This window comes from Equus asinus, chromosome X, assembly GCF_041296235.1.
Source record: "Equus asinus isolate D_3611 breed Donkey chromosome X, EquAss-T2T_v2, whole genome shotgun sequence".
Classification (NCBI taxonomy): Eukaryota; Metazoa; Chordata; class Mammalia; order Perissodactyla; family Equidae; genus Equus; species Equus asinus.
The window spans coordinates 39,805,447-39,946,482 of NC_091820.1; the positions used below are offsets into that span (position 1 = coordinate 39,805,447).

The 141,036-nt window shown below is 47.0% G+C and overlaps 6 protein-coding genes across 13 annotated transcripts; 4 read left to right on the forward strand and 2 right to left on the reverse strand.

The window, feature by feature from the left end:
• The first annotated feature begins 16,358 nt into the window (after positions 1-16,358).
• UXT (ubiquitously expressed prefoldin like chaperone) lies at positions 16,359-21,790 on the forward strand. Its single transcript, XM_014867595.3, has 7 exons — positions 16,359-16,505; positions 16,683-16,789; positions 17,763-17,844; positions 17,986-18,053; positions 18,327-18,434; positions 21,415-21,478; positions 21,692-21,790. The coding sequence occupies exons 2-7, from the start codon at positions 16,692-16,694 to the stop codon at positions 21,743-21,745; spliced, it is 474 nt and encodes a 157-aa protein (XP_014723081.1). The 5' UTR covers positions 16,359-16,505; positions 16,683-16,691; the 3' UTR covers positions 21,746-21,790.
• Positions 21,791-22,845: 1,055 nt separating this feature from the next.
• On the forward strand, positions 22,846-36,777 carry ELK1 (ETS transcription factor ELK1). 4 transcript variants are annotated; one of them, XM_044763646.2, is made up of 8 exons: positions 22,967-23,134; positions 23,513-23,602; positions 26,733-26,859; positions 30,315-30,587; positions 32,893-33,333; positions 34,019-34,465; positions 35,173-35,274; positions 35,361-36,777. In XM_044763646.2, the coding sequence occupies exons 4-8, from the start codon at positions 30,378-30,380 to the stop codon at positions 35,457-35,459; spliced, it is 1,299 nt and encodes a 432-aa protein (XP_044619581.1). In that variant the 5' UTR covers positions 22,967-23,134; positions 23,513-23,602; positions 26,733-26,859; positions 30,315-30,377; the 3' UTR covers positions 35,460-36,777. The 4 variants fall into 4 exon arrangements, with proteins under 4 accessions (XP_044619580.1, XP_044619581.1, XP_044619582.1 ...); XM_044763647.2 differs by lacking the exon at positions 26,733-26,859; XM_044763648.2 differs by lacking the exon at positions 23,513-23,602.
• A 4,420-nt stretch (positions 36,778-41,197) lies between these two features.
• On the forward strand, positions 41,198-47,038 carry CFP (complement factor properdin). 2 transcript variants are annotated; one of them, XM_044764074.2, is made up of 9 exons: positions 41,198-41,494; positions 41,581-41,731; positions 43,146-43,321; positions 43,787-43,957; positions 44,094-44,285; positions 44,478-44,651; positions 44,901-45,092; positions 45,254-45,365; positions 46,809-47,038. In XM_044764074.2, the coding sequence occupies exons 1-9, from the start codon at positions 41,422-41,424 to the stop codon at positions 46,963-46,965; spliced, it is 1,398 nt and encodes a 465-aa protein (XP_044620009.1). In that variant the 5' UTR covers positions 41,198-41,421; the 3' UTR covers positions 46,966-47,038. The 2 variants fall into 2 exon arrangements, with proteins under 2 accessions (XP_044620009.1, XP_044620010.1); XM_044764075.2 differs by lacking the exon at positions 44,478-44,651 and having other exon boundaries at positions 41,336-41,494.
• A 4,445-nt stretch (positions 47,039-51,483) lies between these two features.
• On the forward strand, positions 51,484-96,186 carry SYN1 (synapsin I). Of its 2 annotated transcripts, none has more exons than XM_044763474.2 (13): positions 51,484-52,000; positions 62,937-62,994; positions 63,100-63,191; positions 64,968-65,124; positions 65,285-65,374; positions 90,155-90,217; positions 90,973-91,115; positions 91,207-91,281; positions 91,379-91,481; positions 92,762-92,908; positions 93,263-93,350; positions 93,451-94,042; positions 95,076-96,186. In XM_044763474.2, the coding sequence occupies exons 1-13, from the start codon at positions 51,624-51,626 to the stop codon at positions 95,209-95,211; spliced, it is 2,121 nt and encodes a 706-aa protein (XP_044619409.1). In that variant the 5' UTR covers positions 51,484-51,623; the 3' UTR covers positions 95,212-96,186. The 2 variants fall into 2 exon arrangements, with proteins under 2 accessions (XP_044619409.1, XP_044619410.1); XM_044763475.2 differs by having other exon boundaries at positions 51,492-52,000; positions 95,114-96,186.
• Positions 82,059-86,057, reverse strand: TIMP1 (TIMP metallopeptidase inhibitor 1). Its single transcript, XM_044763477.2, has 6 exons — positions 85,804-86,057; positions 84,744-84,872; positions 83,901-83,980; positions 83,591-83,717; positions 83,226-83,350; positions 82,059-82,332 (listed from the first exon to the last, which is right to left on the reverse strand). Exons 2-6 carry the CDS (start codon positions 84,862-84,864, stop codon positions 82,162-82,164), a joined length of 624 nt encoding a protein of 207 aa, XP_044619412.1. The 5' UTR covers positions 84,865-84,872; positions 85,804-86,057; the 3' UTR covers positions 82,059-82,161.
• On the reverse strand, positions 96,178-106,794 carry ARAF (A-Raf proto-oncogene, serine/threonine kinase). Of its 3 annotated transcripts, none has more exons than XM_014867591.3 (16): positions 106,674-106,794; positions 105,208-105,362; positions 104,939-105,042; positions 104,074-104,176; positions 103,829-103,983; positions 103,619-103,717; positions 101,795-101,936; positions 101,670-101,685; positions 101,446-101,591; positions 101,151-101,353; positions 99,235-99,411; positions 99,089-99,135; positions 98,432-98,550; positions 98,078-98,209; positions 96,942-97,076; positions 96,178-96,752 (listed from the first exon to the last, which is right to left on the reverse strand). In XM_014867591.3, exons 2-16 carry the CDS (start codon positions 105,301-105,303, stop codon positions 96,618-96,620), a joined length of 1,809 nt encoding a protein of 602 aa, XP_014723077.1. In that variant the 5' UTR covers positions 105,304-105,362; positions 106,674-106,794; the 3' UTR covers positions 96,178-96,617. The 3 variants fall into 3 exon arrangements, with proteins under 3 accessions (XP_014723077.1, XP_070358849.1, XP_044619411.1); XM_070502748.1 differs by having other exon boundaries at positions 101,795-101,951; XM_044763476.2 differs by having other exon boundaries at positions 101,795-101,951; positions 105,208-105,404.
• Positions 106,795-141,036: the final 34,242 nt, after the last annotated feature.

The following is a 141,036-nucleotide window of genomic DNA, read 5'->3' on the forward strand; positions in this document are numbered from 1 at the left end:
CGGAAGTCTCTCTCGTGACACTTCCGGCTACACCCCTCCTCCACCTGAGGTAACCACTGACCTTCTTTCTCTCACCGTTGACTAGATTTGCCTTTTCTAGAGTTTCGGGTAATCATACAGTAGTACAGAGTCACGCATATGGAGTCATAGAGACACATGGAGTCCATATATATGGAGTCATACAGTATGGAGTCTTTTGTGTCTGGCTTCTTTGACTCAGCATCACACTTTTGAAATTTATCCACATTGTATCAGGCAGTACTTTGTTTCTTTTTGTTGCTATGTAACATTCCATTGTATGGACATATCACAATTAGTTTACCTATTCACAAGTTGATGGATATTTGGACTGTTCCCTGTTTTTCCCTAGTATGAATGAATTCTAAGATTTACCAGACACATTATAACTGCATACTCAACTTCTTTCTTGTATTATAGGTGGTCAAGGAGGAAAAACAGGAAGCCCGAAGTCACTGAAAGAGAAAGACAAGTGCAACTTGGCAAGGAGAGTGGTTGTGAAGCTGGCCATGGTCCTCGTGGCTAACACAGGGGAGCTAGCAAAACAACAAAAAAAAGAAAATAGAATAAACAAGGTTTAGCAGAGTTTTTCTTTTCTTCACCAACTTCAGGAAAGCACATTTTTATGGCACTAAAGCCCGAGAGTGGGGGCATTCCAGAACAAGCCGGCCAAAGTGAAGGGATTTCCGTACCCCACAAAGCAAGGCTTTTCTGTGATCCATTATGGATGGGTTGGGCAGGGAGAGATCTTAGGCTCAGCTTCTTGTTCAGCTGATGAGAATAGAAAATGTCAGGAAATAGCAAAAGGGCCGAGGACATAGGCATAAGTACCCCAGGTCCCAATCATGGCATGATCATGTCCAGTCTTTCTCAGGGCTTATGGGGCATAGCTTGTGGCAGTGGCATTGAAGAGGAGAGAAGACACTTGGAGCACCTCGGCCTACGTAACTGGCTACAAGTGAGCATAGTGTCTACATTCTGCTATGATAAATATGTCATCCCTGTTGCACATCTTGTGAAAACTTCCATGGCCGAGGACACCCATAAATCCCCCCATAGGAAGAGAATGACCAGTTGAGCACCTAGATGGGGACTTTGGAAGAGAGGTCACCCTGAACTTTGGCATTTCATCCAGGCAGAACCAGCTAGGGAAATGATGGGCAGACAAAAACCTTCCAACACATGCACTAATTTATTTGTTTATTTATGTAACTTATTCCCCACTATATTCCCAAAGGATAGAGATTTTTATTGATAAGAAAACTATAGCTTAGCGAGTTTAGGTTAACATGCCTGAATTCATATAAATTCTGTGGGAGAGCCAAATATCTGTAAGTGCTGGAGTGACAGCTGAAGGTGCTCACCAGAGACATCCAATCTGAGTCGTCCCTGGACATCCTAGCAAGTACGAGTGAGAGTCGCGAGGGGTAACTTGTGCTGTGACAGTAGATCTCTCTCTTTTTTTCCTAGTAGTACTATCAACTTTTGTCTTGTATGTTTTGAGGCCATTATATATTAAGTGCATTTAAGTTTAGAATCAAAACTTCTTAGGGAGTTAAACTTTTTTTCATCATGCAGTTATTTTCTTTTAGTATTTTTGGCCTTAAAGTCCGTATTGTCTGCTATTAATATAACTACACCATTCTTTGACTTTCAACCTTCTCTCCTTATGTTTTAGATGTGTCCTATAAACAGATTTTTATCCCAATGACAATATCTATCTTTTCGCTGGTGAGTTTAGTCTGTTACACTTATTGTGATTATTAACATATTTGGATTTCTTTCTACCATCATATTGTGTGCTTTCTATTTGTCCTATTTTTATTTGTCTGTTTCTGTTTTCTTCCTTTTCTTTATAGCCTTTTTTTATACCAAAGTTTTTTGTTCTTAATTTTCTCTCAATCCGTTTTCCCTGCTCTGACTATATCATTTATATCTATTCTTGTAAAGGCTATTTGCGCTTTCAAGCATCCAAAACCACATGAATGTTTATGAATATTTTTACCTATATCAAGATAGTACAAGGGAGTAGAAAATTTTAAATCCTATCATGACTTTTCGCCTGTTTACAAAAGACACAGCAAAAACTAAGTTCCCAGAAAGATTGAAAGTAAGAGCATGGAAAAGGGAAAGATGGTTAAAATGGTAAATTTTATGTTGTGCATATTTTACCACAATGAAAAAGAATGGAAAAAAGATACCAAATAAATTTATTTATACAAAATAAATAATAACCAAAAAAGCTTTTATGCTTATATTGATATTAGACAAAGTAGACTTTAAGGGCAAAAAGAAATGCTGTTTATCCTCATTGTCTCCAATTCTTATCCTTCCACTTTCTCTGTAACCCACTCCAAGCAAGATTTTGCCCCTATCACCACTGAATCAACTTTTGACAAAGTCACCAATGATGTTACACTTACAGGAAATTCCTCATCTTACATGACCTGTCAGCATCTGATAAACTTGATCCCTCTCTTCTTGAAACACACTAAGCACTTGCCTTCCTAGATGCGATTTTCTTTTTTCTCTTACCTCATGGTCCACTCTCTTAATCTCCTTTGCTGGTTGCTCCTCATCTCCCCAACCTGGAGAAGTTGGAGTGCCCCAGGCTCTTCTCTTTCCCGTCTACACTCACTCCTTAGGTGATAGCATCTAGTCTCACAGCTTTAAGTACCATCTATAAACCCAAGTCCCTCAAATTAATATCTGCAGCTTTTCTTCTACCTCCGGACTCATAGAAAACTGCACACAGACATTCTCCACTTAGATGCCATATAAGCATATCTAACTTAACAGGTCAACGATCTAACCCCTTTCTCCCCACCACCACCACCCAAGCCTGCTGTTCCCACAGCCTTTCCTCCTAAGGAGCTGGAAACTCGGATATTCTGATTTGCTCATGTCAGAAATGCTTGCCCCCCTCTTTTGTGTCATTCTTGATTTCTTTTTTCCTCTCACATGCCCATATCCAACCCATCAGAAAATAATGTCAGTTCTATTTTGAAAACATATCCAGAATCGAATGACTCATTGCCCCCTCCGTGCTGCCACCCTGGTCCAAACCACCATTATTTCTCACTTCTATTTCGTAACACCCTCCTAACCGGTCTTCCTGCTTCTGCCCTCACCCCTCTACAGTCAATTCTAAATATGATAGCCACAATGGTCCTTTAAAAACATAAGTGATGTCATTGATATCTCTGCTCAGAATCCTCTAATGGATCCTCACCTCATTGAGAATAAAAGGCAAAATCCTTGCAATGAGATAAGGCCTATGTGATCAGGACCTGCTACATCTCTGATTGCACCTTCTTCCATTCTGGCCTTTATTTGCTCGACTGCAGGTTCACTGGTCTCCTTGCAGTTGCTGGAACGCCCCACACTCAGCTTCAGGAACTTTGCTCTCTCAATTCACTTAGGTCTCTTTTCAAATATTCCTTGACTGGGAGGTTTTCCTTGCCCATCCTCTACAGAATAGAAACCTCAACCTCCACACTCACTCTCTCTCTCTCTCTCTCTCTCTGCATGCCATTTCATTGCACTTATTAGTTTATCATCAATCTTCTCCCACCCCCACCTCATCCCTGCCACTAGAATTAAGTGCCATGAGGGTAAGACTTTGTTTGATTCACTACTGTAGACCCATTGCTTAGGGCCTGGCACAACAGGATTGTTCAACAAATAGCATGTTGGTTAAGAGTATGGACTATGGGGCTAGAAATCCAGCCCAAATCTGGGCTCTACCACTTATCAGAATGGCCTCAGTCCAGTTCCTTAAAGTTTCTCTGCCTCATTTTCCTCATCTGTAAAATGGGGGTAACAATACTTCCTCCACAGGGTTTTTGAGAGGATTCAATGAAATAATATATGGAAAGCCTTGGAACAGTGCCTGGCAAGTGCTTTGTTATTACAAATGAATGAAAACTCATTGTTAGTGCAAAAAAATGATTGCTACATAAGAGTAAAAGGAACGATTTACCAGAAAGGAATAAAATGTCTAAACGTTTTTGTACTTAGTAACATTGCCTCAAAAAATAAAGAAAAATATGTCAAGATTATAGGGAGAATTTAACAATGCATAACGTTAAGAGAAGATTTCAACAGGTTGAAATAAAAATAAAATTCAATAGTACATATTGGACTTGAAAACACATTTAACAAGCACAATCTAATAGACATATATATGAAAATTTGTACTAACAATTATAGCATATACATTTTTTTCAACCACACATGGATAATTTATTTTTTTAAAAAAACCTACTCAGGGATTTCATTCAGCTGTAATAGAAACCATCCCACACAAAAAATTGTGACTTAAACCAAAAGTAAGTTTACTTTTATCATGTCACCAGAAGTCCAGAAATAAGCAGTCTTGGATTGATGCAGCCACTCAAAGCTGGCATCGTGGAGCCACAATGTTGTCTTTTTGTAACACCATCCTTAGCCTGTGGTTTTCATCCTTGTTATGGACTGAATGTTTGTGTCCTCCTAGGATTCATATGTTGAAACTCTACCATCCAATGTGATGGTTTTGGGGGGGGGGTGGGGCCTTTAGGAGGTAATTAGGATTAGATGAGGTCATCAGGGTGGAGCGCTCATGAATGGAATTAGTGCCCTTATAAGAATCACAAGAGAGCTTGCTTCCTCTGCTCTGCTCTCAGCCATATGGGGATACAACAAGAAGTTGACAATCTGCAACCTAGAAGAGGACTCTCACCGGAACTCAACTATGCTGGCACCCTGATCTCAGACTTCCAGCCTCCAGGACTGTGAGAAAGAAGTTTCTGTTGTTTATAAGCCACCCAGTTTATGGTAGTTTGTAATAACACCCAAGCAGACTACAATAATCCTTGTGGCTATATGATGGCTCCTCCAACCCTAGGCATCGTGCCACTCTCCTGCTGGGAAGAATGGGAAAGGGTAAAGAGAAAAATGTGAAGAGAATAAGCCTGATGATACACTTCCCTTTGCAGGAGTTTCTCTGAAGCACCACCCAATGATTTAAGTCCCGTTGACCAGGACTATGGGTCTTATGCTGCAAAGAAATGCCTGGGAGATAGTTTATATTTAACAGTGCACATTACTAAGCTGAGGAAAATCAGGGTTTCCTAAGCACAGAAGAAGGGGAGAATGGATAATAAATAAGTAGCTAGAAGTATGTACCAACAAATATCAAAGAATTAATTTAATGAAGACAAAAGTTCTTTGTTACACAATTTGATATTATAAAACAAAAATGTAATTGAAATATCCATATATTGAAAATTACATAAAATACTCCTAAATAACCCATGGATCACTTAAATCGTCATTATGGAAATTTGACAATATTTAGAATAAAATCCTAATGCATATGCTACATAGTAAGCCTTGTGTGATATAGCTAAAGAGTTATTTAAAGGGACATTTATAGTCTTAAATGTTTACATTGCAAAAGAACAAAAATTAATGACCTAGTGGTCCATTGTGAAGATGAGACACTGACAAAGGCAATTATATATTCATAACATTTATAGGTCTCACTCCCATTTTAATTTCCCTTGTGCACAGTAAGGTAAAGCATCCACAGTTCCCTTCCAGCATGAGTTCTCGCACGCTTCCTAAGGGAAAGGAATCACCAAAGGCTTTCCCACAAAACACAGACCATAAATTGGAGAAGAATGCAGTCATGAGCAAAGACAGACTTTGAGAACCTTGGCTGTATGGGCATATTGGTAATTATAGGGATAAGGTTTAGACATTTTAGGCAACATACTAACAATGATTCTATGACAATTGAGATTGATGTTGACAAAAAGAAGTCATCATCAAAAATCCCTGGTGGGGAGAAATTAAGAGCCCATACGAAAATGTTAAATTTAAAGAAGATAAACAGATCTTTCTCTGAGATTAGGCCTGGTTTGCATGGTTGATGTCCTGCTCTTGGGGAAGAGTACATGAAGTGCAGAGGAAACAGCTGCCAACATTTTCACCCTCAGGGGTTCTGAAGACAGACAAGTATGACTGTAAGAACGGCAAATGAGCATACCAAAGTTCTCATCAGTCCAATAGGTCTTTCAAAGGGATCCCAAACTCAAATACCCATTCTGCACTCCCATTACATTGAGAATCTCTGAAATCCGAAACACATGCCCAAGCTTAGATACACGTGTAAGGAACCCTAAGCCTTTTAACCACGGAGGAAACAAAAAATCAGTGAAAAGGACAGGTCTTCATTCTCACAGGGAAGTCATTAGACAACAAGTCCCCTGATGGCAAGGACCATTTCTATCTCACGTATTGGTGTTGTCCCAGTCCCCAGCCCAGATCCTGGAATACCATAGGTGCTTAAGAAATACTTGCCCCATAAACGACTAAGTGAAGGAATGATGCCATTTGTGCATACTGTCACCAGACTGTTGTAGTTCTTCAACGTCACCTTTCTGTAGGGGGGCCCCCTGAGTGAGGTCCAGTAGATCCCACTCCTCTCTGGGGGAAGTCCACAGCCACATACCTGAACGCTGCTGATTCCAGCAAAATCACAAAGGTTCTGTCTCAGTGAGATATCCTCTCCTGTAATGTTCACAGGAGGATGAGTGAGGTGATAGCCCTGTGGTATGGAGATCCGATTCAGAAGATATTTAGATGGGTCTTCTACCCTAAGGCTCAGTGTCCACACTCATTCCCAAGGCAACCTACCATATCCAGTCTCATAACTCTAACCACACTTCTAACATATGCCTTAGCTTATATTCCCAATACTGGACTCTGAGTTCTTCCAGACTTATTCCTCTTTCTCAAATATTGAGCACAGTCCTTGACGTAGGCATGAGCAAAACACTAAATGACTGAAAAAATTATTTTCCCAGTAAGAACATGGATTTCTTGAGACAAAGATATTTTTATCTCCTTCTATCGTGTCCACCCACAGCACTCAGCAGAATCTGATGCCCAGGGGAGGGCAGTCAGCCTGGGTGTGGAGCTGAATGAGAGTGTTTCTGTGTAGTCCCTCCCTACCCACAGACAGCCCAGAGACCTGACAAAACATGATGAGCAATTTCTATAGTCTGTTTTAGGAAACTCCTAGCCGGGCAAAAGAGAAATGTCTACCTGATGTCTACCTGTTGGAGAAGGATCAAATTCCTACACACTTGTGACAAATTTGTCATCAACCCAGAGCTGTTATTTCCTCCCCTGTGTCTCTTTCAGGAGACAGGCAGGCTCCTGAAACAGTGGAGCCAAGAGAATCTAGGCTTCCCACATTTCACAGTCACAAGCCCAGATGTTGCCACATACACTAATTTTGAGCTCCTCCTCTTTCCCTACACATTCACACACTGCTGTCATAAGAATTCAGGATAGTTGTGTCTCGCCCAGCGTCAGAAAAGAGGACTCTGGGCCTTGCTGCCCATGAGGAAGAGACTAATAGTTCCAGCTTCAGAATATAGCTGGCCAGGTCAACCCCATTCCCCCTTGAACCAGTGGAATCTGGAGTCCTGTTCCATCACCAACCATCAACCAACAGCAATGTAACCTCAATCATTAGCTATCTCACGGCAGGAGACCAGGCTACATATGGGAAAGCCTTTTAAAATGTAAAGTGCTCTACTATATTCATATTAATTTTTTAAGTGCCATTTACTGAGGACCCACTATGTGCTAGAGATTGTCCTGAGAACTTTACCTGCATTTGCCCATTTAACTCTTATAATACTTCCACTAAGTACATATCATTCCTCCCATTTAATAGCTGAGGAAACTTAGGCACAGAGATGATTATCAGCCTAAGACAGACAGGGTTATTGACATGCCCAGTGGGAAAGGGGCTGAGTCAGGATTTGAGGGTAAGTCTGTCTGTCTCCAAATCCTAAACTCTCCTAACCACTACATTTCTATAGAAAGAAACTTCAAGCTTTGGAATTATTGGGGATGTTGTTATTCCTTAACATACCTAGGAGATGGCCATACAATCTTGAGAATTCATCTGTGATGTGTGGACCAGCAACATGACCTGGGAACGTGTTAGAAATGAAGAATCTTGAGCTCCAACCCAGACCTCCTGAATAAAAATGAGCATTGTCCCAAATAAGATCCTCAGGGGTTTCGGGCGCGTGGTTAAATTGGAGAAGCGCTAGGCTAGAACTCTGCGGGGCACCATAAAGCACTAGCAAATGAAAGGTTCCATTCCATTCAGATATCTTGGAGCTCCTCCTGCTGGCAAAACACCTGTGTCGCAGGCCCCAGTGCCTGCATTCAGGCCTTCACCTCTGGCTCACTCGTTGTTAAATCCATTCAGCTATTTATTCAGAACTTGCTACACAAAGGCACTGAGGATTCAGCAGTGAACAATCACAAACCACAGCACACACGGAGAACTTACATTCCACTGGTGGAAGGCAGAAGTTTTCTTTTTATTAAGATTATGATAGTTTACAACCTTGTGAAATTTCAGTTGTACGTTATTGTTAGTCATGTTGTAGGTACACCACTTCACCCTTTGCGCCCTCCCCCCACCCCCCGTTTCCCCTGGGAACCACTGATCAGTTCTCTTTGTCTAAATGTTAACTTCCCCCTATGAGTGGAGTCATACAGAGTTCATCTTTCTCTATCTGCCTTATTTCACTTAACATCATACCCTCAAGATCCATCCATGTTGTTGTGAATGGGATGATTTTATCCTTTTTTTATGGCTGAGTAGTACTCCATTGTGTATATATACCATATTTTCTTTATCCAATCATCAGTTGTTGGGCACTTAGGTTGGTTCCACTTCTTGGCTGTTGTAAATAATGCTGCAATGAACATAGGGGTGCATGGGACTTTTGGAATTGCTGATTTCAGGTTCTTAGGATAGATACCCAGTAGTGGGATGGCTGGGTCATAAGGTATTTCTATTTTTAAGTTTTTGAGAAATCCCCATACTGTTTTCCATAGTGGCTGCACCAGTTTGCGTTCCTACCAACAGTGTATGAGGGTTCCTTTTTCTCCACAACCTCTCCAACATTTGTCACTCTTGGTTTTGGATTTTTTGCCATTCTAACAGCTGTAAGGTGATATCTTAGTGTAGTTTTGATTTGCATTTCCCTGATGATTAGTGATGATGAGCATCTTTTCATGTGTCCATTGGCCATCTGTATATCTTCTTTGGAGAAATGTCTGTTCATGTCCCCTGCCCATTTTTTGGTCGGGTTGTTTGATTTTTTGTTGTTGAGCTGTGTGAGTTCTTTATATATTATGGAGATTAACCCTTTGTTGGATAAATAACTTGTAAATATTTTTTCCCAATTAGTGGGTTGTTTTTTTGTTTCAATCCTGTTTTCTCTTGCCTTGAAGAAGCTCTTTAGTCTGATGAAGTCCCATTTGTTTATTCTTTCTATTGTTTCCCTTGTCTGAGGAGTTATGGTGTCTGAAAAGATTCTTTTGAAACTGATGTCAAAGAGTGTACTGCCTATATTCTCTTCTAGAAGACTTATTGTTTCAGGCCTAATCTTTAGGTCTTTGATCCATTTTGAGTTTATTTTTGTGAATGGTGAAAAAGAATGGTCAATTTTCAATCTTTTACATGTGGCTGTCCAGTTTTCCCAGCACCATTTGTTGAAAAGACTTTCTTTTCTCCATTGTAGGCCCTCAGCTCCCTCGTCGAAGATTAGCTGTCCATAGATGTGTGGTTTTATTTCTGGGCTTTCAATTCTGTTCCATTGATCTGTGCACCTGCTTTTGTACCAGTACCATGCTGTTTTGATTACTGTAGCTTTGTAGTATGCTTTGAAGTCAGGGATTGTGATGGGAAGGCAGAAATTTAATAATAAATTCTACATCGGGTGGTGTTAAGTTCTTTTGGAAAAACAAAGCAGGCTGAGGGAGATGAGGTGCCAAAGACATGCACACATTCAAGAGTGTTCGTACTGAGAGCAAGACTGATTCTGGCAGGACTGATTCTGAGCCAGAAAAGATAAGTAAATAATCATCTTTCTGAGCAGAAAGATAAATAACCATTTCACAGAGCACTATAAATTGAGACCTGGCTTGCTCAAAAATTATTATTGAACCCCAAAGCATTAGAAAGGACTAGAATGTCATGGTTTTGCAGAATCTCAGGAGAGATTTCTGATGTTGGTTTACTTCAACTTACCCTCAGCAGGAGGGTCTGGAGTCAAATAGTTCTTGGCCCTCTCTATCTGCAGAGGGCAGAACTTGGGTCGCCTCCCAAGATGGAGAGAGGCAGGACAACAAGTGTCTCATGCAAAAAACACCCTCTACTGTCATCTTCCCACCTATACCCATACTTCAGTCTAATCAAGAGAAAAACGTCAGACAAATCCAGATTGGGGGACATTCCACAGGATACCTGGCCAATACTCCTCAAGACTGTCAAGATCATGAAAAACAAGGAGGGGGTGAGAAACTGTCACAGACCAGAGGAGATTGGGGAGACATGACAACTAAATGGAATATGGTACCCGGATTGGATTCTAAAACAGAAAAAAGACTAATGGAAAAAACTGGTGAAATCCAAATGAAGTTTGGAGTTTTCATTAATAGCAATGTATCACTGTTGGTTTCTTCATTTTTGACAAATATACCATGGAAGCATAAGATCTTAATAATGGGGAAAATTGGGCAAGGGGTATACAGAAACTCTTCATACTATCTTTGGAACTTTTCTGTAAACCTAAATTATTCTGAATTAAAAGCTTAAAAAAAAAAACAACCGCCGTTCAAAGACTGGCAAAAGGTTGATACTTGTTGAAGCTGAGTAGTAAGTACAAGGTGGAGTCATTATAATATTTTCTTCACTTTAATGTATGTTTGAAAATACCCATAATAAAAATATTTTAAAGAAAAAAGTGCTCATTCTAATTCTTTGAAATACTTAGTAGGGTAAACATGCAGCAAAACTAATTAAGAAAAAAGGAGAGAAACAGCACCCTGAAAACAGAATGAAAAGGGAGAAATAACTACAAAAACAATAGTTACTTTAAAAGACTTACAGAATATTGTAAACAATTACGCAGTAATTCAAAACCCAGTTGATACCACCTTTAACGTCACTAAAGGCAGGATGACAGACATGATGTCTATCAACAGGAATACAAGGCAATAGGAAGCATACAGCACCCCCGATGAAGCACGAACAAAGCAAAAATTGAACCTAAATGTAATCCAGCATCTGGATCTAACTCATGTTTACAAGAAATACCAAGAATGGAAAAAGAAACTAAAAGACATCATGATTTTTCAAAATCACTGAATCCGGATTGTGGAACATTCTACAAGGCAAAACGACCAGAATTCTCCACCAAATCAATTTCATTTAAAAAAGAAAGGGACTGTTATGACTTGAGACATAACTGCCAAATACAAGGTGTAAAACTTCTTTTTTGTTTTAAAAGGTATTTTTTTTTTGGTGAGGAAGATTGGCCCTGAGCTAGCATCTGTTGCCAATCTTCCTCTTTTTTTTCTCTCTCTTTTAAGTCTTTCTAAGTCTTTTCTCTTTTAAGTTGTTCTAGTTCTTCTATGTGGGATGCCGCCACAGCATGGCCTGATGAACGGTGTGTAGGTCCATGCCCAGGATCCGAAACAGCAAAACCCAGGCCAGCGAAGTGGAGCATATGAACTTAACCACTCAGCCACGGGGCCAGCCTCTGAAACTTCTTCTATATCCCCATCTTCTTTCCCCTGAATTATTTTGAAGCAAATCCAAGACATCTTATCATTTCTTCTTGAATATTTTCAATGTTATTCCCCCAAATAAGAATGCCTTTGAAAATAATTTCTGTAACATCATTAGCACACCTAAAAATGTTACAATTCCAGGCTATCAGCAAGTATCCGGGGTTCACCTTTCCACAATTGTCTCATACCTTTTTGAATCAATTGTTCGTTTGAATCAGGATGCAAGTAAGGCTCACACATTATAATTGGTTGATACATTTCTTAAATTTCTCAATCTACGTGCTCCTCATCCACCTTTTTTTAATCTCTCCTTGCATGTACGTGTTGATGAAAAGAGAGAGTCTTGAAAAAGTTCCAAATGAATGTATTTGGAATGAATTTCCAAATTCACCCCTTGGCATTATTTTACATGTTCCTCTGTTCCCTATATTTTCTGGTAAATTGGTGGTTACATCTATTGATAAGATTCTGATGCAATTTTTTTTCAAAAATACTTCATAGCTGCTGTAACCAATGTGCTTCCATCAGATTGGGATGTCAGATTGCCCTTTTTTGTGTGATTTTAGCAGTAATTTGGTGGTCGCACTAGTTACACTAACTCAAAAAGCTTTGCAAAATAATGATACTCTATTTCTATCACTCCATTTATTAGAATAGCATTTTTATAAAGAAAAACTTTCTCTCATCAACTATTTGCTTATCTTAAGTCAAAGGTCACTCTTTTTTTTCTCCTTCTCCCCAAAGCCCGCCAGTACATAGTTGTATATTCTAGTTGTAGGTCCTTCTAGTTGTGTTATGTGGGATGCTGCCTCAGTGTGGCCTGATGAGCCGTCCTAGGTTCGAGCCCAGGATCCGAACCATCAAAACCCTGGGCCACCAAAGCGCAGCTCAAGAACTTAACCACTCAGCCACAGGGCCAGCCCTGCAAAGGTCATTCTTATGAAATGCAGGATAAATGTTTGATTCTTTTCTTTTATGTAAACATATTTCCAATTAACGACGTGCTTTGCTAGCACCTCCACATATGACTGATGAGTTGTTTCATATTGATATGAACTCTTGAATTTGAACATAGCGAATGTGCTTCAATCCACTGCAGTTGTCCCTACTGATGCTCAAACTGTCCCATCTTTCACCATTGGAAACTTCTTCTATTGGTTTCTGAGTTCACTTGACGTGAATATAGTAGCCTTTGAAAGCTTCCTTGCTAGCTGAAATGACGAGATGTTCCAATATCATTTTACACACTTCCTTCTAGTCCTGAAAGCAGTCATTTTGCAAAGGGCCCCTGTCTGCTTTTAGTGGGCAACGGTATGGACTCCGATGCAGACACTAGGAATGCTCATTGCCACTGCATTGACCATTGCTTCTAAGTCTTTTCAGTGGGCAGAGCTAGGAAATAAGTAACTTTTAATCATAAAATACATCATGAGTTATATTGATACTTCTGACTCAAATTTAGGTCAACAGAGTTTTACATACCAATATTATATCAGTGCAGTGGATTGACTAGTGGCCCCTAAAATATATGTCCACCTGGAACATCAGAATGTGACGTTATTTGGAAAAAGGGTCTTTGAAGATGTAATTAAGGTAAGGATCTCAAGATGAGATAATCCTGGGTTAGAGTGGGTCCTAAATCCAATGACGGTATACTTAAAGAGACAGAAAAGGAGAAGACATACAGAGACACGGGGAGAATGCCATGTGAAGTCTGAGGCAGAGAGTGGAGTGGCGTGCCTACAAGCCAAGGAACGCCAAGGATTGCCAACGGTCACCAGAAGCTCGGAGAGAGGCAGAAAAGAGAGTCTCCTTCAGAGTCTCCAGAAAGAACCAGCCCTGCTGCCAGCTTGATTTTGGACTTCTGGCCTCAAGAACTGTAAGAAAATAAATTTCTGCTGTTTTAAGCCATTAAGTTTGTGGTAATTTATTAACTAATACAAGATATATCTTCTTTCTCCCAACTAACAGCACAAAGGAACATCAGAAAAGAAGACAGAACACCTGAAGGAGTGAAAAAAAAAGGGGGGTAAATAATATAGATTTTACACCTCCTCTTGAGTTTTCTAAATTGTGTTTGATGAATGAAGCAAAAATCATAATATTGCTGATGTGGTTTCAATTTATGTAGAGGAAATATTTAATAGTATAAAAGGGAGAGAGTCAAGGAACTTAAAGGGAGGTAAGGACTTTACATGTCACTCTACTGGCAAAATGGATAAACAAAATGTGGTATATACATACAGTGGAATATTATTCAGTCATGAAAAGGAATAAAGTACTGATAAATGTTGCAACATGGATGAAAACGCCTTGAAAACATTATGCTAAGTGAAAGAAGCCAGACCAAAAGACCACATATTGTATTATACCGTTTATATGAAATGTCCAGAATACACATATCTATAGAGACAGAAAATAAATCTGTGGTTTCTTAGGGCTGGAGTGGACTGAGGAGTTGGCACAAGAGTTCAATTTGAGGTGATGAAGATGTTCTAAAATCAGATTGAGTTGATGTTTGCACGCCTCTGTGAATATACTAAACACCACTGAATTGTACACTTCAAATTGTGAATTTTATGGTATGTGAATTAGATCTCAATAAAGCTGTTTTTAAAAACATCATAAATTTAAATGTAAAACATAAAACCACAAAACTTTCAGAATAAAACACAGAAGAAAATCTTTGGGAGCTAGGGCTTGTGAAGACGTGGCACCAAAAGCATGATCCAAAAAAGTGAAACACCAATAAATCGGACTTCAAAATTAAAACCATTGCTCTGCAAAAGATCCCCTTAAAAGAACATTTGTATTTTCCTTCTCTCCCATCCAACCTCCTCCCCACAGGTCTCCCCTAGCTCTGACTGAGACATCTCTGTCTTGCCTTTACCCAGAAGAGCAAGAAACGACTGAGGCCCAGACGAGTTATGGCTTATTTGTTCATTCACTGCCTACTCTATTTTCCCCTGGATATTTGGAACCTGATGGCAATACATCCCATAAAATTGAAAAATAAAGGTAGGATCACAGAAAATATAAAGCAAGTAGAAGATTAACATCAGGGAAAATTGGGATGTAGGCATGAAATTCACTTCTGTGCTTAGCTGTGAATTTGTCTCTGACCTTCCTACAGTTATAGAAAAAAGGAAAATGGGGTCAGTTATGTGATTTGTATTGTCCATGAGGAAAAACTATATCAGTTCATCAGCAGATTCAGTGACCTCTACCACAATCAGGATAGAGAAAAATTCTCTCACTGTAATGATCTGCCCCATGCTACCCTTTTATAGTCAAACCCACCCTTCTCCCCATTATCCCTAACTCCTGGCAACCACGAATCTGTTTTCCACTTGTATAATTGTGTCATTCAGAGAATGTCTTATAAATGGAATTATACAGTATGTGAGCTTTTGAGATGCACCTTTTTCTCATTCAGCATAACGCCCTGGAGATCCCTCCCTGGTATTGCAGGTATCACTAGTCCCTTCCTTTTAGTGCTGAGTAGTATCCCATGGTGTGGCTGTATCACGTGTTTAACCAGTCACCTATTGACTATTACAAATAAGGCTGCTATGAACAATTGTGTACAGGTTGTTGTGTGGACTTAAGTTTTCATGTCGCTAGGATAAATATCCAGGAGTGCAATTGTTGGGTTGCATGGTAGTGGATGTTTCATTTCTTTAAGAAACTGCCACACTGTTTCCTAGAGTGGCTGTACCATTTTACATTCCCATCAGCAGGGTATGAGAGCTCCAATATCGCCTCATCCTCACTAGCATTTGGTGTTGTCACTCTTTTCTATTTTAGCTATTCTAATAGGTATGGAGTGATATCTTGTTGTGGTCTTAGTTTGCATTTCCCCAGTGGCTAACGATGTTGAACAAATTTTTGTGTGCTTATTTGCCCTCTGTATAATCTCCTGTTCTAAGGGCAAAGAAAGGTTTGACTTGCTTAGGTTTTAAGCATTTTTTTAAAAACTTGCTTTTACACACATTTTGGGGGATCTGGCATCTGGGTTCTCCTTCAGGCTCAGGCTTGGACTTGCTGGGTTAGACGCTATTATTTTAAAACCTAACATGGGAAATAAATTCACTCAGTAACTTGATAGCATGAAAATAAATTAATAAAGAGCCCACACATTTAAATAAAAACATAGGAACTATTTCTAACTACAAGACAGCCAATCCTGGGCAGCGGACTTCAGCGACCCTCCATTTGACATCCCTATAAAATGAGGTGATTAGACAGTGTATTATCAATCTCTGCTGGAATTCTAGCTATGAAGCAAGGGCTACAGAGCTGGAGTCATCAAAGACGAATCTTAGAAAATTTGTCTCCGTTTAAAATTTTTTTAATGCTCATTCATTCCCATTAACAGGAGTCAAACTCAAACCTCCCGCGTGAAAAATCAAATCCAGGGCGCTCGATCCCAGGGAGGCACTCCCCTTCTGACAGACCAGAACCGTAACCAATTCCTGCCCATCTGCTTCCGAAGCTCTGACTTTCAAACACTACTAAACGCTTTGCTCTCTGCCACCTCCACCTGGGCGCCCCGCCCGCGCAGCAGCCGCCGGCCGCCACTCGGCCGCAGCCGCAGCCGCAGCCGCACGCAGGCCCGCACAGGCTCGGCGCGGCCCCGTACCCACGCTCGCGGGCTTTCGGAATCTCCGCGGGCTCCGGAGAGCCCCGCCCTGCTCGCCTCCGCTCGGGACGGCCCCGCCACACCTGGCTATTTGGTTGGCCAGCGCCCTCGTCGTACGTCATTCCCCCGCGCCACCCGGAAGCCGCGGTTCCTACCAACCGTTCTTATTGCCGGCGGCTCTAAGGTAACGGCCGTGTTTGGGTGTCCCTGGGTGGCGGGAGCCCAGAGTTGGGAGGGGCCGAAGGCGGAACCCCCAGCATGAGCCGGACGAGCCCAGTCCCAACGCTGGGAGGGTGCAGGTGTAATGCACTTGAGGCCAAACTGAGTGGTCAACGTGGTGTTCCCTCTCCCCATCCCTCAGGAGCCCATCATGGCGACGCCCCCTAAACGGCGGGCGGTGGAGGCCACGGGGGAGAAAGTGCTGCGCTATGAGGCCTTCATCTGTGACGTGCTGCAACGGGACCTACGGTGAGTGACAGCGCGGGGGCGGGGCTTTGGAACGTTGCACGTGGTGGGCGGGGCACTCGGCCTCAGGGCCTAGCTTTCTGATTGGTGGGCGAGGTGTTTGGAGCCCGGCCCAGCGCGCCTGTCGAGGGGAAGGAGGGGCGACATCCGGGGTGCGACTTGGCTGGGATGTGGCGGGCTTCGAGGAAGGTGTGTCTGCGCATGCGGGGCCTCTGATGCCACTTAGTGGTTAAGAGCTAGTTTTCCGAATCCAGAGTTCTCAGGTTCGAATCCTGGCTTGGCGATTTCGCCATTCGTGTGAACACGTTGACCCTCGCCTCGCCTTTCTGAGCCTCAGTTTTCCTCATCTGTGAAATGGGAAAGTTGATGGAACCTTCCTCATGCAGTAGTTTTCAGTTTTTAATGTGTTCAGTCCTTGTGAAGGGTTTCATATGGATACTAGAGGCTCAGAGTGTGCACCATTGTTATCACTATCATTATTAATCTGAGCAGGAAGTAGAGTATTCAGAATTAGGATTATGAGCATCCTAAAAGGGATGGAGGGTTTTTCTAGGGTGAGAATAAGACATTCTGATTGGAGGGAGGCATTGGGAGTAGAGTGTAATAATACTACTAATAAATGACAGCTAACACATATATAGAACTTACTGTTTGGCAGGGACTATCCTAAGTGCTTTATAGTAAATACTCTTTAATCCTCCTAATGACTCGATGAGGTAATACTTGTCATCCCTATTTTACAGATGGGGAAATTGAGTCCCAGAGAGGTTACTTACTTGCCAAAGTCACACAGCTAGTAAAAAGGAGAGCCTGGATTCAGACCTCAGCAGGCTGACCCAGAGTCCGAATCTTAACTTCTGCACTAAAACGCCTCTTCGGGGCATGGTGACATGAGGGTCTCAGAGGATCATGATATGAGGTATTCCGAGAGGGACAGGGCTTCCTATTGGTCACTGTTTTACTCTTGTCCCATCAGAAAGGTGCTGGAGCATCGTGACAAGGTATATGAGCAGCTGGCCAAATACCTTCAACTGAGAAACGTCATTGAGCGACTCCAGGTAAAGACACCAGGGTTAGGTACCATTGTGGGGGGGTGGGGGACAAAGAAGAGGTGTCAGGGGGAGATACCCCAGACCAAAACCTGTTGCCTGACCCAAAAGTTGACCACTGAGCCCTCCCTCTTTTTCCTGGCCCCACAGGAAGCTAAGCACTCAGAGTTATACATGCAGGTGGACTTGGGCTGTAACTTCTTCGTCGACACAGTGGTGTGAGTGTCTCCCCATCCCTCTGAGCCCACAGGGTTCGGCTTCCCCCTTCCTGCCCTCAGCAAATGTGTTTTGAGTATTTGCTATGCACCAGACACTGTGCCCGGTGCTGGAGCTGTGACAGTGAATACAACAGGACCAAGTCCCTGCCCTCCCTGGGCTGCCGTTTGGGGAAGGTGGGGGGAGGGGAGTAGAAACGGCTGTCAGAGGAACTGTGTGGTTTGCTAAACAGTGATAAGGACTGCCCGCACGTCCTCTAACCGCTGTTTCCTCAGCCCAGACACTTCACGGATCTACGTGGCCCTCGGCTATGGTTTTTTCCTGGAGTTGACACTGGCAGAAGCTCTCAGGTTCATCGACCGTAAGAGCAATCTTCTCACAGAGTAAGTCCATTCCATGAGGATAGTGTCTAGAAACTCCAGCATTCACAACACCCTTCTCCCCCTCCCCATGGCTGCCTGGGACGGTACTTAGGGACCCACCTCCCCGCCTCCTCAGGCCTAGGGCTGAGGAAAGCGGGGGTGCAAGGCTCAGCCCCAGGTACAGCACATCATGAGCACTCAATAAATGGTCTTTGTATGGGTCATTCACGCCAACATTTATTGGGCATCTGCTGTATGCCAGGCTCTGTGCTGGGCGGCAGGGAGGCAGCAGTGAAGAGACAGAAGGGCTCCTTTGAAGGCTTCCATTATCGGAGGACTAGACTGTTAGACACACGCACAGCTTTGACCAGCTCCAGGAGCTCTCACCCTTTAAATCAGTAATAATAAAACAAGCTACGTCTGACTTCACCTCCTGCTAAGCTTCCCACTCCTTCGCTCCTGCACTGTGCCCTCCCCACACTGACCTTCGCCAGCTGCTTTCAACACTCCCAGAGTGATCCCACCTCAGGGCGGTCACACTGGCTGTTCTGCCTGCAGCGCGCTCCCCTGGTGCCTGCGTGGCTTCCTTTCTCCTCACTCACTTGAAGTCTTGCTTAAATGTCACTTCCTCAAGGAGGCCTTCTGTAACCTAACTTTCAAATTACAACCCCCTGGCACTCCTGATCCCCTCCCTTGTTCCACTTTTTCTTTTTTTCCCTGGCATTCATGAGCTCCTAATGTTTACTGTGTAATTTACTTCTTTCTAATGTGCATTGCCTCCTCCCATTAGGATATAAGCTTTACAGAGGGAAATATTTTGTCTATACCCCAAGTGACTAGAATAGTGCAGAGCATATAGGGGGCACTCCATGTTTGTTGAATGAATGTGTAAAGGTATGCTGGAACAGATTGAAGCAGATCTCTGTCGGTGGTGATGGGGAGGTGTGTGGGGGGAAAGGATGGGCTCCAGTTGAGTTCAAGGTTTTGTGCAGGGAAGGGGAATTGGGAGTGTGGATGAGAGGTTTGAAATGTAGCTAGGGAAGGCCTCCTAGAGGAAATGACACTTGAGTCACTTGGTTGAGTGAACAAGCCATGGGGCCGCCTGGGGAAGAGCATTCCTGGCAAGAGGACCAGTGTGTCTGTCGTGTTAGAGGAACTGCCAGGAGAGGCGCGTGTGGCTCAGCTGGAGTGACAGAGGGGACACTGCAATACACCTCAATTAACATCTCACAAGTGTGAATACCACTGATCTAAAATTCCTCCTGGATTATATTTATCTTTCTTCCTACATTCGTTTCTTCCAGAGTTGCCTCCCTTAGGGTTTCAGTAATTCTTTTCTTTTCTAACCTTTCCAGAGTTTCAGTGTTAGGAGACCCAAAAGAGCCCCAGACCTGCTGAGATTTCTAAGCCTTAGTGAGCAGACCAGTTGGTGAACCGTTTGGTCGAGGGGCCTGCTTTCGTGGGCCAGCACAGTTCTGAACTGGTGGTCATTTACACAAAGTCCGTTTATTATAACAAAGCTTTCCTTGTTGTGTCACAGGATTCCTGAGCCTCTCAGATAGATTTTAATTTTTTGAGACTTGATGACTTTCCCCAAAATGAGGTATTTAAGTTGTCAGTGCCTGCCCCCTTGTCTAGTCTTTTTAATATATTGACCTGGTCTGTTAGTGTGATGAGAAATGTGATTGAATCTCTTATTACTTTATTATAATAGTAGGACTCCCTGGAAACTTAATCTTTCTAGGAAATGAGGATTTGAGTCTGTGTAGCTCACTCTCCTCTTTAAAATACTCGGTGTCTTGGGACACACTTTGAACTAACTTTGTTTCAGATTACTTTATAACCAAACAATCTGTCAGTCCTTCCTGTTCTTAGTATATTTGTATGGAGAATGGGAGGATCAGGTCTCTGTGTATATTCTTTCCTGATTACACAGAAAGGAGTACACATCCACCCCCATAAACAGATATGTAATTATAGACAAAACAGAATAACTCTGACTACTAACACTGCCTTACATATTAAATCAGTAGCAATAAATTAAACATATCCCTTTTGTGTTACAACTAGCATTTGGTGAACTTTCTATTTTTCTCCTTTTTTTAAGTGTTGAACTCATCGCCTTTCATAGACTAAGCTTGCACCATTAACTAATTTTGTTCTCTTTGATTTCAAATTGTCCCTTAGAAGCTGATCGAGATCATTCCTCTGTTCTTGGGGCGCTATCTCAGATATTCTTGAAAGCATTCTTGCTCTCTAGCAACACCACCATGCTGCGTTAATTTCCTGTCCTTAAACATAGACTCAACCACCTTTTCAGGACTTCAGGTTCCTTTCAGTGGAGTAGTCATTCACTTATTCATTCAACATACATTGGGTGCCTACTGTGTGCCACGCAGTGTTTTGATTCTCCAGCCACACTGGCCTCTTTGCTATGCCTCAAACATGCCAGGTTTGTTTCCCAGATTGCCAACTCCTACCTCGGCACCTTTGCTGCTGCCCTGTGTCTGGCACCCTCATCCTCCATGGAGCCACATGGTTTGCTTCTTCATTTTGTCTTCGCTCAAACACTTCTCAGTGAAGCCATCCCTGATCACTAATTAGAATGGCAGCCCCGACTCTTGTACTCTTTATCCTCTCTCATCATTTAAGTTCTTCATTGTACTTATAACCATCTGACATACTCTATATTTTGCTCCATCTCTTGTCCCTCTTAACAATAATTGGAGCTCCATGAAGCCAAGATTTGTGTTTGCTGCTCTCTCCCCATCACCTAAAACTGCCTGGCATAGAGTAGGGATTCCAGAAATGTCTCTGAATCAGTGCAGTCCAGGTGGCGGCCAGGCGTCTCTGCACAGGAGCGGGTCAGGCAGGAGGATGTCCTACCGCCTGCCCTGTGGAAGTGACCCAGGGCGTAGGCAGTTCTTGAAGTGCTGAGGGAGCATCACCCTCATGATCATAAGTGCAGCCCACTCCGCGCTTTCTTGTTTCTTTTCTCCAGGCTCAGCAACAGCCTCACCAAGGACTCCATGAATATCAAGGCCCATATCCACATGTTGCTAGAGGTGAGAGCAGCTCACCACTCCCAGACTCTGTCTCCAAATGTTTAAAGTGGTGACTTGAGGAAGGGTGGGAGCCAGGGATGGGGATCACCATCTTTCCCTTTAAACTGGAACCCAGCTGGAGCCAGGCTGGCCCTGAGGGAGGGGAGGTCAGAGCAAGCCTGGTGTGGGGCCTGGACGCAGTCTCTGTTCCATCTATTCTCTCCTCTTTTTCAGGGGCTTAGAGAACTACAAGGCCTGCAGAATTTCCCCGAGAAGCCTCACCATTGACTTCTTCCCCCTTCCCCTGACATTAAAAAGCCTGAATGCCTTTGAGTCACATGGCCCTTCTTTTCCCCCTTAACCCCTGCTGTTTGCTAAGGTGTCCTGTTTCTAAAGCACAAAGTTACTCGGAGGCTCAGAGATCCAGCCTCCGTGTGGAACATTTCAAGCGCCCCTGAAGTCCCACCTCCAGCCTGTTGCCTGGCAGCACTTGACACCTGACTTTCTGCTCTGTCCTCTCTTCTGTTGCCTTGGCAACCTGGGCCTCCACCTGACCCTTCTATTTCTTCTGCTGGACACCACTCTGAATTACCATAGAGAATGGGCCGATTCAGGGTGTACGTTTGTTCCCATGGCAATCAGCCTTCCACTCCTGGCCCTAAGGTTTACCCCTGTCCCACACCCCAATCGTTCCTCAGGTACCTTACATTCTTAAATTACACCCATGGCCCTCTCGACTTCTAAATACTTCCAGCTTCCACCAATGGCCGCAGAGCCGGATCCCACCCTCCCTGGTCCGGCCCCTTTTCTAGGTCGAGTCCAGCTTCCGCCAATCAATGCAGAGCCAAGTTCCACCCCTTTATAACTGGCTGCAGCTCGACCCTGCCCTCCTCGTAGGCATTTAGTTTCCGCCCTCAACGCTACTTCTCGTGTCTGGCAGCTGCCCTGCCCTCCTACCTCTGCTCCGTTCTAAATTGGTCTTTTCTAGCCAATCACTATAGAGTTACCCTGCCCGCCTACGAAGAGCCCTGGCCCGACCCCCTCCCTGCGGGCTGCTACACCTACTTCTATACAAGTCCAGCTTCCGCTGAGCAGCGTGGAGGGCAGCACCGCCCCGTGGGTGTTTTGGCAGCTGTCTAGGAGTCCCTCATCCGCCAATCAGCAGAAAGCTCAGCCACCCACCCCTACCCTCGGAGGCTGGCTGTCTTCCATCTATCCCATATAGGCCAATCAGTGCGAAGCAGGCGCCCCTGAACCGAGTCAATTGCCTATTGTCTATCAGTCTTCCTTGAGCCAATCAGCGCGGAGCACCGGCCGGGCCGAGCACACCCCCTTGGAACCCAGACAGCCGTCTGCGTTCCATCAGTTCCCCTTGGGCCAATCACGGCATAGCTCTGTGGGGCAGGGCCCGCCTCCCCAACCCTAGAAGCCGCGCGGGCGATCCATGGCACTTTGGCCAATCGTCGAGTGGCGGATCGCTAGGCTCCTCCTCCAGGGGCCCACGTGAGTGGTGGGGAAACGCAGGGGCGGCTTCTAGGTGCTGCCGCCGTCGCCGCCGCCGCTGCCACCACCGCCACCGCCGCCGCCGCCTCGGAGCCCGGGCCTGGGGGGCGGTGGGGCCGCGCATGGAGCCCCCGCCCCCCGGAGCTGCCAACATCGCCGCTGCGCTACGCACAGGTGAGCCCGGGGCCTGGAGGGTAGAGGGCCCGGTCCGTGACCCCACGTATCCTTCCCGCCCCCGCGCGAGGGATGTGGCTTGGCCCGTGGCCTGCGGTGTTCGACTTCCCACCGCCGCCACCGCGGCTGGTGGACCTGCCTGTGGTATTGTCCCCTCCCTTCGCCCCTTGTAGTTGATCTGACCGTGGTCTAACCCCCCTTCCTGTTGTATAATGGATCGGTCTGTGTGCTTATATTTCTCCCCACCCCACGTTACAGTGGACTCGTCCATGGTCTTGCCCCCACCCCCACTTATAGGGGACCCGTCTCTGGCCTTGTCTAACTCCTTGACAGTAGGTGCGTCTGAGTGTTTGTATTTCTCCTATCCTCAACTTTCAGGGGCCCGGTCTGTGGCCTTGTTTGTTCCACACCTCCTGTTTCTTGTAGTGGAGCAGTCCGTGGCGTTGGACCCCCCACCCCTCTTTAACAGTGAGTTAATGTGTGAATTTGTATTCCTGTCTCCTCCAGTCCTCCAGTGTATCAGTCCATGGCTTTATCACACACACCCCCATTTTACAGCAAATCAGTCTGCATGGTCAAGCCCTATCCTCCCATTTTTGCACACTGTCACTTCAGTCCTTGGGCTCTTCCCTTCCTGTTGATAATGGGTCACTTTAGTGCTTTTTATCCCCTCATTTTCAGTAGCCCAGTCCTTGGCCTTGGCCCGATCTCCTTTTAATCAGTCCGTGTGATGGCTTTTCTCCTCCTCCACTATTGTGCAGGAGTTAACGTTCTTCTCTGCTCCCCTTGCTGCCAGTACAGAAGATAAGCCTTTACACCCCCACCTTGCTTTGCAGTGGATCTGCTCATTGGCCTTCCTGCTGCCCGTGTGCTTGCATTCCCACCTCCCCAGGTACCCTCCCATGAGTCCAGGGCTTTGTAATCCCTTCTCCAGAAGGGTCAGCCTGTGTGCTTTGATTTCCCATCGCCTTTCCCTGTGGCAGATCAGTCTGTGGCCTTCCCTGCCCCTCTTCCTCCTTCTTAATAGTGGATCAGCCTGTATACTTGTTGAACCCAGGTCTTTTTTACTCTAGAACACACCTCCTCATATGCACTGTTAACAGCTAAGACATTGTGCCTTGCTACAATAAATAGATTAGTGACAATGCCAATAGAAGCTAACATTTATTGAGCACCTACTGTGTACCAGGCAAAGTGCTTTATGTTAATGAGCCCATTTAATCCTCACCACAACCCGATGAGATATGTACTGAGGAAACTTCGGCATAGGGAAGTTGAAAGCCTTACTCTAAGGGGACCCAGTAAGTACCAGGCTAGCTTGCCCCTCAGAACACAGGATAATTTTGGGGGCTCTCCTCTCTCACCTCATCCCATCCCACGTGAGGCCCCTCTCCTTAAAAACCAAATTAGTTCCCATGTCCAAGTTTTGTTTTTGCTGTTCCCTTTGCCTGCAGAGCTGTCTCCGTTCCACACCTTGTCTCAGCACCCATCCACCTCCCATCCCAGCAGCTATGTGACCTTAGTGAGGTCACTGCTTTCTCTCTGCGCCTCTTTCCTCGTTTGTAAAATGAGGGAATCAGAACCAGAAGCCCCTCCAGTGTGAATAAAGAATACCCGGGAGTTAATAAGAAGTCAGCTACCCTCCCTGGCCTCCCCTGCTCCACCTCCTCCCCAGCTCTGTTCTGGCCACACTGACCTCTTCACTCATCCTCGAACACCCCGGGCGCCGTCCAGCCTCAGGGCCTTCACAGGCTGTTTTTTCTGCCTGGAACACTACCCCCGAGCTCTGCATGGTTCCTTTCAGGGCTCTGTTCAAATGTCAGCCTGTCCCTTCTCTGCTTGGTTTGTCCCTTTGCGCTTTCTCACAGTCGGACACACTGTGGGGTTCACCGGTTTCTCATCTCTCCCCATTAGAGTGGGAGGCCCATAGGAGCTTACAATTTTGTCTGCCTCTTCACTGCTGTGCCTCCGGCGCCTGAAATTATACTTAGTGTGTAGTATGTGCTCAATAAGAATTTATTGCACGGATGAATGGGAAAAAATATAATTTCAGACAAATCAGGGTTGGGGGGCAGATGGAGATGAAGGGGGCATACAAGAGTGAGTGAAGAGGCTCGTTGGGACCGTTCATTCAACCAGCTTACTGAGCGCCTACTGAATACCAGGCGTTCTTCTAGGTGCTCGGAACATGGGAGGGGACAACACAGAAATTCCTGCCCTTGCCGAACAGACATTTGCTAAAAGCGAGGGAGACGGACTGTATAAATAAAACACATAAGTAAAATTAGATGGTGTGTTAAACAGGTGCTAAGGAGGAAAAATGAAGTCTGGGAGGTAGGAATAGAGTATGGGAGTGGTTGAAATCTTACGCTCAGAGCAGGCCTCACTTGGAAGGTGACTCTTGAATTAAGGCCTGAAGGAGGTCAGGGAGGGAGCCATATGTCCAGGGGAGGAGTGTACCAGGCAGAAGGCACAGCCCATGCAAAGGCCCTGAGATGGGATTGTGCCTGGCGTGTTCAGGGAACATGAAGGAGGCAGTGTGGCTGGAGCAGAGTGGCGGGAGGGCTAGGAGGCAAGGTCAGAGAGGTAATGGGAGCCAGATGGTGTAGACCATGGTGATACATGAGGTCACGGGGAGGGGTTTGGGAAGGGAGAAGGATGACACACTAGCTAATAGCTAACATTTGTTGAGTGTCTCCCATGTGCCGGAGGTACTTTTCTAATTCTTTACATATATTGACATTTAATCCTCACAGAAGCCTTTGAGAGTAGGTGGATTTTGAGGCTATTTTACTTTGAGAGTGAAATATCCCCATTTTACAGCTACAGAAACAGACCCAGAGAGATTAACTTGCTCAAGTCACACAGCTAGAACAGGGCAGAGGAGTATGAGGCTGAAGACGCAGAGAGAAGAGATTTGCAGGGGCAGACAGGTTATTCGCTGCAGCGGATCGCACAGAGGAAGAATCCGCTCTACCTGGGAGACAGTGGAACGTGAGGACTCCATGAGAGAAGTCATCGCATGTGGGAACGGGCAAGAGCGCTGCTGGCAGGGAGAACAGCACGTACACATCCTCTAGACGGGAACCGGATGCACTCAGGGTGCCCATGGTGTAGCATGCCAAGTTCATGCCCACCGCAGAGCCTTTGTACATGCTGTTCCCTCTGCCTGAAGCACCCTTCCCTCAGATGTCAGCCTAGCTTGCTGCCTCCTCTCCTTCAGGTCTCTGCTCAAATGTCACTTCATCAGGGAAGCCCTCCCTGCTCACCCTGCATAAAACAGCATCCTTGCCACTCTAGGCTCTTAGCCTCTGTTTCTCTTCATAGAGAGCTGGGGGTAGAAGGTGGCTAGGATCACTACCTGGAGCCAAGCTGCCCGGGTTTGAACCCTGGCTCTGCCACCTTTCAGCTGTGTAACCTTGGGGCAAGTTACTTATCTTCTCTGTACCTCCATTTCCTCATCTGGAAAATAGAAGGGTAATACTAATACCCACCCCGTAGTGCTGGTTCGAGGATTAAATGATTAAAATGGTGTACAGCACACGGTAAGAGCTGTGTGCCTGGTTCCTATTTTTTAAGTTACTGTTATTGTTAATAGCCTACACACAGGTGTCTAACAGGCCTCTGAGACTGACCATCTCCAAAACTGACCTCCTGCTCTCCCCTCGAAAACCTGCCCTCGCACAGTGCTCCCACTGCAGTCCATCCCGGCTCCATCCCACCAGGTGAGCAGGCTGCAGACCTAGAGTCACCCACCACGCCTCTCTTCACCCCCATCCTGTCTGTCAGGGAGTCTGTTCGCTGTGTCTTAAGATTTTATCCAGAAGCCAGCCGCTTCTCACCAGTTCTTCTGCTGCCGCCACCACCCTCCCTTAGACTATTGCAGTGGCCTCTTCAGCCCCTACACCCAGTTCTCACACAGCCAGAGGGATCCTGTTAGAATCCAGTCACGGCCTGTCACCCCTCTGTGCACGGCCCTCTCGTGGCTCCTATCTCTCTCAGAGTCAACTGAAGTCCTTACAGGTCCCGAAAAAGCCTCACCCAGCCTGGCCCCTGTCGCCCCTCTGTTATCTCCTGCTGCTTTGCCCTCACTCCCCTGCCGCCAGCCATGCCCGACTTCTTTCCTGTCCTCTGACCTGCCTAGCGCGCTGCAGCCTCAGGGCCTTTCACCCAGGCCTTTTCCTTGGCCTGGCTCGCTGCTCCCCAGGTCGTCGCAAACCTGACTCCTTTACCAGGTTTAGGTCCTTGCTCAAATGTCACCTCCCTGGTGACTACCCTCCCCTGACCACCCTTTCAGAAATAACACCTCCTTCCCTCCTTCATTTTTTTCTGTAGCTCTCATCACTATCCAATGTATTCTTTACTTGTTCATCTTGTTTCTTATCTGTCTTCCCCTCTAAAATGTGAATTGCACCAGAGCAGAGATCTTTGTCTGTTTGGTTCGCTGCTGTATCCCGAACGCCTGGCTCACAGTAGGTACTCAATAAATGCTTGCTAAATGAATGAGATGAAGGGAAAAGAGCACATCTGGGTAAGGCAAATTCCTGGAACTCTTATTTAGGGGCCAAGTAGGCAATGTGATAATACACAAAATGTGAAGCCCTGTGGGCTCGAAGCGAGCCGTTGGATTTCACCTTAACTGATCGTTTCTGTTGCTGCTGGAAGAGGAAGTGGTGAAATTGCCTGTCTTCACCACCAGGAGTCACACTGAACTCTTGGTGCCTCTGAAACAAGCAGGCCTTCGAAATAAACTTAGTGAGGTCTCCGATAACAGGACTCTCATCTGGTCACTTCATGGCCCTGTGGCTTCTATAATTGCGTAAAAGTGTGTCTGCTGAATGAACTTTGAAACAGCTCAGACATAAGAGGATCATACTGGATATGTCATTACAGCTTAAAGAATCAAGCTATAAATAATAGAGGGAGGTTCTCTGAAACCTCCTGCTTGGGAAGACCTTATTCTTAACCCAACAGTCCCAGCCAGTGAACAGTCGATTGAGGAAAGCTCATTCCTTAGGGAGTAGAAAGCTCGTGTTTATTTCCAGTTCGCTCTCAGCGAAGAGAGCAGTCACGGGGGCCCAGGGAAGGTCCTGTTCTCTGTGGGACATGCTGAGGGAGCAGTCGGTGTGGGGGCCAGTTGAGCCTAATGGTTTAAAAGCTCAGACAACCGGAACCTGACTGCCTGGGTCCAAATCCTGGCTCTGCCACTTAGTGCTGTATGGCCTGTAGACATCATTTAGACATTTCCTCTATAAATTAGTGATAATAAGAGTACCTACTTCCCAGAGTTGTGATGAGGGATAAATGAGTTAATACCTATAAAAACAGCAGGACAGGTCTACTTGCCGTTATCCAAAACCCTTGGGATCAGATGTGGTTCAGAATTTCAGATTTTTCAGATTTTAGCAGGGTAACAAGGAGCACATACAGGATGTTACATAACCTCCTTAGTGGGCTCCATAATCGGCCCCGTTTAGATTTCTGTGGGGAAATGTCTCAACAGTCACACCCAGTGAGGATCAGTAAAGACCAGAAAGGGCCTTGTTTCATTTCAAATCAGGTTTTGCTGCCAAAAGAGTTACAAAGAAGCTTTCTGTTTTTAGATCTTTTGGGATTTTGGGATAGCAGATAAGGAATTATGAACAAATTAGAAACTAATATTAAGAGCTTTCATACCCTAGACACATTATATTTAATCTGTACAATAACCCTATGAACTTGGTATTGTTATTATTATCTCTGTTTTACAGATGAGTATGTTATTATCTCTGGTTGACAGCTGGGAAAATTGAGGCATAAAGAGGTTAAAGAATATGCCCAGGGGCACACCGCTAATAAGTAGCAGAACCAGGATTCCAACCCTGGCAGTGTGGCTCGGGAGCCCGGGCGACTGTCCAGGAGGCCACATTGCCTCTCTGAATAGAACAATGCCTGGCATGTATTGAGCACCCAGTCAATGCTAGTTATTGCTGTTCTCAAGAGGGAGAACATACAGGGACATTAACAAGTCCGAGGAGTGCGGGCCGAGGGACGGAAGAGCAGGCATTCAGTTGCAGGAAGGCTTTGTAAAGGCAAGGCCCCTGGGGCTGCGACTTGACCCGGGGGAAGACTTCTAGGCAGAGGAAGGGAGCCCCATGTGGAGTGAACACCCTTTGCGAGGGGCTGGCGGAAGGAACCTCCTGGAAAATTTGATGTTTGATGTGGTAGAAAAGGCAAGTGAAAACGTTCAGGTGAGGGGCATTATACTAGTTCTCTATCCCTGCTGTAGCAAATTATTGCAACCATAGCTGCTTAAAACAACACAACTGAATATCTTACAGTCCCGTGGGTCAGAAGTCCAGCACAGGTCTCCCCAGGATAAAATCCAGCTGTCGGCAGGGCTGCATTCCTTTCTGGAGGCTCCGGGGAGGATCCATTTCCTGCTCATTCTGGTTGTTGGCAGAAGTCAGTTCCTTGAGGTTATAGGGTTGAGGTCCCTGTTTCCTTTCTGGCTGTCCACTGAGGGCCATTTCCAGCTTTCAGAGGCCACCACATTCCTGGGCTCGGAGCCCCCTTCTTCCGTCTTCAAAGCCACTCGCGGCAGGTCGAGTCCTCTCATGCTTTGAATCTCTCCTTCCTCTTCCGTCATCGCACCTCTCTGAGCTACCTTTCTGCCTCTTTCTTTTTTTGGTTTTTGATGGAATTGAATTATTTTTTATTTGCTTATTTGGAAATCTGAACAGAAACTGCACCTTTTTCTTTATTGTAGAAACAGTTCTCTGCTTTTATTAAGAGTTCATGTGATTAGATTGAGCTCACCAGGACAGTCCAAAATAATCTCCCCGTCTTAAGGTCCACAACCTTAAATTCATCTGCAAAGTTCCTTTTGCCACGTAACATAATATACTCACAGGTTCCAGAGATTGCGATGTAGACATCTGGGGGAGGGGACGTTACTCTGTCTACCGCAGTCTGCCTTCTGGCCCCCAAAGATTCACATTTGTCCCACAGGCAACATACGTTCACACTATCCTAACATCCCCAAAAGTCTAATCTCATGATAGCAGTCATCCAAAACTGGGCTGAGGAGCTTAGACTTTAGTCCGAGGATGTTTAGGGAATCACGGTGGGGTTTGGGACAGGGGTGGAAGCAAGATGGCAAGAAGTGAATGCTGACCTCTGCCCCGTCCTGTGTCCACAGCCTCTTGGCTCTGAGCCGTCTGCCTCCAGGTAACCCTGGGATGGCGTGAGTGCTTCCCCAGCGATGGACCCCTCTGTGACGCTGTGGCAGTTTCTGCTGCAGCTGCTGAGAGAGCAAGGCAATGGCCACATTATCTCCTGGACCTCACGGGATGGTGGTGAGTTCAAGCTGGTGGATGCCGAGGAGGTGGCCCGGCTGTGGGGGCTGCGCAAGAACAAGACCAACATGAACTATGACAAGCTCAGCCGGGCCTTGCGGTACTACTATGACAAGGTAAGGGAGCTGAGACCAGGGCTGGGAACACAAAACATTTATATCAGTTATTTCATTTTCTTGTCTTAATTACGATAGCTATAACTTTGAAAACAATATTAAAATTTACCCTTTTTTGTGGAGGGGGGAGGATGATTGGCCCTGAGCTAACATCTGTTGCCCATCTTCCTCTTTTTGCTTGAGGAAGACTGTTGCTGAGGTAACATCTCTGCCAGTCTTCCTCTCTTTTGTACGTGGGATGCCACCACAGCGTGGCTTGATGAGCCATGCATGTCATGAAATGAGCCATACGTACCGTGAGCAGTGCATAGATCTGCACCTGGAATCCGAACCTGTGAGCCCCAGGCCACTGAAGCAGAGCGCATGAACTTAACCACTACGCCACTGGGCTGGCCCCCCAAAATTTGCAATTTCTTATCCCATCCTCTAGTACTCTCAGACTAATGTTGGGCTCCCCAAACATTTATCTCAGTTACTTTATTTTCTTGTCATACTGCTTTGCCTAAAACCTTCATAGTAATATTAATACTGACCCCTACTCACCCCACTCTCTGAGATCCCCAGAGTCATACTGTCCTGCCACACCCTGCACAACATTTCATTTTCTTGCCTTATTCCTACAGCCAAGCTTTTGAAAACACTATTAATAATGACTCTTCCTCATTCTGTCCTCAGGAACCCCTGGACCAGTCCTGGGCTCCCCCAGTTATTTCATAATCTGCTCTTATTCCAGAATATTCTTATTCCTAGAAGCAAAACTTCCATGGCAATATTGTACTAACCTTTCCTTACCTCATCCTCTGAGACCCTCAACATTTTTATCACTTCTTTTCTTCTCTTAGTCCTTTAGCTAAGACCTCCAAAGCAACATGTATAGTGCCAGCTGCATACCCCATCCTCTTGGGTTCCCAGAGCAACACTGGTCTACCCCAATATTTATATCAAGTATTTGATTTAATCATCTTATTCCTAAAGCTGAAATTTCCAATCTTCCTGATCTCATCCTCTCAGACTCCCCAGAGCAGCACTGGACTTCCCCTCCCCCTCAATATTTATACCAACTATTTTATTTTCTTATTTCTTTACCTGAAACTTCCAAAACACTATTAATGAATATCCCTTTTCATTCCTTTTCTGAGAAACACAGACCTACCTTGTGACATATCTGACCAGCATTAGGATGTCCCCAGGGTGCCCTAGTGCCCCCCAGATACCTCTTGTCCCCCAGAACAGCCCTGGACCTAGTAAGGCTGTACACCCTTCATCATTTATAGCATTTATTCCATTTTCATATTTTATTTCTTTAGCTCAAACCTCCAAAACAATATTAATAGTGAGGCTGCCTCACTCTGTGCTCTGAACCACCAGAACATCCCTGAGACCTTCCGACCTATCATGAAAAACCCCAAACATGCTCTGTGACCCACCCAAACCAGCCTTGAGACTCCCCCGGCACCGACACCAGTATTTTCATGTTCTTGTCTGCTTGCTCTCGGTTACTTCGTTTTCTCATTGCCTTAGCTTAAGCTTCCATACAGTATTACTAATGAGGCTCCTCACCCCGACATCCCTAGTAACCTTGCCCTGTTCCACATCTTTGTCAGTGGCTTTAAGTAATCCTCTATATTAATAATACACCACATTCTTCTACATTAATTTAATCTCTTCCAACATTTATATCAATTACTTCATTTTCCTATCTTATTGCATTATCTAGACTCCAAAACTGTGTCCTAGCATCCACCCCCAAGACCCACAGACCCTCTTAGCCCACTGGTTCCTGGAGCAGGAGGAAAACCTGCTCCTGCACCCACTCCCGTAGGTGGGCCCCACCGTGGAGAGGAGCCAGTGGGGGTGGGAGAATGGGACAGATGTGGATGAAGAGTGACAGAGGGAGACTTGGAGGGGGATGGATGGGAAGGAGACAGGGAGGGGAGCCAGAGAAAGGGGAGAAGGGCAGTAGACTAAAGGAAGAATTGTAGACGGGAGAGTAGAGCAGGGCAAGAGACTGGGGAATACAGAGAAGGGAATCGGGATGAGGAAGAAAGAGAGGTAACACTGGAGAAAAAGAGAGGAGGCTCCAGATTGAGAAAGTGGTGGATGAGATGTGAAATGGACTGGGAGGGGAAGCATACAGGGAGGCAGCCCTGGAGGCTGGATGGTGTATATGTAAAAAGACAGGAGAGGGGCCCAAGGGAAGAAAGACACTAGGAGACACACCCCTTCACCACCACCCCCATCCACATCCCCCCTCCACCCTGGCCCTTTCTCCTAAGGCCCTCTATCCTGTCTCCTCCCTTCCCAGAACATCATCCGCAAAGTGAGCGGCCAGAAGTTCGTCTACAAGTTCGTGTCTTACCCCGAGGTCGCGGGGTGCTCCACTGAGGACTGCCCGCCCCAGCCTGAGGTGTCTATCACCTCCACTGTGGCAAATGTGGCCCCCGCTGCTATACATGCCATCCCAGGGGACACTACCGGGAAACCAGGCACACCCAAAGGTGCTGGAATGGCAGGCCCAGGTGGCTTGGCACGCAGCAGCCGGAACGAGTACATGCGCTCAGGCCTCTATTCCACCTTCACCATCCAGTCCCTGCAGCCACAGCCACCCCCTCATCCTCGGCCTGCCTCAGTGCTTCCCAACACTGCCCCTGCAGGGGCAGCAGTGCCCCCTGCAGGGAGCAGGAGCACCAGTCCAAGCCCCTTGGAGGCCTGCCTGGAGGCTGAGGAGGCTGGCCTGCCTCTGCAGGTAAGGACTAGAATACGGCAATTCCATCAGAGGGATGTACAGTTCCCAAAGGAGGAGGGGAGCTGGTAGAAGGGATGTAAACGTCCTGTTAAAGGAGATATGGTGGAAGGAGGGCCGCAGAAGTCCCCTTGGAGAAAGGGAAGGGGAAGAGAGCCATGCAAGTACTGAAAAGGAAGAAGGAGATTAAGGGCGCTACAATTAGTAGTACACCCAACGTGTAGTAGGTGTTCTGACCCTATGTGGTTAATGCACACATTCTCACTTTAACGCTCATCAGAATCACCTGATGGGGCTTTTTAACCCACAGATTGTGGGGCCCACTCCCCGAGTTTCTGATTATGCGGGCCTGGGCCCAAGAATTTGCATTTTAAACTAGTTTCCAGATGAGGCCCGTACTGCTGGTCTATAAAGCAAATTTTTGAGAACTACTGCTTTGATGAATGGGTCTGGTATGCCCTGGAATCCTGCCCCCATCAGGTGTCTCACCCAGGTCCCGTTCCCGCAGATAGGACCACCTGCCCCAGAAGAAGCCCCACTTCCTTGGCAGTGTCCCACGTTCTGTTGGAGGTCCTGCCCCGATGTGCAGCCATGCCCCCACTACAAAGTCCCTCTTTCCAAGGGAAATCAATGGCTTCGCTACCCCTGCAATCTTTAAGCGCCCTCTCTGCGCCCGCTCTTCTCCCAGGTCATCTTGACCCCGCCTGAGGCCCCGAACCCCAAACCAGAAGAGCTGAATGTGGAGCCCGGGTTGGGCCGGCCACTCCCCCCAGAAGTGAAAGTGGATGGGCCCAAAGAAGAGTTGGAAGCCGCGGTCAGTGGGGGGGTGGGGTTTGTGCCAGAAGCCGCTAAGGCCGGGCCGGAAGTCCCTCCCACGGAGGGTGTGCCGGCCCGGCTGCCCGCGGTCGTTATGGAGACTGCCGCCCCGGTGGTCGGCCTCGCGGCTTCCACAGCTTCCGGCACGGAGATCACCCAGCCTCAGAAGGGCCGGAAGCCCCGGGACCTTGAGCTTCCACTCAGCCCGAGCCTGCTGGGTGGGCCGGGACCCGAACGGACTCCAGGATCGGGAACCGGCTCAGGTCTGCAGGCGCCAGGGCCCGCGCTGACGCCGTCCCTGCTACCTACGCACACATTGGTGAGTGCCTGTGGAGGGGCGGGGCTGGCCACCGGGTCCAATGGGATTGGCGCGGGGCGGGTGAGCGAGGACTTAGGCTGACTGCGAGGGCCAATGTGGTTATCGCTGAGTCCCTGGAGGGCGGGGCCACCGGTTGGGATTGGCTGCGCTGCGGCCCTGGCTTGGAGGGACGGGGCTTGGTTAAAGAAGGCTAGAGCAGTCTCCAGTGCCGAGGGATCGGCTGCCCGGAGGGAGGGCGGGTCTGAGGAGTTTTGTGGGCGGGGACTGAGGCGCCGAGAGGCTTTCTGTGAGAACTGTTTCTGGGTTGGGACGTGGCTTGAGGAACTTGAGCGGGGCTTTTTGGTCTGTGGTTTGCCTAGCGGGTTTCCTGTGAGGTATACACGTGGGACAGTAAGAGTTGGAGGTTGACGCTGAGCTGTTGGGATGGTGACTTGTGAGGTTTGAAAGCGGCATGTGGATGGGGTCTTGTAGGTTGTCTTGCCCAATGAGGCTGGGAGGTGGGCTCTCAGGAGTTGGGCGGGGTTGTCTGTGTAAAGTTGGAGAGCTGTCACAGGCACGGCCTTGGCGTTATGATCTGGGCCTGTGCACTTTGGGGGAGTGACATCGGCAGTCTGTGTGGGAAATCTGCTGGGGCTGGAAGCGAGTTCCTTCTCTTTTCCCACACCTGCCCTCTGCTCATCTGAGCTCCGCCCTCCCCTTCTCCACAGACCCCGGTGCTGCTGACGCCCAGTTCGCTGCCCCCCAGCATTCACTTCTGGAGCACCCTGAGTCCCATTGCACCCCGGAGCCCGGCCAAGCTCTCCTTCCAGGTATTATCTTTTCCTGCCCATCTCGGAGAGGGTGAGAGACCTTGGCATGGCCTCCATCCTTGACCTGTCACTATTTCTGTCCCCAGTTTCCTTCCAGTGGCAGCGCCCAGGTGCACATCCCTTCCATCAGCGTGGATGGCCTTTCAACCCCCGTGGTGCTCTCCCCAGGGCCCCAGAAGCCATGACTACCACCACCACCACCACCACCACCACCACCACCACCACCCCCCTCTTCTGGGGTCACTCCATCCATACCCTGAACTTCTCTCCAGCCAGCCATCTCAAGGAGAAACATAGTTCACGTGACAGACTCGTGCTCCAGTCGTGGTGGGGTGGGGATTCTTAGAAAGAAAGATTTACTAATATCCCTTCCACAGAAAACATACAACTTCTCTCTTCTTGGTCAGTCCCCCAGTGGCCGCCCTTACACGTCTCCTACTGCAGTGGTGGGGACGGTTTATTTATTTATTTTTTGAAGGCCACTGGGAGGAGCCTGGCCCAACCCTTTTTGGGGAGGTGGTGAGGACATCTCCCCCATCTCCACATTTTTTCCCCAAGATGAGACAGTCGGGGTCTGGCTTGAGAAGGACCTTTCTTTATTTATTTCTCAGCCTACCCTCAGGGAGCTGAAGGAGCCCTGTCTCCATTTTGGGATGTGGGTGGAAGAGCTGGCTCATTGTAGTTTATTATTCCTGGCCGTACCCAGGGGTCCAGGAAGAACTTATACCGTTTAACGGTTTGGAGGTCTTGGCCAAGGAAGACTCATGCCCTTGGAATAAGAATTTCCACCTCCCCAGCCTTTCTCTCAGACAGCTTGTCCTTCTTCAACCACCTTTTTGGCCAGGGAGGAATGCTCCTTTGTTTTTCTCCCCCTGAGAAGCCATGCCTGTGTCTGCCAAATTCCTGGGGTCCTGCGTGTTACCTCCCAATGGAGGGTTTTTTTGGGGAGTGGTCCCCGTCTGGGGGGCCCCTCCAGCCAGTACTCCAGGTCTTCCTGTCCCCCACCCCGTGCCATTTTGATAGTATAATCTATTTTTAAACAGGGCTTTTCACTAGGGGAGAGGGGGGCATCTCTTCCTATATCTGAGATGGGGTGGGTGGGAAGGAAGGGATTTTGGGGGGAATCTTCCTGCCGCCCCCAAGTGTTTATTTTTGATACCAAACGTGTATTTTCAGCTCCCTCCCTCCCAGCCCCCCAATTTCCTGCGGGCGGGTACAAAGGGCCCTTTAAGTGTCCCTGGAGTTGGGAGGGAGGAATGGGGGACATAAAGCCTGACCTATCTGAATTCCAGACTGGAGAGGGTGGGTTCAAAGGACTCCTGGGCTCACTGATCCTGTCAGCACTGGTCCAGCCCAGGCCTGGGGACCTAGGGGTTGGCGATTTAGGGGACGGTGCTACACCTGTCTCCACTGTTTGTTTTACTTCCCCAAAAATGGATCTTTTTTTCTAAGAGTCCCAGAGAATGGGGAATCGTTCCTGTAAATATATATTTTTAAAGGTGATGCTGGAGGCTGCTAGCATTTTTTTCCCTGAAGCTGTTGGGACTAACTGAGTGTGACAGGCGTGTCTTTGTGTGAAAGGCGGTGAAGGTGTGAGGTTGATTGTGAAAGAGCATGATGGCGTGTGGCAGAAACAGTAGTAGAGACTGTAGACTGGTAACCAAGTGTGTGAGAAAGAGAGAAACTGTGGAAAGCTGTGATCACACGTGTATATGTGTGGAACTGTGTGTGAGAGAGTGGAAGTTGTGGCCACTAACTTGACATTGTGTCTACGTGAGAAGTTGTGGCTGTGTGTCAGAAAATCACTGTCAGACTGAATGAATGATTAAGGCAGTGTACAAGAAACTGGTGATGTGTGTGAAATAATGTTTATGAGGAGGCATTGGGGACCGCACATCTGTCACTGTTTGACAGACTGAGTGACCAAAACAATGTGTGTGGGCCTGTATGGGCATGAAAGTGCAGTAGATATTGTCAGGGACTGTGTGGCAGTGAAAAACTTCGCTGTCTGGAAGCACGGGACTCAGTGTTTGGGAGATGGATTGTATTCGAATCTGCTCATGCGTGGCTGTTCTATCAACTAAAGTAATGGGGCGAATGTGTGAGAAGTTGATTGAGAGAAAATGGGTGCCTGAGACACAAGGTAGGAGAATGCGGGATTGTGTATATGAAAACTGTTCATGTGAGACTAGCAAAGACCGAGAAGCTGAGAACAAAACAGCTATGACTGGGAGAGCATGAGAGGCCATAATCGTGTGTGTCCCAGAGACTAGTGGCAAATTGATTTACAGTAACTACTCCAGTCTAACCCACAGGTTCAGGGACTGTGAAAGTGAGAGAAAATGATGGGGAGGCTGAGTGAGAGGGTGCGAGAGACCACATAACTTTTTGTGAGCAAGAGACGATAAGTAGCAGTAACAGCATCAGAGCTGTGTGAGGGAAAATTGACGACTGAGCAGAGTTTGAGTGTGTGGGCCTGTGAAACACTTCATAAGAGACTGTAAATTGGAGACTACACGTTTGTGAAAAACAGAAAATGAGACGCTGAGAGACCATGTGATTGGGGTGTGGCAGAACCAGGCGAGGCTGTAATTGTGTTCGAGTGTACGTGATAAGCTGACTGCATGAAGAAGATGACGATGTGGACGACTGAGATAGGTCCAGAGAGACTGTGTGTGTGAGACTTAATGAGAGTGTAGTAGTGATTGTGAATTTGTGGCTACAGATGTCAGAAGCTGACTGAAGAAAAGTGACTGTGACACCGAATGGGTGATTGAGACAGTATCTGCAAAACTGATTGTGTGGGTATATGTAAAACTATTTGCAAGAGACTTTCTTAAAGCTATAGATCGGGACCAGCCCTGTGGTCGAGTGGTTAAGTTCATGCGCTCTGCTTCAGCGGCCCAGGGTTTCCCTGGGTCAGATCCTGGGCACCGACATGGCACCACTCATCAGGCCATGTTGAGGCGGCGTCCCACATAGCACAACCAGAAGGACCCACAACTAGAAATATATAACTATGTACTGGGCGGGGGTGGGGGGGGGGTGGAGAGAAGAAAAAGAAAGAAAATTGGCAACAGATGTTAGCTTAGGTGCCAATCTTTTAAAAAAAAAGCTGTAAATCAAGGACTGGCTATGTTGGCAGCTGCTTGAGAAGTGTGAGACTAGGTGACTAGGACAATGAGGTATTGTGTGATCGTGTATGCGTGTGAAACAGCTATAATCAGGGACTGTGTGTGTGAAATGGGGGCTTGAGTGTGAAGAGGTATGAGAGATGGTGATTTTGTGTGTGTACAAGAAACTTCATGAGAGACTAGTTATGAATCAGTGACTGTGGATGTGACAAAATGATGGCCTGTGTGAGTGGTTGAAACATCTTACCAAAAGGTGTGACTGTATTTGTATGCATGTGAAAAACTGACTGGTGAGAGTAAATCATGGTGATATCGGCCGGATGAGACAGCCTATAAGACGTGATTGTGTGTGTGAAACTATTGGTAGGAGACCATAGTAAGACTGGGAATCAATGATTCCCTGAGTGAGTGACTGAGAATGAGAGGCTGCGTGATCGAGTATGTATATGAGCCTGTTTGTAAGAGACTATAGTTGAGGCTGGGAATCCAGAACTATGTGTGTAACTGTTTTTTAAAAAGTGAAAGAAAATGAGGCCGAGTGAGACTATGCGAGACCACAATGGAACGTGCCAGGCCTAGGGGAAAGCCCTTTCTGTTTGTTCTCTTCCTCCACAGGTCCTTCCTCCTCAGTCCCCTGGGCGTGCTTCTCCCAGTTCTCCAAAACTTGAAATGCTGGAGTTCCCCGGGGCTTTGCCTGGGCTTCCCTTCCCTCTTCTCACGGGCCCACTTCAGGCACTTCGCTCCAGTCCCCACATGAGATGCGCCTTATTCCCTGGTGATGCCCACGTTTTACCTCCAACCCAGACTGTTCCTCTCAGCGCTTACCCAGAATCTCTGAAGTTTTGTTTGCTTCATTTATTTATTCATTCGGCAGATGTTTGTTGAGCCCTGCAGACACAGCAGTTAACCAACCAGACAGAAACCCCTGCCCCTCTAGAGCTGGTATTTTAGCGAAGATGTTCGACAAGAAACCAACACATCACGTCAGGTGGCGGTGCAGTAATTACATGAGACAAGACTCTCTCACTCTTTGTTTAAGTAAGAAATCTGCAGAGTCATTTTAGTGCCCAAACGTGGGAGCAGATGAAAGCGCCGACAATCCTCGTCCACAGGAATCCTCTGAGTGGTTATACAGTTGAGGGCCAAAGGAAATACCGATTATGACATTATTACCGGGGCAACAGGTGATCAGATAAAGCAACCAGCCGGAGTTACAGGTTTCTAGGGAGCTTCACAGGCTAACACAGCACGGACGTCTGAAGTCTTGGAATCTTAACAAGACCCCTTTGTTCAAAGCACACTCTCAGGCAGGCTTATATTATCAGGAAACAGAGCACATCTGTAATGGATACGAAGGTCACGACGCCTTATCACCCATAAAACAAGACCAATATTCTTGAGAAAGTTCTAACACCTGACCAAATCAAACTATTTCATTTGGTTTTAATTTGCAGAATGGTATTTCTCCGTCCGTGAATGCAGAGGAAATGAGACACTGCCTTCCTCACTTTCTTAGACCCCTTTTCATTAAAAAGATTTCTGGTTTTAAAGTGGGCCCTAGAGTTTCACTCATTAGGGCTTATTTAAAAAAAAAGAGCAGGTCTGCAGGGCTCAGTTTTACCTGCCTGGAAAATGAGCTGAAGAGGAATTAATTATTAACAGTAAAAATAAGGAGCATAGAATAGTTTTTCTACATGAGACCTGCAAAGAAAAAGAGGGGTCAGGGACTAGAATGATGGTTCTTAAAGTGTGGTCCCCAGACCAGCAGCATCAGTGTCACCTGGGAGCCTGTTAGAAATGCACATTCTTGAGCCCAACCCCAGACTTAGAGAATCAGAAACAGGCGTGGAGCCCAGCAATCTGACTGAAGAAAGCTTCCAATGATGCTGATGCACGCTAAGGTTTGAGAGCCACTGGGCTAGAGAGTGACAGCGGTGCCATACATAAAGGGTAGCTGGGGAAGGCCTCTGTGAAGGAGGTGCCATTTATTGTCTGTCTCCCCTTTTAGGGCACGAGCCCCTTGAGGGCCAGGATTTGGGGCTGTCTTGTTCTCTGCTCCGTCCAATGCTGAGAACAGCATCTGGTACCCAATAGGTGCCCAGTAAACATTGAATAAATGTATTTAACAGGCAGAGAGCACGTACTGTATGCCAGGCACTGCTCTAAGGACTTTTTTAAATCTTTACTCCCAATCTTTGCAACAAACCCTATGATGTAAGTTCAGGGAGGGAGGCGTTACCTACCCAAGTTACTCTGATGGAACACAGCAAAGCCAGTTCCCTCCCAACCACTACCCCCCCAGGCCCTGAGTGTCCCCAGCTGGGCCCCTGGGACAGTGGATACCCCCATCTCACTCCTTCTGAATCCTCCCCACACTCTTGTCACTTCCCCTTCTCACTTCCCTTGTGCTGACCTCCCTTCCCCATGCTGACCACAGGGAACTTCACTTTCAGGAAAGAGGAGGGCAAGGCAGTGGTTAAGTCAGGACGGAGATGAAGCAATTACCTCGATGCCTGCTCCGCCCCATGAGGAGACACACTGAGCACACCACACTCATTTCACCCTTGTTCAGCACCCCCGTGAGGTTGACCCTGTCTTTGTGGTAGAGAGTATGCATTTTAGAGGTCGGGAAACTGAGGCTCAGAGAGGTTCAAGTGACTTGCCCAAGGTCACACAGCTGGGAATCTCGTCATGTCCAGGGAGTGTTGCTTGAGTGCTAAAGGGTTGCTGGGCAGGGCGTGGGGTGCTGGGGATACAGTGACAAACAAAACAGGACCAAGAGGGAGACAGGAAATAGCAAGGGGAGAGTAGAGGAGGAGGCTGAGAGGCAGAGGTGACAGGGGAGAGGTTGGAGCTGAAGAGACCTGCACGGTGCCCTCCCCTCCCCCGTGCCGCCCTTCGCCCTCCCAGTTCCTCCTGCCCCTGGTTCCTCATTCCCGCTGACTCCAGGAGCAGTCAGCCCACATAAAGCCAGGCCTCCTCCCTGGCGGAGCCACGGGGTGCAGTGCTCACCATGCCCGCCCCAGCGCAGGCCCCTCGGCTGCTGCCGCCTCTGCTGCTGCTACTGCTCACTCTGCCAGCCACAGGTGAGCGGGCGAGGGCCAAGCTGGCCCCCAGGGGTTCCCGGGCCCACCACACCCTTGACCATGCCCGCCCCTCTGCCCTGGTACAGGCTCGGACCCCGTCCTCTGCTTCACCCAGTATGAGGAATCCACGGGCAAGTGCAAGGATCTCCTGGGGGGAGGTGTCAGTGTGGAAGACTGCTGTCTCAACCCTGCCTACGCCTTCCAGGAGCCCGGCAAGAAGCTCTGCCAGGCATGCAGGTCAGGGGGAGCCTGGGATTGCGGGGAGACACAACTGGGCTCTTCCCTTCTCTGGGATTTCCAAGGCCCTGCTTGTCACCATAGCTCGGGGTTTCTCAGCCTCAGCTTTATTGACATCTGGGGCCAGAACATTCTTTGTTGTGGGGGGCTGACCTGTGCATTGCAGGGTGTTTCGTAGCATCCCTGACCTGCCACTAGATGCCAGTAGCAACTCTTCCTGCCGAATGTCCCCTGGGGGCAAAATCACCCCTGGTTAAGAACCAGGGCCATAGTTTACACTTATTGAGCACTTCCTGCATACCAGAAGCATTGTGGGTGGAGTGCAGCTCGGGTATTTCTGAAGGTAGCTCAAGTCTCCTAATTGTGATGACAGCTCATATTAAGTGCTTACTATATACAGACGCATTGTGGGGGTGGGAGAGCTTGGGGAATTCTGAGGGCAGCTCCAGATCCCTAATTATGACGACACTTCACATTCATTGAGGACTTCCGGCACATCAGATGTATTGCAGAGGTCAAGGGTGGCTGGAGGATTTCTGAGGGTAACTCTAGTCTCCTAATCATGATGCCAGCTTACATGTATTGAGCCCTTACTGTATGCCAGACATATTTGTGTGTGTATGTGTGAGGAAGATTGGCCCTGAGCTAACACCTGTTGCCAATCTTCCTCTTTCTGCTTGAGAAAGATTGTTGCTGAGCTAACATCTGTGCCAGTCTTCCTCTATTTTGTATGTGGGACACCCCCACAGCGTGGCTTGACCAGTGGTGCTATGTCCGCACCCGGGATCCAAACCTGCAAACTCCAGGCTGCCAAAACGGAGTGCATGAACTTAACTGCTACGCCACAGGGCCGGCCCCGCGCCCCCCCAGACGTTTGTAACTGCTTGCTGTATATCCTAGATACACCATGGGGATGGGGAGCTCGGGGATTTGTGAAGGCAGCTCTGTGCCCCTGGTCATGTCAACAGTTCACATCTAGTTAGCACTGTGCTGTGTAGGAACTTGGGAATAGATCTGGGATATTTCTGACAGGGTCTCTGAGCTCATTGGGATGATGGCTTCTATTTATTAAGCACTTCCTGTTTGCCTGCTACCATGCATGATGGTGGCCTGGTGGGTTTCTGAGTCCCTAGTCCTTACATTTGCTTACTGCATGTTTGGCACTGTCCTTGGGGGTCTTCAAAGGATAACTCCAGATCCCTGATCATGAAGGTAAATAATATTTATTAAGCACTTACTGTGTACCTACCTCTTCCCATTCAATCCCCCAACATCCCTAAGAGGTAGGTACTCTCATTAATCTATTCCACATGCATTTATCCCACACCCACGCCTGTGCCTGCCCACACTCTGCAGTGCCGTACACCATGCTTGGCAGCTCGTGCCAGGATGGGACACATGCTCCTCTCTGCAGGTTCCCACGATGGTCACCGTGGTCGGCGTGGGCCCCCTGCTCGGTTACCTGCACTGAGGGCTCCCAGCTGCGGCACCGGCGCTGCATAGGCCAGGGTGGGCAGTGCTCTGAAAAGGTGGAGCCTCGGACCCTCGAGTGGCAGCTGCAAGCCTGTGAGGAACGGTCATGCTGTCCTGGTGAGGAGGATCAGCAAAGCGGCGAGCACTGCCCTTACCCAGCACTGGGAATGAGTGGGGCGGAGGCCCTGAGGGTGGGAGTGTGCCTGATGTTTTGTGAGGCGCTAAGGAGGAGGCTGGTGTGGCTGGAGGAGAGTGGTGGGAGGTGAGGTCAGAGGGGGCCTGATCCTGTGGGCCACAGTGAGGATGTTAGCTTTCATTCTGAGTGATGTGGGTTGTGGGCAGAGGAGAAACGGGATCTGACTCAGGTTGTGACCTATCTCTCACTGTCGGGAGGAGGACAGACTGTCTGTGGTGAGAGCTGAAGCAGAGAGACTAGTGTGAAGGCTACTGCAATAGTCCAGATGAACAATGATGGTGGACCAGGTCTGGCAGAGGATGTGGAGACAGGATTAGCTTATGTGGGGTACATGAGGAAGCGAGGACCCCCACCTCCATCCTGTCCCCCTCTCTTCTCTTCCACAGGGATGGGCGGCTGGTCCGACTGGGGGCCCTGGGCATCTTGCTCTGTTACCTGCTCCAAAGGGACCCGGACCCGTCGTCGAGCATGTGATCGCCCTGCCCCCAAGTGTGGGGGCCACTGCCCAGGACAGGCACAGGAGTCAGAGGCCTGTGACACTAAGCAAGTCTGCCCCAGTGAGTGAAGGCCACCACAGGCACTGATGCAGGCACCCAGGGTGGGTCTGGGGGTTACAGCAGGGAACTGCCAGGGTGGGAGGGCTTCAGCATGCATGATCACACTTGGCATCCTCCCATGCCCATCCCACCACAGCACACGGGGCCTGGGCTGCTTGGGGCCCCTGGGGTTCCTGCTCGGGCTCCTGCCACGGTGGAGCCAGCGCGACTACGCAGAGACGAAGCCGCACGTGTTCTGCACCTGAGCCCTCCAAGCAACCTCCCGGGAAGCCTTGCCCAGGGTCAGCCTATGAGCAACGGGCCTGCACCGGCCTGCCACCCTGCCCAGGTACACTGGGGGGAGGCCTCTGACACTCTGCTCTTGATTCAGGCACAGATGCTCTGCCACTTCAGGGGATAGAGATCTCAGACCATGTGACCATGGGGCTCTTCACTTGGGCGCAGTCTGCCTCGAGGGTCTAGGGACTGAGGGGGGGAGATTGGGGTGGCCTTTCCTCCCACTCCTGTCCCCTCCAAACAGTGGCTGGTGGCTGGGGGCCATGGAGCTCTGTGGCCCCCTGTTCTGTGACCTGTGGCCTGGGTCAGGCCCTGGAACGACGGACATGTGATCACCCTGTGCCCCAGCATGGGGGCCCCTCCTGTGCCGGTGATGCCTCCCGGAACCACATCTGCAAGTCGGCTGTGCCCTGCCCTGGTCAGCACCCTAGGATGCACCATTTCTATGCCTAAGCCCCCACCCCCCTCTGCTGCCCTGTCCCTGGTGCTGCTGCCTTGTTTCTTTCTCCAATTCCTCCATTCCTGGCCTTGATGCTTCAGTGCCCCCCTGATCCCCCATTTCCACATCTGATCACCACCACTCCCTCCCCCAGCCCTCAATCCTTCCTCTGAACCCCCTCGCTGGCTCCTTCTCTGGTGCGAGCCTCTGCTGCTCCTATCTCTGCAGTGAACGGAGAGTGGGGGCCCTGGGGGGAGTGGAGCACCTGCGCCCGCCGGAACATGAAATCTATCAGCTGTGAGGAAATCCCGGGCCAGCAGACACGCTCGAGGAGCTGCAGGGGCCGCAAGTTTGACGGCCAGCGATGTGTCGGGGAACAACAGGATATCCGACATTGCTACAACATCCAGCGCTGCCAATGTGAGTGCTCCCACAGACTGCACTGTGGGGGGGGGGGCAGCCCACACAGGGACTGGGGGTTTCTGACTCTCTGGCATGGATCCCATGTCCCTGCAGCCTCTCTCTCACCACCCCACTGAGAATTCTCATTCTGACTCGGGATCCCCCTCCCCTCATTGCAGGGAAAGGCTCATGGTCGGAGTGGAGTACCTGGGGGCTGTGCGTGCCCCCGTGTGGACCCAACCCCATGCGCACCCGCCAACGCCTCTGCACAGCCCCGCTCCCCAAGTTCTCGTGAGTGAGGGGGCCAAGCGTACCTGGGAGGGGGGCATGATAGAGATACATCAGCAGTCAGGGCGGGAGAGTTGGCTCCCCCCAACCCGGGCTTCCACCACTGGGTCTAAGGTGCCTGCCTTGCCGAGTGCCATCTCCCAGCTGCAAGAAGAGGGGAGAAACTAAAGACGACGCTGAGAAAGAAGATACTGAAGGGAGAATTAGTAGCCTCTGTGCCCCTCAGTCACTCATTCAGTCACTCAGCCATTCTCCCATACACTCAGTCCTTCATGCGTCCATTTGCTCTGCTCTCAGTTACCCATGCTTTGATGTGCTCATTCAGTCACTCAGTCACTATGCCTCCATTCACTTAGTCATTCCTTCAGTCGCCTCTGCCTCTATGGGTGACTCGATGTCTCACTGCCCCGAGGCACTCTAAGGCCTTTTTGGCAATAGTTGCAGACACACAGAACCCAGATCCCATGGGTCCCCCAAGGGATGCAGGTCAGCAGGGCCCTGACAGAAGGCAATATGAGGAATGGTTAGTGCGTGCCAAAGGGACTGCCACCTCGACCTAGGTCCAGGAGGCTGATCGGGGCTCCCCTGGCAGGAAGGGGTTGAGAAAGGCATTCCTGGTGTCAAGACTGTGTGAAGCGAGTCCTGGACAGAGGTGATCCACCCCCGCACCCAAAGTGTTTCCCAGTGGCCAGAGTGGCCCAGGTGTTGGAGATGGTTAAAACACTTACTCATCCCTCCCTTATTTCCACATACATCAAACTACTAGATTGAGGGGCTGTTCCCAACTTGTGGAAGGCCTGCCATCCAGGAAGCGGTCTCCAGCTGTGAGGTTTAGAGCAGGTCCTGAAGATGAGTTAGTGATGTTGAGTGTCGACATGAAGGACATGACAGAGTGAGAGAATGAGTGGAAAAAGGACTGACTGAAATTGGGATGGGAGTGAATAGAGGGCTTGCCTAATGGGAAAAATAACCCAGGCAAAGACCATTCTGGACATGGGACTAAGTCTGGATAAAGTGGAGGAGAGAGCTAGAGATTGGCTTGGGGCAGGAATTTGGGCCCAACAAGAAGGACTTGAATGTCAAGGCAAGGCACTGGGGAGAGATGTAAAGGGTTTTGGAGGTAAGAGAAGGTAGCTCATGTCAACAAGTAACAATTATCAACATTTATTGAGCACTTACTATGTACCAGACACCACTCTGAGCACTTTACCTAAATTAACTCATTTATCTTCACTCAGCCCAGTGAGGTGGGTATTATTATTACTCCCATTTATCAGATGAGGGAAACTTAGGCACAGGGAAGATAAAGAAACTGCCCAATATCTCACAGCTAAAAAATAGGAAGGTACTGTGTGTAGGCACACAGTAGCTACTCATTAAGAGTTTGTTGAATGCATGCTTGCCTTCCCTGAGCTTCTCCCCTCCATTCCCTCCCTAACGCCCCAGGCGCACCGTCACCATGGTCGAAGGGCAGGGTGAGAAGAACGTCACCTTCTGGGGGAAACCGTGGACGCAGTGTGAGATGCTGCAGGGGCAGAAGGTGGTGGTGGAAGAGAAACGGCCATGTCTACACGTGCCTGCCTGCAAAGACCCTGAGGAATGAGAAGCTCTAACACCTCTCTCTCCCACTCTGACTCCCTGACCTCTCAGACCTCAATAAACCAGCCTCTTCCCCAGGAGTGGGCCGTTAGCATCTTCCAGGCCAAAGGGCACAGAACAGGCAAAGTCGCGGTGGCCTGTTGCGGAAAACAGTATTTTCCACTGTGGTCACAGTTTGACAGGAGTGACGGCGAGTACGCGTCCCTTCGCCACTGCCCTAGCGCCTTCGTCTGTGTCTGCTACCCACCCCCGCAGTGCCCTGGGCGCCCAGCACGTCCCTCTGCAGAGCTCCACGTTACGGGTTTCCTGATTGGCCACTCACTCCGGCAGGCACTTTCTGATTGGCTGGCGCGCTTGTTACCCGTCTCCCCACCTCCTGAAGTTCGCCAGTTTCCCACCCGCCCGAGCCTCTGGGCTGGCGGCTTCCACGTCAGTCGGCATTGAACCGAGGCAGGGGGGTGGCTGGGGTTGGGGCCCCACCGCGCGAACACCTGCACCCACCCACTCCCAACAGCCCAGCTCCAACGCCGCAATTAGCGGCGACAAATAGCTCTGCGAGGCGGGGGGCGGACAGAGGAAGTGCCTGCGAGGTGCTCTGAGCCGGGGCGGAGGCAAAGAGAAGCTAGAGTTAGCATTCGCCAGGAGGAGCCCCCAGACAAACCCAGACACAGATTCCTTTAGTATTTGTTCATTCATTCAACACTTATTAGCGTCTACTGTATACTAGAGCGAAGTCTGGGCATCTAGGGTGGAGGAAGGCTGGTAGGAGGAGAGGACATCTGAGAGGGTACAGGCTTAGAATAAGTGATCCTTTAGTTTAAACATTTATTCAACAGTTATCAACGCCTACTGTATACTAACAATAGCGCTGGACATCGTGCGAGATAGAGAAGAAGAGGGCTCAGAATAAGTGATCCTTTAGTTTGAACATTTATTCAACAGTCATCAACGCCTATTGTATACTAATAATAGCGCTGGACATCTTGCGAGATAGGGAAGAAGAGGGGTCAGCGGTCCGTGTCTCCACAGTGGAGGGAACAAACCCAGATACTAACGCTCTTAGCGTTTGCTCATTCATTAAGCACTAATTAGCATTTGCTGAATGCTGGGTCCCTTGTGATGAGACAAATCACAAAAATCATCATAATTATGGTAATATCTAATATTTAGAGAGTACTTGCTGGGTGCCTGGTAGTGTTTTAAGACTTTCCATAGCATGAATTCATTTAATTCACAACGGACCTATGAGGGTCAGTGTTCTCCTCACTGTACCAAGGAGGAAGCAGAGGCGCAGAAAGGTAGTGGGCTACACCTTCCTGAGGCACCATGTCAGGAGCAGAGTTTAGGACTCTGGGATGTGAGTGGAGGGGCACCTCTGTGTGGGAAGGTTGTGATGGGAGATTTGTGACACCTGGAGTCAGGGTGCTTACTTCTCTGGGTCCATTTCCCCTTGTGTAAAATGAGTTGGTTGATGGGTTGAGGTGAAGACGAAGTCGACGAATATTTGGTCATCTTGGGAGGAATGAGCCAAAGCGAGGGGTTCTGTTTGCTACTACAGAGCACTAGAGAGGTATGTGTTTACAGGAAAGTGGAAGTTTGCTAGTACGCGTGCATTAGGAGGCACATATCTTTGTATACGTGTGATATGCAGACCTATGGGTCTGTGCAAGAATTCAGGACGTACTGAGTGTATGTGGAGTGCATGTGAAGTTACAACCATGTGTGCGTGCATGCGCATTAAGGTGGCATGATATGTATGTGTGTGAGTTATAAAAATGAGTATGATACTGATTACGAACGTATGTGGGGTGTGTATTTTGGCATCATTGCTCACCAATGCACATCAAAAAAATCTTTCTTGAAGCCCCTTCTGTGTGCTCATTCCTGCTGGAGAAGATGGAGCCAGTGCAGAGGAGCCTTACCTCTGCCTCAGGGAGTTGAGATGCTACTGGGGGGAATCTTCCTTCTTCTGCTAAATAATCTACAAACAGTTCATTTCTGGAAGTTAAGCCACCTGGAGAAAGGGAATGATTTTGGGGGCCATGAGTACTAGGAACCTGGGAATGGGGCCCGTGCGAATAGGCAGTCTGGAGACAGATTCCTGAGGAGCCTGACTAGGAGCCAGGAAAGTCTGTAGCCCTGCAGCTACTCCTGTCCCCCAGAGGGGGCACCATGGTCCAGCACAGCTTGTTTGCTTCAGTTACTGAGCAAAAAACTGGGGAGCATATACTTTGAAATGTTGAAAAATACCCGATTCATGGGGAGTTCCCCATCTGGGGAGTGATCTGATATGGAATGCCAGAGAGGGCGTCCAGGAGAGAGGCGGAAGGAATGGCCAAAACAAAGGCCTGGAGGTGGGACTGAAGCTGGCTGGGATGGAGGAGGGAGTAGAGGGTGATTTGGAAGCATCTGACTTGGGGACTGTGGGAGCCTAGGGGAAGAGGTGATGGAATCTGAGTCCTGGGGGAGGGGACTTCCTGGAGACCTAGGCCAAAGATGATCCTTAAGAGAGAGAGGGAAAGGACATTCCTGGCAGAAGTCACAGCACACGCAAAGATATAGAGGTTGTCTCCCCTCAATTTGAGGTGGGTCAGGTGGTCATTTTTACAGATGGGGAAACCAAGTCTCAGAGGAGTTAAGTCACTTTCCCAAAGGTATGGTGGAGGCCCAGTTTGAACCCAGGCACTCTGACTCCAGACCCCATGCCATTAATACCTTGTTTAAACAGGCCAATGATTTAATGAATGAAGAATGAACGAATGAATAGTGGATAATTCATCTGAAAATCCTGCAGACAGAAGAGACTCTAAATCTGCCTACTTCTTGCCATATCTGCTTCCACCTCGCTTGGCCCACCATCATCTCTCCCTGTGGCCTGCAAGGCCCTGCTCAATCTGATCCCGGCTAACCTCTCCGACCCCTTCTCCTGCCACAATCCCCCTCACTTACTTTGTTCCAGCCACACTGGTATCTCTTTCTGATGCACTCTTAAAAGAAAAAAAGTATGGATCACAAAGTGAACATGACCTTTTGGGAATGAATTGGAGTTCTTGGATTCCTTCATCTATAAATTGGAAATGATATCCTCCCCCCCTGCAGTATTGTTGTGAGGTTTGGATGAGACAACACATGTAAACAGCCTAGTTGAGCATTGGGTACAAGCAGTCAACAAATGGTTATTTTTAAGTAGATTTGTGTTTTCATTGTAGTCAGGATAGGAGCTGACAGGATGGCTTTCATAGCTCACCTCTGCCCAGACTATAAAGGCCATTTGCTTTCATATGGCAAACATTATTTGGCACCTACTGTGTGCATACCCTAGGATGGGTCTGCCTCCATCTGTGGAAAGTTCTCTACTGCAGGGGGAGATAGCCATGGGCACTGATGATACCAGCTGGTTATCGTGATTTGGGGCTGTGTCCAGGGCAAAAGGATGGGAGCATATAGACAGTGTGTGTGTGTGTGTGTGTGTGTGTGTGTGTAGACTGGGAGAGATGCACACACATTAGGGCTAGAGCTCCAGGAAATGTGTCTGTGTGGCAGATTTAGGTTTGTCCATGATTGCCCGTAGTTATGTGTTTTGTCTGGGTGTGCATGCTCATGTGAGTTTCCCTGGGTCTCTATGTGTCAGTGTGGTGCCTGTGTGTGTAGGTGTACCCGCATACACGTGCATGTATGCATGATGCCTATGTGTGTTACCCTGGGCTTGTGCGTGTCTGTATAGATACTTAAATCAGTGTCTGGTCTCTGTACGTGCCTCCGTGTGTTTCCTTACTTCTGTGTGTGTCTATATGTATCTCCACATATGTGACATTCCCTGTGTGCCTCCAGGCCCCCCACCCCCACGGCCACCAGGGCAAGAGTGTGTACCCTGCCCAAATGTGTACCTCCGCCTGTCTAATGCTGTCTACGTCGCCCCCGCACCCTTCTCCCAGCCTAGCTAAGCTGTGAGGACATGGGAGACTCATCTCCCTACGGGCTACTGCCTGTGACCCCCATCCCTCGCCATGAGGGGCTTATTTCTCTACTTTTCTGTCTCTGGCTGTGCCTCCATTCCCACCCCCCAAATGCCTTCTGTGGTTAGCATCAACACTGGAAACCGAGTATCTGCGGAGGGTGCTCCGTGTGGGTGCGAGTGGGTGTGAAGACCAGGATGGGGCAGGGTGGGGAGGCTTACCTGACCACCCACTTCGACCCTCCGGACAAGCACCCACCCCGCCCCCAATCCCCAAATTGCGCATCCCCAATCTGAGTGGGGGGAGGGGAAACAGGATGCGGCGTGGCGCGTGCGCACTGCTGCCTTCAGTACCGCGGACAGCGCCTTCGCCCCCGCCTGCCGGCGCGCGCCACCTCCGCCCAGCACTGAAGGCGCGCTGACGTCACTCGCCGTTCCTCTGCAAACTCCCCTTCCCCGTCGCCTTGGTCGCATCCGTGCCGCCGCCGGTCCAGCCGGACTGCACCATGCGAGGCGCGAGATAGGGGGGCACGGGCGCGACCATCCGCGCTGCGGCGGCGGCGACTCAGCGCTGCCTCAGTCTGCGGCGGGCAGCGGCAGAGTCGCGTCGTGCCTGAGAGCGCAGCTGTTTTCCGGGGCGCTGCGCGGTCCGCCCCCGCGGCTCCTGGCCAGACTGCTCCTAGGACCCCCTGCCCCGCGCCGCAGCCATGAACTACCTGCGGCGCCGCCTGTCGGACAGCAACTTCATGGCCAATCTGCCAAATGGGTACATGACAGACCTGCAGCGCCCGCAGCCACCCCCGCCGCCGCCTGCTGCCCCCAGCCCCGGAGCCACGCCCGGTCCCGCGACCGCCACTGCCGAGAGGGTCTCCGCGGCCGCCCCCGTGGCCTCTCCGGCCGCCCCTAGCCCCGGGTCTTCGGGGGGAGGTGGCTTCTTCTCGTCGCTGTCCAACGCTGTCAAGCAGACCACGGCGGCCGCGGCTGCCACCTTCAGCGAGCAGGTGGGCGGCGGATCTGGGGGCGCAGGCCGTGGGGGCGCCGCCGCCAGGGTGCTGCTGGTCATCGACGAGCCCCACACTGACTGGTAAGCCACTGCTGCGGACGTCTTTCTGTGGGCCTGGGTCCCCAGATAGTTCCGTGACGAGCAATTATTGAGCGCCGCTTGTATGCAAGGCACCTGGCCCCCATGTCCAAAACCTTTTCCTTTAAATTTTTATGCTGGGCGCTTCCTGCGTGCGCCAACCCCCCCTCCGCCCCCCCCCCCCCGCCTTCTCGATCCATACAGGGAGCAGTTATCGGGCGCCTGCTGTGTACCTCCTTCCCAAATATATCCTTCAATATATCCTGTGAGCATTTGAGAGCCTAATGTGCCCTGCCCCCCCCAAACCTCACCCCAAAGGCCTTGTCCTCTAATGGATTTTGTGAGCATTTATCAAGTACCTGCAGTGTGCCTCATCGGGGAGCCCTTCCCCGAGGCCTTTGGCTTCCATAATTTTGTGAACATTCGTTGAGAGCTTGATACGTGTCTTGTCCCCCTCAACCCTTGCCCTAAGGTCTTCTCTCTAATAGATCTTGTGAGCATGTATCCGGAGTGTGCTATGTGCCTCACACCAGCCCTTTCCTCAAAGACCTTTCAAACTATTTAGTGAACATTGGTTGAGTGCCTGCTGTGTATCCCACCCAAGCTTCTCACCAAAAGTGTTGCCTTTAATGGATCCTGTGAGCCTTTATTGAATGCCCTCTATGTGCCCTAACTCCAGGCCCCCTCTCCAAGGGCCTATTTCTCCAAAGGATGTAGGAAGCATTTATTAAGGGCCTGATGCATGCCCCATCCCCAAGCTCCTTTCTCAAACATCATTTTCCTCAAATGAGTTCCTTGAACATTTTTGGAGTCTTCTGTGTGTGACTCATCTGCAGACTCTCCCCCAAACCTTTTTCCTACAACGGATCTGGAAAGCATTTATTAAATGCCTCCTTTATCCCCCTTTCTCAACTACTTCTTCAAAGATCTTTCCTTTGGTGGACCCACTTAGCATTTATCACCTTCCTGCTCTGTGACCCTTCTTTAAAGGTTCTTTCCTCCAGTGTATTCATCAAGCATTTATTGAGCGCCTGCTGTTTACCCCATCCCTAACACCTTTTCCTCCAGTGGCTTCAGTCTGCATGTATTGAGCACCTTCTGCATGACCCACCTTTAGACTCTCTCCATAAAGGCCTTTGCCTCCATTTCATACAGTGATCAGATATCTAGCACTTGCTGTGTCCACCGTTTCAATCCATTTTTCCAAAGACCTTTTGTTTTTAATCACTCCTTGGAGCATTTGTGGAGCACTTGCTGTGTGCCTAACTCTGTGCTTTCTCCACAAAAGCCTTTCCCCCCGTGGATGGAGAATTAGAAGCTTACATAAATCAAGTTTCTGCATCCCCATTCCTCTTCCACAAAAGGCTTTTCCTCCAGTGGATCCAGGGACTGTATGCCCATCCCTAGCCCCAACTCTCCAAAGACCTTTCCTTTTAATGGATCCAGTGAGCATGTATTCATTGTCTGCCAGGTGCTCAACTCTAATCACCTTCTCCTAAAGGTATTTTCCTCCAATGGCTCCTGTGAGCATTTTTGGAGCGCCTTCTGTGTGCTCTATGTTCATACCTCCTCCTGAAAGTCCTTTTCTTCCAGTGGATCTAGTGAGCGTGTAGAGGGTACACTCTCCTTCATTACCCCTAGGAGAACCTGTGCTCATCCTAAAGCCTCTACCCAGGGTCTTTTCCTTTGATAAATCCAGAACCCAGTTTACAAGGGTTACCCCTTCCCCACTCCCTTCAGTATTGCTAGGATTCCCTCTCCCAGTCTGAAGTCCATACCTCAAAGGGTCTTTCTTCTATTTAAGCCAGTAAACACCTGTTGAGCCTATACCTACTATAAAGAGCCATTCTCAACTTTCTCTTCCCAAGTCTGGAAGTTCCTGCCCCTGTCTCAAGAGCTCTCTACTTCAGCCTAAACTTATTGAGCACCAGCTCTGTACTGGTTAGATCACCTCTCCCCCCAGGAGCCCTTACCCAGCAGCCCTTCTCTCTATTTAGAGCCATTTATTCATTCTACAGATGGTTATTGCATACTTTCCATATGTCAGAGTGTGAGAGGCATTTATTAAGCACTACTATATACTGGGAAGAACCCTCCTTCAGTTCCCCTTCCTTCTATTCCCAAACCCTAGCTGGCTTCTCTATCCCTTTTCCTCCATTCAGCCCCACAATCGTTTGATGTGCACTTATGGTATACTAAGACCCCATATTCAGTCCTCCTCCCCTTCTTGTAGCCCTAACTCCCCCTTCAGCACTCTCCATCCTCCTTTTCACACTACACGATCCTGAAAGCTCATAATGTGCACCTACTATATTTTGGCTGGGTCCCCTTCCCCGACTTAGCAGCCATCTTCCCAACTGCCCTTCCCCCCCCCCAAATAATCCAGAAAGCATTTATTAATCTCTTACTTTACTCTGTTCAAACAACCACATTCTCATCCCTGCAGCAGGCTCCTCCACTCTTTTCTCCATCAACCCATAAAGCATTTATTGAACACACGCTGTAATTCCTTCACCAACACCCACTCAGACAGATGTCACCTTCCTGGCTAAATTTGCTCGATTGAAGTCAACTAACCTTAATGAGGCCCCTGCTCTATATTGGTAACCACTCTCCTTTAGACTTCCCTTCTCCACTCTGACCCTCCAGACAGATTCTTGGCTGCTTTTTCCTTCCTTCCATCAAGTATTTATTAATTGTCTACTGAATACTGACAAGACCCTTCCCCTTTCCATAAGCATAACTCCAGTGTTTTCCATTTTTTCTTCTAATTTTTCCAGCAAGCATTTATTGAGCACTTGCTGGATTCAGTAAAAGATTCTTCCTTTCCACTTCTGCATCCCAGAAACCCCCTTTATCCCAGCAGCTGCTCCAGTCTTTTCTTCCAGGCAATCTAGCAAATATTTATTTGGTGTCTACTATAGCTGGGGTGGGGTGGATAAAGGGAGAGAGCCCATGTGCACCAGGCCCAGTGTGGGGAACAGAGACCTCTGCACCACCAACTTTCAGACATTCCGAAGCATGACAGCTTTAGGGATATCAGCCCGGAATAAAGGAGAAGTGGTACAAACTCTGTAATGGATTGCACACCTAAATACAGTCTGACACCCTTCCCAGCAAACCTCACCCCTCTCATGCCTTCCTGGGTCTCCAGTCCTCCATGGTCTGAAGTTGCAAACTCTGAGTTGAGACTCATCTCGCCTTTTCAGAGATAATTTAGTCCAGTGTTTTTCAAACTGTGGGTCACCTATTGGCTTGTGACCAGCATTTCATTGTCTTCATGAAGTAGGATAAATGAAAATAGAAAATAACAGAGTATACTGCACATAGTAAGTGGAATTATTATTTAGTGAAACAGTTACCTTAATGATAAATATAATCAATAGTGTATACCATATATTATCTATGACATATGCTGTAGAACACATTTGTTCTATAATGGGTTTATAGTATATAATATATATGTGTATGTTTTTCTTCATGAAATGGAATAAAATAGGGCAGGAAATATCAAACTCCATTGCAGATAGTAAAGGTAATTAATTACTGAAGCTTTCATTCCAACATATGTATATTTATATACATTCTGCTATTTTAGATACATAGACATATAATATGTAATATACAGTGTATTATATGTTGTATATTATATTAGACATCCTATATTATATTTTCTGTATAACATATTATATGTCTTATATAACATATATTACATATATATAGGGTGGGTTATTATGTAAATATGTGTATAGTGGGTTATATAAACTCTATTTTTTCTTGTGGCTTCTTTTCTTAGACTTCCCTGGAAGCAGACCCTGAGACTCTGGGATTTGCGTGCAGATTTATTGGGGACAGCTCTTGGGAACAACACCTGTTGCGGGGGAGGAGTGGGAGAAGCAGGATTTGGCAGAGGGAAAGGTTGAGTTCTGATGCAGCCACAACAGAGGCCTCAGCCAATCATCTGGAAAGCTCTGGAGCTGGGATGACCCTTCAGAGTTGTCCCAATGGAGGTGGGGTGCCCAGGCTTTTGTGTTCCTGCATCAGTGTGTCATTGGCCACAGGCTGCTCCCTGGGAGGAGGCGTGATGTTGGGGGAGGCAATTTCCAGTGAAGGACAGGGCTGTGAGCCTTCAGCAGCAGATACCCCCCAGAAGCTGGGGGACAAATGTGAAAGCCTGAAGAAGGGGGGTGGTGAGGATGTGGGTGGAGTGCAAAGTCCACCCCCCCCCGTACTACTCAGATTCACTTGCTTCTTAGAGTAGGTTCACCCCATCTAGGAATAGCATTTCCAGGATTGTAATTGATCTTGTTTCCTGGGGAAACTTGAAAGAACGGTTAGTGGGATGAACTGCAGTTGATAACTGTGGCATAAATAAATGATATGCATTGTCTCCTTCCCCTACTATATACCTTCTAGATTCCCCTCACCCTCAGCCAGCGCCTCTCTTGGTCTCGGTGGCTTACCTGGTGGGTGATCCATTCCCTCATCCTTGATGAATCTCTGAACCCTTGTTCCCCATGCTCTCCTCAGGCTGTGACTGCTGTACTTGTCTGTTTGCCATCAAAGTTGAGCAAGGGGTGCCAACAGATGCCCAAGTAGATCATCTGGGTGCCAAACATACTCCTTCCTGCCCCACTGTGTGACAGCACCCCTACCTCCTCCTGATGGTCAGGGCCGTGTACCTCTGCCGGGGCAGTGACTCCTTTGATGTCCGTTGGCATGTGAAACCTGAAGTGTCCAGGTAGCAGTCGAAGCTTAGAATGTAATGGGATTCTTGCTGTGTCCCCTGGTAGCAGTGTTCCCCCTTGGAGAACCAGGACATCTAAGCTTACAAAGCCATAAAGGAACAGGAGGCGCACATTCCAAAAGTGCATCACTGGGATTGATGGTAAGCTGCGCCACTCCTACTTTCACCTCCGAGTTCTCAGACCCGTGTATTCTACCTGCTAGGAACACAGCACAAACAACAGTCATTGATTTAGAGTGGACACCGTGTTTTGGAGGATGGTGTTCCATTCTTGCATGGTAGCACCTCCAAGCTGGGGTCTTGTTCCTTCACTCTGTCAGGTCAGCAGCTTCTGGGTGGTGTGTTATATAACATCATCAGTTGATTCCATGGTCGTGGGCCCACTTTTCACCTCCTTTGATGTAAAGTGTGTCCTTCAGGGTTTTTTATTTGTTTGTTTTACATTTGGTTTCTTTTTTTAAAAAAGATATGCTTTTTGGTGAAGAAGATTGGCCCTGAGCTAACATCTGTTGCCAATCTTCCTCTTTTTTTTTTCTCCCCAAAGCCCCAGTACATAGTTGTATATCATAGTTGTAAGTCATTCTAGTTCTTCTATGTGGGACGCTGCCTCAGCATGGCTTGATGAGCAGTGTGTAGGTGTGCGCCCAGAATCTGAACCGGCAAACCCCAGGCCACCAAAGCAGAGCGCAGGAACTTAACCACTACCGCGCTGGGCCAGCCCCTATGTCCTTCAGTTTGATGCCATTTTATATGGGATCCCATACTCGTGGATCAAACATTGTACAAACCCTTGGACAGTGATACTGGCTATGGTCCTACGGTCAGGAAAGGCAAACCCATATGTAGAATATTCCAGTCAAAATGAACCGTTACTCTTTCCAGAGTGGAAAGGCTCCAATGTACTCAGCTTGCCATAAAGTGGCTGGTCGGTCTTCTTGAGGGGTGGTGTCGTGTCAGGGACTCAATGTTGGTCTCTGTTGCTAGCAGGTTGGACATTCAGCAATAATACTGTAGCCCCACATATAGCCTCTATCTCTGCTACTCTTGCCACTTCATTCACGTGCCCATCTGCTTGCACTGGGGTGGATGATTCGAAAGGCTGGCTGACATCATCTAGCTGACTCATTCTGTCTACCTGATTGCTTAGTGCCATTTCCGTGGCGGATGCTGTCTGGTGGGTGTTAACATACAAAACTAAGATCTTCACTTCTCACTTTTTGCCCACACCCATATGTCCACCCGCATTTCTGTGTCTCAGGCCCCCTTGTCCTAATCTTCCAATGTTTTTTCTTCAAGGCCTCTGACCAATCAGCCAAGCCATTCACTACTGCCCATCAGTGAATATATATTCTAATCTTGGGCCACTTTCTCCTTCCCCACAAAGGAGATGACCAGGTACACAGCCCAAAGCTCTGCCCATTGGGAGCCCTGCCACTGTTTTCAAGGTCACTCTGAGTGAGACTCTAGTACAGCTGCTGTCCATTTTTGACTTCCACCCACATGCCAAGCCAATCCATTTGTGAACCAAGCTTAGACTTTTTCTTCCTTCATCTGCTGCTTGTAAGAAGTCCCCTTAGTGAGCTGAGGGAGGCACTAGCGCAACTGTGGATGACAGGCATCTGGGTTACCTGCTCAGGTAGCTTGCTTGGTCCTGCTTGGTCCTCCTGGACCCATCTGGCTTTATTACCTGGCAGGCCTGGCAAGACCTAGCTCATAATAGTTACTTCTGGATGCATGGTCATTTGGTGCCCCATAGTCAAGCATTCTTTCTCTATCAGGGCCCAGTGTTGCACCAGGATTTGTTTCTCAAAAGGCATGTAGTTCTCTGCTACAAATGACATGGCCTTGCCCCAGAACCCCGAAGACCTCCCACTCTGGCTTCCCATAAGCTCCACACGGCATCTTTTCCCACAACTGACACCTCCAGCATCATAGGCTCCGCCAGATCACATGGCCTGAGTGGTAGGACTGCTTGCACCACAGCCTGGAGCTGCTGCACAGCCCTTTTCTGCTCTGGCCCCCGCTCAGAGCTGGCAGCCTTATGTGTCACCTGAAATATGGGTCAGAGCAGTATTTCCAGGTGTGGAATAAGCTGCCTCCAGAACTTGAACAGGTCTACCAGGTGTTGTGCTTTTTCTTCATGGTGGGAGGTGCAAGATGCAATGCTTTGCCCTATTCTTTGCAGGGGCTGACATGGCATGCCTTGGACCACTAGACCCCTAAAAATTTTACTAATGTGGCAGGCCCCTGAGTCTTTGTAGGGTTTATCTCCCACCCTCTGGAATGCATGTGTCTTATGAATGCAACGTGCTCATCATCTCTTGCTCATCTTGTCCAATCAACATGATGTAACAGATATGGTAGTTCAGTGTGATATTCTGTGGGATGTCCAGATGGTCCAGGTCCCTGTGGACTATATGAGGATACAGAGTGAGAAAGATAACATAGCCCTATGGCAAGACGATCAACGAATGTTGTTGTCAGTCCCATGTGAATGTGAACTGTTTCTGATTCTCTTTTCTGATTAGAATAGAAAAGAAGGCGTTCACTGAATCAGTGGCCACCTGCTGTACCTGAAGTCTTTTAATCTGCTCTAGCAATGACAGCAAGTCCAGTACAGCACCTTCAATCAGGGCTACTACTTGGTTGAGCTTGCAGTAGTCCACAAGCCTTCTCCAGAATTCATCCAGCCTCCTCAGGGGACAAACTGGTTAATTCACTGGAGATATGATGGGACTAACACCCTTGCATCCTTTGGAGCTTTCAGAGTGGCACTAATCTCCACCATCACCCCTAGGATATATACAAGATTGTCTTTGATTTACTGTTCTGATCACAGGAGGGGCGTGTAGTTTCAGAGGCTCCCATTTGGACTTCCCCACTACAATAGCTCTTACCCCACAGGCCAAGGAACCCATGTTGGGGCTCTGACAACTACAAATACGTCCATTCCAATTATGCATTTGTAAGCTGGGGAAGTGACCACTGGGTGGACTGTGGACCCAGTGGACCCACTGTGAGCAGGACCTGGGCCAGAACTTCATTTATTACCTTACCACTACTGTGCTTCCCAACGTGGCTGGTGCCGCTCCCACCAGCATATTCCTTATTGATTTTGTAAGTTGGGTATATCCTCTGGGCCCTCCCGTAGAACATAGTCAGCTGGTTGGTTTTCCAGACTTCAGTAGTGTATCTACTCTAACATGTCTGCTTCTCTGAGCCCTTTGATCCTTTCTTCCACAGTCTGCCGTGGAAGTTCTGGCGTTTGTGCTTTACTTGGTGTGGGCCATTGTTTTCTTCAAGCTTCCACAAATCATCCTAGCAGTGATTCAGCAACATCTCTTAGAGTCCTTGACAGGCTTTTAAGCTCTGTGTCCAGGGAGAGTGCTCCTACTCCGTGTTCCACCCGCCTTGAACCATTGTCCTCAGGATCCGTTCTTATGTGTGTTTTCACAGTTCCTGTCAATACATATTTGCCAGATTCTTCAGCTTCTGCATATTGTTCCTCTCCTTCCTTTGCAAGCTTAGAGCCTCTCCAGTCAGGTTGTGCTAGGATTTTACCCTGGTTATTCATCTGGTTGCCGAGAGGGGAGAGGAGGTAGATTCTGAAAGGGGCAAGCATTGTCTTATAAGGAACCTGCTTCATTCAAGGCCTCTGCATTACGTTCAAGCAGAAGGAAGGTCTATATTCTGACAAGGAGGAATGGCTACTCCTGTAGGCCCAGTGAGTTCAGGTGAATCTGTAAGTTCGAGGAGTTACACGCATCTTCCCAGATATCCCCATCCCAAGTCTCAGGGTTCCATTTCTGTCCCATTAGAGCCCTGAGAATGGCATAGGAGATGTGCTGGGCCTGAGAATCCAACCTTCTCTGAAGCTCTGCTACACTTACAATTGAGTCCTAAGCCTGGTCCTCCCCTCTGTCTGCCCTCTGGTTGCAGGAGATTAGGGTTTCCTTAAATGCAGCCAAGGAGGTCCTCTGGCTTTCACATTTTGCCTTGAGTTGGTGATTTTTCACCCTAAGGGTGTCAGATCTTTCTCCAGATAATCAGTGGCATTTAGCAAATAGTCTCCCAAGTCTGGTTACCATTTCCCTCACACCTCTCAAGTATCAAGTGCATTCCCTTCCACCAGTATCTTGTTACAGTCCACCGCAGTAAAAGTTACTGCTGCCCCCAAACCCCAAGAGCCTGCACTGCACTTCTCCCACTCAGGAGAATAAACTCCTTACTGCATCTTTGCCCACTACTGACACCTCCAGTATCATAGGATCTGCCAGATCATATGGCCTAAGTGGCATCCTGCCTGCACCACAGCCCAGACCTGCTGCAGAGTGCTGTGTGTCGCTACAGCATGTCAGGAGCTATCTGTGCTTCGCCTCCCACCAATGATGGCTCTTCATTGCCTGCTGGCTTCTGGGCAACTTAGCTCCAGAATGGCATCTGGATCCTCTTTGTGGTTTCACTTCTCTAGCCTGCTGTTTTAGGTTGCGTTCTCTGGAAACAGATTTTGAGGCAGAGATTTGCATGTAAGAGGCTTACTGAGGAGTGTGTTTGGGATCAACACCTGTAAGGAGGGCAGGTTTGGGCTGAGGCTTCAGCTGATCCCAGGGGGAGCTCTGGGGCTGGGATGGTCCTTCAGAGTCAGCCCATGTTGAGGCAAAGAGGCTGGCCTTTGTACTCACTCATAGACCAGATATAAGCCAGGGGCTGCCTGAAGTACATATAACGTTGGCCAAGGCAGTTTCTTGTGACAGAAGACAATTCCCAGGGGGACACAGCCATGAGCTGTCAACAGCTGATATTCAGGGTGCATTGGCCTTGAAGAGGAGATCTGAGCAAAGTACCACAGAATCCACTACACTTATGGTCAAAAAAGTTTGAAAAATAGTGAGGTACTCTACATTCGTCATCACTTTGTAGATGAAAAATACACAGGTCTGAGAGAGATTCTCTTCTAACACTTGTGAGAAGACGGTGTCAATAAGGGAGCGTGTGTGTGTGTGTGTGCGTGCACGAGAGAGAGAGAGAGAGAGAGAGAGAGAGAGAGAGAGAGACAGAGACAGAGAGGGAGAGGGAGAGAGGGAGAGAGAGAGGGAGAGAGAGACAGAGAGAGGGAGAGAGACAGAGAGGGAGAGAGAGAGAGGGGGAGAGAGACAGAGAGGGAGAGAGAGAGAGGGGGAGAGAGACAGAGAGGGAGAGGGAGAGAGGGAGAGAGGAGAAGCTAGCTGGGCTTGGGGTCTTTGGGCATGTCAGTGAAGTCACCAGGGCCCGTTTGTACTGTGTGTATGTGTCAGAGACCCTGATTGTGTGCAGGTAGGTGACCTGGGAGTGGCTCCTCCCCTCATCCTCCTTCTATGAGAAACTTGATTAGGGATGAGCTTCTGTCTGTGGAGAAGCCTGTCAGGTAGGAATCCTGGGCCTGGAGGAGGAGGCCACCGGAAACCAAGCCCAGATAGGGATGGGCCCAAGGACAATGACATAGCAGTTCGTGATTGCCCACTGCTGCTCCTACCCCTCTTCCCTCCTATGGCTTCCCCTCCTCCTCAGCTGCATTCCTCCCTGCCCTCATCATTGCTGGCTCGGCTTCTGTAGAACCACAGCTAGCCCACACCCCTCGGTCTGCTCCTCCTTTTCTGATACAGCTGCCCACCTACAGCTGTTGTGTCCCTCACGGCACACGACCACAAGTGGTGAATGTGCTCCTCCTTGGGAAAGGGCCAGAGAGCAGAGGGATGCCTGAGGAAGCACAAGCAGACACAGGCACTGAGACATACCCAGGCACACTTCATATATATGTATTCTCTAAGGTTTTTTGCCATTTACAAACCTCTATGCATTTTCAAAGTACATTACAGTTTACAAAGAACTCTTCATTTTTCGAAGCTTTTCAAAAACATTTACAATAGCAGTGTGACAAGCAGGTCATACTTGGGGAAATGCTTGCTCTCTATGGCTTAGGGACTCATTTTACAGTTTGCAATGTCCTTTGACATTTACACACCTCCATGAGGATTACAACAGACTTTATTGTTTACAAAGCGCTGTTGAGTTTTTCGAAGTGTTTCAACAATTATAAAGCGCTTTATGGTTTCTCTAGGGGCAATGAAGGGGCAAAGGGGTCAAAGAATTGGCCTGGGTTTTGTCTTCCTGAGATACGAACATTGATGGATGTGGTCTGCTTTTCCTCTCCAGGGCGAAATACTTCAAAGGGAAAAAGATCCATGGAGAAATTGACATTAAAGTAGAACAGGTTAGTTGGGGCAAGTGGACCTGGGGGTCGACCGTGCAGACTGAAAACTGGGTGATCCTTTTTGCGTGATGTGAATGAGTCACCAATTTCTTTTTTCCTTCCTAGGCTGAATTCTCTGATCTCAACCTCGTGGCCCATGCCAATGGGGGATTCTCTGTGGACATGGAAGTTCTTCGGAATGGGGTGAAGGTCATGCGGTGAGTATAAAAAGGGTACCTTGGTGTTATGGGAGAGGCACAAGGACTACCTTAGAGCTGAGGGAGCATCCCCACATCCTTCTGTGAGCAAGAACTTAGGCACATCACAGTAGCCAAGATATGGAAACAACCTAAGTGCCCGTCAGTGGATGGATGGATAAAGAAGATGCGGTAGGGGCCCGCCCGGTGGCGCAGCGGTTAAGTTCGCACGTTCCGCTTCAGCGGCCTGGGGTTCGCCGGTTTGGATCTCGGATATGGATATGGCACCACTCATCAAGCCATGCTGTGGCAGGTGTCCCACATATAAAGTAGAGGAACATGGGCATGGATGTTAGCTCAGGGCCAGTCTTCCTCAGCAAAAAGAGGAGGATTGGTAGCAGGTAGCTCAGGGCTAATATTCCTAAAAAAAAAAAAAAAAGATGTAGTATATTTATATATAATGGAATATTGCTCAGCCATGAGAAGGAAGGAAATCCTGCCATTTATGACAACATGGATGGACCTTGAAGGTATTATGCTAAATGAGATAAATCAGACAGAGAAAGACAAATACTGTATGATATCTCTTATATGTGAAATCTAAAAAAGCCAAACAGAAAAACAGAGAGTGAAATGGTGGTTACCAGGGGCTGGGGAAATGGGAAGGTTGTTGTTTAAGCGTGCAAACTTGCAACTAGTAGATAAATAAGTCCTAGAGATCTAATACACAGTATAGTGAATATAGACAATCATATTGTATTATATCATCAAACTTGCTAAGAGACTAGATCTTAATTATTCCCACCAAAAAAAGAAATGATGATTATGTGACATGATTGAGGTGCTAAGTAATGCTACAGAGGCAACCACATTACAACGTATAAGTGTATCAAATCAACATGTTGTGCACCTTGAACTTACCCAATATTATATGTCAAATATATTTCAATTTTTTAAAAAAGAACTTAGGCACAGAATGTGGAAAGATATCTTCTGTTCTGAAGAAGTCTAGGATCCCAGCAGACCACAGACCAAAGTTTTCAGTTACTAATTCCACAAACATTTCTTGAGCGTCTACTGCGTGCCACGTGCTACTCTCAGCATTTTACAGTCAACAAATATTTATTGAGTACCTACTGTGTACCAGGAGCTGTTCTACGTGCTGAGGACCTGGCAGTGAACAAAACAGCCCAAAAAATAAAACAAAAAAAAGCCCTCTGCCCTCACAAAGCTTACATTCTACTGAGGGACACAGACAATAAACAAATAGAACAGAAAACGTAAAAGTGCTAAGAAAAAATATATAGCAGTGAAGGGCTGTAGGGGTTGTTGGTTGGTGAAGGGGTCTGCAATTTGGATAGAGTAGACCAGCAGTGTGAGAGACATTGAGGAAAGACCTGAAGGAGGTGAACGAGTGATCCAGGCAGATATCTTGCGGGGAAAGGTTTCAGGCCGAGGGAACAGCCCTGAGGCTGGAATTTATTCTGAGCATCATCCTTTGAGGACAGCTGAGAGATTGTGTAGTCTGAGAGACTGTGGCCAGGGAGCTGTCAGAGCTGAGTGGGGAAGCTGCAAGCGGACCTTGGTGAGGGGAGGAGCAGGTAGGAAAGGCTTAAGGGGGTCACTAGATGGAGAAAGGGTGTGTGTGGTGGGGGGAACAGCTCGTGCGTGTGTGCTGAAATGAGAAACCACTTTGCAATTTCTAGGAGCTGTGGAGATTTAGAAACTTGGGCTTTACTCTAAGGGTGGTGAGGAACTTCTGGGGGGCCCTCCACATTGCTACCCCTGCCACCCCAGGTCTCTGAAGCCGGACTTTGTGCTGATCCGCCAGCATGCCTTCAGCATGGCACGGAATGGAGACTACCGCAGTTTGGTCATCGGGCTGCAGTATGCCGGAATCCCCAGCGTTAACTCTTTGCATTCTGTCTACAACTTTTGTGACAAGCCCTGGGTGGTAAGTGACTGGAAGGGTGCTAGTGGCAGAGGGAATAGCTCAGGCATGCACGTGAGGGCTTGAAGTCACTCTGTGATTTGGGGGAACTGAGCAAGTTTGGAGGCTTGGAGACTCCCTCTAGGTGAAGGACTCGCTGACCCGTCTCTTCTGGCTCTCGTAGTTTGCCCAGATGGTTCGACTGCACAAGAAACTGGGAACAGAGGAATTCCCTCTGATCGATCAGACCTTCTACCCCAATCACAAAGAGATGGTGAGTCTGGGGGAAGTAGAGTGGGCAGAAGGGAAAAGCGTCGTGCCTCCTGCAATACTGTTGCCACCGGAGGGATTACCCACGGTGTGCTGTCGGAGAGGACAGCCCGCACTGCACATGGAGGGTGACGTTGCTTCGTGATAAGCTTTATTAGTACCGCGAATTTGCTTATGTGGTTACCAGTATGATTTAAATCATTGATCCTGTTACTTATAGTATCTATTCGCACCAGTATTAAAAATCAATTTCTAATGTAAATTAACAGAACTAATGTAATGAATCACATCACATTGCATATAGAAATCGAGTCATTGTTACTAAAATTATCAAATATTCCTCCCTATAGAAATATTACCAATGTTTCAAATCAGGATTGCCAATAAAAATTACCAGTAGCAATCTTATAAATTAAATTGTTTACAAGTAGAAATTGAATTGTTGGTTACTATTATCATAAAATATAATCTCTAGTATTACAATATCACCAATTCTATAAATTATTTTTACTGATATAAATTGTGAGTACCAATGTTATGAATTAAATTATACTTCCTAACAGAAATTGAATAATCATTTCTAGTATCATCAAAGATTATAACTATTATTACAAATTATTATCAGTATTACAAATTATACTTTAATAAATTATAAGTGCCTGTTTTGAATTATATTATACTTAAGAATAGAAATTATAGGGGCTGGCCCCGTGGCCGAGCGGTTAAGTTCGCGCGCTGCGCTGCAGGCGGCCCAGTGTTTCGTTGGTTCGAATCCTGGGCACGGACATGGCACTGCTCACCAGGCCACGCTGAGGCAGCGTCCCACATGCCACAACCAGAAGGACCCACAACGAAGAATATACAACTATGTACCGGGGGCTTTGGGGAGAAAAAGGAAAAAAAAATAAAATCTTTAAAAAAAAAAAAAAAGAATAGAAATTATATTATTATCATCAAATATTATAACTATTACAATTTATTACAGGTGTTACAAGTTAAGATTATCAATATAAGTGAATTGTTATAATTACTAAAAGAAATTAAACTATTAATGCAAACATTGTAAAATGTTGTTACAAATTATTACCAATGTTACAATTTAAGATTACTAATAAATTATGAGTACCTATGTTTTGAATTGTCTTATAATTACTAATATAAATCATTATTAATATGGTTAACATTCCAAGTGATATTATATATAATTACTGATATTAAAGTTATGATTACTAATATAAATTATGAGTACCACAGTTATAAATCAAATTTTAGTTACAAATAGAAATTGAATCACCAGTACTAATGCCATCAAATTTTACAACTAATTTTACAAATTTTTAACAATATTACCGATTATGTTTACTTATATAAATAATCATTACCAGTTTTATGAATTAAATTACAGTTAAATGTCAATATTAACCCAACATTACCAACTTGGTTAAATAAGCATTGATACTAATATTAAAAATTCTTACCAGTATTACGAATTATGATCACTGACAGAAATTCACAGTGTCATGAATTAAGTTTACTTACAGATGAAGATAGAATCATTAGTTCTTAGGAACCCAATTTGTTTATCGTTATTATTATTCCACATTCTTTGAGAGACAGTATAGCTGGCTATGATTAAGAGCATGGACTCTGTAGCCAGAATTTCTGTGTGAGAATCCTAGCTCCACAACTTATTAGCTTCCTAACATAGGAAACGTTATTTAAATGCTCCGTGCCTCAGTTTACCCATCTACAAAATGTGGATAATAATAGTTCCTGCCTCATAGAATTGGTGTGAGAATTAAATTATTTAATGAACCTAAAGTGGTTAGAACAGCGCATCTGGCATCTATGAACTTCTACCTAAGTGTTGACAAACTTCCCTTCTATTCCTAGTTTGTTCAGTGTTTTTATCATGAAAGGATGTTGGACTTTGGCAAATGCTTTTTCTATGTTTATTGATGTGATCATGTGGTTTTTGTCCTTTATTCTATAAATATTGTGTATTATATTAACTGATTTTCATGCAAGTTGAGTGACACTTGCATTCCTGGGCCAAATCCCACTTGGTCATGATGTGTAATCGTTTTTATATGTTGTGGGATTCTGTTTGCTAGTATTTTGTTGAGAATTATGAAATCTGTAGTCATAAGGGATATTGGTCTGTAGTTTTCTCGTGATATCTTTGTCTGGTTTTGGTATCAGGATAATGCTAGCCTCATAGAATGAGTTGGAAGGTTAAATTATTGATTTTATATCTTTTTTCTTTTTAAATATAGACATTTACAACTATCAATTTCCCTATAAGCACCACTTTAGCTGCATCCCTTAAGTTTTGATGTGTTGTGTTTTCATTTTCATTAATCTCAAAGTGTCTTCTAATTTCCCTGGTCATTTCTTCTTTGAGTGATTGGTTATTTAGAAGCGTTTTTATGGGGGCTGGTCCAGTGGCACAGCAGTTAAGTGCACACGTTCCACTTTGGTGGCCTGGGCTTCGCCAGTTCAGATCCCAGGTGTGGACATGGCACCACTTGGCAAGCCATGCTGTGGTAGGCATCCCACATATAAAGTAGAGGAAGATGGGCACGGATGTTAGCTCAGCAAAAAGAGGAGGATTGGCAGCAGATGTTAGCTCAGGGCTAATCTTCCTCAAAAAAAAAGAAGAAGGAGAAGAAGTGTTTTCATGTTTCGCATATTTTTGAATTTCCCAAATTTCCTTCTGTTATTGGTTTCTAATTTCATTCACTTGTGGTCAGAGAAAATACTTTGTATGATTTCCGTCCTTTTACATTTACTGAGATTTGTTTTGTGGCTTAACGTATAGTCTGTCCTGGGGAATGCTCCGTGTACACTTGAGAAGAACATGTATTCTGCTGCTGGAGTGTGCAGTGTTCTATAGGGGTCTGTTAGGTCTAGTTGGTTTGTAGTGTTATTCAAGTCTTCTCTTTCCTTATTGATCCCTTATTTAAAGTGAGGTGTTGAAATCTTCAACTATTATTGTTGAATTGTCTATTTCTCTCTTTAATTATGCCTGTTTCTGTTTCATGTATTTTGGGGCTTTATTGTTAGATGCATATATATTTGTCAGTGTTTTATCTTCTTCATGGATTGACCCTTTTTATCAGTATAAAATGTCCTTCTTTATCTCTGATGACAATTTCTGTTTTAAAGTCTATTTTATCTGATCTTGACATAGCCATTTTAACTCCCTTTTGGTTATTGTTTGTGTGGTAAAACTTTTTCTATCCATTTACTTTCAACTTATTTGTGCCTTTGAATCTAAAGTGTGTCTCCTGCACACTGCATATAATTGGGTCATGTTTTTCATCCATTCTGCCTAACTCAGCTTTTCATTGGAGTGTTTAATTTATTTACACAATGTAATTAGCGATAAAGTAGAATTTATGTTTGTAATTTTGCTAGTTATTTTCTATATTTCTTATGTCTTCTTTGTTCTTGTATTCCTCCATTAATGCATTCTTTTGTATTAAATAGGTATTTTCTAGTATACCACTTTAATTCTCTTGTTGTTTCTTTTCTGTGTTTTTTTTTAAAATTATTTTCTTCGTAGTTTCCCTGGGGGTTACAATTAACATCTTAATTTATACCACTCTCATTGGAATAAATGTCAAGTTAATTTTAATAGTATTTTTTTAAAACTTTGCTTCTTTATAGCTTTATTCCCTCATCCCTCCTTTGTGCTCTTATCATCAGACAAATCGCATCTTTATACATCATGTGCCCAGGAACATAGACTTATAATTATTGCTTGATGCAATTATCTTTTAATTCAGATAAGAAAAAAAGTGTTATAAACAAAAAATACATTCATACTATCTTTTATATTTATCTATGCAGTTACCTTTACAGATGCTCTTTATTTCTTCATATGGGTTCAAGTTACTGTCTAGTGTCATTTTATTTCTGCCTGAAGGACTCTCTTAGTATTTCTTGTAGAGGAGTGTGCTAGTGACAAATTATCGCAGTTTTTGTTTATCTTGAATGTCTTAATTTCTCCTTCATTTTTGAAATATAGTTTTGAAGTATATAGAATTCTTAGTTGACAGTCTTTTACTTTCAATGTTTTGAATATATTGTTCCATTGCCTTCTGGCCTTCAAGGTCTCTAATGAAAAATCAGCTGTTAATCTTACTGAGGATCCCTTGTATGTGATGAGTCACTTCTCTCTTACTACTTTCAAGATTCTCTCTCTGTCTTTGTCTTTCATAAGTTTGTTTATGATGTGTCTAGATGTAGATGTCTTCGAGTTTATTCTACTTGAAATTCAGTGAGCTTCCTGGATGTATAAGGTTAATATTTTTCATCAAATTTGGGAGGTTTTCAGCCATTATTCCTTCAAATATCCTTTACTGCACCTTTCTCTCTTCTCTCTCCTTTTCGGACTCCCATTATGTGTGTGTTGATGTGCTTGATGGTGTTCCACAGGCCTCTGAGGCTCTCTTCATTGTTTATTTTTTTCTTTCTGTTCCTCAGATTGGATAATCTCAGTTGACCTATCTTAAAATTCACTGATTCTTTGCTCTGCCGGCTCAAATGTACTGTTGAGCCCCTCTGGTGAATTTTTCATTTCAGTTATTGTGTTTTTCAATTCCAGAATTTCTATTATTTTATCATTTATATCTATTTATTGATAGTCTCTATTTGTTAAAATACCATTCTCATACTTTCGTGGTTTTAGATATGGTTCTTTGAAAATATTCTAAATAGCTGATTATAGTCTGGCTATTAAGTCCAACATCTGGGTTTCCTCAGGGACAGTGTCTGTTGTTTGCCTTATTTTTCTGTGTTTGGGTCATACCTTATTGTTTCTTTGCATGTCTTATAAGTTTTTGTTAAAAACTGAACATTTTAAATAATGTAATTTGGTGACTCTGGAAATCAGATTCTCCCCCTTTCCAGGGTTTGTTTTTGTTACTCTTTGATTTTTAGTGACTTTTCTTAACTAATTCTGTAAAGTGTATATTCTTTGTCATATATGGTCACTGAAGTCTTTCCTCCATTAGCTTAGTGGTCAGCTAATAATTTGACAGACATTTCTTCAAATATCTAGAAGCAGTAAGTCTCCCAGCCTTTGATGATGGGCTCTATGTGCATGTTGGAGCATGCCTTCAAGGCTCAGGCAAGCTGTTTACAACTTTGCTTTAGCCTCCACTTCCTGCTTGTGCAGAACTTCAAGGTCAACCAACAATCCTGGGCATGCAATGCACATAGCCTTATGCATATTTGCAACTTTCTAGATTCCTAGGAATATGCCAGAGCCTTTCACTGCCTCCTTTGGAGATCTCATTACCCAACTTTTCCTGTTAAGTTTTTTGATTAACTTGTTATTTGTCATAACTGTAATTGCTCCATCAAGCAGCTGCAATGTTAAACAATTGCTGCTGATTATTTTTGAAAAGTACCCCAAGGGAAAGCTGTTCACACCAGGTAAACTCTGAGTCAGGTCAAATAGACAAGTCTTGTGAGTGGAGTTTTCTAGCAAAGTGCCAGACAGATCAAATAAGGATGGTTCTCTGGGAATGGGGTTTTGGAGGAACTCCAAACCTGTTCTACCCCCTACAGTGGTTACTAGGCTGCTGGGTTTCATCAGGATTGCAAGGCTGTTGATTTTCAAGGCTGTTGTGGAGGTGGGAGAAGGAGATGGGAACAGGAAAAGGTCAAATGCCACAAAGCTTACTGTTCTTACTGAGATTCAGCCATTTTTCTTGAATAGGTGCTTCCTGAATTGTTGTAAACCTTTGGTCAATTTCCAGAGTTCTCACAAACTTGATTTTAACAATTTTTGCCAGTATCTTCATTGCTTTTATGGTGGAGAGGACTTTTATAGGCCCTTACTCTGGCATTTCCACTAACATCACCTCCAGGCATATCCTGTTCTTTCCCAGCCCCAGCCCTAAGATAATGGTATTTCAAAGCCAGGATCTGGGAGCTAGATGTACTCATTGCTACTGGAATGCCCTTGCTTCTAGGCCCTCTCATTGTAAAGAGCTAGGAATTTAAAAAATATATGAATATATACATATATATACATATATACATATGAAATTATATATATACATATGTATGAAATGTTGTACTGATACCTCCAATTCTAATCGAACATATTACAGGATTCCTTCTAGCCTTCCCCCATTCTATATTTGTATTTCTCTTCTCTAACAATGAGAACCTTAACCTCCAATATCATCAATATATTTACTTATTTTTTCAACCCTACAATACACAGAAAGTATTTTTAGAATTTCAACATCCATACCACTGTGAAAAACAAACCTAGTAAGGTAGAGCTTGAGATCTTTTTGCCCTTTTTGTGTCTTTAGAGGAGGGTGTATAGTCAAAGTACTGTATTGAAAAGTTACTTGGTTTAGTTCACTTTATTTCTCATTCAGCATGGTTATGTTATTCATTTTGCTTCAAATATAGTTTGTTTCTCTTTGAATTAAATTTTAGTTTTTTCCTTATCTATGCTGATGTAATTTTATATTTTTAAATGTGAAACATTAGCAGATTCCAAAAGTCAAAATATAAAAAAACATAAAGAGATAAAATTTAAAACCTAGATGAATGGGTAATTTCCTAGGGAAACACAGTTTACCAAAATTGACCCCCATTAGAGCTTAACAAACCAGTTTCCGTAAAAGAAATAGAGAAAGTCATTAAGGAACTACTTCATAAAAATGCGTCAAGCCCAGATGGTTTCACAGGGAAATTCTACCAAACTGATAGAGACCAGTTAATCCCAATGCCACGTAAATTGTTCCAGAGAACAGAAAATAAAGAGAAACTTCCACATCATTTTTCTAAAGCAATTAAAACATTGATAGCACAAAAAAGAAAAGCATAGACCATCAAAACATTACATTGATGAAAATTCAAAAATCCTAAATAAAATATTAGTACACAAATTCAAAACTACATTAAGAAAATAATATAGCATGACCAATTAAGTGAGTTTCCTTCTGGGAATGCAAGGATGGTTCATTACAGGTAATGTATTGATATAATACAACATATTAATAAATCTAAGGAGAAAATCATATCATCATGTCCATAGATATTTAAAAAGCCTTTGACAAAATTCAACACTCATTCTGATAAAATCATTCAAAAACAGAAACCAACTGATACCTTCTTAACATACTAAAATTGGTATACCTCAATCCTAAAGTTGTCACCAACTTAATGGAATGACATTAAAGGCATTTCCACTAAGATCAGGAACAAGGCAAAGTGCCCACTGTCTCCACTCCTTTTCAACATTGTACTGGAGGCATTAGACTAATGCAATTAGACTAGGAAAAAAAATTATAGATGTAAGAATGGCTAAAGGGATGTAAAAATATCTCTGTTTATAGATGATATGATAGTATGCCTGGAAATCTCCCAAAGAACCAGTAATAAAGCTAACTCAAACAATAAAATAATTCAGTAACATAGCAGAATATAAAGTCAACATACAGAAATCAGTAGTTTTCATATACACAAATCACCATATAGAAGGTATAATAGAAGAGAAAAACCCATTTATGATAACAAAAAAGATAAAATACTTCAGGATAAAGTTAGCGAGGGATTTGCAAACTTATATGAGGAAAAGTTTAGAACACTCCTGAAAGATGCAAAGGTAGACCTAAACAAATGGAAAGACATTCTTTGTGCATGGCCAGGATGAATTAACGTCATAAAGATGTCAGTTTCCCTTCTCGGGTCTCTTTTTTTTTTTTTTTTTTTTTTGAGGAAGATTAGGCCTGAGCTAACTGCTGCCAATCCTCCTCTTTTTGCTGAGGAAGACTGGCCCTGAGCTAACATCTGTGCCCATCTTCCTCTACTTTATATGTGGGATGCCTGCCACAGCATGGCTTGCCAAGGGGTGCCATGTCTGTACCCAGCATCCGAACTGGCGAACCCCGGGCCGCCGAGAAGCAGAACGTGTGAACTTAACCGCTTTGCCACCGGGCCGGCCCCCTCGGGTCTCTATTTTTAATTTATAAATTTAATGTGATCCCAAAAATATGCCTATAAGCCTTTATCTGGAGCTGGGCAAATTGATAATAAAGTTCATATGTAAAAGAAAACATCATATGGAATAGCCAGGAAAACCCTAAAAAAGAGAGCTGCAATGGGGGACTAGCCCTACCAGCATGCAGGGAGTTTAATGCCTGTGCAGGAAAACACATTACGAAAGTTTCCTAATTTAAACAGTATGATGCTGACACATCAAGAGAAAGACTAAAGGAAGAAAAATTAAAAGTCCAGATATAGATCCATGTACATATGGAAATGTAGAGATGATAAAAGTGGCAAGCTTTGTTTTTGACATTTAAATTCTTCATCCATCTGAAATTGATTTTCTTTTTCTTTTTTCTAGCATTCTCAGAAGCATCTTTATTACATGTGTTCTTTAACACTTCTCTGCATGCATTACAGAATGCCTATCACATCCGTTCACTTACATAACGCTCTTCTCAACACAGCACGTAGGTAGCTTTCTTATAAACATCTTCATTACGTGTATTCTTTGAAACTGATTTTCGTATACAGTGTGAGGTAGGTAGGGATCCAGTTTCATCTTTTTCCTTATTAGTGACCCTTTTTTCCCCCACTGATCTGGTATGCCACCTCTATCACATGTGAAAATTTCCTGTATGTGTGGGGCAGGTTCTGGACTCTCTGTTCTAGTCCACGGGTCCCTTTCTCTGTACCTATACCAACACAGTACTATCTTAATAACTGTATTTTCTAATTAATTGCGACTGCCTCTCCTGACTGTTCTGCAGCTGTGTAGAGGCTATTTTTGTCAGGTACAGAAAGAACAGGACTTCAGAAGCCGGGGAGAGACAGAGTTAATGGTAGGAAATGGTGGCAGGGGGTGGCAGAGGCATTAGACTTGCCACCGCTATTTCCTCTTTTATCCCCCACCCCACTGAGCAGCATGGAGGGGCAGAAGCTAGGCCTGGATCTGTGGGAACAGTCTTCCCTACCCTGTACTTTGAAGCTCTGGTGGGAGGTTGCCCAGCCTCCATCACGTAGCGGAAGACACACATGGGGACTCTGGCTCCACTACCCCATCTACTCCCATCCAGGTTGCAGACCACCAGGAGTCCTCAAGGATGCTCAGGTCAGTGTGTCTAAATAGTCGCCAGTCAGGGCTGGAGCACATGGGAGGACCCTGTTAAGCACAGTTTGACTTCTCTTCACAACTTCCCCAGCCTGGTGATCTGTTTACATCAACCTGGTTGTGCAGACCTAGGGTGGGGGGTGCTGTAGGAAGAGGGACTTCCCCTCCCTTGCTACCTAGACTGCAGCTGATTTATGGCTCAGCAGACATTTATAGAGGGTTCACGATGTGAGAGGCAGAGTCCAACCCCGAGGCCTCTCTGGATCCAGTCTCCCTTCTGGGCCCAGGATTCATAGTCTCTGTGCAGTGAGGAAAGAGAGGGTGCTTCAGGGTGAGAATCAACAGGGTGAGGGATGTGGGGATTGTGTGAAAGAGAGAGGGCAGAAGCGAGGGAGCAGTTGAAGGAAGGAGCAGGGGAGATATGTCAATAGGGTGGGGGGTTTCTTTTGAGGGGCCAATTTCATTGAGATATAACAAGTTCAGAAAAGGGGACATATCATAAGTGTGCAGCTGGCTGACGTTTCACAAAGTAAGCACACTCCTGTCATCTGCACCCAGATCAAGAAACAACATGACCAGATAGATCCCCAGCACGGTTAGAAGTTGATGGTCTCTGGGAGGCTTGAGGAGGTCTTTAGGGGAGGTCGATGGGCTTGGATTGGTTTGTGATGGAGAAGAATGTGGAGAGGCCCCAGTTCACTGTGGTTGAGTAGAAGTCTGGGTCCGAGGCAGGAGGCTGTTGTACATGAAGACTCAACAGCAGACATCAGGTCCCAGGGAAGGCAGCCAAGTTCATGGCTTCATGTTCTTCTTGCCAGTGCTCAGACAAGCAGGTGTCCCTCCTCAAACACTCTGCAAGGTTGGGACTCAGGTATGTGGCTTTGTGGGGGTGGCAGGGAAGCACCTGGAGGTGGTTGGGCAGAGCACTGCTCCACACACTTCTCATGGTTTCTGCTCCTAGAAGAGAAGGGCAGCAGGGACTAAGGTCAGACAGAGGGGCCAGGGAACAGTGAAAGGGGATAGCAAATGGTGAGGAAAGCAGAGAGCAGGGAGAAGGGAGTAGGGAACATGGAGAAGGAGCAGGAGCAGGGAATAGGAGAGGAAGCGGGGATTGGCAAATGGGAGCAGGAATCAGAAAGAACAGGAAACCACTGGAGCTGTGGCTGCGGGCATATCTGAGGGGCACACTCCAGGCCCAGTGGCATCCATTCCTGTAGATATTCCGGAAGCCTCCCCGATGTACTCCTCCCCGAACCCCTTCCAAGGACACACCGCTCGTTTCCCGAAGTGCAGGTTCCCATTCCTCAGAGCCTAGAGGGGACAGACGCCATGCCCTGATGGTCAGTAAAGTGTGACCAGATGTCCCTTGACTAGGACAAACTGTGATCCCCAAGTGGTCAGTCCCAAAGACTTAGGACACTATGGGTGGGGGACAGAATTTGCCGTGGTTGACTGAAATTGAGAGCACAGTATCCTGGGTGGGGAGCACTTGGTGGGAGAATGCCCCAGGGAGGGGACACTTTGTTCCAGGGCTAGGAAAGAGGGAGGCCTGCGGATGAGGAGTCCATGCAGGGTGGGGACAGGCTGGCTGACCTGTGATGAAGGATTCCTAAAGGGGAACCTCTCCTCATGGATGTCGCCACAGCTGTTCTTGGTGGGCATGTAGATAGATATAACCACATTGCTCTTTATATTAGTACTTCCATGAACCAGAGGTTCAGGACCTCTCTAGGAACCCTGATTGTAAGGGGAAAAGTGGGAGGGGTACACTAGGACTGAGGAGCATTTATACGGTGAGGGGCTGGAGTCTTAATATCACATCAGTAGCTTTTGGGCCTCAGAGACCCATCCCATTCCCTCAGCCAGAGCAGGGTCAGGGGCTTGTATTTTGGTGGGGAGACAGATCTGGGGAAGGGGTGGACAGGGTACCCTTGCAATTTGAACTCATAATGGCTCATGGTCTCAGGAAGGAGGATGAGCCCCAGGAATTAAGCCATGAGGACTAGAGGTGGGAAAAATGTGTCAGGGGACCCCTTGGGGTTTAGGCATTCACGATTTTCCCCACCCCCAAGACTCCTGAAAAAAAAAAGTTGGCAGAGCACCTCCTCTCCAGGTTCTACCACCTCAGGAGGCTTTATCCACCCTTCTGGAACCTCACTGTGAGCCCCTGTGTTGGAGGCCTCTCTGAGGTCTGCCCAGACTTACCTATGTCTGAGTTACAATAAGCAGTGTGGGAGTGTGGTTGGTAGTACTCGAAGGCCTGCCTAGGATGGTCACAGACAGAGCCAGGAGCAAAGCAGGGGCCAGCAGGAAGGTGAGATTCATGGCAGGGGCCTGAGGGACACAGAGGGGGAAGTTGAAGCATGACCTTTCTCTGGCCCAGCTCACCCCCAATCAGGAGCGGATTCAGGGAGCATCTATCTAACACTACTGCTTTCCAGGGGCCTGGGGTCAGGAGGAGGCCTCCATGGTGTAGCAGAAAGAAACGACACTGAGTCTGGGCCTCTGGTAACAATGACCCCACCTCCATCACTCAGAGCTGTAGGTCTCCACACGGGTTCAGCAGGGGCCCAAGCACAGTGGTGGATAAATAGTCAACAACAGGGAAGCACGGCCTGGGCATTCCTGCCCACATGAACGCTCTATTTCACTCTTTCAAGAGGGTGTGCCTCCCGCCTTCTACTGGAGCAGGGATTGGCAGTTGGGGAGTGTGTCTGAGGTTCAAACAGCTTGTTATGCAGACTTTCAACCCATCTTGTTTTTTAGAAAAGCTCCACCTTCACCCACATATTGAAAGAGAACTTGTGCCCTAATCATTTCGTTTGGTGGGAGCTCTACAATGCAATCAGGGTTGGTCCTCAGATTTCACCACTACTAGCACTGGAGGTGTCAGGGCTGGATAGTGAGATAGGCGTCAGTCACTACTGATAAAAAGACAGGGCTGGTCTTATAGAAATCTACCTCTTCATCTGTCATGGGGTGGCGGGGAGAGATGTTTCAACATATAGGGTAATTCGTTGGGAGCTGTTCCAGCAGGGAGATTTTCCAACTAGAGAAATCTAAGGATGGGGAAATGTGTCAATGGGGGTCAATCAATAGGGTCTATATGGGTGGGTGGTATTTTATGAATGGAAAGAGTTTCAAATGGGCTTATCAATGAGATACATATCAATGGTGGGTATTTTGGAATGTGAAGATTTGACAAGGGAGCTCATTACTGGGGGCATTTCAATGGCCATTTCTGAATGAGGAGATATGCAAGTGGGTTGAGATGTAAGAATGGGTACATTTGTCAATAGAGATTATCAGTGGGAATTTTGTCATAGAAAGATATTTATGAACAGAGAGATTTGTCAGCTGGGTGGTCAGTAGGGAATATGCCAATGGATGGGTAAGTATACAGAGAGATATTTGTCACTGGGGTCCATCAGTGGATGATAGATTGCTGCTGGGTATTTGTGAATGAGGAGGTTTACCAATGTCTGCGGGATGTTTATGAATAAGAGGGTAGCCCAACAGAGATATTTGTTAGTGGGTTATTTGGGAAAGAGTGGATTTGTACCACGATGAGAGAGGACTTTGCAATGGAAAGATTCACCAAGGGCTTAGAGATCTGTCACCTGTACTCTTGGTGACAGTAGAGATTTATAAATGTGGTGAATTGTCTACCATGAGGACTTCATGGTGGAAAATGTCATCGCTGCCTGGAGGGGTTGCCCTCAGGAGTCTTTGAAAATGTTGGTATTTTTCAGTTAGGGGATTTGCACACTGGGAAGCAGTGTACAAGTATCATAGTAATAAGAAAAACATTATAAATGAGCATATTAAATATTTATAACATCTCTAGGAGAGATTATCAAGATCATGAGTTAAACTAGGTTTCCAGGGTGCATTAAATTATCATTACTAATAATACACATTATTTCCAATATTGTAGATTATCATCCTGATACCAAACTTTATTTGCAATATTGTAAATAATAATTACTGATAAGAATTATCACTACTGAAGTTATACACTAAATTATATTTATCACGCTACTACGGATAATAACTAATACTTGTAAGTGCTGTGTGCCTAGCACTGTTCCAGGCCCCTTACATGTACCACCTCATTTGCAGCTCACATTGTCCCTATGAGTTAGGCCTTCTTCTTCTTTTTCTTTTTTATTAAGATTATGATAGTTTACAACCTTGTGAAATTTCAGTTGTACATTATTGTTAGTCATGCTGTGGGTACACCCCTTCACCCTTTGTGCCCTCCCCCCACCCCCCCTTTGCCCTGGTAACCACCGATCAGTTCTCCTTGTCTATATGTTAACTTCCACCTATGAGTGGAGTCATACAGAGTTCGTCTTTCTCTGTCTGGCTTATTTCGCTTAACATAATACCCTCAAGGTCTATCCGTGTTGTTGTGAATGGGACGACTTTGTCCTTTTTTATGGCTGAGTAGTATTCCATCGTGTATATATATATATATACCATATTTTCTTTATCCAATCATCAGTTGCTGGGCACTTAGGTTGGTTCCACGTCTTGGCTATTGTAAATAATGCTGTGATGAACATAGGGGTGCATGGAACTTTTGGAATTGCTGATTTCAGGTTCTTAGGATAGATACCCAGTAGTGGGATGGCTGGGTCATAAGGTATTTCTATTTTTAAGTTTTTGAGAAATCCCCATACTGTTTTCCATAGTGGCTGCACCAGTTTGCATTCCCACCAACAGTGTATGAGGGTTCCTTTTTCTCCACAACCTCTCCAACATTTGTCACTCTTGGTTTTGGATTTTTTTGCCATTCTAACAGCTGTAAGGTGATATCTTAGTGTAGTTTTGATTTGCATTTCCCTGATGATTAGTGATGATGAGCATCTTTTCATGTGTCTATTGGCCATCCTTATATCTTCTTTGGAGAAATGTCTGTTCATGTCCCCTGCCCATTTTTTGGTCGGGTTGTTTGATTTTTTGTTGTTGAGCTGTGTGAGTTCTTTATATATTATGGAGATTAACCCCTTGTCGGATAAGTAACTTGTAAATATTTTTTCCCAATTAGTGGGCTGTTTTTTCGTTTCAATCCTGTTTTCCCTTGTGAGGCCTTGTTTTTATCCTTATTCTACGGATGTGGAAACTAAGGCCCAAAGAGGTAATGTGATTTCCCCAAGGACACAGAGCTAGGATGGAAGGGAAAGGATTTGAATGCAAATGACCTGGCTCCAGCATTCACGCTCTTAACCACTACACTACACTGCCTGTAGAGAAATCAAATCACCATTAGTAATATTACACATGAAGTTACTGTTATGACAGTTTCATGTGTTTTGACCTGAAAAAATACCCAAGGGGCGAATACTCCCGTTAATCATCCTCCAACCCTAGCACAGACCTCAGAAGGATTCTGGGTAGGGACTGCAAGGCCCGTTTTTAGGGAGAAGTACTGAGGCCCCGTGAGGGAAGGGCTGGCCCCCAGGCTCCCCAGTGAGCTGGACCCCATGCTGCACGCCTCACAGGGCTGGCACCCCCGTGTGCTTCCTCTCAGCCATCAAGTCTCTCCCAAGCAGAGATTCACACACAGACACATGGAATGCTGCGGCGGGGGGTAATTCACTTTAATGGATTTTCTAGAAGAGTGCTGAGGAAATGTGACAACCCCAGGACTACAGATAGCCTGCTAGGAGCTCCTGCTGGGGCCTAGGGGAGGTGGCCTTGTATGCTGTTCTGAACTCTGTGGAAGGGCCTGCAGTAGGACCTGGTGGTCAGCCCTGCCCATGAAGCACTGATGTTTTGATCAGGGCACCAACTGTAGGTGGGCAGGTCGCCAGGAGAATGGCCTCCACACTGGGTTCCATCCTTCCACTGCCACTTTCTACTTCACCTTCCTCCCAGGGGTTGAAATAGCTGAGGGCTCAGGGGACAGCATCAGAGTCAGGGAGCTGGTACTAGGGCTTGTACTGTCAGTAGCTGCCAAACTCTTGCAGGCAGCTGAGCCAATAGTGACACGGTCACCAGGGCCAAACCAGGGCCCAGACCCTTCCCTTACAGTTGTGCTCATCAGTAAAGGCTACCATTTGCCCCTGTTAGTGGTCAGGGTTCAGATCCTCCCAGGACATAACCAAGGTGTAGACATTGATATAGAAGTTGTTGCCACAGTGCACATGCCCTGCACAGGCAGGTAAGCACTGGGCGCTGGAAATCCAGCTATCCCGATCCAGCACATACCTTGGGCCCTGGGGTAAGCTTCCAGGACTGTGAAAGGACAGGACCACTGAGGATGCAGGGGGCCACGCTTAGTGAACCAGAACACCCTGGAGGAGACAGGGGGTCTTATTGGTAGTCTGATGGGAGGGAGTTAGAGGGTCCTTTCCTTTACCAAAGAAGATACATTGGGCCTTTTTTCAAGCAGATTCAGGTCAACAGGACACTTGAGTGTTCCACTGAATGTTTGCACCAGTCTAAAAGTCCAGTTCCCAGGGGCCTCACTGGAGTCACTTTGAGACTCACTCGAGTCACACTTTGAGAGGCAGTAGCCAGGGCCCGGGAAGGGCCTGGAGGGGCCTGGGCCCAGCTGCGGAGGCAGGAAGGCTGAAGGAAGGGAGTTCGGGGGGCGGGGGGGGGGGTCTTTCACTCAGGTTTTATGGGGGAAGATGAACCAGAAAGGTGAGGCTCGGGTCTAGAGGCCCCAGTTTTAGTGAGGGGACAGCTACATAGGGGGAGGTGTAGGGTGGGTGTGGGCTGACGCACCTGGCTGGTCCTGAGTTTCAGCCCTGCCTGCACTTCACTGCTGTCACTATTTCCTTCAGAGTCGGTCAGAGGAGTGAAGGGAGGAGAGGCGGGGGGAGGAGGAGAAGGGCAGAGCTTGAGGGTTTCTAGATCACACCTTCTCCCCACCCCTCCTTTTCCCCAAACAGCCACTTCCAAGGAATCTCCCGCAGGCCATGGGGGGCGCCAGGGCTACCCCTTTGCCCAGAGTCCTTGGCTGGGTTATGTGGGGGGCGCCTCTGGTCACCTGGGGGTTTCCCTTTTCACTCAAGTCAGACTCACAGTACAAAACCTAAAGGGGGGGACAGTAACACCCACAGGTTTGGATGGGGCAGGACATCCTCACTGGATGACATCAGGACCCTGCCCAAGGGAGGAAGAGAGCAGTTTGCCCATTGACAGGGCATTCGCAACGAGCGTGTCAACTGGAGCGATTCGTGACTAGGGGGATTTGCCAAGGAGGTGGTGATTCGTCAGCAGGGGGGTCATTTATGAACTGGAGAGCCTTGTGCAAATAGCAGTTATAAATTAGTAAAATGTTTTAAAGTATTGAGGAGAGAGATTATCCAGTAAGTTGTGGCTGATAATGCAGGTTAAATTACCATTAACGATGTTGCAGATTACCAACGCTAATGCCAGTGTAGAGAATCATTACCAAATCTTCACATTTTATGTAAAATATAGAAAGCCAACATTTTGCACCCCTCACCCCCCACCCCCACATTGGCCCCAGGGTGCTCCCACCAGGTCATCAGCGACATGGGTTTGTTCCCAGACACTACACAGGGACGCTGCCTGCTGGGTGGTAGTTCTTTATTTCACTGTCTTGAAGAAAGAAAGATAGGAATGGGAAAGAGGGTGAACACTGTGCAAGCTTCAGCTTCTGCTGGAGACAGGATTCAGGCCGTCCGGGGCCGAAGGGACTGCCAGGTGCACAGCCCTGGCTCCCGGGGAAGGCAGGCGAGGTAGCGGCTCTGGAAGCCCTTGTCAGAGCCTGTGAGGAGCTGGTCCGTCCACAAGCAATCAGTGTCACTCTGCAGTTTGCAGGGGATGGATGAACAGGGAAACACCTGGAGAGGGGAGCAAGGCACGTCTCTGAGGGCTTCTCCTCCTGCCCCTACCTCCCCCACGGAGCAGAACTTCCCCCTCCTCAGCTTTCAACAGTGAGCTGCGGGGGGGTGGGGGGGGAGATGGGACACACACGACTGGTGTCGCCCCACTTGGGTACAGACTCAAGAACAGCCCCTCTCATTGGGGAAACAGTCATTGGGCTGGGCGAGGTGACAGTGGGCCAGCGAAAGGATCAGTTTCCTGGAAGAGTGGTTGGGGACAGTCATGGGGGAGTCAGTCAGGCAGATCTCCCAGGGAACTGTCCCATTGCATAAGGAACAACTGGCAGTAGCAGGGAACAGCTGGCGGGTGCGGATCTTAAGCCTAGGAAGGAGCCGTGGGGCTCAGACAGGCACTGGGGTCAGAGGACATTCAGGCCTATCAGGGCGCAGCCTCGGAACCATCGGAAGGGCAATGGAATACGCCTTTGTGAGCAGAACACGCAGAGCTGCAGAGCAGCAATGAGATGTGCTGGGGAAGAGGCACTGGCTTTGGGAAACAGCGCTTTGTGTTCTTGGAGAAATTTGAGGGAACCAAGAAGCAATCCCAGGTCAGGAATAGACAGTGGGACTACAGAATAGTCACAAGGGGGAGTTAGAGGGACAGGAAGCAGCCAGAAAGTCCAGGAAACAGTGAACCCCCAGGTATCAGACACAGGGCAAAAGGACAACCAGAATTTCCAGGGAAACAGTCTCAGGTTTGGGGGAACAGCAAGAGAGGTCAGGGACAGCCCTAGGGTTTGGGGAGCAGCCATGGGGACAAGAACTAGCCAGAGGGAGCAAGAAACAAGCCATGGTTTGGGGAAGAGCCCAAGGACGGCTTTCCAGGTGGCGGGCAGGGCCCAGGCACTCACTGAGCATTCCCCACAGCCGGCGGCGTAGGTCTTGGTGAAGCCCTGGCGCTGAGCGGAGCTCAGACTGTTCCAGGGAGCCACGAAACTGCAGGTGGTGATGTACAGCTTCTCGTTCAATAGTTGTCCTGGGAAGGAGGGGGCAACAGGCAACTTCTGATTGGCTGGGCGGGGCTGGGCGGTGCCTGGTTGGCGTCCCAGGAGCACAGACCCCCGCCGGGCAAAACCCCAGTCTTCTAGTAGGCTGAACTTGGGGCGGTCCCCATTTCAACTGGGACCGTTCCTCCGGAGCCTCGGCCCCTCACGGTTGCCGGGCAGCGCCTGAGGAAAGGGTCGGCGTGGCACAGGGCGAGGGGGCGTGGCCTCACCGGCGATGAGAAACTCCTCGCTGCGGTTCTCGGACCTGTGGAAGTATCCGCAGAGGCTCTCCATAGCGGGGGTGTAGACGAACCAGGTGTCAGGGGCATCCCCCAAGGCGCTGAACCCTTTGAACATCTGTCGATGGATGAAGGGAAGAGGCTCTTTTACTGACATAATCCTCCCACTCCACGTTCTTCCCTGAAGTCACATAGCATCCCGAGATCACAGCTAACTTCCTCGCCAACTGGTGGCCAGAGGGTTTTTTTTCGCCAGGGAGGAAGATGTTAGAAACTGCTGGGGAAGGGTCAGGAGGGCTACCTTGGTCATCTTGATCTCATAACGCCGCTGTAAGGTGGTCTGGTTGACTTCTGAGGTCCCCACGAACTTGGCCCTGATGACTGCAGAAGAGGAGAGAAGGAAATGAGTCAGATGGACTGCATGAGCCAATAAAATAATCACAATAATAATACTAGCAAAGCACATACTGAAATAGGGATGGCTGGATGCCAGGCAGCACCTAAGTGATCTACACGTGTGTTAAGAGGCACATCGGTATAATAAGCGCCTGCTTTTGCCAGGCACCGCTTTAAGCCTTTGACAGGCATTCATCAGTGTTCATTCACTCAGCTCCTATTTCGGAGTGCCTGCTGTGTGCCAGGCACTGTTCTGGGTGTTAAAGACACAACAGTGAACAAAACACAGAAATCCCTTCCCTTGTGGAGCTCACATTCCAGCCAGGAGGAGACAGACTAAACAAAAGCAAAATAAACAAGTCTATGGAATGTTAGGAAGGATTAAGTGTGATGAGGAATTTCAGAGCTGGGTAAGGGGGAATCAGGAGAACTAGGGAGCAGGGATTAAAATTTTGAATAGGGTAGTCAGGGAAGGCCACCCTGAGAAGGTGACCTTTGAGGCAGCCACCCATGTGGATACCCGGGGGGAAGGGTATACCAGGCAGAGGGAGCAGCCAGTACAAAGGCCCTGATGTGGGGCTGGGCCTGGAAGATCAAGGAAGCGTGAGGATGCCAGTGTGGCTGAAGCAGAGTCAGGGCAGGGCAGGGCAGAGTGGAATTGTTCTAGAGGTAGGCACCGTGGTGAACCCCACTGGACTGAGAGGGAGACCAAAGCACAGAGTGTGTGGGCAGAGTGGGGTCCACTCACCGAACTCAGAGCTGCAGAAGGCCGTCTGCGGGTGGGGTGGGACACACGTACAGGCCCTGCTGGGGGCTGTGAGCCACAGCAACAACAGAATGCCGGAGACCAGGGGTGCAAAGGGGGCCATGGTGGGTGCTGCAGGGGTGGGGAGAAGGGATCAGCCCAGCTGATCCGCAGACCTGGGCAGGCCTCCCGTCCCATCCTGCCCCCCCCCCCGCCCGCCCACTCCAGCGGGGATTAGGCGCCTGCACCAGGGCTTGAGGTGTTGGAGGCTTGAGGATTGGAAAGGGGTTGGGGATTTGAGTGCCCGGAGGAGTTTAGGGGAGTCAGGTATCTGGAGAGTTTAGGAGCGTGGGGTTCGAGCGATGGAGGGGACTGGGTGAGTGGGGTGATTAGGAGGTTGTGGTGTTTGTGGGATAAGGGGGCTGAGGGAGGGGGTTGGGGAAGTCGGAAGCTTGAGGAGTTGGAGGTGAGGCATCTGGGGTTTGGGGAGCTAGAGGAGTTTGGGGGAGGTTGGGAATTTCCGGGTTGTGCACATTGAGAGAGAGGAGGCCACAGAGGAGGCCGAGGAGTGGAGGGAGGTGGAGGAATTGGGGGGAGGTTGGGGGCTTGGGGAGCAGGGGCAGTTTGAGGGCCTAAGAGGGTGGGGGCGCCTGAGGGATAGGAGGGCAGAGTAAGTTCTGAGGTTTAGGGAGCTGGGATTTAGGAGTCTTGGGGGTTAGGGGGCTTGGGAAATTTAGGGAGCTTCAGGGGTTTAGGGGGATTTGGGGGGCACTCAGGGAAAGTAGGGGAGTTGGCAGCTTGGGAGGCATCAATGATATTAGGGGCTCATGGTTGGGGGAGTTGGAGATGGATGTCAGGGGTTTGGAGGAGTTTGGGGTGTCGGGATTGGGGGAGTAGTTCCAGCCTCCTGCCCTCTTCCCCTTGACCAGCCCGGGGTCCTGGTACCCGCCCCGCCGGCCAGGCCCAGCAGCCAGGCCGAGCAGCCAGGCCCAGCAGCCAGGCGGCTGGCGGGAAAGCTCCAGCCCAGCTCCAGGCCCTGCAGGCCGCCGGGGCCCCCGCCTACCTCTGCTGGAGTCTCTCTAGGCGCTGGGTCCGCGGCGATGGCGGCAGGGCCTGAGCGGCGGAGGATAAATGTCCACGCGAGGGGCGGGGGTGGCAGCCGTGCGGAAACCACAGGCCTCCAGGCTTCCTGGATGCATTACTCATCCGCCCACCATCGGTGGAGGCCAAGGGGCGGGCGGAGGGCTGCCGAAAAAGAGATGCACCCTCCTCCACTCCCTCCCCCTGGGCCTCGCCCTGGCCATCCTCCTCCCCCATGAGCGCATCTGGCAACAGTCCCTCCAGGAGGCCTCAGTGGATTCCCTCCAGTGCAATTCCCTCAAGTCTCCAAACTCTCTCCAAAGTCGGTCCAGCCACAGTCCCCCACCTCCCCAGGGCTGAAGCCCGAATTAGTTCATTCCTTCCGTGAACATTTCTTGTGTACCTACTGTGTGCCAGGCACACACACCAACACACACACAAATCCCTCTCCTGGTAGAGCCGACATTCTGGTGAAGGGTGGGGGAGGCAGAGAAGAAACAAATCAGTAGAAGCGGTGGTGGGAGATAAGGCAGGTGAACGGAGCACTGAGGCACGAGAGAGTAAGTGACTTATCCAAGACATAGTTAACAAGTGGCAGAACTGGGATTTGAAATCAGGTGGCCTGGGGCCAGAGCCTGGGTCTTACCCTCTCTCGAAAATCACAGGCAAATAGCCAGCATTTATATAGCACCAGCTGTGTACCAGGCACTCGGCACAATTTATCTCACTTAAAGCTCACAATAAGCCTCTGAGGGGCCAGCCCGGTGGTGCAGCAGTTAAGTTCACACATTCAGCTTCTCGGCCGCCCGGGTTTGCCAGTTCGGATCCCAGGTGCGGACATGGCACCGCTTGGCAAAAGCCATGCTGTGGTGGGTGTCCCACGTATAAAGCAGAGGAAGATGGGCATGGATGTTAGCTCAGGGCCAGTCTTCCTCAGCAAAAAGAGGAGGATTGGCAGTAGTTACCTCAGGACTAATCTTCCTCAAAAAAAAAAAAGCCTCTGAGATGGGTACCAGTATCATTCGCATTTTACATATGAGGAAATCCGAGGTCTAGAGAGAGTGAAGAACTTTCCTAGGATCACAGGGCATGCCTGGGATTTGAACCTAGGCTAACTGGTGCCAGGATCTTCACCCAGGCGTGGCACAGTCCTGGCAGGCAGAGAAGGTGCCGGTGAATTCATGAGCATCGGGTGGGGGGAGTTGAATGGTGGTGAAAGAGGCCAGTGAGTCAGTAGAAAACCCATCCCCTCCCATCCTGCCCCGGCCCTTCCCCACCACCCCTCCCACAGCCCTGGTGGGGGGTGGGGTGAGGCAATCCCTGCCCACCAGCTTCCAGATGCCGCCTGAATCTTCCCTGGAGCCTGGGAAAGGGCTCTGAGCACTGATTAACATCCTTCCTCAGCTCAGGGAGGACCAACCAATAATAATATGACAGTAGTGATGATGGCAGCCACTTACTGAGCACTTACTGTATACTGTGCCCTGAAGTCTTTGGGTAAATTCTCTCGTTCAGTCTCCGTTACTCCCTTGCTGATTAAGCTTGATTAACTCGGGGAGGTTAGCCCAATCAACAACAGCAGCAATCCCCCCACAACAAAATCTACCAGTAGCATTTATAGTGCTTACTGTGTATCAGGCACTGTTCTAAAATCTTTCTAACTACGTTCTCGCTCAGTCAGTCCTGATTACCTCCTTGCTAATTAACGCTGGAGAACCAAGGGATGTTAAACCGATGATAATAATAACAGTACCCAACGCTTTCTGGACGGAGGCTTCCTGGGCACTAGATACTGTGCTGAGCGCTCCCCTCCCCTGAAGTAACCAATCTATGCCTCACAACATCCCTGTGAGTTAGAGACCATCCGTATCCTCATTCTACAGAGGAGGAAACTGAGGCACACACAAAGGGATTGAGTGACCTGCCCCGGAATGAGAGTGAAGAAATGACTCTGCTGGGAGGACGAGAAAGGGGAGAAGGGAAGTGCCCCAAGACTTTGGAGAAGCTGATTGTGAAAGTGGGGGAGTGAGGACGCACGAGAGTGGAGGCTAAGGGCGGGTGACGAATGGAGACGAGGGAGAAAGGAAAGTCCTGCCACAGCCCCCTGGATGACCCTGCTTCTGACGCCACCTCTGTAGCTCTGAAACCTGAGTCAGCACGGAGTTTTGCCGACTGTCCGCATGTGAGAGGTTGTGTGGATCTAGGTTATTGCGCAGGTTTTGAAACCGGTGGGGTTTCATGGAAGGGTGTCCCGCTGTGTGACCATCTAGGGAGCTGAATGGGTGTGGGGGCTGTGGGCCCAGCTGGGTGCGCAGCTGGGGCACCCGACAATCCCCACGACACACCAAGTGCTTGGGCCTGATTGTGCCCCTTGTACGGATCAGGAGACTGAGGCCCAGAGAGGGGTTAAGTGACCTGCCTGGGGTCCCACGTGGCCTTAGGACGAGGAGAGGCCAAGATTCAAACCTAGGGCTCTCCAGGGGATCTCAGAGGGCAAAGCTCCCTGCATGTGCACACGTGCGGGCACACACATGTGCACAGCGTTGAGTTCGAGCTCAGGTCCAGAGGAAACAAGAAGGGTTTAGGAAAACAGGGGCCTAGAAACCTCGGGGTGTGTGCATGTGTGCCGCATCCAGCTCGCTGCCACGTCTCTGCCTCTGAGAGCTGTGCATGTGCCTTTAGGTGGTGTGCGCCCCTCCGTGCGGTGTCTGTGTGTACCTGAGGGTTTTGTACAGCCCCGTGTGTTTTGGGCTGCTCTGGGAGTTGTGTATCTGCGTCGGTAAGGTGGATCCAGGTGGCACAGGAACTGTGGATGCGCGTTCACCCAGCCCTGTGCGCCCGCGCTCCCCGCCGCGCGCCCCTGTCGCGTCTCCCTGCAAGGCTCGCTCGAGGCGGGCCCGGAACCCCCAGCCCAAGTCGGGGCCTCCCCGCAGCGCCCCGGCGAGACGCCAGTCATTTGGGAAATGAGGAAGGTGGGGGGCGAGGCCTGAAGGTCAGTCGGTCACCCTGAGCCTGCGGACTTCCTGTGCCTGTCGGGAACCGGGAACCGCCCCCCGCCCCAGCTGCCCCTCCGGGAACGGGAACGCCGCTCTGCCCGTCGGCTGGGAGGAGGGCGTGGCCCTGCCGCGCATCGGCGCCCGCGGGGACCCCAGGGCCGGGGAAGCTTGAGATGCCCCCAAGCCTGAATGTGTGAGTGTGTGAGTGCGTGTGGGTGCATGCACACAGCCAGGAGTGTTGTCTGTATAATAAGGAGGGTTGTGGGTGTCTCTGTTGGACGCATGCCTCTCCGTTTGTACATATGGCCTTTTCACTGTGTCCCTAGATATACTTTTGTGTGCCCAGGTGTGTGGTAGGGGTCTCTGTGTTATGGGCCTCAGTGGGTATGTGAATCCCTAGAAGTGTGTGTACCTGTGTATGTGGTATAGGTCCTTCTGTTTGTTGTGCACATGCCTAGGAGTGGTGTGTATGTCTGCGAGTGTTGAATATGTCCCCAGTTCTGTTGTGCCTGTCAGAGTTGTGTGTGCCTCTGCACTCCATGACTGTGCCTCTGAGGGTTATTTGTCTCTGTGTTGCATGGGTAATCCTTCCTCTGTGTATGTCCCTCTGTTATGTGGCTTTGGGCGGGAGGAGAGGGGCTGTGTCTGTGCCCAAAAGTGTTGTGTGTCTACGAATGTTGGGTGTGTGCTGCTGGGCAAGGAGGCTGGCTGGCAGCACTGGCCCCTGCCCTCCACCATGCCCACCTGGCTGGCTGGCTGCCTGCGTGGGGCTCTGTGCAGCCGGAGAGCGAGCTGTGCTCTGGAGCCTGTGTTGGTTATGGGCCTTTCCAGTTTGGGGGGCTCAAAGCGTGTGGGCACCTCTGGGTCGGTTTGTGTAGATCTGAGTTCCGAGGGTTTGTGTCTATGTCTCTAGGTTGTGTATGTGTGTGGACAAGGCTTACATATAAGGCCTGGCTGAGGGGTCCAGTTGCTACATGCTCACCACCACACCCCCACACACGCACATGCACAGACTCACTTCTCCATCATCCATTCACTGTAAAAATAGACTTTCCCTTTTCCGGCAAAGTCCCCCACCCTTATCCCATGCCTCTGCCCGGGAAAGCAGAGGTGGGAAGTCTGCCACTCGGAGGTGGAGGAGGGAGGGACGGGCAGGCAGGGCTCTGGGTTCGATTCTGGGCTTGGAGGTGCTGTGTGACCCCCAGCTGCTGCCTGTCTATCTCTGACTTGCCTCTTCTGGGAAGTGGCTCCCAGTGGATCAGCTCTCCTCCACACCACCCCCACCCCTGGCACTGAGCCCTCCTGCCCTGACCATGCTCTGTCTTTCCCCTCTACCAGCTCAGCAGCACGACGTACCCTGTGGTTGTGAAGATGGGACATGCACACTCTGGGATGGGCAAGGTAAATCCCCAGTTGGGGTTCATACATGTGTGTGTTTGTAAATGGTGCGTGCTCCTGGCATTGTGTGTAGATGCATATTGTGTATTCAACACACGAGTAATTCTATATGATTGTGTGTCTTGGGGTGTCTTTATCTATTTGTATTTTTTTCCTCACATTCTTAGATTTTGTTGGCCCAGTTTACTATTATGCATTCCACCCGTTTTACGCATCCTGTTATTTTGTTAGTGTGTCCAGCGTTGTGTCTGTATATACACATGCCTCTGTGTGGAACACACGCGACGTAATCTTTTATGTTCAAGGGTCTTGGGGTCCTGTATGCTTTCTGTCCATCTGATTTTGTCTCTGTACATAGAAAGCAGACTTGTAATTTGTATGTTTGTCTGTGCTTCTGTATGTTGGTATATTGTGTGTACAACTGATTTTGTGTCTGGGTGTCCATATGTGTATAACTGTATATACACACATTTTTTCCACAGCTTTATTGAGATATAATTCACATACCATACAACTTACCCATTTAAAGTGGACAATTCAATAGTTTTAGTTGTTCACAGAGTTGTATACACCCAACTTTGTGTCTTTGTGTGCACATGTAAAAACCGGGAGACCCAGGATTATGCATGCTTGAATGTCTTGGTGTGTCTGCCCAAGTTTCTGTGCATGCAGCTCACCTGTGTCATTTGTGTGCACGCCCCCAGTGCCCACCGCTGCATGGTCCTGACCAGGCCCTAATCCCCGCCCCACTCCCACAGGTCAAGGTGGACAACCAGCATGACTTCCAGGACATTGCAAGTGTCGTAGCACTGACCAAGACATATGCCACTGCCGAGCCCTTCATTGATGCCAAATATGACGTGCGTGTCCAGAAGATTGGGCAGAACTACAAGGCCTACATGTGAGTGGGGAGGCCAAGGCCCAGCTAGGGGTCCCCTGCCCTGCCCTGTGCAGCCCAGGCCCCCCTGAGCCTCTCTCCTTTTGTCCCCCAGGCGGACGTCAGTGTCAGGAAACTGGAAGACCAACACTGGCTCTGCAATGCTTGAGCAGATTGCCATGTCTGACAGGTGGGTGGCCTGAGCTCAGGCAGGAGGGGACGTGACGGTGGGAGTGTGGCTACCCAGGCAAGGCACTGACAGGCTTCCTTGCCCCACATCTCGGCAGGTACAAGCTGTGGGTGGACACATGCTCAGAGATTTTTGGCGGACTGGACATCTGTGCTGTGGAAGCGCTGCATGGCAAGGATGGAAGGGATCACATCATTGAGGTGGGAACACCCAGGGATTGGTGAGGGCACAGAGGGAGGCGCAGGAGCATGGCAGCAACACTCTGTAAGCTGTGAAGCACTCCATGGCCCAGAAGGGCCTTAGTGAATGGCAAAATGTTTAGTAAACTGTAAAGTGCCTTGTGAACTGGGACATTCCTGGCAAATGGCAAAATACTTAGTAAACTCTAAACTGCTCTGTGAACTTGGACATCCTTAGTGAATAGCAAAACTCTTGTTGAACTATAGAGTGCTCCGTGAACTGAGACATCTTGGTGAATGGCAAAGCCCTTAGTAACCTGTAAAGTGTTCTGTGAACTGACAGGTCTATGGCAAACAGCAAAGCACTTTGTAAACTATAAAGTACTTTATAAAGAGTGGTGGTTGATACTAAACTGGAAAGTTATAAGTTTACCTTATAAATTAGGAAGTGCTTGGTGAACAGCAAAGTACTTTATAAAATATAAAAAAGGAGCTCCGTAAACTAGGAAGTTCTTGTTATTGGAGCAAAGTGCTTTCAAAATTCTAAAGCTCTTTGTAAACAGCGGTGTCCCCAATAAATGGTAAAGCAATTTGTAAACTGTAAAATGCCTTGAAAATTCAGAGTGCTCGGCAAACAGGAGTGCCTTCTATATGGGAAAGCATTTTGTAAACAGTGGTGCCCTTTACAAAGCACTTTCTAAAGTCTAAACACATCATATATCCCATAGTCCTTTGTAAAGGGCAAGGAGCTGTGTAAGCTGTAAAGTACCACGTAAACCACAGTGTTCTTTGTAAAGGACAAAGCACCCAGCAGGCTACAAAGCAGGGTTCAGCAAATGTGTTCTGTTAAGGGCCAGACGGTGCATACTGTAGGCTTTGTGGGCTCTAGAGTCTCTGTTGCAGCTGCTTAACTGTGCAAAAGCAGCCAGAGACAATATGCCAACAAATTAAGTGTGGCTGTGTTCCGATACAACTGTTTGTGGACACTGAAATTTAAATTTCAGATTATTTTCACATGTCATGAAATCTTCTTTTGATTTTTTTCAACCATCAAAAAATGTACAACCCAGCCTTAGCTCGGGGGCCATACAAAACCAGGTGCTGGGCCGGATTTGGCCCTAGTTTGCCGACCCCCGCTCCAAGGACCCCGTAAGAGACAGGCCTTCGTCACGGCGCAAAATCGGAGCCTCTCAGACTGAAGCTCCCTTCCTCGGCAGCTGCCACGCCTTTTGCCAACTGAAAGCTTTTAGTTACTGTCACTTCCTGCCTCTCTCCTCACTGGATCCCTTTTCCTCCCCCAGGTGGTGGGCTCCTCCATGCCACTCATTGGCGACCACCAGGATGAAGACAAGCAGCTCATCGTAGAGCTCGTGGTCAACAAGATGGCCCAGGCCCTGCCCCGGCAGCGGCAGCGGGACGCCTCCCCTGGCAGGGGCTCCCACAGCCAGGTCAGGGCCCTGGCACTGAGCGAGGGCCAGGCTGGCCCTCAGGAGCTGGTGGCGGGCAGGACAGCCTTGGTCATGCTGTGTCACAGAGCTGACGATCAGCAGGCTAAGGGCATCACCATTACACACATGTGGTGGCAACTGATAAATAGCTGCCACCCTGAGTTTCCTCAGTACCTCCTGACCCCTCCCCTGGGAACCTGGGAAGAGTCCCCCACCACACAACTTGACATCCCCTCCCCTCAGCCACAAATGCGGCAACACCCAGCACACAGGGAACCCATGTCACTCTGATTGGCTGATGCTCTGCTGGCTGGTAACTATTTTTAACCTCTCCTGTCCACTCCTCTGCCACAGACTCCATCCCCAGGGGCCCTGCCCTTGGGCCGCCAGACCTCTCAGCAGCCCGCAGGGCCACCGGCTCAGCAACGCCCCCCGCCACAGGGTAAGTGAGGGGCTGGCTTCCTGGGCCCCTACTGTCCTGGCAGCCCCTCACCTCTCACTTGCTCACTCTCACATGTGCACTCTTTCTCTCTGTCCCTCAGGTGGCCCTCCACAGCCGGTCCCAGGCCCCCAACGCCAGGGACCCCCGTTGCAGCAGCGCCCAGCCCCGCAGGGACAGCAGCACCTTTCGGGCCTTGGACCCCCAGCTGGCAGCCCCCTGCCCCAGCGCCTACCAAGTCCCACATCAGCGCCCCAGCAGCCTGCAACCCAGGCCCCGCCGCTGAGCCAGGGTCAAGGCCGCCAATCCCGGCCAGTGGCGGGAGGACCCGGGGCACCGCCTGCAGCCCGCCCACCTGCCTCCCCTTCTCCCCAGCGCCAGGCAGGCCCCCCACAGGCTACCCGTCAGACCTCCGTCTCTGGTCAGGCTCCACCAAAGGCCTCAGGGGCTCCACCCGGTGGTCAGCAGCGCCAGGGCCCACCCCAGAAACCCCCAGGCCCTGCCGGCCCCACACGCCAGGCCAGCCAGGCGGGTCCCATGCCCCGCACTGGGCCACCCACCACGCAGCAGCCGCGGCCCAGCGGCCCAGGCCCCGCTGGACGTCCCACCAAGCCACAGCTGGCCCAGAAACCCAGCCAGGATGTGCCACCACCCGCCACCGCTGCTGCCGGGGGACCCCCGCACCCCCAGCTCAAGTAAGGGGACTTCACAGTAACCCTCGCCTTGCTGCTCACAAATGGGCTCCTGCACCAGGAGGGCAGCCCCAGCTCCCAGGCTTCTCACAACCAGGTCCTATCCAGGGGTCTCAAAACCCCTCCCCCAAGCTAGCACCCCTCCCAGTCCACAGAGGCTCCTGGCCTCCATCCCAGAGATTTGGTGCCAGAATCCCAGAGAAACCCCACTTTCAGATCACAGTCCTCCCAATAGGCCCTGGGAAAGTCCCCTCGTCCAGCCCCCCTGGGCCCACCCCAGGCCCCCTGCTGACCCACCTTCATTACCTCCCCACCCACTGAATCCTCCTCCCAGCCCATCTGGGAGCCTTCCCTGCTGAACTCCTCCTCCTCCTCCCCAAGCTGACTCCTCCCGGTCCAATTCATAGTCCTCCTATGTCACGTCACACTCTTCCCAGTCGGTCCTCATACTTTTCCTGCAGGCTCCTTTCTGGTCCCTCCCCAAATCCTTCTGGTCCATCTGTCTCCTCCCAGATCATCACAGCATCCTCTCTGCCACTTCTGCTCCATTCCAGACCTCCCCACGCCTTGGCTCAAAAGTCTTCCCTCTCCCACTCAACTGCTCCCCCTTAGACTTGCCCCTCCCGGCCTGTTCTTGGTCCAAGTCCCTCCCCCAGCTCCCTCCTGGACTCCTTGCCCTTCGACCGACCAGAAACCTCCCTGCCCAGGTCTTCACCTTTATATCAAACTCCTCCCAGGCCAGCCTAGAGTTTGAAGAGAAGATTCAGCCCAAGACTCTCTCAGTAATCCCAGACTTCACCCTGGATGCAAGTCCTCCCGCCCGGCCCAGATCCCACCTCCTGGCCCCAGGCTCCCCCATTCCACCTGAGAACCCATCAGAGCCCAGGCCCTTGCTGTGGGGGGGTGGGGCACAGGCACAGCCCCAGGACCAGAGGGGCAGGGCTGGGCCGGGCCTGGGGTAACGTTGTGTTTCTCTCCCCCTCCTCCCTTCCTCTTCCCCCCCTTCCTCCCACACCTCCACCTTGTCTCTCTCTAGCAAATCCCAGTCTCTGACCAATGCCTTCAACCTTCCAGAGCCAGCCCCGCCCAGGCCCAGCCTTAGCCAGGACGAGGTGAAAGCTGAGACCATCCGCAGCCTGAGGAAGTCTTTCGCCAGCCTCTTCTCCGACTGACACCCCACCCTGAGAACCCTCAGGTCCCTGGGCAGCCCCTCTCTGGGCCCTGAATCCATTTCCCACTTTTGGAATCTCCAAATCCCTTGAGAAGCCCTCTCCTGGCTCACCAAGATCCTCCTTCTCATGCCTCAGAATGACCGAGTCCCTGGGGAAAGCTCACTCCTGGTCCTAAATCCAATTCTGACCTTCAGAATTCCCAGGTTCTTTTAGAAGCCCACTCCCAGTCACCTCAAGACCTACTTCTCAGTTTTAGACCCTCCAAATTCCTGAAAACTTCCACTCCTGGTCCCCCCAGAGTGCATTTTCCTTCCCAGAAGCTCCCAAACACCACGCAACCTGTTCTGGCCGTAACACCACTGAGTCCCCTCCTGGAGCCCTAAAACTCCTGGAAAGCCCTATTCCTGGTCTCATAATCTCTCCAGCACACCTTGTAATCCATCGACATTTCCCAAATCTTTAAGAAACCCCTACCTCTGAGCCCCTTGCCATGGCTCTCCCATCTCTGGAGATCCACCTCTTCAAATGCCACCACCCAACCCCACAAGGATTTCCCTTCACCTCTCCCCCAACCCCATTCAACACACTGAGAGCTCCTCCCACTGCTAGGACCCCTCAGTTCCCCAGGGACCCCCACCCCACTTTTCTGCCTCCGACAGCTGTCTTTAAATATGCAAAATCCACCCATCCTCCCAGAATCCTTTGCACATGGAAGGCCAGTGGTCCCCCACTTCCCCACCTTTGCCGTGACGTCTGTGTCTGTGACTGACGTGGCCTCCTCTCGTGCCGTGCTTGGCATATGTGGTCCTCGTTCATCGTGCCGCCTGTGGTGATGCGTGCAGTGGCGCTGTTTGTGTCGTCCGCACCGCCCCCCAACCTCCACTCCCTGCCTGGACTCACTCACCCTCACCCCTCAGCGGCTCTGAATCCCACAAGAGTCGGGAAGCAAAATAAACAAGCAAAGGCCCAGCAGAATTCTGTGCTTCTTGGTGAAGAAAGAGGGGAGTCCTTGAATGGCGGGGGAGACACAGGGGACCCCCAAATCCACACGGAGTGCTGGGGACCCCAAAATCCAGTGGAAGGCACATGAGGCACAAATTCCAGAGAGGTTCTGAATGGAATCCCTGCCACGAATCCCAGCCATTGGAGATGAAGGAGCTCCCAAATTCAGAAGTATCCCCAAAGCCAAGAGGAAACCAAATTATGGAGAAGGCAGGGGTCTTGGTCTTTGGGGATCCCCCAATTCCAGAGGAACTGGCAAAGCACATGGGGACCCCCTCATCTCCAGGGCAGGGACGGGGGATCCTGAGGCAGTATCAGGGCAGAGACGAACATTGATTGGTTGGTGGGCAGGGCTCCTTGGCATGGCGGGCTGAGATTGGCTCCCCGGTGGCTGGGGGTGGGGCCTAAGGCACAAGGCGGGCTGCGCTGAGTAGGCAGGCAGGCAACTCGTCAGCCTGGGTGCGGTGCAAGGAGGGTTCGGACGCACTCCGCTCGATCTTGGGGAGTGACCGCTGCAGTAGCTCAATCGTGGCCAGGATCTGGGGGCGGGGGCGGGTGAGGGGGGAGGTGTTCCAGAGCCACGTGGGCATCCCAACACCCCCAGCCCCCAGCCTAATGGGGAAGTGCACACACACACACACACGTCTGAGCCTTGATCACGCACGGTTCACATTCACACCTCAGAGTCCTCCTCCTCCTCGGGGGTCCAGCCCTCCTACCCGGCCCACCTGGGGGAAGAGGGGCCGCTCCTCCCGCTGGAACTTGAGGCAGTCAGACAGCAGGCGCCGCATGGCCTTGGGGCAGTTGCTGGAGATTTTGCTGAGGTCCGGGGACAGATAGCCACGGCCCACCATAAAGATAATCTGGGGGTGGTGGGTCAGGAATAGGGTGAGCTGGGGGTCTGGGCTGGGAGGCCCAGGGAATTCTGGGTCTCCAGGAATTTGGGAGGCTTCTTTTTGGGGAACTGGGGTATTCTGGATATTGGGACCCAGAGGATTGTGGGTATCTTGTGGATCCAAGGATTCTGGGTCTCTGAGGACTTGGAAGGATTCTCTGCTTGCAGAACGCAGGGATTTAAGCTTGGGGGAAGTCAAGGATTGTAGGTGTCTGAGGCCCACAGGATTATGGGTGCACAGGTTTCTAGGGGGCTTAGGGGCCTGGAAAATACTGAGTCTGGGGGAAACATGAAGGTCTGAGTCTGGAGGGAGCTAAAGAAGTCTAGCCCTGAGGAGCTTGTATTTCCGTGGGCGTCTGGGGCCTGAGGACTAGGGGTCCATGTGGCCTGTAGGACTGCCAGTGCTCAGGGCCCAAAGACTACTGGTATTCAGAGCCTAGAGGATCCTGGGTTTCTGAGGGCCTGGGAGATTCCGGGCCTTGAACCTGGAGAACTGTGAGAGTCTGGAGCCTGGAGCATTGTGGGTGCCAGGACCCCAAAGTCTGCCAGATACCCAAGGCCTGAATGATTGCGGGCATTTCTGAGTATTCCAGGAGCACGAAGGTGTTCCGTTTCTGGGAGAATGGCGTTCTGGGCTTTTGGGAGGTGGGGGATTCTGAGTACCTGGGCCAGAGGAGTGCATGCGTCTAGGAGACCAGAGGCCTTCTGGGTATTTGGGGCCTTAGGGGGATTCTGGGTACAAGGGATTCAGGAGATTCTGGACTTTGAGGACCCAGAGGATTGTGGATGTGGAGGAAGGAGGGGATTCTGGACACGGGAGACCCACAGGGTTCTGGGAGTTCTCAGCCCAGAAAACTGGGGGTTTCTGGGGGGAATGTGGCATTCTTGGTCTGTGCAAAGGAGATCTGGGGTTTGGAGGCTGAGGAGATCCCTCAGCTTGCAAGATTGCGGGTAAGATGTGGGGCTCACCTGGTCACGGCTGCCAATGTGGCTGTAAGGCAGTGAGCCGGTCATGAGCTCATAGAGCACAACCCCATAGGCGTAGACATCCGACTGGAAGCTGTAAGGGTTCGGGTCCTGCATACGGATCACCTCGGCCGCCTTCAGGCAGGGGGGCCACGGAGGTCAGCAAATGGCTGGCCCACAGTCCCAGATCCCACTAGCCATACTGGGTACAACTCATGTGTCACCCACGTGAGGTGAAACATGAGCAGTCCAGACACCCACACCTGACACAGGCACCCTGTCCCCACTCAGCCCCCCACGTCTCAGCCCAGCAGCCCATGTCCCTACGTGCCCCCGATCCGGCCTGGCCCAACTCACCATCCATAGCACAGAGCCCGAGGGCTGCTCCAAGGGCTGGGCCCCGCTCCACCTCGTCTTCACTGTGGCCAGGCCGAAGTCACCGATCTTCACCGTGAGCCCCTCATGTAGGAAGATGTCCGCCGGGGTCAAGGGCCACTACAGGGACTCCCAATAGCCACGCCTCTCATCCTGACTGGGAGCCTCTCATTAATGCCTCCACACCGGTCATGCCTCTAACCCTGACCAGAAGCCCCACAATGTCACACAAACTAGCCACAACCTTGACTTGGGTGGAGAGTTCCAATTAACGCCCCCTACACTTGGCCCCCGTGTGACTCCTGACCAGGAAGCCCCTCTAAGGGCACCCACACCCACCAAGCCTGGGACCCTGATCAGGAACTCCCCGTATTGCCCTCCATAACCACAGCTCTGCAGACCCTGACCAGAGTCCCCAAGAACAGCCCCTGAACCAGCCGCAGCCCTGACTGGTCGCCAGGAGACCCCTATTAAAGGCTCCTCACCAGCCACAGCTCTGCCACCTGGCAAGGGGCCATGCCACCCGTGCCCCTCCCTGTTCGTCTCCAGAGAGCCCCCTACAAGAGCCATCCCTCCAAGCCCTCACCCTGTTTGACGCCCCCACCCCAGCCCAGCCCCTGCACAGGGACAGGGAGATACTGTTAGACTTGAGATCTCGATGGATGATGTTCTTGGCATGAAGGTAGCTGTGGGGGTGGAAGCAGATGGCAAATTGGTCGGGGGTTACCTCGTCACCCTACCCCAGATTCCCCAGCCCCCTCCCAGCACCAGACTGGAAGGCTCACTCCATGCCCTGGGCGGTCTGCCGGGCCACGTCGATGAGCTGGACCATGTCGAAGCGTGTGTCCGCCACATGCAGGTGGTGGTAGAGGCTGGAGCCCTCGCACCACTGTGTGATGATGGCAAAGCCCGGCCGGGTCATGAAGCCCATGAACAGCAAGATGTTGACATGACGCGTCTTCCTGCAGCCAGGGAGGGCGGTATCAGGGCAGGGAGGAAAAACAGCAACTGTCACTCACTTTCTGAGCGTCAGGAATGGCGCTTTCATCATTTCCACCCTGTCCTTCACGAGGCTCAGGGCCAGACTGTGGCCAAATTCAATGAATTTGTTTCTGGTTTTCACAGTTTGCTGGACTATGATTCCGTGCTGGGGGCTTATGTCCTGAGCTTCTTCCGAAAAGCAGGAGGGAGTGAGGGATTCCTGCCCCCCGCCCCGCACCCGCTGACCAGCAGCGTCTTAATCATTAACACCTGCCACACCTCTAACTCTGACCACGCCCTGGGCCAATGATTATTTTACAGATGAGAAAGTGGAATGCCACCCTTCTTCACTGACATATCAGCATAATATTGATAAAATGCCAGGTAAAACCATCCATGACATGTAATTATATCCTATTAATCACCACGAGAGGCTTAGAGGTAAAGAGTTTGGGGTTTGGACTCAATTAGGTCCTATGTTCAATCCAGGCTTCCCAGGTAGTCACTGTGCAACCTCGGGAGGACACTTGACCTCTCTGTGCCTCAATTTCCTCAACTGTAAAACTATGATAATTATATTAGCTACTTTATAGGAATGCGGGGAGGAGTAAGTGAGTAAATAATCTGTAAGGTGCTTCGAACAGCACCTAACACACATAAGCACTCTGAAAATTTCACTGTCCTTGCTGTTATCGCTACTGGGGACCTGGGTTTACCTCACAGAAACTCTGTCATGTATGACCACGTCTGCCCTACTTTAGAAGAAAACCTTCATTCCTTACAAAGTATTAACCACAGTCATAATGGTAACACAAATGCAGACAACATCAATGACGCTCTGCGATTTTGCTCACGTCAGAGCGGCTAACAGAGCACACGATCATTCTTCAGAGCGGGCCAATTATGGCTAAAACCTTCACATACTGCAAGTTAACAGTGTGCTCAAGTCATCACTATTTCAGAGAGGAACAGAGAATAAAAGTTTTCTTACTGTGGCATCCATTATGAGGATAAATATTAAAACAGCACAAGGAATCATGGCAACATCAACTCTCTAACCTAATTGTGCCCATCTGTCAAGGGGGGAAGCCCACGCCAGCCACCCGGGAGCAGGAGTAAGTGGGGCAGCAAGATGGGAAAGCCAGGGCTCCCAGCATACGTGAATTAATACAGCATTAATGATACATTAAGTAGAGCAACCATTCATTCAACAATGATTAAATTATGGTTCTGATTATAGTTAATAATACTGCTCTTAAAATTATGGCATTACTACAACTAGTGACAAGAATGCAACACAATAAAGGTAACACTACTGACGTAGCACAAGCAGAGGGGAAGGACCAAGCCTTCCTGGGGGTGCAGTTAACTGACATTAGGCTAATCACACAAGGACACATGGTGACGTTAATGATGTCCTACGGCCGCCCCCATTTCATAGCAGGCAAACAAGAAGATCCATGTTTTGGAGGCAGAGCCGTTGATTAATATCAATATTAACCCAAACCCAAATAATAACATCATCAGAGATCCTCTACACATACCCATTCCCCAGAGGGGAAAAAGGCATCCTTCAGAGAGGAACAACCTCGATCACAGCTATAACGCAACCCAAACACAGGCGACGTGCAGGAGGCGCCCTGAGCACGGCCTTGCCCCAGAGAGGCGCCGAGGCTGTGCCCGCCACCCCCGCCCTCGCCCGCACACGCGTGCATCTCACCTGAGCACCTGCATCTCGTTCTTGAAGGCCTGGGCCTGCTCAGCTGTGGGTTGCGCCACCTTGAGCACCTTCACGGCCACATCACCATGCCACCGCCCGCGAAACACGGTGCCAAATGAGCCTGTCCCGATCCTCTTCAGCAGCTGCACCTCGCTGGGTGGCACCTCCCAGTAATAGCCTGAGTCCCGGTACCCCAGATTCTTCTGTGGGCCACATGGATGGCATCTCAGGGGCCTGCCCACATCCCTCCTCACTCAGCCTGTGGTGCCCCCCAAAGGTTCCCCCTGGAGCTTACCACTTTCTTCTTGTCGTCAGCCAAGGACTTTCGCTCCCGCTGCTCCGATGGGGACTTGGAATGTGGGGACTTCCTCCCCAAGGACACGCTGGCCGGGCTGGGGCTCCCCCGGGAGGCTCCATCACCACCACTTCTACCTCCAGCGGCTGTGGTTGTGGAGAGGGTGTGAGTGGAAGCAAGTGGGGTGGCGGGTGGGCTCAGGGCACAGGCAGTGGGGGGCTCACCATCGGTGCTGAAACTCTGGGCAATGGAAGAAGAGGGATGGGAGTCAGAGAAAGGACATGGAGGCCAACAGGAATGGCTCTCCCCTCTGCAATGTGCTCCCCGGTGACTGCCCCCTGACACCAACCTGGATGAGGCTGGAGTCCATGGGAGCTGTGGTGCTGACCATATGGACGTTGGGGGTGGAGGTGGAGCGGATGCGCTGGAGGGGGGCGTTGGCCGAGGCAGGGAAGGGGAAGTGCTCAGGGTCCCGGTGCTGGGTGCAGGAGCTGGCAGGGGAAAGGCTGTGAAGTCACTGTCGAATGAATGGGAGACCCAGTAAAGCCGCCCCTCGCCCCTGTGTGTTTAGCTCACACAGAGGAAACGTCCACTGTCATTACTATTATTCATTTCTTCCAGAAACATTTATTGAGTGCCTGCCATGCGCCAGATACCATTCTAGGGAATGGAAATAAAACTGAGGGCATAACAAATAAAAATTCTTGCCCTCGTGGGGCTGATGTTCCAGGAGGGAGAGAGAGAAATAAAAACCAAATAGTTAATATGTCCAATGGCGATAGGCGCAATAAAGAAAAAGATAAAGCAACGTAAGGAGATAGTGTCCCTGGCGATGTCAGGAAAGGCTTCTCTGAGGGGGTGACATTTGAGCAAAGACCTAAAGGAGGGACAGTGAGCCACACAGATAGCAGGGGAAAAAGTAATATATGATATTTCATAACTAAATGTACTATTCAAATATATTATGTATTATATAATATACAGCATATTACCTATATTAAAAAGGCAATGTTTCAAAATATACATATTACAATAATGTTATATATGTTATACATATACATACATGTTATACATATATGTTATATATAATAACGTTACAAAAACATTTCTTAATGTTCCCTTCACCATCCTAAAATGAAATTCCTAAGTAATTAACCCACATATACCCATAATTAAAAATAACACAATACCCTAACTTTACTATTTTCTATACAGTAGTCCCCCCTTATCCATGGTTTCACTTTCCCTGGTTTCAGTTTTCTGCAGTCAACCACAGTCCGAAAATATTAAATGGAAAATTCCAGAAATAAACAATTTATAAGTTTTAAACTGCGTGCCGCTCTGAGCAGCGCAATGAAATCTTGCGCTGTCCCGCTCCATCCCACTCGGGACGTGAATCATCCCTTTGTCCAGCGTACCCACACTGTATACCCAACCCATCCGTTAGCCTGTTAGTTAGGAAAGAACATAGTATCTACAGGGTTCGGTACTATCCGTGGTTTCAGGCATCCACTGGGGGTCTTGGAACGTCCCCCCTGTGGATAACCGGGGACTACTGTATTACATAAGAATATATGATGTTCTACATTATATAAAAATATAACACGATAGAATAACAAATATACCATATAAAAACACATTATAAAATATACAATATAGACATATAAATACATATTATATAAACTTATGATGTATTAGAACAATAATATATTTTAATATAGAAATACTATAGTATTATAATGCTTAACATAAAGGAGAAATAAAAGGGAATCTATGATAGAATAATATGTATTTCAAAGTGGAAAGGCTTGAGCATGGTTATACTAGAATGATTAACAAAGTAGTTAGATGCTCATATATATATTTATAATTAAGAAGAAGGACTTATTTTGTACCAGATCTGTTCTAAGCACTGGACATGTCTTAACTCTAACCCTCACTGGAAGCCTATGTGGCAAAAAGTATCGTTATCCCCTCTTTACAGATGAAAAAACTAAGGCCCAGAGAGATTAGGCCACTTGCCCAAGGTCCCACAGCTCCACACCCTTACTCGCACTTGCAGGTACTCAATAAATGTTTGTCAAGTAAGCGAATGAATAAACCACGGCTTGTGGTCTACAGGAGCCTCCAGATCTTTCTCCTGACAGTAGCCCTTTGGCTAAGGCATCCCTACCTGGGACCCTGAGGGGTTAGCGGCTCATTCAGGGGGCGGTTCGAGGGAGCCTCGTGCTGTCTGGAGCCTCCGGACAAATCCTGGACACTGTGGTAGAACCTTGAGGGCATTAAGGGTGTAGAGCAAGGGGACATGGGTCAGCTGCCTGTAAGAGCCTTGTGGCTGGGCCTCTGTCCTCCCCATCCCCCACCCATCCCAACCCAGGCTCACTGTCGGCGGTTGGTACTCATGTCAACACAGACTGTGGGGACCTTGGAGGAACAATGCTGGTGGAACTTGTAGCCACAGGTTTGGCAGCGGAAGCCATGGAACAGAAACTTAAGGCAGAAGTCGCAGAATGCCAGGCTGAAGAATGTCTTCCGTACCTGCTGCCACAGAGCGGGGAAGCGTGAGGCCCGCTCAAGGGCCCTCCCCCCAGGCCCGTGGTCTGCCCCCACCATCCACCCTGCACTCACAAAATTGTGCATGGTCAGTGGGACGTCTTCGAGGACCTCCACGATGAGCTCCTCGCCATCCAGGGGGGCAATGGCCGTGTCCCAGGCAGTAACTGTCTTTCGCCTGCAGGAGGCATGGAAGGGAATGAATGGGAGGGTAGATGGGGGCCATGGGGGGGCAGGGAACTCCTAAAAGCCCCTCCAAGCCTGCCATCCATGGAGTAATATCGGCTTGTTTAATTCTCATCACAACAACTCTAGGAACTAGTTGCTATCCTTATCCTCATTTTACAGATGGGGAAACTGAGGCCCAGAAGGATAAAGTGACTAGCCCAAGGCCACAAGGGATTGTGAGTCGCAGGACAGTGTGAAAAGTCCATACACTTAATCACAAGGCAAGGAGCAAAATGAGACAGTGAATAAACAACTAAATCTCAGAAGTGCTAAACGAGGCCCTGAAAAGCGCAGGTGAAGCACTGAAACAACAAACAAGAAACAATGTATGAACCGAGTAAAAAAACGAAGGAGCCCCAGGACAGAGGAAGAAACTGAAGGTCAGCAAGGCCCAACTCCTCAGACAGAGAATGGGGCAAGGGAGGAAGGAGAGAGCTGAGAAACTGACGAAGCAGTCAAAGAATGAAACAGATGAACTCCGGGAGGAGGTGATGGAGCACAGTCGGGACCTGGGGGCCAAGGAGACAAGGAGCTGCTGACCTTCCAGGCCCAGGAACTAATGAAGTAATGACTTACAGATTCACGGAACGAAGAGAAGACTAATGGAGACTCCAGGACAGAGCGAAGGAGGAGTCAGATGACTCTGAGGAGGGGCCGGGAGGAGGGATGGGCGGATGGCCACCCAGCAGGGGGATGGGGATGCTACACTTACCCCTTGATGAGCCGGTAGACCACACAGCAATCCTGATTGAGACCTCGCACCTTGAGGGCCTTGTCTAGAGAATCGTAGACACTCATGCCATCCCGGACAGTCACCTGTGTGTGTGCGCAGATGGGGGGGGTCAGTGGCCAACAGGGGCCCCAGTCGACTCTCCTATCCCTCTGCAAAGGCCTCCTCTCAGCCGGCGTCACCCTTCTGACCCAAGATTTACAACTGGGACCATCCCTGCCCGCTGGTCATTTTGCTCCCATCAGACTCACCACCGTGCGTTGCTTGTTGGGCAGGTACACTTTGACGGTCCCCACTGCCCGGGATGGCTCGGCCCCATTGGCAGGGGGGCCCCGTGGTGACTCCATGGAGCCTAGAACTTTGTCAAGATGGGCTGAGGTGGGGCTGGGCAGGTGCCATGGGGCTCCTAGAAGACAGAGGAGGAATTCAGAGGTCCAATAATCATAGCCTGGAAGCAAAGGCAGAGGACAAAACAAATTTAATCTCCGAGCCCCCTGTAGCCTAATTTCCACACAACAGCCCAAAGGATCCTGTTAACACCTTGAAGCGGATCCAGTTCCTCCTCTGCTCAGCCCCTCATGTTTTGCCTCACTGTTAAGTGCCAAGGTCTCGGATCCACTGCATAGGAATGGAGTGGGGGTGGGGGACAACACAATGAGAGGCAGTACACAAATCTCTGTGCTGGGGGCTAACAGGGAAGTCTGCACACACTGCACTGGGGCGTGTCAGGTACATAATGAACATGAACAGGCTGTCCCGGTTTTTTAATGGAGAAGGGGGGTTACCAGAAACTGGTGAGGGAGGAGTCAGAGACTGGGTGATGGCGAAGGAACGAGGATCATCAGATATTGCCCTTAATTTGGGGGAAATGGGAATTGCACTACACAGTGTTCTTAAGGGCACTATGGGCATCCCCAAGCCGTGGGCTGTAATGATGGTGGGCTCACAGACATGGTGGTAGGTGGCTAATGGGAGTCACGAGACTGTGATAGGGAGTTCATAGAGGTTCAGCAGACACTATGCTGAAGGGAGATGTAATAGGGGTCACCAGGAACTGGAACAGGGAGAAGAGTGGATAATGGGGATCACCAGACATCGTCATGGGGAAAAGGAAGGTAATGGCGCATCACCAGACATTGCTGAGGTGAGATCAATGGAGCTAAAGCCGGGGAGTCGGAGAGGGGGCCTCCAAAATTCTCCCTGACAACTAATGAAGGGATCACAGACATTTCTGGCTTGGGGAGGGAGGGTTAAGCAGGAGTAATGGGGGAATCCTCAAACATTCTCCCACTGGGTCAGACATTGATCCAGAATAAGGAAAGCGAGTAGCGAGCAGCGTCTGCACGCACTCCCCGCTGCCGGTAAGGAGTCATCATCAGACACTTCAAGGAGGTTAAAAGGGAACACGGGCAAGACACTCCACAGCCCAAGCCCCTTTCGGCCAGCCCCGCCTACCGAGGGCCTTCTAGCTCTGCGCAGGCGCGCTGCCACACGCGGCGGGCGAAACCATCCCCCGCAGCCTTGCACCTCTAGTCCTGTCTACCCCCCCCCCCGCTGTCGAGGATGGTCTCGCCCCGGGTCAAACCACTCCTCCGGTTCCGGGCGGGGGGCGCCGGGGCCCAGGCGCAGCCATCCTGGAGCTGAGCTTTCGGTACCGGCTCCCTGCCCATGCCCGGCGGTCGCTCCAAAAACCTAACCCTGCCAGGCCCGCCCTCACCTGTCACGCCGCTACGGCCGCCGCCGCCTCCATCTTGGGCCTGTCTTCTTGTTTCCTCGCAGAGTCCGCCTCCACCGCCCCTCGGGCTTTCGCCATTGGCTCCGCAGGACTCAGCCCTCCATCCTTATTGGGTTAGGGTCACGCCTGTCAAGGCGGGACCGGCGGAATGTGGGTCGTGTTCCGGATTAGGAGGGGCTGCCTGAAACGTCAGGGTCTGGAGCAAATTCGCACGTCCTGAGTCGCGCAGGCGCAGTCGATAGGAAACCTATGAGCCACGGGCTTTAACCTCAATCGTGCCCTGGAGGAATAAAGCAGGGTTTTTTTAATCGGTCACTTGGCGCTGACTTTAGGGGTTCCTGAATCTGGGCGGGGAATTCTTAAGCGCCCTTTGTGCTCCAGTGACCTGGAGCCTTACGTACCCATTTGGGATTTTCCTGTGCCTCAGTTTTACCATCTTTGAAATGGGTTGGAATCAGACGAAATATCTGCCACGTTCTCCAATTCTAAAAGACTGTAGTCATAGCCTTTGATAACAGCAGGTCTCTAGTGTGGCCGGCGCTGGGGGTCTGGCCCTAGGAGGGTCGGCCTGCTGTTCTGAGAGGCTTCCTTTGGAATGCAGTTGATAAGGATTTTGAAAGACTAGTTATAGATGGGCAGGTGTAGAGGGGAGGGAAGCGTGGACCTGAAATGGGGCACAGCTCAGGGAAACGTGTGGAGCTATTGTACGGTAAATACAAATGTTTTAAAAGTTGAATTTTCCCTGGTGTCAAAAGTGGAAGAGACTTTCCACCCTTTCTTTTCTTAGAGCATTTCCTTTAGAAAACTTGTAAAGTTTTTCTTTCCCTTCGAGATGTATGTAAATCTTTTTAAACGCTAAATAGCCCTCCTGCCAGTTTTACTACCCAGGCCTGTTGTTCTTAAGAACCTTGGAGCCATCTCTTTGAAATGTAAACATCAACGAAGATAGAGCCCCTATCTCCATGTCTCCGTGGGAATTTGACCTAGGCGGCTGGCTCCAAGTTGTTACCTGCTTGTCAAAAGAAATAACGTGTTTTAATTTTCCTTTGGATAAAGGCAGGTGGCTACCACAATTACCAGGTGAATTTGACATGCACTATGTGTAGCAAATGGTGCTGGCAAGTTTTCTTGCCTGAGGACAAGTTATCGTCTTTCTTGAGGACGTGTATGTAATGGGTTGTATCTGCCCGGCTATGTAAGAGGCTGAGGTTCCTTTCTGTCTTCCCAGTCTCTTTAGCGAATTGCTTGTGAGGTGCAGCGCAGTCTGGTCTAACACTTACTGGATAAGAAAACTAGTCTATTCTTTTCTACCTTTGTGGAGAGGATTCACTGGGTTGGCACGAGATTTTATTTTGAATTATTTCCCCGACAGTATGAATGGCCTGTTGTGTTTGAAGTGACGACATTCTCCTGCTTGGAACATCAGCATCCCTGTGTGATGAAATGGGAAAAATCAGAGGAAGGTGTCTAGGTGAGGGGGCCTCAACATGCTTCAACTTGTATTTATTAAGTGCTTTCTCTGCCTATCAGAAGAGAGACAAAAGTTCTGCTTACTGGACTGTCGTATAACCTCCGTTTCCCATCCCCTTTTCTATTCGAATCTTCACCATTTGATGGCTAAAATTAAGAAGACTGACAATACCACATTTTGATGAGAATGTGGAGCAACTGGAACTTTCAGACATTGCTGTTGGGAGTGTAAAATGGTACAACCACTTTGGAAACAGTTTGGCAGCTTCGTCTAAATTAAACGTAGACATACCATGCAATCCAGCAATCTCACTTCTAGGTAAACTAAAACATATCTCCAATGGTGTGCTGGTAAATGTTTAACAACCACCTCTCTAGGAAATAAAAAGCTCTAAAAAAAAGAAAAGCGTTTCCTGGGGCTGGCCCCCTGGCATAGTGGTTAAGGTCGTGCACTCTGCTTTAGCAGCCCAGGGTTCGTGGGTTCGGATCCCGGGTGCAGACCTACACACGGCTCATCAAGTCATGCTGTGGCAGCGTCCCACATAGAAAATAGAGGAAGATTGGCACAGACGTTAGCTCAGGGCCAATCTTCCTCACACCCACACAAAAAGAGCGTTTGCCAACTATGGTGTGAATACTCCCAACATGGCTTATGTCAAACTACTAATATGACATCACTGAAGCAGAGTTAAGAACAGATTTGCAAAATCAGCTTGGGTGAGCCGGCCACAGCATGCTACTGCAATATGTCCACGCAAAAACTTGTACTCAAATGTTCCTATTAGCTTTATTCATAATAACAAACAAATGGAAACAGCTCAGGTGTCCAACAACGTAAGAATTGACAGAGAAACAATGGGATCAATGAAAAGGAACAAACTACTTCACACGTCTATGACTCTCATAGACATAAGGTTGAGTGAAAGAAGCCAGACACAGAAGAGAAATATCGTATTATTTCAATTGTATGAAATTCTATGCCAAGCAACACTAATCTCTAGTGAAGGAAATCAGACTAGTTGTCTCGGGGGAGAATGACGGCGAAGGGCATAAAGGAACTTTTGGAGGTGATTGCGCTGTTCAGTATGCATTTGTCAAAATTCATTGAACTCTATACTGAAAACGGATACATTTTATTTTATGTAAAATATACCTCAAAAAGTGCAGGGCCAAAAACATGGCTTCAAACATAATTCTAAACATTTTGATGGCTTACAAATTCTTATTGGTTAGAGAAATTCTTTTTAATTCTCTATCCTGAAATTGAATCACTGGACCCTGCATCCCGAACTCCCAGCGCAGGAGGCCTGGCGGCAACCTGGGCGCTAGACGGGGTCAGGAACAACTCCTGTGAGAGCTCAGTCCGGGGCTCCAAAATGCTCGCCAGGAGGAAGAATAACTTGGGGGATGGGGTGAGTGCACTTTAAATTTCAGTTCATTTAAATATTACTTAATTTGTTGAAAAACTTTCATTGCTAGGCAGTATTTGAAGACAGATTTCTGGCTGCGTTGCACACCGTTTACAAAAAGACGAACAAAATCCCACTGTAAGCTCACTGCGCATGTGCTGTGCGGGGAGAACGAGGCGGGGAGGGGGGAGGCGTGCGCGGCCCACTCAAGGGCAATCCTTTCTCCCAAGGACTCATAGACTCGCTCCAAACCCATCCCAACTGGCACTTCAGCCAAGTACCTCACAGGTACCTGACAAGCCATGACGGCCTTTGAAGTCGACTTGGGTTTTTATCGTCATCATCACATTAAAACCATCAGAAGCACCATGTGTTAAAACAAAAATTAAAACCTGAACTAGCTCATTCTGGTTTCCTGACATGCCCCTGGAAATTATCCACCTAGAAATCTTAAACAGTTTTTAAGTGGTTGTTGGTTTTTATTATTCTTGATTTTAAATTCTTAGAAACGTATCTGAAAAAAGTACAAAAATCTGTGTTCACCAACGCTGTTCTAATGCTATCCATTTTACAGCTGAGCAAACTGAGGCTCAGGCTGCCCTAACCGGAGGGATGGCGGAGAGAGCGCTCCAGGAATTCGAGTCTGATAAAAAGTGTTTGAACGAGAGTGCAGGCCAGAGGCACCTCCTTAAGGAATCTTGGATCCACCCCAGCGGGCCTGTGCCTCTCCTCTAAGACCTGCCACTCCCATTTCCCAAGGCCACCGCCCTCGCTCGCTCCTGCGGCCGCCTGGAAAACGCCACCTCTGAGACCCCATCGCAATGCCTCCCTCTCAGCTACCCATTTCAAGAGAGAAGAGCACGCACACACATTTCACTGAGGGCCAGACCGAGGCTCAGCTGGAAGCCCTACAGGCCTGACTCAGCGCCCTCAACTATGGGTCCTGAGGCCACCGCAGCGGTCTGCAGGGAGCCACTCTGCGCTCCAGGCCGCCGACAGGCAGCGAGGTCAGCCAATGGCAATGCAGCGGAGGGCGGGCTTTGGGATGCCGCAGGCATTTGATAGGCTCTACCTCACCCCCGGCGTTTAGGAGTGAGAGGACCGCGGACTTCCAGACTCCGAGAAGCGGCTGACAGACCAAGAGCTGCGCACGTGGGTGGGCTTTGGGCCGTCCCAGCCAATGGGAGGTGGTGCGGGCTTGAGACTTGCTACAAACGAGCCGCTTAATGTTATTTTTAAATTAGTGGCAATGCAACCGTAATTGTTCCATCTAAAGCAGAGCTTGGAAGTTTCCACTTCTGAATATATTTCTCGAAGAGATTTTTAATATACAACCACGGAGTCAAAAGTGGGGGAAATTTACAAGTGAACCTACACATTACTTTTAACTTTAATTTTCCTTATTAAAAAGTCTTTCCTAACCAAATGCATTGAATAGTAATTTGAGTTTGCAATCCCCGTGATCCAAATTGAGGAAGGGTTCTTTTGTTTTGAATTAATTTTTTTAAAGACTATTATCTGCTATATACGGTACTTCCATTTTTTCACAAAATTAAACAAACATGCAGGTTGGTGTATTTTCAATTTCCAAACCCAAGAATCACATGAGTAGAAAAAAATGAGTTGTCAGTTATTTCTCAAAAAAGCTGGGGAAAAAAGAAAAGAATAATTAAGCCAAATAACAGTCCTGCAATTTTGTTATTAAAGATTTGATCTGATGAGGAAATCTTTTGGTAAGTATGCTTATTTCTTAGAAATAAAACTCAAGTATGAAGATATTTAATAGTCAAGCAAAGGGATCAATATAAACCTACAAACACTGAGCAGTGGAGCCAGCGTTGAGATGCCATGGACAGTGACAGTCACCTCTGGCCCTCCCTGGTGGCTCCCTTGGTAAGGATCACTATTCAATATGGTCAGTAATAACTTTTAAGTTTTTAACTAAACAAACGAACAAAAAGCAGTTTCCCAAAAGGAAGTGATTCTGAAGTGTCTGCTTTTGGTTTTCATCAGAAATGCATTTGGTAAAAATCTTCTCAAGGTTAGCACATACACACTGTCCCACGGGCCCACCATAGATGAATAAAAAAGCTTAATATCTGTTGGTTTACATCACACATTTTTAATAAATTTCTATTCAATTTATAAAACCATTGTAAATGACATTTCAAACAAATGTACTCCATTATAAATGAGATTTCAGACAAATGTACTCCAAATAAGTTTTCATTATTTTTGGATAAATGACCCACATGTGATCTTTGCTATATCATTCTTGATACAATGCATGTATTATATATAGTCCTTTGTATATATAAAAGAATTCCTCAGGGGCTGGCCCCGAGGCCGAGTGGTTAAGTTCTCGCACTCTGCTTTGGCAGCTCAGGGTTTCTCCGGTTCGGATGCTGGGTGCAGACCTAGCACCGCTCATCAAGCCATGCTGTGGCGGTGACCCACATGCCACAACTAGAAGGACCCACAACCGAAATATACAACTATGTACTGGGGGGCTTTGGGGAGAAGAAGGAAAAAAATAAAATAATAACTCAGTTTTTGTGCCACTCATGTAAATGTTGTGTACCGTCATGGAGTATGAGAAAATCCATTCTGAAGTTACCCAGAATGCCTTAGGACTTGACCACTTGTCTAGTTAGAGTGTGTGAGTATCCCCATGTCCTGCTGTGTAACTGCGTGACCTTGGACAAATTGTTTCCCCTGTCCACGTCTCAGTTTCCTTATCTTCAGTATTTTTTTTAAAGTACTTCCGTCGTAGGGTTGTAGTAAGATTCTGTGAACTAATCTATATCAAACTTTACACAGTGCCTGATTCACAGTGACTATGCAGTAATTATTAGCTATTCCTGTTATCACTATCATCACCACTGATATTATGAAAATATCAAAGCAAAGATCTATATCCCTTGGCAGAACTTGTTGTATGATGCAGGTTCAAGGATGTTGACAGGGTTACAAGATATTAAACATCCCAAAGAATCCAATATGAAGGCTAATTTCGGAAGGCTCAGTCCCAGGGTCGACAAATGTTTTAGCCATCCTGGTGGCCTGCGGGTACTCAGCTCAGGCAGTGCTATGGCCTTGAGAAGGTCAGCTCCCTTCCTCCCCTTCCCTTTCCTTTTCGCGGATACCCTTTAGAAGGTTGATGAAATTCCCTTTTATCCTAATTTTCTGGGAGTTTTTATCGAAAGGAATGTCAGATTTTGTGAAATGCTTTTCTGCATCTTTTAGATGATCATATGATTTTCTTTTCTAATTTGTTATGGTCATTGTGGTGAAGTACATTGATTGATTTTCAAATCTTAAACCAATTCTGCATTCCTGGGATAAACCACACTTGATCGTAATGTATTGCCATTTTAATATCTTATGGAATTTGACTCGCCAAAATTTTGTTTAGAATTTTTGCTCTATGTTACTGAGGGGTAGCAGTCTGTAGTTTTCTTTTCTGGTAAATTCTTTGTCTGATTTTGGTATGAGGATAATGCTGGCTTTCTAGGATGAGTTGGGAGGGATTTCCACCTCTCCAATTTTTTGCAAGAGTTTGTATAGAATTGTTATTATTTCCTCCTTAATGTTTGGTAGATTCACCAGTGAAACCACTTGGGCCTGGAGTTTTCTTTGCAGGAACATTTTAAACTACAATTTCAATTTCTTTGGTAGATATGGGGCTATTCACGTTATCTTCTGGAGTGAGCCTTGGTTGAATTTGCCCATTTCACCCAAGTTGTCAAATTTATTGCCATAAAGTGGTTTATAATATTGCTTTATTATCCTTTATAATATCCATAGAATCTGTAATCACGTCACCTCTTTCATTCCTGCTTTTGGTAAGTTGTGCCCTTTTTCCCCTCATCAGTCTGGCTAGAGGTTTATCAGGGTTTTTTTTGAAGAACTTTATTTTTTGTTTTTAAAGATTGGCACCTGAGCTAACATCTGTTGCCAATTTTTTTCTTCTTCTCCCCAAAGTCCCCCCACGTACATAGTTGTATATTCTAGTTGTAGGTCCGTCTGGTTGTGCTGTGTGGGACGCCACCTCAGCATGGCCTGATGAGCAATGCTAGGTCCGCATCCAGGATCAGAACCAATGGAAACCCTGGGCCACTGAAGCAGAGTGCGTGAACTTAACCACTCGGCTACAAGGCTGGCCTTGATTTATCACTTTTATTGATCTCAAAACCCAGCTTTTGTTTTCATTGATTTTTCTCTGTTGTTTTTCTTTAAAGAAAAAAAAAAAGATTGTCACCTGAGCTAGCATCTGTTGCCATTTTTTTTTCTCTTCTTCTCCCCAAAGTCCCCCAGTACATAGTTGTATATTCTAGCTATAGGTCCTTCTGGTTGTGCTATGTGGGACGCCGCCTCAGCATGATTTGATGAGCAGTGCCATGTCTGCACCCAGGATCCGAACCTGCAAAACCCTGGGCTGCCGAAGTGGAGTGTGCAAACTTAACCATTCGGCCATGGGGCCAGGCCTCTCTCTGGTGCTTTTCACTTTTCTGTTTCATTGAGTTCTACTTTGATCTTTATTAGTTCCTTCCTTCTGCTTACTTTGAGTTGAATTTGCTCCTCCTTTTTTAGTTGCTCAATGTGAAAGCTGAGGTCATTGATCTGAGATTTTTCTTATTTTCTAATATAGGTATTTTCCTCAAATACTGCATTAGCAGCATCCCACAAATTATGATATATTTTCCTTTTTGTTTAGTTTAAGATTTTTAAAATTTTCCTCTTGATATCTTCTTTGATCTGTAAGTTATTTAGAAGTGTGTTATTTCATTTCCAAATATTTGGGGGTTTCCCAAGGATCCTTCTGTTATGGGTTTCTGCCTGCTGGATCTGTCCTTTGCCCAGAAAGGGGTGTTGAAGTCTCCGACTAGGATAGTGGATTCATCCATTCTTGGTTTCTAATTCAATTTCCTTTGGGTCACAGAATGTACTTTGTATGACTTTAATCCTTATGAATGTATTGAGACTTGTTTTACGGCCCAAAATATGGTCTATTTCTGTAAATGTTCCATGTACACTTGAGAAGAATGTATATTCCGCTAGTGTAGGGTGGACTGTTCTGTACAGGTCACTCAAGTCAAGCTGGTTAATAGTGTTGTTATAAACTGCATTGCATTCCCCCAAATTCATATGTCGAAGCCCTACCCCCCAATGTGACTATATCTGTATATGGGGCCTTTAAAGAGGCGATTAAGGTTCAATGAAGTCGTAAGGGCGGGACTCTAATCCAATCGGACAAGTGTCCTTATAAGAAGAGGGAGAGATACCAGGATGCGCACACACAGAGAAAAGGCCATGTGAGGACATGGCAAGAAGGTGGCCGTCTGCAAGCCAAGGAGAGAGGAGGCCTTAGGAGAAATAAACTTTCCAACATCTTGATCTTGGACTTCCAACCTCCAGAACTGTGAGAAAATAAATGTCTGTTGTTTATACCACTCAGTCTGTGGTATTTTGTTATGGCAGCCTGAGCTGAATATTACAGTGTTGTTCATGTCTACTATATCCTTGTTGATTTTCTGCCTACTTGTTCTATCAGCTTTTGAAAGAAGGTTATTGAAATCTCTATTTCTCCTTGCAGTTCTATCACTTTTTACTTCATGTATTTGGCGCTCTGTTATTAGATGCATAAATGTTTAAGATTGTTATGTTTTCTTGATTGATTGCTTTATAATCATGAAATGACCTTCTTTTCTGTGATATATTCTTTGCTGTGAAATCTGCACTGTGTGGCATTTATATAGCCACTCCAGCTTTCGTTTCACTAGCGTTAGCACAATGTATCTGTTCCCATTCTTTTACTTTTAACCTATTTCTGTTTTTATATTTAAAGTGTGTTTCTTGTAGGCAGCACATAGTAGTATCTTGCCAATCTGTGCCTTTTAATTTGAGTGTTCAGACCATTTATGTTCAATGTGATTATTGATATGGTTAGGTTCTAGTCTACCATCTTGCTATTCATTTTCTATTACAGTCATGCATCGCTTAACGATGGGGACATGTTCTGAGAAATGCATCATTGGGCGATTTTGCCATTGTGTGAACATCAGAGTGTACTTACACAAAACTAGATGGTATAGCCTAGGTATAGCCACACCTAGGCTCTATGGTACTAAGCTTATGGGACCACCATTGTAAATGTGGTCCATCATTGACTGAAATGTTGTTATGCAGCACATGGCTGTAGTCCCTTTTCTGCTTTTTGTGCCCTTTTTTCTCTTTTTCTGCCATCTTTTGGACTGAGTATTTTTATGATAATTCCATGTTATCTCCTTTGTGGACTTATGGACTATAATTTTTGTTATTTTAGTGGCTGCTTGAAGCTTTATAGTAAACATATTTAACTTATTATAGTCTACCCTCAAGTGACAATATACCACTTCATATATAGCAAAAGAAGTTTATCATAGTATCCTTCCATTTCTTCCCTCCTGAGATATGTGCTATTGTTGTCATGCATTATACTTTTATGTGTTATAAACCCTATATACATTATTTTTTTGTTTAAACAGGTAATTATCTTTTAAAGATATTTAAATAATATTCTAAGAGGTTCAATATACAAAAGCTTGTATGTTTACCCATGTAGTTACCACTTCCAGTGCTCTTCATTCCTTTGCGTAGGTCCTGATTTCCATCTGGGATCACTTGCCTTCTGCCTGAAGGACTTCCTTTAACATTCCTTGTGGTACAGGTCTGCTGGTGAGAATTCCTTCAGCCTTTGTATTCTGAAAGCACCTTTATTTCTCCTATTTTTAAAGTTATCTTTGAAATTAAACTTTTCATTTTGAGATAATTGTAGATTCACATGCAGTTGTAACAAATATTACAGAGAGATCTGTATACCCTCTTCCAAATTTCCCCCAATGGCAACATATGCCAAACTATAGTACACTGTCACAGCCAGGAGGCCTCCTTAACTTGAGGAGTCCCCTGGGCTCACCTCATTCCTGGCCCTGTGCTGCGGTCTGGAAACTCTCTCAAGGCAGTAAGCTGGGACAGTCACAGGGCTCACCTGCTTTACTTCCTGTTTCTCAGGGATCACTGTCCTTCATTGCCGGATATAGAGTGTCTTAAAAACCATTGTTCCTTATACAGTGCTGTATGTCAATTATAGCTCAATGAAACTGGAAAAAAATTCTGGTTTCATTTATATCGTCTGAGACTTTTTGGTTCTTTCAGATGGGAGGTTAATTCTGGTCTCCGTTACTTCATCTTGGCTGGAAAGAGAAGTACTTCCTCCTTTTCTTAATCATTTCACACAATCCACCAAACCAAGACCTTGGTGTGTTTTCCAAAATAATGATCCAGCTCTGGCCAAAGTCTCTTTGAAAGGGGCTGTTTCCCTGAAACTTTTGTGGGTTTTTTTTCCCACACTGGCAGGAGAAATTTTTCCACACACAGCATCCTTCCTCTTGAGCCCTGTCTGTCATCCCTGGGTTTAATTCTAGGTTAGCAGTTAAGTGCTTGATATAGAAACAGTCTAGGGGCTGGCCCTGTGGCCTACTGGTTAAGTTCGTGCACTCTGCTCGGGCAGCCCAGGGTTTCATCGGTTTGGATCCCAGGCACGGACATGGCACCACTCATCAGGCCATACTCAGGCGGGGGTCCCACAAAGCACAACCAGAAGGACCTCCAACTAGAATATGCAACTATGTACCCAGGGGCTTTGGGGAGAAGAAAGAAGGAAAGAAAGAAGGAAAGAAAAGAAAAGAAAGAAAGAGTCTAGTTATTTATATGAAACATAAATACCTTCAGGCATAGAGAGAATATTCTCTGAGCCTTCTGAAAAATCTTTATTGTGCTGCGGAATTCCATACTCAGCTTTTATATTTAAAGAGATTTTACCAATATATTTATGGGGAACAAATGCATCTAGTATGTTCAGCTTGTTGTTTATGGAAGAGAATGAAGGCATCTTCGCCATATGTTATGAACTGAATGTTGGGTCCCCCCAAAATTCATATACTGAAGCTCTAACTCCCAATGTGGCTGTATTTGGGTATGTGGCCTCTAACGAAGTAATTAAGGTTAAATAAGGTCATAAGGGTGGGGCCCTGATCTGATGGATTAGTGTCATTATAAGAAGAAACACCAGAGAGCACTCACATGCTTCCTCTCCTTCTCTCCCTCTCTTCTTCTCTTGCTCTTGCTCTTCTCTCTTCCTCCTTCCCTCCCTTCCTCCTTCTTCCCTCCTCTTCACAAAGAAGAGGTCATGTGAGCCCACAGTGAGATGGCAGTCACCTATGAGCCAAGAGAAGAGGTCTCAGAATGAAACCAACCCTGACAGCACCTTGATCTTGGACTTCCAGCCTCCAGAACTGTGAGAAATAAATACCTGTTGTTTAAGCCGCCCAGTCTATGATATTTCATTATAGCAGCTCCAGAAGACTAATACACTATATTTCTCATTCAAGGATGGGAATCTGAGGACATTTATTCCCTCTAGATTACACAACATTTCTGTCTCAGATTCATGTTCTCAATAACTATGTGAACAAAGCTGATGTCATCAAAGGGCATGGAAGGAAAATATTTAAAATGTCTCTTTATCAGTGTTCCCTTGGGAAATCACTAAAAAATAACAAGTTCTTGGTATTCACAAATGCACACTCACTCAAAGAACCTTTGCAATTTTATAGATAACGCCTACTTTTCCAGTCTAAATATCATTCTTTCTCATGGGCACCCTTTTGCAATACAGAAGGAGAAAGAGATGTCTTGTGGCAGTAATGTAGAGCGAGGTGTCCAAAGTCGGGATCAATTCAGGCACAAGTTGGCAAAGATGAGGTTGGAGGAAGTGAAGAGAATCAGACCCCCTTTCTTCCCTCCATGATCCCAAGAATGAGGAGGCCGAACTTGCCGGGGACTGAATGAGGGGACATAGACCTGCCTTTGCCGACAGGGCCAAGTCCAGCTCTCTAAACCTGTGTCCACTCCTTTATTCCCAATCTTGCTCCTGTAATAATGTCATTTGTATTGTAATATTAGAAGAATTTTAATCCATACTAAAAACATGTGATGCTGAAGCTATTAAGAATGCCACAAGGGGGCTGGCCCCGTGGCCGAGTGGTTAAGTTCGCACACTTCACTGCAGGCAGCCCAGTGTTTCGTCGGTTCGAATCCTGGGCGCGGACATGGCACTGCTCATCAAACCACGCTGAGGCGGCGTCCCACATGCCACAACTAGAAGGACCCACAACTAAGAATGTACAACTATGTACCAGGGGGCTTTGGGGAGAAAAAGGAAAAAATAAAATCTTTAACGAAAAAAAAAGAATGCCACAGAAGGATGAGTTTCTCTTAAAGTTTTCTCTTTAAAAGTTCAAGCTCCCGTGGAAATGGCACTTCCTAATTCTGAAGAGCAATGTTGGCACTGTTAGGTCCTAGAACATTTAAGATCCTTCCTGTCACCCATCATCACCTGATGCTTTATTGTCATTGTCTACCTCCCTATCTCTCTCTCGCACTGTCTCGTTTTCTTCATGCAAATTATTTTCTATCTTAAAGTTTTCAAGGCTCTTAAAACTAGCAATTACTAAACTAGAAAGCTTTACTGTGCCAAGTGTTTCCTAAAGTGCAGGCCTGCTAGTGGCACTGTTGAAAGACCAACAGACTTAGTCATTTACATTGCGCTAAAAATTTCTATTTCAAAAAGATACAAATATTTTACTCTGATCTCAAATGTTTCTGTTCAGATTAATCTTAAAATTTATGTCATACAAAAGTATAAGAAACAAAAAAGGCTAAGGTGGTGAAAACCATTTTTATCCTCAATATGAGGTTTTAATTCAGGTAAAATCCTTACATTTCTAGAGCACCATTTTTCTTTTATACAATCAATGGGCAGATTTTTAGGTTTAATCCAACAGGCTGAGTGCCTTAGTATTTTTTTTTTTTTTTGGAAGACGTTATTTTCATTTTCTCAGTTTAGAACAGAAAAAAATACATAGTAGGCATCCTTTATTGAACATATAAATTATACTTGATTGTTATATCTTAAATTTGTATCCTATAAGCTTATAAATTCATTTAATAGTTCCAGTAGTTGTTTTATCAATTTCTTGGGATTTTCTGTGTAGACAACCACGTCATCTACCTTTTCCTTGCAGTGACTAGGAAAACTATTATGAACGTGAGTAGAAATGTGAGAATGTGTTTTGTTTTTCCATTTTGTTTTGTAATATAGTGAATTATATTAAATGATGTGTGAATGTTGAACTGATGCTGCATTGCTGCAATAAATCCCATTTGGTCATAGTGTATTATTTTTACACGTTGTTGGGTTTGAGTCACTAATATTGTGCTATAGCTTTATCAATATCCATAAGGAATATTGATTGCTTTTCATTTTTGTTGATGTCTTTGTCAGGTTTTGGTTTGGGGATTATGCTGGCTTCATGAAACTAATTGTAAAGTGCTCCCTGTTTCTGTGTTTTGTGAAAGAGTTTCTTGATTAAGGTTAATTATTTTTTTCCTGAGGAAGATTTGCCCTGAGCTAACATCTGTGCCAATCTTCCTCTATTTTTTTTGCATGTGGGACACCTCCACAATGTGACTGGTGCTGGAAGTAGGTCTGCACCTGGGATCCAAACCCATGAACCTGGGCCACTGAAGTGGAACGTGCAGAACTTCAACCAGTTGGCCATGGGGCCTTAGTGCCTTAGTATTTGTACAAAGTAGTGAAACCAGTGAACAGTTAGCCATTAATGATTAGGTAGCTAGTAACTAAAGTGGGTTTTTTGCAATTACTAATTACAGCTTTTAGTTGCTCCCCCACCCATTGTTGCTGTGCTGCTTAGGCAATACGCTATCTGACTCCCACTAGGTTCCTATAGATAACAGCTCCGTGGCGCCTGGGTCACCATGGTAATGGGTGTTTGAGCTGTTTTTCAGGAATTAGGACCCCATTGTCCAGTTCAGGCCGGTTGAGACTACCAGCTCATTAACTGGGCCCGTGCAGATGCCTGATAAGTGATCTTTTGATGTCAAGGGGCTAAAAAACTCCACCCTCAGATCATACTAACACCACCATTTTGTGATCATGAGTCCTATGAAGGGCCATGAAATTGGACTACGCTTGCACAGATCACTAATTACCTCACTTCTCCTCACCTCCAATCATCTATCCCCACACTCCAGACCACCTTGCCCTCTACCCCATAAACATCCCCGCGTCCCCATTTTCGGGGAGGTGGATCTGAGATTGATTCTCCTGCCTCCTCGCTTGGCTGCTTTATAATTAAATCCTTTCTCTTTGCAAACTTGTCATCTCAGTGACTGGCATAATCACGCGGTGGGCAAAACAAACCTGATTCGGTAACACTAAGAGAAATCTAAACTTGGTTAAGGGATTTTTTCCATTTACACCTTCATTCAAAATGCACACATTTCACAGTAGGCTGAAGCTTTTCAACCTTGAGGTGTAATCTAGATATAAAATATTAACTGTATATTAAATACATAGGTTTGTTGAAACCATTTACCTTGAACCCAAAGACTCATCCATCTGATCAGGTTGTCATTTCCTTTAAAACTTGACAGCATGGGCAGCAAGATAGAAAGGTGGTATTGCAGGTTGGGTTCTCTAACAAACAGGCCCTGTGACGGAGTTTAGTGTGCAACCTGTTTATTTGAGAGTGTTCTTGGTATCGGTGCACATGGAGGGGAAGGGGGCCCAGAGTGGACAGAGGGACAAGTTGAGCTGTTATGTGCAGTCCCTGGGACAGCCTTGACTGATCATGCAGGGAAGTTCTTTGGAGTCAAGCAAGGGGCCCTGGCCCTTTTGTCAATCCTTAACTAGATTAACCAGCCTAACTCTTGCCCCAAGCAATTGTTGATCAGGTTTCTTACTGTAATTTCTGCTTTTTGGCTTTTTAAATTTCTCCAAACTGCGGTAGATAAAGCGGACTTGTTTGGGGCCCTTTAATGTTGGGGTACCAGCAGGGGGTCCCTTTGGTCCACCCAACCTTAGGTAGTACTATATTAAAACTTTGTTTTAACCCCATCAATGTCCATGTTATTTATCCCATTTCTTAATAACCACCTCAAGATTTCCATGATTCTTCCCTTTCAGCATAATATTAACCATCTTTCCCATGAGGGAAAGCTGAAACTGTAAATTCCATTAAGTTCTTAAGACTAATTGTTATATTTCTTGTATCCACCTTTCTAATTTGATCTTTCCGTAGGTACCAATAAAACTACTGTTTATGATAAGAGCTCTCTAAAAAATTTCCAATTTAAGTGATCCATTGTCTGGCCATTGATAAGCAGGATCTCAATAGTAACTCAAACCAACAAGCCTTTTATGGCTTAACCATGGACGTAAGAGATATCCCCAAAGGAGGGTGCAAAAGAAGCAGCCCTCACAAGATCCAGAAAGTTTGCTCCCAAAAATAGTCTAAGAAAGCAAAGGCCTTAGTTGCACAGGCAATAAGGATGGTATAGTGAAAACAGTGTTTCTGATCTCCAACAGGAAGATGGGATGCCTCCAGTCACAAACCCACTAATTTGTGACACCAGGCAGATGCTACTGGAATGGGACTTTTCCAGCACTAAAAAAGCAATGAAGGTTGAGATGACAAAGGCCCCTAGTGGACTGGGACCCCTTATGACAAATTCCCCTAAGAGCTGACACAATCGGACAAGGAGCTGGGTGCTTCAGAACCCCAATCTATTTGGCCGGCTGCCAAGATACCCACTGGTACATGCATCCTCCACTGGTGGAAACCAGAGAGAATATTCTCACCGGTATAAAGTCAAGCTCTCAGGACATAGAACTAAGACAAATACAGCAGACAGAGACAAAGAAAAACAGCAACCATCTCTGGTAGGAAAAAGATCAATAAAGTCAAGAGTACTCTAACAAATGTACTAGAGTCACTAAATCCAAGAAAGTAGTTTCACAGATCTTTTCTCCTGCTAATCTAAATTTAGAAAAGGGAAAAACTCACCACTCTCACTTCCATTGGACCCTGCAGGCAGAGATCCGGGAGGCTGATATGGTAAGAACTCTTACCTCCTGCCGTCTCTTCTCAGAGGTCCAGGATCTGTCAGCTGCAGTAGTCCCGATGCGAGCAGCGTCCAGCCAGTTAAGTTTTTCCCATCTTGGTTGCCAACTGTAGAGGAGGAAGAAATTTTTCTCTACCCTTCTAGGTTCTTCTTGCTGATCTAAGAATTAAATTGGCATGAGAAAGATTAACAGGAGAAAATCAAAGTTTAATAACATGTATACATGGGAGAAACCCAGGAAAACTGAGTAACTAGCTAAAATGGCTGAGGCCCTTACCTTAAATACCATTCTCAGCCAAAGACAAAAGATGTGGGGATGGGGAGAGTCAAGGACTTCAAAGGGAAGGAAGGCAATTCACAGGTAGGTGAAAAGAAGCAAATGGTCAGAAAACAAGTGTTTGGCCACACAGAAACAGAAGAACACAGAGGGGAGCCCAACGAAGCAAAATTTTAAGATTCCTCCCTGTCTACCATCTAGTTCATATTATGCTAAGGTATAGCTTGTTTCCTGAGACAGGTTTTTTTAATCTGAATTCTTTTAGGCAGCTAAAGGGAGGTAACAAGAAAAACTTTCTGAGTCTTCTGTTTCTTAAAATTAATCAGCCTAAAATAATCCTCATGCTAAAGAGACACATATTGGGTGACACATTTTGTTCCTCTTAAAGGCTTTCTTCCAGGTTTGCAGACTTCCAACTTCTTGCTGTATCCTCACTTTGTGGAAGGGGAGAGGGAGCTCTCTGGAGTCTCTTTTATAAAGGCACTGATCCTATTCATAAGGACTTCACCCTCATGACTAATCACCTCCCAAAGGTCCCACCTAATACCATCGCCTTGGGGGTTAGGTTTCCAACATATGAATTTGAGGGGGGATGCAAACATTCGATCTATACCAGGTGCCTTACAGTAGAATACAATTATTACATGTAGAAAAAATGGTGGATTTAGAAAATCACCATTTTTCAACCATTCTTGATTTAGGCAAGAATAATCAATGAATACTAAATGCGAGGGGACGAGTTTGAGTCTACAAAACATCCTATTCATCATCAAAGTATCTCTCTATAAGATACTTATTAATTAGAAGGAGAAAAACAGTAACTTTACAACAGAGAAACCTGGTAGTCATCACCTTAACCAAGTGATCAAAGCTAATATTAGGGCAAAGCTACTGTTCCAGATTAAAAGTGACTAAAATGAATATGACAATTAAATGCAATGTGTGATTCCGGATTGTATCCTGGACCAGGAAAAAAATTGCTTTAAAAGGCATTAGGGAAAATTGGCAAAATTTGAATAAAGATTGCAGATTAAATCATATTTGTATCAACGTTTTAAATTTCCTGAGTTTGATATCAATATTATGGTTTTGTAAGAGAATGTCCTTGTCAGTAGGAGATACACTCTGAAGTATTTGATAAATTTTTAATATCTGTATTTATTTGTATTATACTGAAAGTAAACATAAGATGTCAAAGCAGGGTATTATTACTTACAGGAATAACCACATCAGTTTCCCTTTGCCCTAATTCTTCCCCCTTCTGGGACAATGCAGTAAGAGCCAAATGGACAGGCCTGTACATAAAGGGGTTGGACTACAAGAGACGAGCCCCGAAATTAGGAATCTGGGAGCTTATATAGGAGTAGGGCACTGCCCACCCCTTTCCCTTCTAAAAGAGAGAGAGGGAACCCATTGTACCATTGTCCCAGTCCTTGAAACCCTCTGGAATGTAAATGACTAGCTCAAGGTTTCATCTCACTTTGAAATGTAAACACTACCTTTAGGGTGGTAAATTTCTCCCTAGGGTCTCCTATTATCTAACCACCTTTAGCTTCCAAAGTTTGTCTTTTAACCCAAATTTCTTTGCTCAGAAAACCCTAACTATGCAGAAACACAAAAATATTTCCTTTATAGTCCCATAGTATTTAAGGATAAAGGGAAATCATGGCTGCAATATGATATATATATATATATATATATATATATATATACAATATTTATTTTCTGTTTGGTATTTATTGCTCATGAAGCAATATATTTTATGTTGCAGGTGTTATTTTGAATCTCTCTTCATTTTCTTCGAAAATTAACAATACATCGTTGTTTGTGAGCATTGCACTGAAACCCCAAGGCACACATCACTCTCTCGATCATGGACGTCACCAGCAGTGACGCCACAGCTTGCATCATGGCTATGCAGGGTGAGAGAACTGACAGGGGCTTCCGTAAGACAAGGCTCCCATGGGGCTTGAGGGAGATGATGCTATTAGACAAGCAAGGGCTTTATCTCTGTATGAGTGTTACCCAGGGTGGATGAAAGAGCCACTCAAGGGGATCAGGAGATATTTATGTATATATATATGTGTATATATACATATCTCCTGATCTGTTTCTTTATATAGATATATATATAAAGAGAGAGAGCTGATGGAAGAGAAAAAGAGGATAAAGCAAATGTGGCAAAATGTTAACAAGCGAGGAATCTGGATGAAAGGTATACGGGAGTTCTTTATACCATTCTTGCAAGTTTTCTGTTAAGTTTGAAATCATTTTAAAATAAACATCTTAAAAATGTAAAACAAAATGTGGTGGGAAAGAGAAGAAATACCCCACCCTGGAACTACAGGATGCTCACAAACCTACTTATTCTACAAGTACAGTCACTTATACATACATGGGACTGTCACGTCGGTAGGTCTGGCACGAGGGGTTCCTGGCCCTTCCTTCCTGGTGCCCGCAGTTCAGCAGAAGATGTGGTGTCCGCAAGGAGTTTGATGAGGGCACCCATCCAAGGGCACTGAGGAAGCAAATGCCCAGAGGGCAGAAGCCAGTTGCAGTGTGGGGAGATGAGAAGTTCTCCCTGAGGAATAGTTGGAGAACTAAAGAATGAAGGAGGCTTAGCCAAGTGACAGCTGGGGCTGGGGAGACAGAGGACCAACCTAGAGGGGATGAAGATAGTAACAGTACTAGTTTCTTGATCAGAAGGGCTTCTGATCTAAATTAGACAGCAAACCTTTTCTGCGGGTTTCGTAGGGGAGAGTTCATGGTATGAAAAGTGCCTGGCACATAAAAGGAATCTCTAAATATTTGTAGAATACATGAGTAAATGATCCTTTAATTCAAAACGTACTTTAATGATAGAAAGTCATCAGACAGGGTTTTTTTCCCCTCTTTGAAGTCAAGATAAAAACAACAGCACTTCAGGGTGCGGTTTTTTTACTTTGCTTCTGGAAAAAGAGATCCATGCCTTCTGCACATAAGTGGATTCTTCCATTTTTTTTCTGAAAGGATAAAAATGACCAATTATATAAAGGCTAAATGAGTCATTTTCATGTACGTTATTTTATACTGTTCTAAAAGTTCTTCTTCTTCTTTTTTTTTTTTTGAGGAAGATTAGCCCTAAGCTAACGTCCGTGCCCATCTTCCTCTACTTTATATGTGGGACGCCTGCCAAAGGATGGCTTGACAAGCGGTGCATGGGTCCACACCCAGGATCCGAACTGGTGAACCCTGGGCCGATGAAGTAGAACGTGCCAACTTAACCGTTGCGCCACTGGGCAGGCCCCTAAAAGTTCTTTTAATAAAGATTTAAGTTGCTCCAAACGTTTTGAATCTTTCTGATAAGAATTGTTTACTTCCTGTCTCTTGTTTTTTCATTCTTCTATATTTTCTCTCTGAAAATGGAATATTCAAAACAAAAAAAAAGGTGCTAACTGAAAATCTGGGAAATAAAAGAATGTAGCAAAATCAGCCATAATCTCTTGAGTAATAACCATTCTTTACCATTGTGCTATATTTCTTTTTAATGTATTTTTCCTGAGCATTTATGATATATGTCTGTATATCTTTCAAATCTATTTTTAAATGAGAATAGGAATCTTAAGGGAATAAAAGCTGCACGATAAAATACTTGCATGGTAATTCACATAATGGGGATATTTTCCCAAGCCACTAGTTATTCTTAGAAACCATTTCTTCTGCCTCCTTGATTAAAAGGAAGTGCAGACGCCATCTGTTAGCTGAACAGCTGTAACTGGAACCGGATAGCCCCGTGGGTGGAGTGTGGGAGGTTAGGAGCCCTCATTCCTGATTTCCTAACTGGTGTCTTCTACATATGCCTGACTGTGGCTCAGGACGCAGGGCCCTCTGCTGGGCTACGTGCAAAATTCCGTCCAGGGAATTTTCCGGAAAGAAACAAGCCATGGAGAATGCAGGGAAAAAATTGTGAGAACCAAAGAAAACAGTTAAGTATTCATTTGATTTTGCATACAATTTGGAAACTGCTTGGAAGATACAATATTTAGATCATGAAACTAGAAAGTTCATTTTTCCTCCTTCCTTTTTGTTAGCAACGCCTGAGATGTATTGATGTGTTAAGTTTATTTTTTAAAGTTAATTACTAAAATGACGCATTTTTATTATCACTCTAGAAAGCAAAACTACGTAACTTTCAACATCCGTGACTTTATTGTCTTCAGAATGTTAATTACTATATTTTTTTTAATATTAAACTTTACATTCCCCTGGAGGTGGTGTAAAAAAAAAATATGTTCTGTGACTCAGTGGTTTTCTTTTCAGAAGCACTTATCTCCAGCCACACATTGGAGCAGAGGCTGTCATGAAACCATTGGATTGGGTGCTTCGAAACCCTTTGATAAGAATCTCTAGGCCTTGTAAGTGTTGGTGTCGGCTGACTCTTTGCTCCTCCTGCTCTCTAGTTAGTTAAGCTATTAACAAAAGAGAAGAATACAAAAGAGAACACATTACAGATTTCCATGTAATGAGATACTTATACATCCATGAAAACAAAGGCACTAACTTGGAAAGATGCCACTATTTTATTGCCAAGTGAATAAAAATAAATTGCAGAGCAAAAGCATTCACCGAGCTCATTTTTGTTAAAATAATTATGTTGGTATAAGAATAACACAACGTTCAGGAGCACATACAAACAAGTATATTTTTAGGAGGCCTAACTTACCAATGTTTTTTCTTTCATGATGTCTGATTTGTCAGTTATAAAAATATTCACCCTTGTTTTAATGTAATATATATTTCCAAGGTTTTTGTTCTGCTTTGTTTTTTAACATTTAAAGCTTCCATCCAGAAGGAATTTCTTCTGATGTGAGGTGTAAGACAGATATCAAGTTTTCATTTTTCCCCGAAATAACTACTAGATACCCTAGAACTATTTGAAAGTTATTTGAATTTGTCAGGAAAATATCGTATAGGGAAAATGGTGAAAACTTTCAGTCGAAGAAAATTCTCATAATTCTTTAAATATCTGCAGTTTGATAAGTAATGAGATGTAAAGGAAGAAAAAGCCATAGAACAGGGAATTAACTAATCACTACCAAAAATGGAACCGTGTCAGGACATCACGTGAACAGGGGAAAGCCGGAGCACCTGGGAATTCTGATACATGCTATTTTTGCATCAAAATCTCCAAGTTGGTAAGGCAGAAAAAGGCTTTCATTGCCTTTATCTTAAGTTTATAAGAGAAGAGTCATTTCAAATATTTAAAATTAAATTTTGCTCTTGGCTTTGAGCTAACAGAATATAAGGCAGCTAACTGAAATGTGTTTCCTTTACCTATTTGTTGGGTAAAACTATGGGGTAAAAAAAACATTGCTGGACATACACCACTCACAAAATTGAACTCGAAATGGATTAAAGACTTAAACATAAAACTTGAAACCACAAAACTCCTAGAAGAAAACAGAGGGGAAAAGCCCCTTGACATTGGTCTTGGCAGTGGTTTCCTGGATATGACAGCAAAAGCAACAAAAGCAAAAATAAACAAGTGGGACTATATCACACTAAAAAGCTTCTGCACAGCAAAGGAATCAATCAACGAAATGAAAATGCAACCTATGGAATGGGAGAAAATATTTGCAAATCATATATCTGATAAGGAGTTAATATCCAAAATTTATAACGAACTCATACAACTCAATAGCAACAAACTAACAACCCAATTAGAAAATGGGTAGAGGAACTGAATAGACAGGTTTCCAGAGAAGACATACAGATGGCCAACAGGTACATGAAAAGATGCTCAACATCTTCATCAGAGAAATGCAAATCAAAGCCACAATGAGACATCACCTCACCCCTCTTACAATGGCAATCATCAAAAAGACAAGAGAGAAGTGTTGGCGAGAATGTGAAGAAAAGGGGCCCTTAATGCACCATTGGTAGGAATGTAAACTGGTGCAGCCACTATGGAAAACAGTATGGAGGTTTCTCAAAAAATTGAAAATAGAACTATCATATGATCCAGCAATCCCACTTCTGGGTATATATCCAAATAAATTGAAATCAGGATCTCAAAGAGATATCTGCAGTCCCATGTTCACTGCAGCATTACTCACAATAGCCAAGGTATGGAAACAAACTAAGGATCCATCAACAGATGAATGGATAAAGAAGACCTGGGGGGTGTGTGTGTGTGTGTGTGTATACATACACTCTACCTAACACCAGTATAATACACATTATTTTCAAGTGTCCATAATACATTCATCAAGATAGCCCATCTCCTGGGCCATTAAAAAAAAACCTCAACAAATTTGAAATTATACAGAGTATGTTCTCTGGCCATAATGGAATCAAACCAGAAATCAATAAAATAGAGAAAATTTTCTCACACTTGGAAATTAAATAGCATACACTTAAACAATCCATGAGTCAAAAAGGAGGTTTCAAAGGAAATTTTAAAAACATGGGACTGAATAAAAATGAAAATACAACATATTAAAATGTGTGGAATGCAACTAAATCTGTGGTGAGAGGGAAATTTATAGCACTAAATGCTTATGAAGCTGGGTACCTGAGGGTTACTGTGAATATTCCATAAGAACTTGGTTACCCTCTGACCTTGTTCCTAGCATGACATAGATGAAAAGATGTTAATAAATAACCTTAATCCCCATTAGATGTATTTAAGTCCAAATGCTTATGTCACAGCCCACACATAATTATAGCTTGCTAATTTGTTTCCTTGTCTAACCAAAGGGGTGACTCAAAGGTCACCAGGATTTATGAGTTTATTTTGCAGAGGAAAAAGAATGCCTTTAAGAAAGCTACGACCACCAGATAACCAGCCCCCAGCTGCCACTGATGCCAAAAAGTCTGGCTGTTCAAGGTCTTACCTGGAGTGAAAGAAACACCGACTTCCCCTTTGTTTCACTGAAACTCCTCCTCCCAAGCCCCTCAGCCCTATAAAGATCCCATGCTTCCTTCTTTTGTTAAGGTGGATCTGAGAGAACCTATTCTCCTACCTTCTCAATTTGGCCAGTTCAAGTAAACCTTTCTTCATTTCCAAGCACCCAGTGTCTCAGTGATTGGCTTACCATGCATCAGGCACATGCCTGAGATTAAGAGATTTGGTATCACATTAAGAAAGAGGAAAGGCCTCAAATCAGTAAGCTAAGTTTCTACCTCAAGACTAGAAAAAAAAGAGCAAAATATACCGAAACAGTACAAAGAAAATAATAAAGGTCAAGACAGAAATCAATGAAATCAAAAACAGAAAAACAATAGGAAAAAATCAATGAAAAAAACGTTGGTTCTTTGAAAATATCAATAAAATTGATAAACCTCTAGCTGGTGTGACAAAAGTAAAAGAGAGAAGACACAAATCGCCAACACAAGGAATGAAATGAGATCTCACTACAGTTCCTGCAGCCATCAGAAGGATAATAAGAGAATACTAGGAACAACTTTACTCTCGTAAATTCTACAAGTTAGAATAAATTGACCAATTCCTTGAAAACCATGAACTTTTTACAAAAGCTCAACCAAGATGAAATAGGTAACCTGAAAAATCTCATAACCATTCAAAAAATTGAATTTGTAATTTAAAAGCTCCCAAAAAAAGAAATCTCCAAGTCTGATGGTTTCACTGGAGAATTCTATGAAACATTTAACATTAAAGTGATACCAATTTTACACAATCTGTTCCAAAAATAGAAGAGGAGAGAGCACATCACAAACTCATCTCATGAGGCCAGTGTTACCCTGATACCAAAGCAAAACAAAGACAGTGCAAAAACAAGAAAATTACGGACCAATATCCCTCAAGAACATAGACACACACAAAAACTTCAACAAAATGTTAGCAAACCAAATTCAGCAATGTATAAAAAGAAATATACACCATGACCAAGTGGGATTTATTCTGAGTATGCAAGGCCTGCTCAACATTTGAAAATCAATCAATTTATTCCATCATATCAACAAGCTAAAGAAGAAAAATCATATGATCCTATCAATTGACCCAGAAAAAGCATTTGACAAAATCCAACATTAAAACTCTCAGCAAGTTATGAATAGAGGGTATTACCTCAAGCTGATAAAGAGCATCTACAAGAAACCTATAGCTAACATCACACTTAATGGTGAAAGACTGAATCTGTAATTATTTGTTGAAGCAATTTTATGGTGGCTGCTTTAAAATTCTTGACTAATAATGTCAACATATGATTTATCTTGGTACTGATTGTCTTTTCTCATTCAAGCTGTGGATTTTCCTGATTCTTGGTATAAGTGATTTTTTTTATTATATACAGAACATTTTTGATATTATATTATACTATTCAATCTTCTTTTGGGGAGATACTATACTGTAAGACATTTTTTTTGAGTGGTAGTCCCCCTGTTGAGGTGTGGCATGAAGAGGATGGATTGGGTGTGTACTTAATGACTTCCCGCTGGGCATTTCCAATGCCAGCCCAGCAAGGGTGGAGCACTTACTCCCACCCCCTCCGTCTGCTGACACCTTCCCAGCAAGATTAGGGCAAAGGCTGGCACCATCTCCTTACCTCTGTGTGAGGGTGTAAGCTCATCTGCCTGCTGGGCCCTGCTGACACCAGAGGTGAGGGGAACGTGGAATCCTGATTAGACTCCACCCATACTACCTTGTTTAGTCTGTTGATGCCCTGTGAGGTGGAGGCTCAGTTCACTTCCTCCTGCTGAGAGGTGAGGTGGAATATCAGCTCCCTGCTCCCCGGATGAAATGTAGGAGTGGAGGAGGGTTGGTTTTTCCATTGATGTTTGGCTGGTGTAGGACTGGTATTATCTAAAAGGTTTCCTGTTGTTAGGCTACCTATTTTCCAGGACCTTTGGCTAAGTGGAACAGGCTTTCCTGGTAGATTTTTCTTTTTTCTTTTTGGTCTGTGCCTACATTACCAAACCGGGCTCATTTTTGCCCATCGCCAGAAAGCCAGTCACCCAAATGATGAGGTTGGGGCAGAGAGAGGGTTTTAATCACAAGGCAGCCAAGTGAGGAGGCAGGAGAATGAGTCTCAAATCTGCCTCCTGGAAAATAGGGACTCAGGGATGTTTATGGGGTAAAGGGACACAGTGGTCTGAAGTGTGTGGATAGATGACTGGAGGTGAGGACAGGGGAGGTCATTGATGATCTGCACAAGCAAGTCAAGCTTCATGGCTCTTCATAGGACTCATGATCACAAAATGGTGGCATTAGCGTGATCTGATGGTGGAGTTTTCAGCCTCTTGACTTCAAAAAGGTCATTTATTGGGCATCTGCACAGGCCCAGCTGATGAGTTGGTAGTCTCAACCTGCCTGAACTGGACAAAGGGGTCCCAATTCCTGAAAAACAGCTTGAAGGTCCATTACCATGGTGACCCAGGTGCCAGGGAGATGTTATCTATAGGAACCTAGTGGGAGCCAGACAACATATTGCCTAAGCAGCACAGTTAACAATGGGTGGTCGGACAGATAAAAGCTATAATTAGCAATTGCAAAAAAACACTTTAGTTACTAGTTACCTAATCATTAATGGATAGGTGTTTACCAGTTTCACCTATTGGCAGTTCCGGATTGCAGGCTGCTGGAGCTCCGTGTCCAGGATTTACAGGCAGCAATAAGGAAGCTATCCTGTTCCTCAAGTCTGAGATCCCTAGGCAGTCCACCTTCTTTCCACCTTTCAGAGTCTTCCTGTGCTTGTTTGTGTGTTACATCCAGGTGTTTTTAGCTGTAAGAGGGAGGACCTGGGGGGAATGGGGCTACTCCATCTTGGCTGGAACTGGAAGTCCTGTTATTATTTATTTTGGTACTCAAATTGTCCAGATTTGGTCCAGTGAGAGCCCCTTCAAGCTGCCTTCTGTGTCATTCTGATATGTCGCCATTATTCTCTGAGCACTGTTCCGAGCTCATCTTGTACTTTCCCTGCTCCAGCCCTAGAATAAGCCATTTCTCCAAAGAGCCCTGGATCCTTTAGTGGGGAGTGGTATTTAGAAACCAATAACGATGGGGACTAGCAGTTACCGTCCTCATCTCTCTGGGGCTCCAACGCTCAGCTTTTCCTGATAGAAGGTGTGTGAAAGACAAGGTTAGATGTGCCTCTGATCACAGTAAATGTTCTTGCAGCACCTGACGCCTCCACCAGGCTCTCCAGTCACTCTGGCATTGATCGCTACAAAGGTATGGGCTTGGCTTTGGGGGCGAGCTTGCACTTTGCCAACTGCAGACATAGCTGGAGGGATCGGGAAAGACCTAAGGGCTGAACTATTTTAAGCGCCTTAGTTTGCTCGTGGGCGGGGATGGGTTATGAGACGAGCGAGAAGCCTGCTCCCGCGATTGGTGTGTTCCTGTTTCGCCCGGTCAGGAGCGCGTCCTGTCAAGTCGCTGCCGTGTGTTCAGCCGTGAGGGGTTTGACTTGGAGCAGGCAAGAATCCCCGCCTGGAACCCGCTCCCGCGATGGGAGCCACGTCGCCCCCTCCAGCATCTCCCCATCTCTCCGCCCCTCTGCCATCCCTCTCTTCCAGCCTCTGAGCCTCCATCAGCATCTCGGCCGGCTGTTTACGTCCCATCACAGTCCCTCCTTCCAGATCTCCCCTTGCCCTGCTCGATTCCCCGCCCTTTCGAGTCTGCGGGCGCCTCTCATTGGCGCCACCAGCGCCGCGGAGACTGGCTGCGCAGCCCAGGAGGCGCCTTTTCGGCACTTGTGCCCTTGGCGACAGAGGCTGGGCTCCTTGGGAGCTGCAGGGAGCTGCAGGGGCGGTGAGTTAGTCCTCATCTCCTAATTAATAAACAGGAGAGTGTAGAGGACTTACTTACTAAGTGCCAGCCACCATGTAGGCAGTGGATACAAGTCCTGTGTTTTAAGACGTCATGAAGTCTCGTATAATTACCACATTTTCTTTCTTTTAAAGCTTTATGGAGGTATAATTGATATACAAAAAATTGCACGTATTCAAGGCATACATCTTGATGAGTTTGGACATATGCATACAGCTGTGATACCATCACTACAAGCAAGATACTAAACATATCCATCGCCTCCAAAAGTGTCCTTCTGTTCTTTTGTGTGTGTGTTTTTTTCTTTTGGTGATAAGAACACAACATGAGATCTATCCTCTTAGCATATTTTGAAGTGTGCAATCCCTTATTGTGTACTATATACGGTATGTACGGTTGCCTATATTGGCACTATGTTGCACAGCAGATCCCTAGAACTTACTCCTCTTGCATAACTGAAACTTTATACTCATTGAACAATTCCCCATTTCCCCCTCCTCGCAGCCCCTGGCAACCACCATTCTATTCTCTGCTTCACTGAGTTTGACTGTTTTAGGTACCTCCTCTAAGTGGAATCGTGCAGTATTTGTCCTTCTGTGACTGGCTTATTTCACTTAGCATAACGTGCTCCAGGTTCATCCATGTTGTTGCAAATGGTAGGATTTTCTTCTTTTTGAAGGCTGAATAATATTCCATTGTATTTATATACCACATTTTCTTTATCCATTCATCCATTGATGGACACGTAGGTTGTTTCCGTATCTTGGCCATTGGGAGTAATGCCGCAATGAATATGGGAGGGCAGCTGTCTCCTTGAGATCCTGATTTCAATTCTTTTAAATATATACCCAGAAGTGGGATTGCTGGATCATATATGGTAGTTCTATTTTTAATTTTTTGAGGAACTGCCATACTGTTTTCTATAGTGACTACACTATTGTACTTTCCCACCAACAGTGCACAAGGGTTCCAATTTCTCTACATCCTCACCAATACTTGTTATTTGGGGGAGGTGTTTTTTTTTTTATAATAGTCACCCTGAAAGGTGTGCAATGATATCTCATTGTGGTTTTGATTTGCATTTCCCTGATGATTAGTGATGTTGAGCCCCTTTTCACGCACCTGTTGGCCATTTGTATATCTTCTTTGGAGAAATGTCTATTCAGGTCCTCTGCCCATTTTTAAATCAGGTTATTTGTTTTTTTGCTATTGAGTTGTAAGAAATTCTTATATATTTTGGATATTAACCTCTTATCAGATAGATGGTTTGCAAATATTTTCTCCCTTCCTGTAGGTTGCCTTTTCACTCTGTTGATTGTTTCCTTTGTTGTGCTGAAGCTTTTTAGCTTGATATAGTTTCACTTGTCTATTTTTGCTTTTGTTTCCTGTGCTTTTGGTGTCAAATCTAAGAAATCATTGCCAACATCAATGTCAAGGAGATTCTCCCGTATGTTTTCTTTGAGGAGTTTTACAGTTTCGGGTTTTATATTTAAGTCTTTAGTCCATTTTGAGTTGATTTTTGTGTATGGTGTAAGATAGGGGTCCAGTTTCATTCTTTGGCATGTGGCAATTGTTTCAAAAAGAGGAGATGGACTCAAGCATTTGGGCAAAATACTTCAGTCCCTGTCAGAGCCCAGATCGGGAGAGCAGCCCACCAGGTGCTCTGGGTGTGCAGAGGTGCCCCGAAGATGGAGCAAGTGGCTCTCCTAGGCTGATGGGGAGAGTGGGGAGGAGCACGGGAAGGGGCAAAGCACAGGCTTGGGTCACCCGGGCCTCTTTGCCTCCAGCAAGATCAGTGTGGCTCCACATTGTCCGACCCTGGGCCTTCCTGGGTGGCCCGTGACAAAAGCCCTGAGGAATCTGGGCCTCCCAGGGATGGGGGTTCACAAGGGGCTGACATGTTGGGGGAGACACCCGCCCCCCACACCTCCCTGGACATCTGCCTGCAGGGCGCAGGCCAGTGAACAGACTTACCTCATATGGTTGCCGCTTTTCTGCATTTGGTGTTTTTTTTACACTTTTACTAAATATGCACGAATCCCTGAACTTTTAGCATATTTCTGCAAATAGTTAAACTTTATGTAAATTATGTCAGTGTATGTGTTCTGCAGTGTGCCTTATTCCTCTCAACATATTTCCTGGAGATTATGCCTTTCTTGGTTTCAGCATTAAGTTTCCTGAATATATTTTTATGGCTTAATAGCTCATTTTTTTCAGTGCTGACTAGTATTCCACTGTCTGGATGTACCATGGTTTATTTATCCACTCACCCACCAAAAGACATCTTGGCTACTTCCAAGTTTTGGCAATTATGAATAAAGCTGCTCTAAACATCCACGTGCATGTTTCTGTGTGGACATAAGTTTTCAGCTTATTTGGATAAACACTAGGAGCTCAATTGCTGGGTCGTATGGTAAGAGTATTCTTAGTTTGGTAAGAAATTGAATAACTGTCTTCCAGAGTGACTGTAGCATTTTGCATCCCCACCAGCAAAGAGTGAGAATTGCTGTTGCTCCGCATCCTCATGTTGATGTTGTCAGGGTTTTGGATTTTCACCGTTCTAATAGATGTGTAGTGGTATCCCATTGTTGTTTTAATTTGCAATTCCCTGATGAGAGGATGGTGCAAAAAGACCAGGCAGCGTTCCACTTGCTGCACACAGGGACGCTAGGAGTCAGAATTGACTTGACGGCACTAACAAGACGACCTACGATGTGGAGCATCTTTTCATGTGCTTCTTTGCCATCTCTATGTCTTTTTTGGTGCGGTGTCTATTCAGACCTTTTGCCCATTTTTTAATCGAGTTGTTCATTCTCTTATTGTTGAGATTGTATACTTTGGATAACAGTCCTTTATCAGCTATGTTTTTTGCAAATATTTTCTCCCGGTCTGTGGCTTGTCTTCTCATTCCCTTGATATGCTATCTACTTTTCAATTATGTTTTCTAACTGTTTATTGCTAGCAATATAGAAATGCAATGGATTTGCTATATCTAGCTTGTATTACAGCAACTTTGCTAAAATCTCTTATTATTTTTAATTCTTTCTCTGTAGAGTCTTAGGTTTTCTTTATAGACAATCATATCTTCTGACAGTGACAACATTTTTTCCTTTTTCCTTATCCTTACACCTGTTATATCCCCTTTTTTCTTCCTGTCTTAGTTAAGCTCTCCAGTAGAATACTGGATAGAAGCAGGTGATAATGGTAACTCATATGTTTGTCAATTTCTTGTTCTTCCTTCTTCCTTTCATCTCCAACCTTTCTTGTGGTATTACTGTCACTCTCCTCCTTCACCATTTAGAAGGTGGTTTAGAGATAGTCTATTGTTCATAAACGTTCTCTGACTTTATTTTCTAAAATGTCCTTATTTTGCTTGCATTTTCAGTTGGGTAAACACCTCTTTTTTCAAAAATCATCTTTATTGAGATATACTTGACATACAATAAACTGCACATATTTAAAGTGTACTATTTGATGAGTCTGATGTTTGCATCAGTGAGGCTACCACCACAGTTAAGAGAGTGAACATATCCTTCACCCCCAAAAGTTTCCTCTCGCCCCTTTGTAATGCCTCCCTTCTGCTCCTCGCTGTCCCCACAAACCCCCAGGCAACCTGATGTGCTTTCTGTCACCACAGATCAGCTTGCATTTTCCAGAATTTTATATAAATGGAATCATATAATGTACACTTTTTTGTGTGTAACTTCTTTTATGTAGCAGTATTATTTTGAGATTCATCAATGTCATGGGGGGTATCAATATCCATTCCTTTGTGTTGCTGAGGAGCGTTCTGTTGTACTGCCCTTCCACAGTTTGTTTATCCATTTACTTGTTGATGGACATTGGGTCATTTCTGGGTTTTGTCTGTTACAAATAAAGCTGCTATGAACATTTGTGTACCAAAAGGTATATAACAGTTTTATTTCTCTGATCATTCTTGTGGGTTAACATGTAAGACTTTGCATTTGAAGGACAATGTCTAGTTTATTGATAATATCTGTTCCAACACCATGCACAAACGTTTTTTGTTCAAGTTTTTTTATGATGATATTACAAACTAACTTTAAAAACCTTTTACAAATAGCTCATTTTTGAAAGTCGCAGAAGTCAATAATATATAAGGATGATATTTTTGAAGTGAGCCATAGTAGAGGTGATAGAATCGCCCTCATGGCTCCTGGGACACTGAGCTCTTGATTTTTTTAAAGATTTTATTTTTTTCCTTTTTCTCCCCAAAGCCCCCCGGTACATAGTTGTATATTCTTCGTTGTGGGTCCTTCTAGTTGTGGCATGTGGGACGCTGCCTCAGCGTGGTTTGATGAGCAGTGCCATGTCCGCGCCCAGGATTCAAACCAACGAAACACTGGGCCGCCGCAGCGGAGCGCACGAACTTAACCACTCAGCCACAGGGCTGGCCTCTTGATTTTTTTATACACCTCTCTGGATAGCTCATTCAACATTTTATTCATCAAATAATTATTGGGTAGCTATTCTGTGCCAGGCACTGTTCCAGGCAGCTGGTATACAGCCGTGAGCAAATCCGAGTCTCTTTTCTCACAGGTGCAGCATTCTCATGGAAGATAGCTCATCCTAGGAATGTCTTAATGAACTTCTCATACTAAGCACGGGCCTTACACCTGGGGTTCCCTAGCCTTCTGTTCTTGACCCTCTGCCTTCTCTCCACCTGCTTTCCCTGGCCAATCACCTCTTTGCTCATTATTTTAACCTTCTATCTACATGCTTCTCACTGCCAAATGTGTGTCTCCAGCTCTGATCCTGCTTGACCTATGGGAGTGTCTCAGGTGTTTCAAGCTCAATATATCTAGAAAGATCTTGTCACCTTACAGTCGAATCCCCTCTCCTCCCCTTCCCCATCCTCTTCTTCTGGTACTCATGCCCAAATAACCCTGAAATGGAAGTACTGCCAATCTGGAGGTTGAACTCTCCTCCCACATTTCATGAAACAGCAAGACTTGTGGATTTTACACGCACAAATGAATTCTGTTCTAGTCTCTCCTTTGTGTCCCTCCTAGTTCAAGTCCTAGGCTCCTAATCTATTCTCTCCCTTTGTTATGGACTGAACTGTGTCCCCTCAAAATTCGTATGTTGAAGACCTAACCTCCAGTACCTCAGAACGTGACCTTATTTGGAGATAGAGCTGTTACAGAGATAATCGAGTTAAAGTGAGGTCATTAGGGCGGGTCCCTAATACCATATGACTGGTGTCTTTATAAAAAGGGAAATTTGGATACAGACACACGTGCACAAAGAGAACGCCACGTGAAGATGAAGGCAGAGATCAGGGTGAGGCCGCAGAAGCCAAGAAGCGTCAGACTGCCAGCAAACCACCAGAAGCTGGGCGAGAGGCCTGCAACCGATTCTCCTTCTCAGCCCTCAGAAGGAACCAACCCGGGGCTGGCCCCGTGGCCGAGTGGTTAAGTTCACTCGCTCCCCTTCAGTGGCCCAGGGTTTCGCCAGATCAGATCCTGGGCACAGACCTGGCACTGCTCGTCAAGCCATGCTGAGGCGGCGTCCCACATAGCACAACTAGATGGTCCTACGACTAGAATATACAACTATGTACTGGGGGGCTTTGGGGAGAAGAAGAAGAAGAAAAAAAGAAGAAGATTGGCAACAGATGTTAGCTCAGCTGCCAATCTTGAAAAAACAAAAAAAAAGAAGGAACCAACCCTGCTGACACCTTGATGTCGGACTTCCAGCCTTCAGAACTGTGAGACGGTAAGTTTCTGTCGGTTAAGCCTCCAGTTAGTACTACTTCGTTACAGCAGCCCTAGCAAACGAACACACCTTCTGTTTTGGATCCCTCTCCCGTTCACTCTCATCACTGCTGCCAAGGGAGTCAGAGCTGAAGACCAACATTCTCATATCATTCTCCTACCAAAAGCCATTCAGTAGCTCTTCCTCATTTCCGAAAAGCGGTCCAAACTCCTTCAAGTGGAGTTCAAGGCCATTCATGTCCTGGCTCCAGCTGCCTGATCTTTCAAGACCTCTTGCTCTCGCACTTGAGCCTTATGGATCTGCTGGGGGGCTCTCCACCACCTAGTGCTCGGTTCTGCCCTTGGGCCTTTCTTTCTGTCTGTGAAGTCCTCCGTACTTTCTTCTATCGGTTCATTCTTATTCCTTCAGTACTCAGCTCTGGTACTTTCTTTCAGGGGCAAGTCGTCCCCTTCCTTGTGCCTGATGCAAACCCCTATCTTACTACTATATAGAAACGATCTCCTGAGGATTCCTGCTCTCCCATGGAGAGTGTCATCTGAAGGGTGAGGTGGATGTCAGCCTCATCTCTACACTGTAGCGGCCCTGCACCGTTCCTGTATGACACCGAGTAGGCACTCATTACAAGTTCATTTAACAGAACTAAAAATACCAGTAGATACCCCAAAGATAAAGTGACAAGTGGCTTGAACAAACAAGTTTTTTTTTTTTTTGAGGGAGGTTAGCCCTGAGCTAACTGCTGCCAATCCTCCTCTTTTTGCTGGGGAAGACTGGCCCTGAGCTAACATCCATGCCCATCTTCCTCTACTTTATACGTGGGACGCCTACTACAGCACGGCTTGCCAAGTGGTGCCATGTCCGCACCCGGGACCCGAACCTGCAAAGCCCAGACCGCCAAAGCGGAACATGGGCACTTAACCGCTATACCACCGGGCTGGCCCCTGAACAAACAAGTATTTTTTTAAAAAAAAGATTGGCACCTGGGCTAACAACTGTTGCCAATCTTTTTTTTTTTTCCTGCTTTATCTCCCCAAACCACCCCCTCCATACACAGTTGTACATCTTAGTTGCAGGTCCTTCTAGTTGTGGGATGTGGGACGCCGCCTCAACGTGGCCTGACGAGCAGTGCCATGTCCGCGCCCAGGATCCGAACCCTGGGCTGCCACAGCGGAGTGCTCGAACTTAACCACTCGGCCATGGAGCTGGCCCCACAAACAAGTATTAATGTGACTTTTTAAGAAAAACTATGGGGAAATGTTCATCTTACTAGTGAAAAAAGAAACTAAAATGAACACAACCAGAAAAAAATCATTTTCAAATATCAAAGTCGCATTAACTAGAAATAATGATACTCAGTGCTGAAGATGGAGTATAATGCGGGTTGGGAGTATAAAACAGCTCACTTGGAAAGAAAGGAATATTCTCTTGGCAGCTGAATATGACACCTTAAGGAGGGTAATACCCTTGGGCCCAGTAATCCTTCTTCTGTGGTCAGAGCTAAAGGGAAAAATGGAAAAACAGGACAGTCTTCCCACGTGAAAGTGATTCACTCCTGCTCTTGACTGCAACATCAGTGTTCGTTTCCTAGCCTGGCCCCGGGCCACCCTGGCACGAGGCGTCAGGCAGAAGAAACTGAGCTGCTCCTTCCCTGTGATT

Excerpts from the sequence above, each read along its gene's own strand:
- UXT (XM_014867595.3), top strand. The coding sequence starts at position 16,692 with ATGGCGACGCCCCCTAAACGGCGGGCGGTGGAGGCCACGGGGGAGAAA. Across the intron at positions 16,790-17,762 it reads GTGCTGCAACGGGACCTACG|AAAGGTGCTGGAGCATCGTG; the intron begins GTGAGTGACAGC and ends TTGTCCCATCAG. Across the intron at positions 17,845-17,985 it reads ACGTCATTGAGCGACTCCAG|GAAGCTAAGCACTCAGAGTT; the intron begins GTAAAGACACCA and ends CTGGCCCCACAG.
- ELK1 (XM_044763645.2), top strand. The coding sequence starts at position 30,378 with ATGGACCCCTCTGTGACGCTGTGGCAGTTTCTGCTGCAGCTGCTGAGA. Across the intron at positions 33,334-34,018 it reads AGGCTGGCCTGCCTCTGCAG|GTCATCTTGACCCCGCCTGA; the intron begins GTAAGGACTAGA and ends CTCTTCTCCCAG. Across the intron at positions 35,275-35,360 it reads CGGCCAAGCTCTCCTTCCAG|TTTCCTTCCAGTGGCAGCGC; the intron begins GTATTATCTTTT and ends TTCTGTCCCCAG.
- CFP (XM_044764074.2), top strand. The coding sequence starts at position 41,422 with ATGCCCGCCCCAGCGCAGGCCCCTCGGCTGCTGCCGCCTCTGCTGCTG. Across the intron at positions 41,495-41,580 it reads GCTCACTCTGCCAGCCACAG|GCTCGGACCCCGTCCTCTGC; the intron begins GTGAGCGGGCGA and ends GCCCTGGTACAG. Across the intron at positions 45,093-45,253 it reads CAACATCCAGCGCTGCCAAT|GGAAAGGCTCATGGTCGGAG; the intron begins GTGAGTGCTCCC and ends CCCTCATTGCAG.
- SYN1 (XM_044763474.2), top strand. The coding sequence starts at position 51,624 with ATGAACTACCTGCGGCGCCGCCTGTCGGACAGCAACTTCATGGCCAAT. Across the intron at positions 90,218-90,972 it reads CACACTCTGGGATGGGCAAG|GTCAAGGTGGACAACCAGCA; the intron begins GTAAATCCCCAG and ends CCACTCCCACAG. Across the intron at positions 91,282-91,378 it reads CAGATTGCCATGTCTGACAG|GTACAAGCTGTGGGTGGACA; the intron begins GTGGGTGGCCTG and ends ACATCTCGGCAG.
- TIMP1 (XM_044763477.2), bottom strand. The coding sequence starts at position 84,864 with ATGGCCCCCTTTGCACCCCTGGTCTCCGGCATTCTGTTGTTGCTGTGG. Across the intron at positions 83,981-84,743 it reads CTTCTGCAGCTCTGAGTTCG|TCATCAGGGCCAAGTTCGTG; the intron begins GTGAGTGGACCC and ends CCTCTTCTGCAG. Across the intron at positions 83,351-83,590 it reads CGAGGAGTTTCTCATCGCCG|GACAACTATTGAACGAGAAG; the intron begins GTGAGGCCACGC and ends CCTCCTTCCCAG.
- ARAF (XM_070502748.1), bottom strand. The coding sequence starts at position 105,303 with ATGGAGTCACCACGGGGCCCCCCTGCCAATGGGGCCGAGCCATCCCGG. Across the intron at positions 103,984-104,073 it reads CACTGACCATGCACAATTTT|GTACGGAAGACATTCTTCAG; the intron begins GTGAGTGCAGGG and ends CTGTGGCAGCAG. Across the intron at positions 101,354-101,445 it reads CTGACGACAAGAAGAAAGTG|AAGAATCTGGGGTACCGGGA; the intron begins GTAAGCTCCAGG and ends TGTGGCCCACAG.